This window comes from Oncorhynchus clarkii, chromosome 2 (genome assembly GCF_045791955.1).
Source record: "Oncorhynchus clarkii lewisi isolate Uvic-CL-2024 chromosome 2, UVic_Ocla_1.0, whole genome shotgun sequence".
NCBI lineage: Eukaryota > Metazoa > Chordata > Actinopteri > Salmoniformes > Salmonidae > Oncorhynchus > Oncorhynchus clarkii.
Genome location: NC_092148.1, coordinates 55,201,894 through 55,346,072, shown reverse-complemented (window position 1 = coordinate 55,346,072; position 144,179 = coordinate 55,201,894). Strand labels below are relative to the sequence as shown.

Here is a 144,179-nt window from a genome sequence, read left to right as displayed (position 1 = left end):
GCTGAGCTCGACTCGCAGAAGAAGACAGATGCGATACAAAAACACACACCAAACCAAAGAATGTCAATCTGCGTCCTCTTCAAATGTACTTTGCTCTTGGACTCGTTCCCCATGTTTTCAGCATGTTGTACTTCAGAGACGAGAATGTTCAATAACTGGCCCGAGGGGGTGTGGTATATGGTCAATATACCACGGCTAAGGGCTGTTCTTAATGTTCTTAAGCACGACGCAACACGGAGTGCCTGGATACAGCCCTTAGCCGTGGTATATTGTCCATATACCACAAACCCCAGAGGTGCCTTATTGCTATTAAAATCTGGTTAATTAGACCAGTTAAAAGAAATGTTTGTTATATCAGTGGTATATGGCTTGATATACCACGGTTGTCAGCCAATCAGCATTCAAGCCTCGAACCACCCAGTTTATAATATAATACTTTAACACACTTATCCAACTGCCTGGGGGCAAAGCACATGCTAGGTCCACCCAGGAGGTTAAATTCAGGTCTCAATGACCCCCTATTATGAAAGTCTCTGTCTCCACAAGTATTGTCATCAGATAATGTGTTCACTGACAGATGATATGATCGATGGGAAGTGATGATATGTGATGGTTGACAAAATAGTTATTGATTTCTGAAAGGACAGATGTGACTTGTTTCAGGAAAGTAGGCATATATCGCAGGCATTTGAACGTAAACATTCATTTTTTTTGTCAAAATGCATTTTTTTTTGTCAGAAATGCCATCTGGAACATGTGCACTTTCATGTTCCTTAATAACAAACGGGTATGACACCTGTAAATATGAATACATTTTTTAAATTACAAGCTTAGTTGGTTTAGCCACAGAAAAAAACAAGAACTTTCCCGCTAGCCATGATTGTCTGAGATAATGGATGGGCTGGACATAACGAGAGATGTGTTCGGATTGGTCTGCCATGAAGCATGCTTTTGTCTGTAACATGAGCTGCTCAGTATGTGTAGGTAATCCTTTCTAACACTGCTTATTTAAAGATATCTCAAAAAACTGCAAAAGTGTTGCTAATGCTCTCCACTTTCTGGAGGACTATCGTGCCATGCTGACTGTTTCTGACTCTGAAAATGAATCAGACCATGAGGAACTCCCTGATTTAGGTAAAAACATTTTAATTGAACCAGACATTGTAGAGTCTTCTGAAATATAAACCAACAGTGTTGTTGCCACGGAAGAAGTTGACTGAGTTTTGAAATCTGTAGAATGCCCAGTGGAAGCAGAGTATGATAGTTAAGGAGATGGAGAAAATTCCAGCATTTGATCACCACTGATAAATCCACTATAATTGCGAATTTCAATAAGCATTTTTCTACGGCTGGCCATGCTTTCCACCTGGCTACCCCTACCCCAGTCAACAGCACTGCACCCCCCACAGCAACTCATCCAAGCCTTCCCCATTTCTCCTTCTCCCAAATCCAGTCAGCTGATGTTCTGAAAGAGCTGCAAAATCTGGACCCCTACAAATCAGCCGGGCTAGACAATCTGGACCCTTTCTTTCAAAACTTATCTGCCGAAATTGTTGCCACCCCTATTACTAGCCTGTTCAACCTCTCGTTCGTGTCGTCTGAGATTCCCAAAGATTGGAAAGCAGCTGCGGTCATCCCCCTCTTCAAAGGGGGTGACACTCTAGACCCAAACAAACTGCTACAGACCTTTATCCTTCCTTTCTAAGGTCTTCGAAAGTCAAGTCAACAAACAGATTACCGACCATTTTGAATCTCACCTGCTATGCAATCTGGTTTCAGAGCTGGTCATGGGCGCACCTCAGCCACGCTCAAGGTCCTAAACGATATCTTAACCGCCATCGATAAGAAACATTACTGTGCAGCCGTATTCATTGATCGGGCCAAGGCTTTCGACTGGTTTCTCAAATGATTGCCTTGCCTGGTTCACCAAAAACTTCTCTGATAGAGTTCAGTGTGTCAAATCGGAGGGTCTGTTGTCCGGACCTCTGGCAGTCTCTATGGGGGTGCCATAGGGTTCAATTCTTGGACCGACTCTCTTCTCTGTATACATCAATGATGTCGCTCTTGCTGCTGGTGAGTCTCTGATCCACCTCTACGCAGATGACACCATTCTGTATACTTATGGCCCTTCTTTGGACACTGTGTTAACAACCCTCCAGGCAAGCTTCAATGCCATACAACTATCCTTCTGTGGCCTCCAATTGCTCTTAAATACAAGTAAAACTAAATGCATGCTCTTCAACCGATCGCTGCCTGCACCTGCCCGCCTGTCCAACATCACTACTCTGGACGGCTCTGACTTAGAATACGTGGACAACTACAAATGCCTAGATGTCTGGTTAGACTGTAAACTCTCCTTCCAGACCCACATCAAACATCTCCAATCCAAAGTAAAATCTAGAATTGGCTTCCTATTTCGCAACAAAGCATCCTTCACTCATGCTGACAAACATACCCTTATAAAACTGATTATCATACCAATCCTCGACTTCGGCGATGTCATTTACAAAATAGCCTCCAATACCCTACTCAACAAATTGCATGCAGTCTATCACAGTGCCATCCGTTTTGTCACCAAAGCCCCATATACTACCCACCATTGTGACCTGTACGCTCTCGTTGGCTGGCCCTCGCTTCATACTCGTCGCCAAACCCACTGGCTCCATGTCATCTACAAGACCCTGCTAGGTAAAGTCCCCCCTTATCTCAGCTCGCTGGTCACCATAGCATCACCCACCGGTAGCACGCGCTCCAGCAGGTATATCTCTCTGGTCACCGCCAAAACCAATTCTTTCTTTGGCCGCCTCTCCTTCCAGTTCTCTGCTGCCAAAGACTGGAACGAACTACAAAAATCTCTGAAACTGTAAACACTTATCTCCCTCACTAGCTTTAAGCACCAGCTATCAGAGCAGCCACAGATTACTGCACCTGCACATAGCCCATCTATAATTTAGCCCAAACAACTACCTCTTTCCCTACTGTATTTATTTTAATTGTATTTATTTATTTATTTTGCTCCTTTGCACCCCATTATTTTTATTTCTACTTTGCACATTCTTCCCCTTCAAATCTACAATTCCAGTGTTTTACTTGCTATATTGTATTTACTTTGCCACCATGGCCTTTTTTTTGCCTTTACCTCCCTTATCTCACCTAATTTGCTCACATCGTATATAGACTTGTTTCTACTGTTTTATTGACTGTATGTTTGTTTTTCTCCATGTGTAACTCTGTGTTGTTGTATGTCGAAAAGCTTTGCTTTATCTTGGCCAGGTCGCAATTGTAAACGAGAACTTGTTCTCAACTTGCCTACGTGGTTAAATAAAGGTGAAATAAAATGTTTTTTTAAAAATGCAAATATTCGGAGGGAGTCGAAAAAAGAACACACAGAAGAAGGTTATTGTATAAAACACCTGTCTCCGGATTACATCTTCAAACTAAGGGCAACCATGGCACCCGTGACAGAGGGAGAAGCGTTCATCCCTGTATACGGGAAGAGAGTCTAGCTAGCTACATATTCAGTTATTATACGTTTCTAACTTTGGCAGAAAGTATTTTTCATTGCAAGTTAAAGCGTACTGTTAGCTAGCTAGCTAGCGTTAGCTGGCTGGCTCGCTAGCTAACGTTATATGTATGATCTGTGTAGTAATATTATTTGTATCTCAGAAAGCCATTTGCATTGCTAGTTATAGCCTAATGTTAGTTAGCTAGCTAACATTGAACCTAGTTGGTTATCTTTAGCTGCCTGCAGATTCATGCATGGCAGTAATGTTATGAGTTGGGATTATGGTTCATTGTTTAGCTGGCCAGCTACATGTCTAAACAAAATATGATTTTATTTTTATTTTACCCCTTTTTCTCCCCAATTTCGTGGTATCCAATTGTTGTAGTAGCTACTAACACCGTGCACCTGGCCACCTTGGTTAGCGCACACTGCGCCCAGCCCGCCACAGGAGTCGCTGGTGCGCGATGAGACAAGGACACCCCTACCGACCAAGCCCTCCCTAACCCGGGCGACGCTAGGCCAATTGTGCGTCGCCCCACGGACCTCCCGGTCGCGGCCGGTTACGACAGAGCCTGGGCGCGAACCCAGGGACTCTGATATAGTGTGTGTTACCCAGAGACGGTAATGTGAAAACAACATGACCTACACCAAAGTCAAATTAGGATATAACGTTAGGCCCTTAACCACTGCGCCACCTGGGAGGCCCTCAAGCATCCATTTCACTGTACAGTTTACACCTTCTGTATCCTTTGCATGTGACAAATAAACTTTGATTTTATTTGATATAGTGTGTGTTACCCAGAGACGGTAATGTGAAAACAACATGACCTACACCAAAGTCAAATTAGGATATAACGTTAGGCCAACGAGACAGTGTCCAAGTTCTAAAATTCTCTTGTAGAATGCCCTGCTTCTATTTCACCACACTCACAACCGTAGCTATTTTCTGTAATTAGCTCGCCATTAACTTGTGAATAATGATCTTGTTGTGAGTTTATTTTCCTGTAATAATTAATAAAAAATGAGCTAAAGTTAAGACGTTGTCAGCTATGATATGGTCATTATTTGAACTGGCTAACCAGCTAAGTTAACGTTTGCTAACAAGCTAGAAATGAACCCCAACTTTGTTCAGAAAGTTGCTTTTAGTTGCCTGGTTTGCTAGAGTGACATACAGTGTACACTAATTTCATTTTGAAACGGATGAGTTTGTTGGTGTTAAAACACACCCGTTATGCTATTTTGGGACCACCAGGCTGCTGATGTCATGCAGCCTGTCGTTTCTGTGTTTATACTTTTTCATAAAGACAACGGCAATTTTGATGTTGGACGACAATAGAATTTTCATGATGTCACTGCGACAACTGTCTGCAGACATGTCGATAGACGTAGTGTAAACCAGACTTTAGTCATGGAATCTTTGGTTGTTTACTACACTACTCTACTCACTCTGTTTAGCACATGGCCTCGCATGTGAATCCTTCAAGAGATGGGAGGGGATAAGGCTTAAGAGGGTGTGAGCAATGCTGAATGGGTGAAGACAAGAGGAGCGCTCCAAAAGGTGTACCAAAACATCCAAGGGACATTTTTTCAATAGTGGGGTTACAAGTCTATCAAAGTTCAAAGCATAATTACTTCCCCATTGTTCCTCAACTGTAGTGTATGATATACCATGTTCTAGCTCTGAGTCTCTACTTCTATCCAACGTGAAAAACACAATTTCAAATTGTGCTACATGACCGTATTAAGACGGTCACATATGGCTGTCAAATGGGGAGTCCGATGCTACACTGCTAAAGCATCAAAGGTGATCGACAGTGAAGATTCTAAAAAAGGAGACAATGGCATGATGGTGGTTGCTTGGGTCAAGGCAATTTCTAGCACATCTCCTGACTTTCCTTAGTAAATATGACCCTTGGTTACTTTCAATGTGGCGTAGTAGTGGCAATGTTTTCTATGTTGAATGTTCTGGAATAAAATATTCTTCTTACTCAATAAAGAAGTTAAAAACCCTTGTGACTTTTCCAGTCAAGCATGGTGGACTGACTTTGTTGGAGATATATTCCCTCTATTTTAGCAGTTGAAGGGCTTTGCATGTCAAGCCTCCATATTACCCTAGAGAAGAAAACAGAACACTGCTATGGTTGGTTTCTATCCAGGGTCAGTCTCCCTGAGGGAGAGCAAGGGTTTTTGCTCCACCCGCTGACTGTAGCACAGGGGCCACTCCAGAATGTATAATCTGTGATGCACAGCTGTCCTTTACAACATACTACTGTCGCAGCAGTCTCCCAGCATCCCGGCAGCCCTGTGGTTTGGGTGGTGCAGGCCCTGGAAGTTTGTTTTTGTCTCGCAGGCCCTAAAATCATATCTCATCACCCAAGGACACGAGCATTTACTATTTTGATTCACTAGCGTGTGGAGTTGTTCCACTCAAAAAATAGTGATTTCAACACCCACCATCTCAGATTGTTCTGAAACTTTTTTCTGAGTAGGGGAAATAGTACATCACCAAATTGACTGAGAATACATTACATAGTATGAATAAACAATACTCCAAGCCGCAGCTTCATACTACTTGTCAAACTTAAAGAACTGATACTGTATACTAGCGTTTGGGGTGGGCTTGGTGTGTGGTCTGGGGGGGGGGGGGGGGGGGCTCCGTGGGTGTCTTTTGACCATTTATTTAGATTCCTCAAGTCTTAGTCATTATGAAGAAATGGTTTGGTCAAAATTGGATATTGGGTATTATATTTAATGAATATTATATGAATCCTATGAATTGAAATGAGTGCAATCAATTAGCTTAATTTCTCAGAGTTCATATTGTCTTTCAACAAAATAATGTTGCAGGAATGCTTATCTAATCTGTTTCTAACTACAGATATAATTTCAGAACAATTTGAGATGGTGGGTGTCATGGCTTGCTGAAATGAAATGACCCTGTGGTGAGAAACATGACATGATAAAAAAAAACTGTAACTGTAATCAAGTACAGTACATTACCAGCAAAAATATTGTAATCAGATACTTTGAAAAAAGATAATTTCTTCTTGGATTACTTTTAAATTCAGAAAAAAAATATTATGACAGCTTTGTTTTCTCAATGACATTCAATTCAGCATTTAAAAAAGGTGAAAGTTTAAGTTTGTTCCACCTGAGCGAGTCTGACATCAAGTCAGAGACCACTATGATGACACACCAAATACATTTCATAGATTTTTTTTGTATTTTTTGTGTATTTTTTTTCTTCTAATGCCTTTTGGACAGGTATCTAGTAACTCTAACGGGTTACACTCACCCCCTAAGGTCGATGTCCTCGCTCCCGTGGAAATCTAATTATCATAACAAAATAATTCCCCATCAAAATCAGTTTAAGCTAGAGATATCTGTTTTTTGCATTGGATGCGTCTCAATCCATCACATTCGCCTCTGTCGCACTTTGTTGTGAAAGGTGACAGAGCTAGAGCGGTGTTTGTCAGACCATGAGACATACGGAAAACGGTCTTCTCACAAAATCGTCTGTAGGGGTCCGAATGGTTTGGCCGACAAACTTAAAAAACAATGAGACTCTCAGGAACACAATGGTGTTCTCCGTTTTGCTCTACGACCCCCACAGGTGTCTTGGGACTCGTGGAAAGTTGGTACAGTCGATCTGCCAACTTCTATCTGTAGCAGCCAAACAGTTTGGGCTACACACTAATATGTGCAAAGGTATGCAAATGTGAGACTCTCAAGAACACGTACACTACCGGTCAAAATTTAAAGGACACCTAGTCATTCAAGGGTTTTTCTTTATTATTGCTATTTTCTACATTGTATAATGATAGTGAAGACATCAAAACTATGAAATAACACATGTGGAATCATGTAGTAACCAAAAAAGTGTTGAACAAATCAAAATATATTTTATATTTGGGATTATTCAATTAGCCAAATAGCCAAATAACGCCGGCGTTCCAATTCGTCCCAAAGGTGTTCGATGGGGTTCTGGTCAGGGCTCTGTGCAGGCCAGTCAAATTCTTCCACACCAATTTTTAAAGCTCAGAAATGCTCAGAAATGCTCAGAAATGTCTAGAATGTCATTGTATGCTATAGCATTAAGCTTTCCCTTCACTGGAACTAAGGGGCCTAGCCCAAACCATGAAAAACAGCCCCAGACCATTATTCCTCCTCCACCAAACTTTACAGTTGGCACTATGCATTGGGGCAGGTAGCGTTTTCCTGGCATCCGCCAAGCCCAGATTTGTCCGTCAAACTGCCAGATGGTGAAGCATGATTCATCACTCCAGAGAAAGCGCTTCCACTGCTCCAGAGTCCAATGGCGGCAAGCTTTACACCACTTCAGCCAACGCTTGGCAATCCACATGGTGACCGTAGGCTTGTGTCCAGCTGCTCGGCCAAGGAAACCCACTTCGCGAAGCTCCCGATGAACAGTTCTTGTGCTGACATTGTTTCCAAAGGCAGTTTGGAACTCGGTAGTCAGTGTTGCAACCGAGGATAGATGGTCCCATTGTATGAGCTTGCTTTGTGGCTGAGCCGTTGTTGCCCCTGTATGTTTCCACTTCATAATAACAGCACTTACAGTTTACTGGGGCAACTCTAGCAGGGCAGACATTTGACGATCCTGTGAAGATGCCACGTTGAAAGTCACTGAGCTCTTCAGTAAGGCCATTCTACTGCCAATATTTGTCTATGGAGATTGCATGGCTGTGTGCTCGATTTTATACACCTGCCAGCAACGGGTGTGGCTGAAATAGCTGAATCCACCAATTTGAAGGGGTGTCCACGTACCTTTCTATATAAGGAGGGATTTAAAAGTTGTCAATTTGATCAAATGGCATTTATCCTACATGAGTCTATACCCAGTGTCATAACACATTACGACACGGTCATAACCATGTCATAGTATGTCATAACAGCTGACTTAACCTGTCATAACCTGTTATAATAAGGTCATAACACTGTCATGCGACATCTATTTAGACCTGTACATACATTTGGCTATTGCTGTTATGACACTGACGAAACTGACCACACAAGGCAAAACATTACATTACACCATACCCTGCTTGTATGTTTATGTAAAATTTGAAATTTGTATTAATCATATTAAATTATCATTGTAATTGCACACACATTGATATCAGACATGCATCTACCCCAAAGCTATGTTGCTGGTGACTAGGATGAATGCAGGAGCAGATTTCAGGAGCAGGACAAGACACACTATTTTTGACTGATGACTGACATAAGGGCATGTACGTGATAGGGCTATCTGGTTTATATGATTATGACGGTCATAATGCTTCTTGACAGTGTCATAAAGAGTATTTTCTTAGTCCAAGTAAATTGACACAGGATGGTCATAATGCTTCTTGAGAGTGTCATAAAATGCATTTTCTTCATCCAAGTAAAGTGACACATGATGACCACAATGCTTTATGACAGTGTCATTAAGTGGATTTTCTTCCAAGTAATTTAAAATATGCTGAAGAAAAAAACATGACAGCAAAGAATTCATTACAATAACAACAAAGGATTAAAGAGAGAAAACTTAAAAACAAAAGGAAACTCTTGGCATGGAAAAACTAAATTGAACAAATGTGGGTCTTATCTAGCTGTGAACCAGACATAAAATAACACAGTATTTGTCACAACAGGTGTAAATATATTGGTCATGACAGTGTTATGACCATATAATCACAGGTTATGACAAGTTATGTCAGCAATGACACATTTTGACATGGTTATGACCGTGTCATAACGTTTTATGACACTTGGTGTGAAGTAAAGCGTTACCAAATAATCATATATTACTAGATTGGATTACATCACACAGACTTAATGCCCTCTTTACCTATAGGAAATCTATGGACCCATGGCGGTAATCCTGAGAGGCACCCTGTACACTCTGTCTTGTGGCCAGCCCTGTTGATATGTGGGGATGGGAGCAGCCTGGCTGGTCAGGGAGAGGCTGGAGGGAAAACAGCAGGGCCCAGGCTGGTGGCTGGGCATAGAGAGAGAGACAGCCTAGCCTAGCCCCATTCCCAGTCCCCATCTCTGTCCAAGCAGCTGCTTGCTGACTGAGCTTCCTTCACAGTGCCCACTGCAGCCCAGCACCCGCTGCTCCCTCTCCCGCCGCGGTGTGGCCAATACCCAGCCACAGGAAGTGTCTCCCACCGCTCCCTCTCTTTTCCTCCTCTACTCTTCTCCCTCCCGGCGTGGAAACTATTAGCAGGGCAGGGTTCCATGGAGCTGTAAGGGGAGGTTCTCTCTCGCTCTCTCTCTCTCTCTCTCCCTCTCTCTCTCTCTCTCTCTCTCTCTCTCTCTCTCTCTCTCTCTCTCTCTCTCTCTCTCTCTCTCTCTCTCTCTCTCTCTCTCTCTCTCTCTCTCTCTCTCTCTCAAAGTAAACCCCACCACACAGCCCAATATAGAGGGGAGACTCACTTCACTTTGGCTTTGCCCTCTTTTTTTTCATTTTTTTTCATTTTTTTTCTCAACCTCCACACCACAGGGTAAGAATTTTTCCTGATACGCGTGTGGTGAAAATGCGTAAGACCTGACCTTTTTTTCTACTCCCTTGTGTGTCACAGGCAGGAGTGACATGGGAGGAAGGAAAATGTGATCGCAAGCAAACTGCAAAACAGTTAGAGTGTCAACACTAAGACAGAAAAGAGTAATAAGGGTTAGGGTTACAACAGGACAACTTGAGAGCTGAATGTAATGTACCTGCTCTGTGGGCAGTGAGTCCAGTCTGTACTGCTCTCCTCTTATACCCTAATCTTCCTCCGCTTCTCCTTCTTCAGAGGCTCATGTTGCATTGGGCAGCCTCACTGAAAGACCTCCATTTAAACACACACCTGCTAACAAATGGCAACAATGGCGTGCATGGCTGCCAGTTCAGTGAGCTACTTACACTGACCCCTCTCTCTCGGCCCCCTGCCGGATATTAAACTGCCTCTATTTACCCAGATTGGCACACAGCTCAGCTCACAGCACAGCAGTAATGTTAAAGCACAGTGCATGCCCCATCCCCACAGCGATTTGTCAGGAGTGTCCTCAATCAGCCATTGTCGAGAGACTGAGAAGCGTCTGCTAAGAATGCTGAGGTAAAACTGAGGTTTAGATCATTCTGAGATTTTGGAGAAGACCTTGGGAAAGGCATATGAGTAAATCCTTGGCAAAAAGGTACTACTTCACTACCTAGGCAGGTTCCCAAAGATAGATCAAATGGTGTGTCTACCTTGCTATTAGCAATGAACTTCAGGGGTCAATCCCCATGCTATTACCATCGCTGTAACTCTCCTCCCTCTCTTTCCTATTGGTTATCGGGCATTTATCACCGTGCTTTAAACAGAATAACGGCGTTTCAACATGTTCTTTAGTAGGTTGTAAAATGAGAACCATGAAATGAAAAGATTGCCCGTATTGAGATAAACTGTGTCTCCTCCTCCTTGGTGGACGTACAGGGATAAAGCCATGCTGGGAGCCGGTAACACCGATGGCTGCCATTCTTCAGATGGGACCATTCTCCAGCACAGCTCAGCCCTGGCCACTCCTTTTGTGTGCTCTGAGGGGGGCAACCCATTCAGGCCTATCTGAGGGATAATAGCACACTGGCCCACTCCCCTCAGCAGCCCCATCCTCCCATCAAATTCCCCTCTTTAATTGCGTTCCCTGGAAGCCAGGAGGAGAAGAGGAAGAGGAGAAATGCAAAGGAGAAGAAGAAAAAAAAGAAGAATCTATAGCGGGGAGGCTTTATTCATCCAAGACTACACATTGTTTTGAAACAACAAACTGTGAACCCAGTTTCTATGAAGAAAGAGGCACAACGGTCAAAAGGACCATGTGGAGGACTGGCCCACCGGTTTCCAATTGAGCCGGGCCTGGCTTCTTTAATGACCGATCGGGTTGAGAATTAATCCCCCCTGGCTGGTAATAGAAGTCTCTTTAGAGGCTCAATTGCCATTGGTGGGACACAGGGGGACTGTTGTGTCCTGGGGATTAGAGCCGGCGGGGGAATTAAAAGGCACTTTACAATACAGTAATCAGCATGTTTTCACTCTGAAAAGCCCTCCCAGTCCCCCATTTAGAAAACACAGAGTATTACCCCTTTTCTGCTCTCTACAAACCCATTCAGTTACCTGTTTTATTATATGGATTACTCCTATGTGTTTTGTGGACCCCACTGCTTGGCAGGCCGGGGCGAAGGTGAAGAAGTGTACCACTCCAGAGGGGTGAGTGAGTGAAGGGGAGTGAAAGGGACAACCACTGCCTCGTTCCCCAGGCTGAGCCAGGCCTCTCCTCACCTCTATGGACACAGGAATCCCCCCCCCCCCCCGAAGTTAACCCTTTACTGTCTAGACTCAGTTCAACCAAACCTTCTCACGGCACAGATCCACAACAAACATTGGTCATGATGTGGACAATGTCATAATCATCGGATGTTAGGTATCAAATCCAAGCCCTTGAAAATGTTCACTGAGCGTTACAACGTGAGCGTCTTTCAATTTGGTCAGCTTTCATATAATCAAAGAAAGGGATAGGGAAACTTCCCAAAGCCATACAAGTTCCTATTCAGCTTTAGTTTGATTGTTAATAATGTGTACCATAAGGTAATGACAATACTGGAAATGAATAGCAGAATACAGAGCTGCATATTTCAAAGAACAGAGACTTGAGAACTAAAAGTAATTATATGGGTAGAAATGTTGAGTGATGAAAAAAAAACAACAGCATGCGACTGAAAACAAGGGCCATCTGGGAAGAGAGGAGGAATGGAGAAATGCACCACAGCAACGCATAATGATATCAAAGCTGCTATTATGCTGCCCATCGTTACAGAAGCCTGATCTGGTATCATGAAAGCGGAACTCCTTGTGCCGGGGATGAGGACAGGAAGTATTCCATTTCTCTGTTCTTCAACTTCCTGATGAAAACAACCACGGTCCATCTGCCTTCATTTACAGTACATCACCACCCACCAGTCTCATTGATCTCTGTAACAAAACAAGCACTGTGTATGTCAGACTGAGACTAGGCAAATCACAAACTCCTTCCTACCCTTGACTTTTTGACACTCCTCGACCAATCAGAGGCATCGAATACAAAACATTTCAGAATGTCAAGGAAAGGGTATTTCATAACCAAATGGACACCTCTTGAACGTCAACAAACCTGACATCTACAACAGTAAATGCGTTGACCCGTTGTTAGCTCAACCCCTTGCTCTATGAGCCGCCGCTTGTGGACTAACAAACCATTAACATACCAGAGCCAACCAACGCAGAGGGAAAGTGGAAAAAGCCACTGTCATGTTTGCTTACCCTACAGCCAGCCTATTAGGAGGTGTTGTGAACAATACAGCTCAGATGAGTCATGTGGTTTAAAGACGTAGCTAGGGAGGAGGAGGAGGGCAGTGATGCAAAGACCAGGCACAGACCAGATTCACAGAAGGGCAGAGATGCTAGGTAAACTGACCAATGAATGGAGAAGTTGGTCAATGATCAGAGATCAGAGAACCTCAGTTCAGACCTCTTCTGTGGGATCACACTCCAAAGGTCAGACCAGAGCCTTTTATAGAGAATATCATAACATACTGTAAGGCTCTGGATTAGACAGGTGGACAGAGGAAGCAGACAGGCTCTGTGTAAAAGTTCCTACACTCTAAAAAAATGCTGGGCCCTGGGTAAATAGTGAACAGAACACACATTGGGTTATTTTTGACCCAGACAGTTGGGTCACTTAGTTGGGTTATTGAGCTATGATCCACCGGGTCAGATCAGAATACTGGAGGCGTGGTTTAGTAGGGGTGTGTCTTTCAGGTTTTTTGGCCACCCGTGATAGTAAATGTTGTCCCGGTTCATCTGTTCTGTTGTATTGTCAGCCAATGTTAAGGTTGAGTATTAACACTTTTGTTGTTTAGAGACTTAAACAAGTTAAGTGCCTATGTGTATCCCAATGTTAAGATAGTTACTACTTTGTTGTGATATTTAAATAATAACGTTATTAACCGTTTCTAACACATAGCAATTGTCGATGGCCGTTAATTAAATTACCGTAGCTAAATTGACGTGCTAAGAACTTGCTCTTATTCACGTGCCTGTTGTCATCAACCAGAAACCGGAAACAGGGTATGCTGTCACATGACTTTTTACTCAAAATGACGTCGCAAATTTTCACAGAGCAAGAGGGTATACAGTTGAAGTCGGAAGTTTACATACACCTTAGCCAAATACATTTAAACTCAGTTTTTCACAATTCCTGACAATTAATCCTAGTCAAAATTCCCTGTTTTAGGTCAGTTTGTCACGCCCTGACCTTAGAGAATAAAAAGGATCTCTATGTTTGGTTAGGTCAGGGTGTGACTCGGGTGGGAAAGTCTATGTTTTCTATTTCTTTGTTTTTGGCCGTGTGTGTGTGGTTCCCAATCAGAGGCAGCTGTCTATCATTGTCTCTGATTGGGCATCACATATAAGTTGTCATTTTCCTTTTGGGTTTTGTGGGATCTTGTTTTCTGTTTAGTGTCTGTACCTGACAGAACTGTGCGTTTTCGATTTTCACGTTTGTTATTTTGTTTGAGTGTTTTTTGTAAATAAAATCATGAACACTTTCCAAGCTGCGCTTTGGTCCACTCCTTTCGACGAGAACCGTTACACAGTTAGGATCACCACTTTATTTTAAGAATGTGAAATGTCAGAATAATAGTAGAGAGAATGATTTATTTCAGCTTTTATTTCTATCATCACATTCCCAGTGGATCAGAAGTTTACATACACTCAATTAGTTTTTGGTAGCACTGCCTTTAAATTGTTTAACTTGAGTCAAACGTTTCGGGTAGCCTTCCACAACCTTCCTACAATAACTTGGGTGGATTTTGGCCCATTCCTCCTGACAGAGCTGGTATAACTGAATCAGGACTTTGTGATGGTCACTCCAATACCTTGACTTTGTTGTCCTTAAGCCATTTTGCCACAACTTTGGAAGTATGCTTAGGGTCATTGCCCATTTGGAAGACCCATTTGCGACCAAGCTTTAACTTCCTGACTGATGTCTTGAGATGTTGGTTCAATATAACCACAGAATGTTCCTGCCTCATGATGACATCTATTTTGTGAAATGCACCAGTCCCTCCTGCAGCAAAATACCCCACACATGATGCTGCCACCAACTGTGCTTCACGGTTGGGATGGTGTTCTTCGGTTTGCAAGCCTCCCTTTTTTCCACTCGCCTTCTTTAGACTAGTGTCAGAAACAAAGACCTCAAATCAAATCAAACATTATTTGCCACATGCGCCGAATACAACAAGTGTAGACTTTACCGTGAAATGCTTACTTACAAGCCCTTAACCAACTGCAGTTCAAGAAGAAGAAAATATTTACCAAGTAGGCTAAAATAAAAATATAATAATAAAAAGGAACACAATAAGAATAACAATAATGAGGCTATATACAGGGGACACTGGTACCGAGTCAGTGTGCAGGGGTACAGGCTAGTTGAGGTAATGTGTACATGTAGGTGTGGGCTAAGTGACTATGCATAGGTAACAAAAAAACTACCAGTAGCAGCAGTGTACAAGAGAGGGGGGGAGGTCAATGTAAATTGTCCGGTGGGGATTTTTATGAATTGTTCAGCAGTATAATGGCTTGGGGGTAGAAGCTGTTGAGGAGCCTTTTGGTCCTAGACTTGGCGCTCTGGTACTGCTTTCCGTGCGGTAGCAGAGAAAACAGTCTATGACTTGGGTGACTGGAGTCTCTGACAATTTTATGGGCTTTCCTCTGACATTATATATATCCTGGATGGCAGGAAGCTTCGCCCCAGGGATGTATTGGGCCGTTCGCACTACCCTCTATAGCGCCTTATGGTCAGATGTCGATCAGTTGCCATACCAGGCGGTGATGCAACCGGTCAGGATGCTCTCGATTGTGCAGCTGTAGAACCTTTTGAGGATCTGGGGACCTATGCCAAATCTTTTCAGTCTCCTGAGGGGGAAAAGGTTTTGTTATGCCTTCCTCACAACTGTATTGGTATGTTTGGACCATGATAGTTCATGGTGATGTGGACACCAAGGAATTTGAAACTCTCGACCCGCCCCACTACAGCCCCGTCGACGTTAATGGGGGCCTTTTCCTGTAAGTCCATGATCAGCTCCTTTGCCTTGCTCACATTGAGGGACAGGTTGTTGTCCTGGCACCACACTACCAGTTCTGTGACCTCCTCCCTATAGGCCGTCTCATCATTGTCGGTGATCAGGCCTACCACTGTTGTGTCGTCAGCAAACTTAATGATGGTCAGTCATTTCTTGTTCTGAGAAATGAAGGCTATTCCATGTGAGAAATTGCCAAGAATCTGAAGATCTCGTAGTTCCTCTGTCCAGTGTCTGTGTTATTTAGCCCATCTTAATATTTTATTTTTATTAGCCAGTCTGAGATATGGCTTCTTCTTTGCTACTCTGCTTAGAAGGCCAGCATCCATGAGTCGCCTCTTCACTGTTGACGTTGAGACTGATGTTTTGCGGATACTATTTAATGAAGCTGCCAGTTGAGGACTTGTGAGGCGTCTGTTTCTCAAACTAGACACTCTAATGTACTTGTCCTCTTGCTCATTTGTGCCCCCAAGGCCTCCCACTCCTCTTTCTATTCAGATTAGAGCCAGTTTGCGCTGGTCTGTGAAGGGAGAAGTACACAGTGTTGTACGAGATCTTCAGTTTCTTGGCAATGTCTCACATGGAATAGCCTTCATTTCTCAGAACAAGAATAGACAGACGAGTTTCAGAAGAAAGTTGTTTGTTTCTGACCATTTTGAGCCTGTCATCGAACTCACAAATGCTGATGCTCCAGATACTCAACTAGTCTAAGGCTAGTTTTATTGCTTTTTTAATAAGCATAACAGTTTTCAGCTGTGCTAACATAATTGCAAAATAGTTTTCCAATGATCAATTAGCCTTTTAAAATTATAAACTTGGATTAGCTAACACATTGGAATACAGGAGTGATGGTTGCTGATAATGGGACTCTGTACGCCTATGTAAATATTCCATAAAAAAATCTGCAGTTTCCAGCTACAATAGTCATTTACAACATTAACAATGTCTACGCTATATTTCTGATCAATTTCATGTTATTTCAATGGACTAAAAATGTGCTTTTCGTTCAAAAACAAGGACATTTCTAAGTGACCCCAAACTTTTGAATGGTAGTGTATATATAATCAATTTTGAATTCATTCTGAAAAATGGGATTTATGTAATGGGATTTGATTGATTGAAGGTGCTGTGTAGCATCATGTTTTAGTGTAGTTTATTAGGATCCCCATTAGCTATTGCACATGCAGCAGCTACTCTTCCTGGTGTACCACATGATGATACTGTATACGGTGTGTGCGTGTGTGTGCGTGTGTGCGCGTGTGTGCGCGTGCGCGCGTGTGTAATGGGTGTGTGTGTGTGTGTAATGGGTGTGTGCGTGCGTGTGTGCGTGCGTGCGTGTAATGGGTGTGTGTGTGTGTGTGTGCGTGCGTGTGTGTGTAATGGGTGGCGTGTTATAACCGTAACCAGTAAGGGTGCGTGGGTAAAATCGTCTGAGGAAGCCAAGCCAGTAAAAAAGCCACACTACAACCTATGTTGTGATAATTGCTTTGTTTGCTCTGTAACCCAATCGTTCATACTCCACCGTGACATACAATAAGGCCGTGACAACAACAACAAGTCAACCGTCACACAGTGGAGGAATCAATTAAAATAGACGTATGTTTCATCACAAAATCAGAGAGCATCATCTGTCCGGTGAACTCCACAAAGCAAATATTCAGTTATATCACCTGCAACATGATCAAGCTAATGTTTTCCACAGTTTACGAAATAACTACTGACTTAGAACCACAGAGTTACAGCAAGTCAACACAAAGACAACAGAAGCACTGCCTCCACTATTCCAGCACCATTTCAACTTAAACAGTTACACACCATCAAATCAACAAGACTATATATGCTTAGTTTCACAAAAACAATTTAGTCCAATCAATGTTGCTAAATATCATGTGGTTGTCCATGATACTGATTTCTGTGTGTGTTTCTGTGTGGCCATAGATATGATATGCACTACAAATACGTAACTCATTTGAACATAATCCATTTCTAAATGTTCTTGACTGTCTTAATTAATTATCACATTAACTACAATCACATGAATATCACCACAGTTTTCCCTTTTAAACCATTCGGTGCATTGTGCTATGTGGCATATGACTTGGCTAGATTGAAGAGTCGTCCATGTCCCAAATGCTCTAATCCCTGCTCCTGTCCCCTAAACTTTTGAAAGTAGAATAAACACCCTCCACATGTCAGCCACCTCAGTGTGTGTGTGTGTGTGTGTGTGTGTGTGAGTGTGAGTGTGAGTGTGTGTGTGTGTGTGTGTGTGTGTGTGTGTGTGTGTGTGTGTGTGTGTGTGTGTGTGAGTAAATTGGAAAGTAAACATCCCAAATTCATACAACCAATAGGCCTAGGCTACATAAAAGAACAGCCTGGTCTCATAGACTAGACGTGACATAGTTATCCGGGATACTCAAATTTGTATGACACTGTATGTTACATTTGGTATGGTTACATAAAACACCATGGTTACTTAAGGCAAAAATTTAAGTAGGGTGGTTAGTCGGGGTGGATGGATGGATGAATGGGTGAGCATATAATGCCTAGCAATGTCTAGCAACCAAAAGGTTTTGAGTCACATCACGGACAACTTTAGCAGTTTAGCTAATTAGCAACTTTTTAACTACTTAATACATTTTAGCTACTTTGCAACTACTTAGCATGTTTTCTAACCCTTCCGCTAACCCTAACCATTTTAGCTAACCCTTCCCCTAACCATAACACTTTTAACTAACCCTTCCCCTAACCCTAATCTTAACCGTTTAACCTAACTCATAAAACTTAACCCCAACCTTAACCGTAACACCTATCCTAGCTAAAGTTAGTCAGCTAGCTAACATTAGCCACCTCGCCAGAATTTGTAACATCATACATTTTTTACATTCGTAACATATTGTTAATTTAGCAAATTCATAACATATTGTACATTTTGCAATTTCGTAACATATAATATTAATTATAATTTGTAACATCCAGAAATGAATACATCCCATACTAAATGGAGTCTCGGATTTACCTTCAGAATAATACAAAATTTACTGAGACTATGTTGCAGCTAAAAATACATGCTAAAAAGCAATGAATCTGATGCAACAGATCCAAACGTTTAGCTTAAAACGTTGATTAAACAGTGCAGCAATAATTAACTAAAGTTGAAAACCAATAGAACATGAGAAAAGTAAACTACTGGTTTTAATGGCACATGGAAGTCTTTAGAAAATAATTGCCACGGATATTGTCGGATGCCTTAGGCTACTTAGAAGCAAGGTAAAACATGCCTCATAATATGTAGTAAAATATTCAGGTTTCAAACAATGAAGTATCTACAGTACATATTTTCTAAATACATACAGCCTCCAGCTCAAGTGGTGTGTGACGCGTTGATGAAGCCTGTCTTCCGTTGCCTATACATTTGAATGGCGCATAGGAGGTGAGCCTCAATTACCAGTTGAGAAATAAAAATAGTAGCTCTTTTTAATCGTGGCCAAAAAAAACAATTTTTAACACACAATTTAATTTAGAATTGTTGCGCAATGATTGGGTTTATAAAAGCGCTGTCTGATAGATTTTCCACTCAAAGATTCTATCTGTACGCTGTGCATGTGTGATAAGATACGTTTGAAGGGCGCAAGAGAGGATGTGTGGTGTGCAACCGGAGTGGATGCAGTGCAAAGATTTGGAGATGTGTAGAAACCTCCTTTGGGTGCTCTGTGTGTTCTGTGCTACTTTGCAGGATGGGGGCATGCTTCAAGAAGTTCCATGATATATCATAGGCAAAATGCAAATGCTAAAGTAACAGTGTGAAGTATTCATTTGTCCTACAAAACTTTAGGGGAAACTGTGTACTTTTTGAAATAGTCTCTGAACAGTTGTTGTGTTTTGGATCTCCTCTTGATGTCAAAGTAGGCTACTATTTCTCCACTTTGTCAGGCCTAGTCTGTACTACATTTTAATGAGAGGTTATCTACATTTTGAAATAGTCTCTGAATAGTTCTTTGCAATTTTACATTGTTACATAAGTAAGAATGTTTGTCAGTCCAGTAACTTACTTTGCGTGGGTTTTGAAATACCTTCTGAATATTGTCCTAAATAATATGTATACGTGTAATATATTATACTTGGTACATTTTGAGTGAGCAATTTAGCCAAATTTACTCCATTTTAAATACCCAGGTTTTTTTTGCTGTGTTGAGTGTTACTAGTTTTTTGATAGTGTCTTGAAAAAATAACTGTTATACCTATTGACATTAATGTGGTGTCATATTAAAGAAGAGGTTCTGCTCTTTAAAACTAAGCTAACTTGTAATTGTCATTCGTCAAATAAATTGCTACATCTGTTTATTTTAAATGTGTGCAACAATGTGCTTTATCTTGAAAATTCTCAGTAACCTACAACAGCAATTCTACTAGGGTGTAAAGGGTTAATTGTATATTAAAATATGTAATGTTAAAAAACTATTGAAGGGCAATTTAAACCTGGGGTAAACAAACATAACTTGATATTTACTTTCACGGGTGGCCAAAAATACCTTCCTGGAAGACATGTCCCAACAGGCCACGCCTACTGAAAATAACCAGTAAATTACATAAAAAAAGACCCATCTACTGGCTCGTCATGAAAGTTATTAAAAACCCAACTGATGGTTAACCCATGTTTAACCCATGTTAGTGTAATCCAAAGGTGTGGCCTACCGGGGACGTAGCTTTCAGTTAATGCTTTTTGGCCACCCATGAGGGCAAATATCATTCATTTTTGTCATGTTAATTGTTGCACACCACTAATTTTATTTTACTACACATTACATATTTTTTTCTATAAAATTAATAACATTATTATTTAAATATAACAAAGTGCTAAATATCCCAACATTGGGATATGAATAGGCACTTAAAGAACTCATACTTTTGTCTTAGCCTTATTAAGCTTCGGAAGTGTCAGTGCTCAACCTTAACTGGAGTGACATTTACTCACTTGTGGTCAAAAAGCCATGCCCCTACTAAGCCACGCCTACCATCTTCTGATCTGACAATGACCCAGCATCAACAACCTCAATAACCCAGCATCAACAACCACACTTAAAGAAAACATAGGGTTGTTTGTGACCCAAATGGCTGTGTCAAAATAACTAAATGTGTGTTCTATCCAATACTTACCTCGATTGGGTTGTTTGTAAACCAGCATTTTTTTGAGTGTACAATAGAAGACTGCGAAGGAAAAACAGTTTTTAGACATATTTGCAAAGGTTTTAAAAAAGACTCAAAATGGAGCTCACGTTCATCCTGCTTCCATTGATCATCCGTGTTTCTACAACTTGATTGGAGTCCATCTGTGGTAAATTAAATTGATTGGATATGACTTGGAAAGGCACACACCTGTCTATATAGGGTCCCAAAGTTGGCAGTACATGTCAGAGCAAAAACCAAGCCGGGAGGTTGAAGTAATTGTCCGTAGAGCTCCGAGACAGCATTGTGTAGAGGCACAGATCTGGGGAAGGGTACCATAACATTTCTGCAGCATTGAAGGTTCCCAGGAACACAGTGGCCTCAATCATTCTTACATGGAAGAAGTTTGGAACCACCAAGACTGTTCCTAGAGCTGGCCGCCCGGCCAAACTGAGCAGTCGGGGGAGAAGGACCTTGGTCAGGGAGGTGACCAAGAACCCGATGGTCACTATGACAGAGCTCTATAGTTCCTCTGTGGAGATGGGAGAAACTTCCAGGAGGACATCCATCTCTGCAGCACTCCACTAATCAGGACTTTGTGGGAGAGTGTCCAGACTGAAGCCACTCCTCAGTAAAAGACACATGACAGCATGCTTGGAGTTTGCCAAAATGGAGGTAAATACCCTCAGACTATGAGATACAAGATTCTCTGGACTGATGAAACCAAGATTGAACTCCTTTGGCCTGAATGCCAAGCGACACGTCTGGAGGAAACCTGGGACCATCCCTACAGTGAAGCATGGGGGTGGCAGGTTCATGCTGCGGGGATGTTCTTCAGTGGCAGGGACTGGGAGAGTAGTCAGGATCAAGGCAAAGATGAACAGAGCAAAGTACACAGAGATCCTTGATGAAAACCTGGTCCAGAGCGCTCAGGAACCAGGACTGGGGCGAAGGTTCACCTTCCAACAGGACAACCACCCTAAGTACACAGCCAAGACAACGCAGGAGTGGCTTCGAGACAAGTCCCTGAATGTCCTTGAGTAGCCCAGCCAGAGGCCGGACTTGAACCCAATTGAACATCTCTGGAGAGACCTAAAAATAGCTGTGCAGTGATGCTCCCCATCCAACCCGACAGAGCTTGAGATGATCTGCAGAGAAGACTGGGAATAACTCCCCAAATACAGGTGTATCAAGCTTGTAGAGTCATACCCAAGAATACTCGAGGCTGTAATCGCTGCCAAAGGTGCTTCAACAAAATACTGAGTAAAGGGTTTGAATACTTATGTAAATGTGATGGTTTTGTTTTTTAATTTTTAATAAATTAACAACACATTTTTAAAAACTGTTTTTTTAATCCATTTTAATCCATTTTAGAATAAAGCTGTAACATAACAAAATGTGAAAAAAGTCAAGGGACTGTATCCATTCAACACCAAGACGGGATAGTCTAAGTAAAGTAATTTTCTAAAACCTCCCACACATTCCTGACTAACCCCCCTCACGGTCTTCTTCTGTGAGCGTGTTGCAATAACCTCAGTGGTGACCCCTTTGCTTAAATCAAATCAGATATGAAAAATGCGGAAGAACAAAATGGTGGTACTGTACAAGTGTTTTGAACGAGGAGGAGGAGGATGATAACGTCAAAAAGGCCATTGCTGCGTGTGGCACGCAGTGTCATGACAGACAAGTAACTTTACTTCACTATTCCACGGTCTCTCTTCCCTCTGTGAATTGTGTAACCTTTTTAGGAAAGGAGGAAGGGGGTTTCTCACTTGCTTATTTTTAGTCTGATAAGAAAAGAGCTTTCCCAATGAGAGAAGGAAAGAAAGAGAGGAGAAAGGGTCTGAGGTGAGTTTGGCAGCTTTCCATAGAAACCATTAAAGGTCCAGTGTGTGTGTAAGACGTGGTGCACTCCTCTCCTCCCTTTCCCAGGTTACCACTTTAGTTACGTCCCAAATGGCACCCTACCCCCTATATAGCGCACTACATTTGACCAGGGCCCATAAAAGCTATGGTAATACACTCTATAAGGAATAGGAAATAAGACCTGTGCATTATGCCGTGACTGCCTTCCACTTGAAATTTTAAAACAGATCACATGGCCCCTGGTTCCCCTCCCGCGGTATGACACTCCTGGTCCACTACTGGCTCCACTTATGGAGCAGGTCCTTCCAAATGCATTAATATGCAATCTGACCCCAACGACTGGGTCATCATCATCATCATACTGGACATTGACATGTTAATGTGATAGTAAGTGCGGTGGAGTGTGACCAGGTTTTTCAACTTGCACGGTAGTACATATAGTAGTACATATTCCTCATGGGTCTGAAAGCAAGGATGAATGAAAGCAATGAAGGCAATGATATACTGGCTGAAGAGGAAACCACAGAAAAGTACACAATGGTACCATGACCTTAATAAGAGAAGGGTTGTGACTTAATCGAGAGGCTGAGAGTGAGTCGGGAACATTCTGGAGCATTATCAGTGGACGCTGGTTGGGGTGCATATGATGGGGAAGGTGATGCTTATTCTATGAGTAGTGCTCTTGTTAGCATGTGTCGTCTTGCTAACTCAGCCACCCAGTCGGCCGGTGGTCGCTGTGGGCTGAAGTGCGACAGGGTGATTAGCTGCAGTAGGAGCTAATACTCCCATTACTCTGTTGTCTTGCAGCCCAGAGGTGTAATGAAACATGGCCCAGAGGCCAGAATCCTTAGAAACACTCAACTCTCTTAGATTGTGGAACCCAGATTCCCTCGTATTCACTCTGGCCTCCAATGTTTCCATGGTGACTGTAGTAATACCACTGGTGTATTTGTTGCAAATCAACACGAGGGTTTCAAGTAACTGGGCTATGAAAGCAACATGAATGTGAAATAGAGAGACTGTGTAAACATCAGATATGGTTTTATAACTTTTGCAACTACAGATGTATTCTAAAAGGCTACGCCAAGCCTTTGTGTGTTGTGTATTGCTATAATTTCCATCCACCTCATACTTTAAATTGGTACGTAATATGAATTTAGCACAATAGAAGCTACTAAGATATTGGATCAGAGTGCCGTAGAAAGCAGGCTCTACGCCAAGAAATTATAACTAATCCCTCTACGCTCACTGAATACGAAGTAAAGTGTGTGTGAGTGTGTGTGTGCGCGCGCGCGTGTTTTGCCAGTTCAACATAACCCCTCTTCGCCTTTGACCAGCCTTACATCCAAAAGAGTCACAATGGCTAGTTAAACATTACAAGAGAGCGCTGAAGGAGCATGAACCATCTGGCACTAGTGGAACAACATAGCCAGTGTTTCTCAATACCAACAACATTTATAACTTCAACCTGCTTCAATGGACATTGACACAAATACAATCAAGCAAATACTGAGGTGGGTTAACAGGTTCATAGTGTCTTTAAGTATTAATTGTTGATAAAGTTTAAAATCAGATTCCAAAACCATAATAAAACCCACATTTTAGGTCGGCCAACTTATATCTACTTACTAACTGAGTTGTTTATGCATCGTGGATTTATTTATTGCTTACTTTACAGCTGTTAGTACTTTTATTGCGGCTGCAAATATGCTTTGACCTCAAATTGGGTATTATGCATAAATATCTTTCCTCTTTTTCTATGTGCTCCCAGTGACAAACCGTAAAAAGTATTCTCAAAACAAGGCTGTTTTTCTAATTAAATGTTGGCTGAAGGTGAAGTCCTCACTGAACTGAACTCCCGTACCCTGTCAGGCCGGAGAACCAACCACCAAAATAAAAACTCCGCAGCCATGAACAAACACACACAGTCAGCCCGCGACAAAGCCTTCCCATGCAAGGCTGGATGACAGCCTCCAATATCCCCACGGAAACCACAGAGAGATGAATTAACCCACACACATCTCTTAGCGGAGGGAGAGGAAGGAAAGGGAGGACCGAGCCAGACTAGGCCCAGGACGGTGTGTTACTCACGGCATGCCACGCCAAGTTCACAGGTCAGGACTGGACTGGGCCGTGGCTCACCAGATTCTCCAGTCCCTCTATCTACTGGAATTCATGTGTATCAATCTACTCAACACGTTTAGTTGTACTGCTTCACATAAAGTCTTAACAGGCTCATAAAGGATTTATAAGCAGCCCTTGATTACATAATTTTTTGAAGAGGAGAGAGTAGTCCTTAAATCAAACTGTTAGTCTAAAATAAATACTAGAACGCTTGATAGATACTTCAATTAACGTTTTTTTCCCTTCAGTTTTTCAGTATGTGAGTCTGAGAAACGCTGTGGCTAGTAAAAGGACTTTCCGACATGCCAGTTTAACACTTCTTTCACTGTCTTTTGTTCTCTATTGAGTTTCTCTATCTATTCAACTATACCATATTGTTCCGGAAATAAACTCGCAGTCACAGAAAGCTCCTGATGGATATTTTCTGAGGAAACCACTAACACTTGAACTGTCTGCCAAGAGCAAAGCATTTGCTCATTTGCTAATCACATATCCAAAACAAAATACAAAGAACATGTTAAGCTCATGGAATCGACCACAAGCATGACACAAACATTAATTCCCCAAACATCGTAAAAATGAGCCTCAGCAAAGGCAAACACAAATAAAATGTCGTGCGAGTCTTTTCTTCCCCCTGCTGCTGGGAGCTATCAAGGCAGAAAACCACCGCTCGCAGAATGAACTCAACAGTAAAAACATCCTGAGGGCCTGCCAAGGGAAAACACCAACGCTAAATACAGGGACACCTCGCTGTCACATCTGGCTTTCTGGCCCAACCCAGACCAACCGATCAACACACAGCCAGTCTCTGGTTCATTTGGCTGCAGACACTGTCAACACCTGTTTCAGTAATATCATCACTATTTGTAGCCTTGTTTGAATAAAAAAATAGTATTGACTTCTGCGCACACACCACACACACACACACAAACCATGTATCTCATTAACCATGCCACTTAGTGTACATTTAACTGTCCAAAACCTTTTAGATGTCTCCATTTATCACAGTCTCCCAGTCAGACGGCCAAGGATTAATCTGTGCAGGTAGACATAGGAAGCAGCCTCGTCCGGCCCTGCTGGTGCCCCCACCCTATCGCTCTGATGCCTGACACTTCAAATGGAGCCATTGTTCACACACACACACGCGCACACACACACACACACACACACACACACACACACACACACACACACACACACACACACACACACACACACACACACACACACACACACACACACACACACACACACACAGCGCCAGTCGGTCCAACCCAGCAGCACCCTGCCTCCCTCCTTAGGGCCCCAGAGCCCCTCCAAAATACCCATCCCTCAGAGGGAACGAGAGCTCAAACAGTTCCCCTGCCAACCAGGTCATGCCACAGTGACAAGGAAGCACAATAGATGATCAGCCAACGAAGGGAGAAGGGCCCATCTATCCCAATCGCCCCTACTGTAGTAGACAGCGATTCCTCCAGGTTGTTGAGTGACTTTCCCTCCCTGAGACATGTGCCTGACCTGACTGGCTAAGAGGCATGGGGGGAGGTGGGGGAGGTTGGGGGGAGATGGGGTAGGAGGTGCTCAGGGGACGTGATGAGAGAGAAAGCTAGCGCGGCTGCAGGTGAATCTCCCAATCAGGGAGATTTGACATGCTTCACTGTCAACAGTCAGACCAGGCCAGTAACTCATAGGGGTACCATACTCATTCACAGGTACTGTACGGTGATGGATATATACTGTTTAGTGCTCATGTATAGGGGAGGTGGTTGGGTGAACTATAGACTCGCATGATGAACAACAGTCTCCGAGACCTGAAGATGTTAGCGCCCAGAAGATGTGTTAGCGCCCAGATCTAATGCCTAGGCTTTAACTCAGTGGGATAATGCGAGAGTGAGCCGCACAGACAATCTGAGTTTGATACCCGGTTTGGTCACACTCACACCTTCTCTGATTAGCATAACAAAGCTCTAGTTGCCGTTGGAATTTGCTAGATGGGAAAGTATCATGAAAAGCCACTGCTGATTACTTTGGGTGTCTAATCCTTTCTCAGTGCCATTGGGTGGTCTATTTGCATAAGCCAAATGCCCCTCTCAAGGAATTACAAGCCTTAGCTGGTAGCCCTTTTTTAGGGTTTCATGTCGATACGTCCATCTTGTCAGATTAACTGAGGCTCAGAGTGAGAGCGTTTAAGCAGTAGAACAGGCCAATGCTAAAACGGATTAGAGGTTAAGCATGGCCCAACTCAACACAGTTATCTCCCGGGGTAACGGACTGTTTCAACAGACTCACCAACAGTGCAAAACTCTTTACTCCTTAGCACACCCTATAACTATAGATTGCGTGCACTCTGTACAGAATAGGATACCATTTTCGGAAGCAGCCAATAACATTGTACTTTACCTCAGCTCATGATTCCTCCACCTCTCCTAACCACACAGCTCCCCTGTGCTACTTTCTCTACCCCTGTGCGGCAGGCAGGCTGGCCTGCATGTGCACCTTTCAGACAATGAGCCTAGAGCCAAGGTTTGAGCCGTGCAGTGAGTCATGGTTTCACCCAGAGCAAAGCAGAGCAGAGCATGGCATGCTGCTACAGCTGGATGTAAAACAGACTCGTTGCTTCCTGCTGAGTCAAACCCACAGCTCTCATTAAGTCATCATGCAGTAATTAGCCTGTGTGTTATATAGTTGATAGGTAGAGCAGGAGGAGGAGAAGGAGGAGGAAAGAGATACTTCAGCACACTGCAGGACACACACCCTGGTCACAGATCACTACTGCATGGGTCTGGTTGTTTTGTGATTCAATTTAATGTCAACACTTAGGCAACTTATGGCCATGTTCTGTAGCTGATTTTGTTACTCATGTTTGTTTTAAGAGTGGACTGTGAAATGCAGGTGTCTTATACACTGCCTGGGTGAGTTTGTGGTTAGCTTGTGGTCCAGGCCAGGTTCTGCGAGTACATCCCGGTCACTGTCTCTGACAAGGACACGCTGGGCGCATCCGTAACCTAGCAACGGAGCGGAGGGCACATAAATCTGAGTGGAGAGGGAAAAAGAAACAGAGCCGTCCGGGCCGAGAGAGTGAGAGACAGGGCGCTGAGAGTTAGAGGGCTTCTCAAATAAACTGCTCCTCTCCACTCTACAGGGCAAACACTGCAGCCATTCTCTGCATGCAGAACAAACAGCAATTAAACTGTGTGCCAGGCCTGCGGAGCATGGAGAGGAGCGGCTTGCAGTGCAGAAAGAGACATGCCGAGAGAGGGGGTCCTTACTGACGCACATATGTCCCTTTGTCCCTTCCCTGTACCCCTGCTCTGTCCTGCCTCACTGCCCCTACCCCACAGCCAGGGGCCGACACATTCCAACACTGGGCTTCTGTCTGAACTGTAGTGTTGGTTTCTACTATGGCCAAGGAGTGGTGTTGGGGCTGGAGATAGGGTTATTGCTGAGGTTAGGGTAAGGGTTATGGCTAGGTTTAAGGTTGAGCCGGGATGTGGACATGAAGCTAACATGCTGACAAGACCGACGCACTAGCTTGCCGTTTAGCTAGCTATTTTGTCCTGGGATATAAACATGGGTTGTTATTTTACCTGAAACGCACAAGGTCCTCTACTCCAACAATTAATCCACAGAAAAAAGGGTCAACCGAGTTTGTTTCCACTAATCTCACCTCCTTCAGTCTTCTTCTTCTTTGGACTTTACATGGCAGTTGGCAACCAACTTTAAGGTGCATTACCAACACTAACTGGACTGGAGTGTGGACGTCAGTTCATCTTTCAATCACCCACGTGGGTATATGCTCCTAAAAACCATTGAGGGGATGGGAGAAGCGGCATTTGCAGTGAGTCAAGCTTCACAAATAGAAACAAGTTATATTTTAATGCCTGGCTACGCAGACGCTCGTATACTCGCTCGAGCAGTTTGGATGCAATGATTGATTAACATGGATGTTTTCCAAAGCGAGAGCGTGTAATGCGAGCGGTGTGGTCAGCATGAAAGGGTTAGGATTATGACTAGGGTTAGGGTTGAATGTGTGGACATGAAGCTAGAGCTAGGTCATATTGTAATGAATCCCCAAGGTTGATCCGATGCCTTCCAGCTGTGCGGAGACCGCTGCTGGACAGCAGCCCCCGGGGTTCCGGACACAACCAGCCCAGGACTTAGGGATAGGTATTTGGTTGCAGCCAGGGTGGTCCAGCCCATGTTACGCTTGGTCCGCCTGCCACCAGTGCCCATCCGCACCTATTTGGTTATGAGGTACTATGGTAGAGTGAAGATGTAGGTTACCGTTGAAGGGTAAGTTCTGTCCGTTGGTCAGGGTTAGGACAAGGGTACAGTTAGGGTAAGGGTAGGGTTAGGTTAGGGTTGAGCTAGCCTCGTTGAGAACCAGGCTTTCCTATTACTGGAAAAGGGTTGGGGACTCGGTGCAAATCAATCCAATCAAATGCCTTGCTCGGGCAGGGTTTAACATGAAGCTCCAATCAAACACAATCAAACACTTCAAATCAATTAAATGCCTTGTTTGGGTAGCTTAGCATGCAGCACTCCTTAAATGGGCATGTGGGGGAGGGTTCTTGAAATGTAACATCAAATAAAAATGTAGCCGCAGGAATTACAAAATTCTCCAAACGTTTTTGGAGGTATGGCTATGCGAGACTAGGGTTCAGCCAAGGTGTGGACATGAAGCTAGGGTTAGGGTCATGGCTAGGTTTAGGGTTGAGCCAAGGTGTGGACATGAAGCTAGGGTTAGGGTCATGGCTAGGTTTAGGGTTGAGCCAAGGTGTGGACATGAAACTAGAGTTAGGGCTGGGGCTGAGGGCTGGGGCGGCATGTAGCAAAGGCCTGGCTGGAATGAGGGGCCGTGGCCTGGAGGGCTGTTTGTCACCAGTCTGCTACCGTTTCTCCCAGTGATTGGTGATGGTAGAGGTCCGCGGGGCATGGAGCAGACCCAGCACACCCAGCCAGGGCACCAGCTGCTCCCAACACATGAGGAGCTGATGGCAGGTACAGCAGGTGCTCTGCCCTAAAACCACAACCATCGCTTTTATCAGCCGTTAAATGAATGACATCATGATGGGCTGGTTCAGGAATAACTTCAGTTTAATAAATGATTTAATTGAAACGCTAATCCCGATGGAGAGCCAAGGGGCAAGGCGAGGAAAAGAAAAGAGAAAGAGAGAAAAACAACTTTGATTAAGTAGAGCCCAGCTATTGATCTCAGATCAAAGGTGGAATGTTAATTTCACGCAGGGGGATTTTTTTTACCCCAAGGCTACTGTACCTCAGAATACCTTGTTTTAATTGAACTTCCAAAAGATATCACTGCATACAGGATAGTGGTGTAAGACCAAATTGCTTAATGTTAATGTCCCAGTCTTTTGAAAATGGTAGCAAAAATGCCTTAAAAGGTATGGTGTGACTATGAATCATCTATGTATCATCAGTTATTACGAATCGTGTGATTCATATTGGCATCATTCTAAAGAAGACAACAGAGATATATATGCAACAATGTCCCCTCCCCTGTCTTCCACACAATCACAGTAATAATCACATACATCATGGAACGACCACAGATTACAGGCCACTTCTCTGGTAATGACTAGTGCCCCAAACCAGGGCAAAACCAAGCAATTTCCGCTATGACGAGTTACCATTCCAAAAGTATCGGGTTCTGCATGGAATTCAGGATTCCCCCCTTTTTTCTCTCTTGTTTATATATACCTTTCTTACACTCGCTTGTGAATCTTCAGATAAGAGAATAGCCATTACTTTGTGTGCTACTGTGTTCAGGGCCTATCGCCGTGGTAACACAGCACCCAGCCTTCCTCCTCTCCGGCTGTGAGTCCCCCACCTCACTGAACAACCACGGAACACTCAGGAACACAGGCTGAACTAGCTGACCTCACACTGACAGATACGTATTGCAGGAAACACGAGGAATGATACTCCATGCCCAACATTTCCAAATAAACTACACAGCAAATTCTCTAGTGTTAAATCAACACTGACAGTGTTCAATTTAACACTGATCCAGTGTCTATATGGATACACACTTTTCAGTGTCAAATTAACACACTGCTTAGTGTACAGCCTTATTTGCATATTTCCCAAAGTGCCCTGCCGTTCTGGTGAATTGTAGAGTCACCACCCATGACTGAATCTGTTAGTAACAGAGACATGGTTGTTGCAGTATTTGTCTTACCAAGTTGGAATTTAATGAATATGTTATCTTTCAAATTAAGTTCTTTAACACAGCAAGGCCTTATTTTGAGGGTGTAGTTTTAACTAATATAGTGTTCTGAAAACACATTTAGCTATAAATCAGTATCCAAATAAATTGGATGTAGTGATCACGATACAAGGAAAACCAAAGTTCCAAATGCTGGGCCTACTATAGTGTGTAAGAGGTCATACAATAAGTTTTGTAGCGATTCCTATGTTGTTGATGTAAAGAATATTTGTTGATCCGTGGTGTGTAATAAAGAGCAACCGATGCTGCACTTGACACATTTATGAAATTGCTTTTTCCCCAGATACTAATAAGCACGCACCCATTAAGAAAATGACTGTAAAAATCTGACTGATGAGGAATTAAAATGGTGTATGGCTCACAGGGATGAGGCAAAAGGAATGGCAAATAGTCTGGCTGCACAACCGATTGGTAAACATACTACAAATTCAGAAATCATGTGACTAAACTGAATAAAAAGAATAAGAACTACTACTATAAGAAACACTATGAGACAAAGATAAAGGACATAAAAAATTACAGCAAAAAGCTTTTGAGCATCTTAAATGAAATTCTGGGCAAAAAGGCATACTTTGCCCCGAAATTAATTGAACCCAACGGCTCATTCATCACAAAAACAACTGTATAGATTTTTTCATTGGCAAAATTAGGCATGGCAGCAAAAAAAATGCTGATGCTACACATCCAAGTACTGTATATCTGATCAAATTATGAGAGACAAGCGTTGCAATTTTTATTCCTTAAAGTAAGTGTGGAAGAGGTTGAAAAAAGTGTTGTCTATCAACACTGACAAGTGACCGGGGTCTGACAACGTGGATGGAAAATTACTGAGGATAATAGCAGAAATTATTGACACTACTATTTGCCATATGTTCAATTTAAGCCTACTAGAAAGTGTGTGCCCTCAGGCCTGGAGGGAAGCAAAAGTCATTCTGCTACCTAAGAATAGTAAAGCCCACTTTATTGGCTCAAATAGCTGACCAATCAGCCTGTTACCAACCCTTAGTAAACTTTTGGCAAAATTGTGTTTGGCCAGACACAATGCTATTTTACAGTAAATAAATTGACAACAGACTTTTAGCACGCGTATAGGGAAGGACATTCATAAAGCACAGCACTTACACAAATGACTGATGATTGGCTGAGACAAATTGATGATAAAAAATATTGTGGGAGCTGTTTTGTTAGACTTCAGTGCGGCTTTTGACATTATCGATCATAGTCTGCTGCTGGAAAAACGTATATGTTATGGCTTTACACCCCATGCTATAATGTGGATAAAGAGTTACCTGTCTAACAGAACACAGAGGGTGTTATTTAATGGAAGCCTCTCCAAGATAATCCAGGTAGAATCAGGAATTCCTCAGGGCAGCTGTCTTGGCCCATTACTTGCCGACATACCAGTAAACGAGTAAAGCCATGTAATGTGGATGACTCCACACTATACACGCCAGCTGCTACAGCGACTGAAATGACTGCAACACTTAACAAAGAGCTACAGTTAGTTTCAGAATGGGTAGCAAGGAATAAGTTAGTCCTAAATATTGCAAAAACTAAAGCATTGTATTTGGGAGAAATCATTCACTAAACCTTAAACCTCAACTAAATCGTGTAATGAATAATGTGAAAATTGAGAAAGTTCAGGTGACCCTGGATTGTAAACTGTCATGGTCAAAACATAACGATACAACAGAAGCTAAGATGTGGAAAAGTCTGTCCATAGTAAAGTGCTCTGCGTTCTTCATAACAACACTATCAACAAGGCAGGTCCTACAGGCTCTAGTTTTGTTGCACCTTGACTACTGTTCAGTAATGTGGTCAGATGCCAGAAAGAGGGACTTAGGAAAATTGCAATTGGCTCAGAACAGGGCAGCACGACTGGCCCTTGGATGTGAACAGAAAGCTAACATTAATAATATGCATGTCAATCTCTCCTGACTCAAAGTGGAGAGATTGATTTGTATTTGTGAGAGGTATTGACATGCTGAACGCACCGAGCTGTCTGTTTGAACTTCTGGCACAAAGCTCGGACACCCATGCATACCCCACAAGACATGCCACCAGAGAAGTCCAGAACAGACTATGGGAGGTGCACAGTACTACATAGAGCCATGACTATATGGAACTCTATTCCAAATCAAGTAACTTCTTCAAGCAGTAAAAATGTATTTAAAAAACTGATAAAAATGCACCTTTTGGAACAACGGGGACTGTGAAGCAACACAAACGTAGGCACAGACACATCCATACACACACACAAGTACACATGGGTTTTGTGTTGTAGATATGTGGTAGTAGAGTAGGGGACTGAGGGCACACACTATGTTATGAAATCTGTTGGGAATGTATTGAATTGTTACTTGATGTTTCTAAAATTGTATAACTGCCTTAGTTTTGCTGGACCCCAAGAAGAGTAGCTGCTGCCTTAGCAGGGATCCATAATTAATACAAATACATTATAATGCATTCCAGAGTGGGGACTGCCGGGTCGGGAAGACGTCATTATGAGAATACCTAAACAATCTAAACAAAGAACAACCATTGCAGTAATGGGTGCAATATGTCCAAGTAGCAGATTGGATTAGTTTAGAAGAATGTATGTTATGTATATTTCAGTAACATAACATTAATTAACTTCTTCGATATAGGGGGCGCTCTTTTAATTTTTGGATGAAAACATTCCCGTTTTAAACGAGATATTTTGTCACGAAAAGATGCTCGACTATGCATATAATTGACAGCTTTGGAAAGAAAACACTCTGACGTTTCCAAAACTGCAAAGATATTGTCTGTGAGTGCCATAGAACTGATGTTACAGAAAAAACCCAGATAAAAATACAATCAGGAAGTGCAGCATTTTTTGAAACTGCCTCATGGCAATGACTCCTTATGGCTGTGGAGGAGCTAGGAGTCAGCTTACCTTTTCCACGTTTTCCCCAAGGTGTCTGCAGCATTGTGACGTGTTTGTAGGCATATCATTGGAAGATTGACCATAAGAGACTACATTTACCAGGTGGTCGCTTGGTGTCCTCCGTCGCAATTATTGCGTAATCTCCAGCTGCAGCATTTTTCCGTTTGCCTCTGATGAGAAACCGACTGCCAGGAATGATTTTTCATCGAATAGAATTGTGAAAAACACCTTGAGGATTGATTCTAAACAACGTTTGCCATGTTTCTGTCGATATTATGGAGCTAATTTGGAAAAAAGTTTGGCGTTGTAAGTGACTGTGCATTTTCGTTTTTTTTTCTTAGCCAAACGTGATGAACAAAACGGAGCTATTTCTCTTACACAAATAATCTTTTTGGAAAAAATGAACATTTGCTATCTAACTGAGAGTCTCATCATTGAAAACATCCGAAGTTCTTCAAAGGTAAATTATTTTGTTTGAATGCTTTTCTTGTTTTTGTGAAAATGTTGTCTGCTGAATGCTAGGCTTAATGCTATGCTAGGCTATCAATACTCTTACACAAATGCTTGTGTAGCTTTGGTTAAAGCATATTTTGAAAATCTGAGATGACAGTGTTGTTAACAAAAGGCTAAGCTTGTGTTTCAATATATTTATTTCATTTCATTTGCGATTTTCATGAATAGGAAACGTTGCATTATGGTAATGAGCTTGAGGCTATGATTTCGCTCCCGGATACGGGATTGCTCGACGCTAGAGGTTAATCAGTCAATGTACATGCAACAACATAGATATTGAGACAAACAATTATAAAATCCACCTGTAATAGAGCATGCTGGAAAACATGATAATAATGGGCGTGGTTTCGGTTAAACACTGGTTATTACAGTGTTTCCCAAAATCTGTCCTCGGGACCCCAAGGGGTGCACGTTTTTGTTTTTGCCCTTACACTACACAGCTGATTCAAAGGATCAAAGCTGGATGATTAGTTGATTATTTGAATCAGCTGTGTAGTGCTAAGGCAAAAACCAAAATGTGCACACCTCGGGGTCCTGAGGACTGAGTTTGGGTAACCCTGGGAACCAGCACTTGAAGGTGTACCTGTACAATTGGAGGTGTACCTGTGGATGTATTTCAAGGCTTACCTTCAACCTCAGTGCCTCTTTGCTTGACATCATGGGAAAATAAATCAGCCAAGACCTCAGAAAAAAAATTGTAGACCTCCACAAGTCTGGTTCATACTTGGGAGCAATTTCCAAACGCCTGAAGGTATCACGTTCATCTGTACAAACAATAGTACGCAAGTATAAACACCATGGGACAACGGAGCCGTCATACCGCTCAGGAAGGAGATGCGTTCTGTCTCCTAGAGATGAACGTACTTTAGTGCAAAAAGTGCAAATCAATCCCAGAACAACAACAAAGGACCTTGTGAAGATGCTGGCGCAAACAAGTACAACGTATCTATATCCACAGTAAAATGAGTCCTATATCGACAAAGCTGAAAGGCCACTCAGCAAGGAAGAAGCCCCTGCTACAAAACCTTCATAAAAAAGCCAGACTACCCTTTGCAACTGCACATGGGGACGAAGATCGTACTTTTTGGAGAAATGTCCTCTGGTCTGATGAAACAAAAATAGAACGTTTAGACCATAGTGACCATCGTTATGTTTGGAGGAAAAAGGGGGATGCTTGCATGCTGAAGAACACCATCCCAAACGTGAAACACAGGGGTGGCAGCATCATGTTGTGGGGGTGCTTTGCTGCAGGAGGGACTGGTGCACTTCACAAAATAGATGGCTCATGAGGGATGAAAATGATCTGGATATATTCAAGCAACATCTCGACATCAGTCAGGAAGTTAAAGCTTGGTTGCAAATGGGTCTTCCAAATGGACAATGACCCCAAGCATACTTCCAAAATGGCTTATGGACAACAAATTCAAGGTATTGGAGTGGCCATCACAAAGCCCTGAGCTCAATCCCATAGAACATTTGTGGGCAGAACTGAAAAAGTGTGTGCGAGCAAGGATGCCTACAAACCTGACTCATTTACACCAGCTCTGTCAGAAGCAATGGGCCAAAATTCACCCAAATTATTGTGAGAAGCTTGTGGAAGGCTACAAAAAACATTTGACTCAAGTTAAACAATTTAAAGCAATGCTACAAAATACTAATTGAGTGTATGTAAACTTCTGACCCACTGGGAATGTGATGAAAGAAATAAAAGCTGAAATAAATCATTCTCTCTACTATTATTCTGACATTTTACATTCTTAAAATAAAGTGGTGATCCTAACTGACCTAAGACAGGGAATTTGTACTAGGATTAAACATCAGGAATTGTGAGAAGCTGAGTTTAGAAACAACATTCTTCTGTGGGAATTGTAGTACTTCAGCATAACATTTCCTACAGGTTTCCTCAAGGTTCTATATGGTTCTATTTAAAGTCACGTTCTCAAAAAAACAATATATTTTTTTGTAACGTTCAGAGAACTTTCTAGAAATATTATTTAAAAACGTACAGTGTACGTCTATCTTGTTGAGTGTGATCAGGTGTGTTGGCCACACCCCCTAACAGGACACCTGATATTAATGAGTTCTTGTTTCCTTTAAATGGAGTCTGTTTGAATAGACTAAAATGAACAGCTTTGTATGTGTAAAAAACATGGCATGCTACTATACCATTCTGATGGCGCCATGTACTAATTCCATGGATAGTGTTGTGTCTTTGGCTATGCCGGATTAAGTGATATGACATGCTATTCTATAAAATAATTTCTCCATAATTAATACTACCTGATTGAGCTAATTAAGTAAATGTATTAGAGAGTCGGGGCACCACAAAATAATATTTATAGAGCTGTTATCTTCCGAATAATCTCTTAAAGACCTAGTAATATTTTACATCAATAGCAGTCAATATTAATCGTCACCTTAATTCAGTCTCATCTGAAAGTTGTAAATTCTTGGTTACCTGCACAAACAATGGCTAACAAGTTGAATCAGCAATACAAAATTGGTTTTAATTATTTATTTACTAAATACCTAACTAATCACACAGAATTACACATACACATAATTAATCATAACTTGATTAAAAATGACGGGCGGAACAGGTACGACAGCTTGTTACACAAAAGAAAAGGGCTGGGGTTGAGTGAAAGAGCGGGAAGACTGAGGAACAAAGGGCGAAGCTGTGCTATCGTAAATACAGTATCTTATTCATTCTACATTACCGCCCATTTGGAAAAGGAAAATGCAATAAATATTTACTCTGAGCTGCGCTTCGGTAGGTTGGTGGTAGATGGAAGGCCGTGTTGTCCAACCGAGTCCTTTGTCCTTTGAAGAATGTCTCTGCTGGTAAATCGAGTACATTGTAGTAACGTCGTTGTGTGGTAGACGGGAAACTCTGTCTGTTCCTTCCTAACCTGCGTTTGCAGCTGCTGTTGCTAACTCAACCGCTAGGATGTATCACTTCTGTAGTGAATAAGAGTTCAAAGTTCATACCATTCGCAACCAAAGCTCACGCTGATGTTGGCTTCGTTCTGTAGTTATTATCGGAACCATTCTGACATCAGACCGTCGTCCTCACATCCTCGGAACAGGAGGTTATATTGTCGCCAAGGCTTTATATGGGAAGGGAGAGGAGGGCGTGTTTGAAAAGTTTTATAGCCCATGTCCCTTCACAGCGGCGGGCCACTGATTGAGCAGGGCTCTAACCTTATGAAAACCCAAATCTCACATTTTAGAAGCTAAAATCCCATTTCATCCCATCACAAATAATTTAATATTCAAACATTTAAATTGAACAACAATTCCATGTGAATCCAATAACTCTGATGTGTAGACTTTCCACTGTAGAGTTTATGTCATCTTATCATTGATGAGGATGTCTCAGATGACAAACAAACTGACATCATATTCATTAAGTACCACCACATATGTTCAATTGGTCGGATTACCAGAATATAGTTAATTTCCCCCCACCTTCTGATGTTCCCAGAATCTCTATGTTAACCAAGGTGTTTGCAAATGTAACATGAGTAGGGTAGAGAGAGGAAAAAGGGGGGAAGAGGTATTTATGACTGTCATAAACCTACCCCCAGGTGAAAGTCATGACAATAGCTAACAGAAAATATTAAGTTTGAATCTCACTGATGCTGTGTCACAATAAAAAATACATGTCTTTGAATGATTGCAGTTCAAAACAGTTAACCCAAAATAAGCTAGCAGTGTTACTAAAAGCCTTGAAACATTCAGTGTTTTAAGGAAGTTATTCAAAAACCACCAAATAACCTATCATTTCAGTTCTCAGAGCGTTAATTAAACCTCCCAAGAAAACTTTCAAGGAACCAGAGTGGAATGTTCTCAGAACCTCCCTGCAACCCAAATATACATGTTTTGGAACAAGCAACATTTTCACTTCTGTTCTCAGAATGTTTAAAAAACGTTCAGTTTTACCAGTCAGGAAACATATGGCTTCATTCCTACAACCAATGTGATACCAAAAACATACGTTTCCAAAACCTCAAAGGAACAAAATGTCCTAGCTGGGCAATCTGATAGGCAATCACATAGTTGTACTGTATGTATAGTATAATCATGATTTATCTGATATCTGTAAAAGTGCAGTGTGTGTGTGTGTTAGTTGGTGGAAAAACATCACTGTGGCGGTGGCCAGCGTTTGCATATTTCAATCTTTCTCACAATGGTATATTTAACATACTCCGATGAGCCAAGTCCAGACCCCAGAAGATTACAGAAGGACAGAGTAGTTGCACATCCCTCTCTCTCTCAGGCCAGCTTTTGCTTTAATTGTGTTTATTTGCATTCCTAATTAGTCCTGCTCCACTGGAAGTGTGGCATCATCTCCCAGCATGACTATAACTTTTTTTTTCCCCCCCACTTTCCTAATCAATGCTGTCTTGTTGTCTTGATTGGCCATGGAATTGGCCATGGGTGAACCATACAGGCCCCGATCAAAAGTAGAGCATTATATAGGGAATAGGTGCTATTTGGGATGGAACTAGGCCTGTATCCCTGTCATGTTACTGTAGTTAGCTTGTCCCTCTCTGATTACCTCTGTATGCAAAAAAAAACGATGTAAACAGTGATGTAAGAGGAGGAACTGATAAAATACGCTCTTTCTCTGCACTGAGGAAAGAGAAAACCAACAGCTTGGCAGATAAAGATGAGGATCTAACTAACACAGTGGCGGGGGCCATGGCAGACGGTCCATGCACTCCCTTTCTCACGAGAGAGAACAAGAGCTCTAGCTGCTGGTTTAGATTACGGAGCAGAGCTGGGGCACAGTGCCAGGGTGTCTTTTCACCGGGGATGAGACACTAATTTGAGTTTGTGTCCCTCTAAGGGGGCTTCCTGACCAGTTGATGATGTTGTTATCATTGGTTAATGTTGAACTTGCCTCATAGTGGTCACATGAGCGTTTTGCCAAGCTGTTGGGGTGGGGGTGTGTGGTGTAGTGGGAAGGTAGTCGTGGAAACGGGGTAGCAGTGATGGGTTGGGGAAAAGTAGGATTGCTGTCAGTCTTTTACCTACTCATCAATCCATCCCCCAAAAGCCTGTTTCAAAACATATTTCAAAAAAAGTTGCTGGGAAAGTTATCGAAAGTTATTTGATACCTAAATTACACTCTAACTTCTACACTACCAGTCATTGTAACTATTTTTTTTAAAGTTGATATTTTGCCAAAGCTTGTATGTAGTTTGAATGTTGCAGAGTCTCCTCCACTCCCCTAACAGATTTTGGGCAACCCAGACCATTTGGGTAAACCTCCTGTCCTCTCCTCTCAGAAAAATAGTATCTAGAACCTAAAATGGTTCTTCGCCTGTCCCCATAGGAGAACCCTTTGAAGAACCCTTTTTGGTTCCAGGTAGAACCCTTTCGGTTCCATGTAGAACTCTTTCCACAGAGGGTTCTACATGGAACCCAAAATAGTTCTACCTGGAACCATAAAGGGTTTTACCTGGAACCAAAAATGGTTCTCCTTTTAATTAAGGTAAACTATGGGGACAGCCGAATAACTGTTTTGGAACCCTTTTTTACAAAGACTGTAGTGAGTGTGTACTGTAGGAATGTATATTTACTCTTATAGCCTGCATGGCAGCCCATTGTGGGAGGATTCAGCCTCATACCACAGGAAAGGTGTTACGCGTCGCTGAGGTGCGGGCAGAGCACATTCCTGGTAGGCAGTGTGTGCCAACCCCAACCCAGCCGTTGGGAGGAAAGGGGAGAGGAGAGGAAGGGATGGGATGCCCCAGCCTACTCCCACCTCGCTCTCAACCACCTCCCTCTCAGCCTCCAGCCTCAGGGATGGGGCTGTGTCAGGGTAAACAGAAAGTGTGACTCATGGCTGTTGGTCCAGACTAATGTCATCCGAGACCACAGACAGATAAGTCTGGTGGTGCAGCCAGCCAGTCAGTGTCATTTGGTGTGGGCCACAGGCAGGCAGGCAGGCAGGCAGGAGAGTATGATGTAACAGGAATCAGATCCCCTCCCCTGCTACCCTGCTACTCCAATCTGTCCCTGCCCGAAGGACAGCCAGGCCAGCCTGCCGAGAGCAGAGCTGCACAACTACTCCTCTTAGGTTTGTTAGTCAGCCCCAGACTAAACCAGCTGAATCGGATGCAAGGTCGGTACCCAGATGCTAAAATAGTCCAAGTGATCGTTTTCTCATCTGCCCAGCCCCAGACAGACATGAGCTGTGTTCAATAAATTGTGTTTAGGAAGTGTTCTTCCTTTCACCACCTACCTTCAATTTCTCCAGATGCAGATGTGAACTACTTGACATTTCACCACCGCATTTAACTTAGTCAGATGTGCCAGTTCTGGAAGGAATAACCCACTGGACACAGTAGTCATTTCAACATCTATTTTTATTTACATTGGTTGGGTTGTCAACTAACGTGAATTCAAAAGTGAAATCAACAACAAAAAAGGCACAATGTCATTGGATGTAGGTTAAATGTTGGGTGAAAAAAAGACTACATTCCCTACGTTGATGACTTTTTGTAAATCCAATCAGTTTCCTACGTTGATTCAATGTCAACGTATAGATTTATGTTGTTGTTGAAATTACATGGAAACAACGTTGATTCAAACCAGTTTTTTTTCCCAGTGGGAGGCGTGCTCCAGCGGTGTGCTGTACCTATAGGTCCAAAAGAAGTCAACATTACCGAACATGAGTTGCATTCGTCAGTAAGGTAGACGTACAGGCCAGTCTTGAATCATTACTCTCCAGATCTCACACCACCATAGCTACCAGAGTAAACACACGCACTCGCAGGCAGGAAGCACAACACGCAAGCAGAACAACGTCTGCCAGTGAAGCCAGTATAGTGAATTCCCAGTGGAGAGTGTAAGGTCAGGGATTCAATCAAAGGCTTATTGTTGACAAGCACACTGCACTTGACCTTTAAAGGTATTTCATGCATGAGCCAACATCGGCAACGTTTACCACGACTTGACTGAATCCCGGTGTAGGTCTGCTTACCCGTTGCCTCATTGTGTGGTTAATTATCTTCTCCCATCCAATCAGATTTTTCTCGTCTTGCTTAACGATTGGGTTTAGCTGCTAACCTGTGATATGCCCAGGCATGATGGAGCATTGTGTGCCATAGGTGATTCAACAGTTTTAGGGGAAGGTGTGGGTGGGTGTATGTCTAAAAATATCACCCTGTCCCCCCTCCCTCCGTCGGTACATGCAGTTAAAGCCTATTGTGTGTGTGTCTCTCTCTCTCTCTCTCTCTCTCTCTCTCTCTCTCTCTCTCAACATAACGAGAGCGAGGCGTTCACACCTCTCAACACCAGCCCGTTGAGCTGCTGAGCGGATTGCTGGAATTTACACGCCTAATTATCTCCCTGTTTTCTCCTACCCTGAAGAGAATCTGGGATTAGAGCCTGAGTGCTGTGTGTGGTTTGGGGAGCGGCGGCAGCAGCAGAAAGGACTTTAACACCGTCTCACTCACCTCCACACTACTTTAACATGATGTCTGGACATCAGTTTTGTTTGTTTTGATTATTCTAGAGGTGGAATTATTGTCAGTGACAGAAGATGTAATCACACATAGCATCTCCAACGACTGCAACAGATACAGTAACTACTGATCCTTCATAGAGCTTCCTTTTTATTGATAAACGTTGCTGATATACATTTTGGCCTTTTTTCTCCGCTTTTTTCATCCCTTTTAGTTCTTAGTGACTTGATAAGCTGATTTTTGCGTAGCTCAATTAAACACTAGATGTCAGTGTCGTTTCTGACTCACGTGGCCACAGCCAGCCCATCCACCTTCACTTTGCACTGGTGTACCCTCCATGAATGGGGTCTTACAAATGCCACTCTAATTCCCTATGCATTTTCCGCAGTCCTATACAAAGCGCTTTAGCTTGTGTTGACACATAGCTCAGTGTATAAGTTGTGAAATCCAAGATCATGCAATAAAATAAACATGGTCCTAGATGCTTTTGAAGTTTGGCGTTACCATATTAATTTATCAGTTAAGCACTCCGGCACCCTTTTCTGTCTCTGATTTTATGAACCACCCAATAAAAAGGACACACACGTCTTAAAACCCCATCATACAGTTAAATCTAATTTATAGATTCATATAAACAGTGGACCCATTTGTCCCTCTTAGAATCTATAGCATAGCTTAAAATAAAAAGTGTTCATTTGGTATTGTGCTGTAAATCACCACTTTGGAAAAAAGATTAGATGGGAAGTGCTTATCTTAACACATCACCTACATTTAAATTTCAAAAAAGAAAGAAGCACTACCAGTACTATCCAGGTTACTTCCTAATGCATGTTCTGCATGTGCTTTCACACAGAACATAGACCAGATACACAAGCTTTGTCAGAAAGTAAAGAGACAACGCTAGCTCCTGTATTTCATCAGCAGCCTCACGGCTATACCTCTTGGCAGGACCCCTGTGCAGTGATAAGGGCGGATGGTGACTCTGCCATGTCTTCGTCACAGGGAGGAGAGATCAGCTCGAGGTGACCTGCAGAATGTCAGGAATCTAATCTCTATATTAACACTTTCCTTTTTTTTTCTTCCTCCGTTCTTCCTCTTCACTCAGATCGGGGAGAGAATATACTTCTGACCCCCCACGTCTGTCCATAGTGGCCCGCTCGCTCTGTTCTCTCTTTCCTCCTCTCTGCCTGCCTCTCTGACACTGAGAGGTAGAGACTGTGGGAAGTGGAACTCACTCACTCACTCACTCAAACTGACCTGGCTGGCAGGTTCCTTTTGGCCAGGTCCGGAGTGCACATTTTGGGGAAGAAAAAAAAGATGCCAGGGGAAAGGGGTTAGTTTGTGAGTTTTCCTGACACAACCTAGCTCTGGGTATCCCTGCTATCTCGCTTTTAATAAGTGCTGCATTTCATTTTCATAAGAGGACCTAATTATTTTGCACTGGTAGTTTTGTGCCCTCAGAAAAGGTTGCTCGCTGTGGTTTTCCTTAGTGCAGGGGTGTAGGTGTGGTTATGTGTGAGGAGGGACAATCCAAAAAATGGGGGATAGCGAGAAAAAAAGAGAAAGGTTTTTCAAAATATATACAGTTGAAGTCTGAAGCTTCCTTACACATTAGCCAAATACATTTAATGTTTTCTGATTCATTTGAGAACATTCTCAACGTCAAACCAGTTGGAGAACGTTCCTAGAACATTCTCAAAATTGAAATGTAACCACGTTTTAACTTTTAGGAACATTCTGTTAAAGTAATGAAATAACCTACATTCTGAAATATTGCTCTGATTTGTCATCCAAAGAGTCCCAGAGATAACATGAAGTGTCGTTTTGTCAGATAAAATACTTTTTCATATCCTGAAAAGGTCCATATAGCATGCACGATCGATTTTTTTTATTTCCACTCGTTCAATATGCAAAGAAATGAATCTGTGAAAATCTAATCCTAAACGTTGTTTCAACCAGTCAAATCATGTTTGTATGTATTCCTCAGATCCTAGAATGTAACCAGACTTCACTATACCATTACGGGTGTAATATATCCTATAGGACACCATATTTGGTCAGAGAGCGACGCCTTCATGGCACGCTGATGACGCGGGCGGTCTTCACTTGAACAACTCTAACTCTGTCAAATAAGCACCAATCAGGGTCAAACAAAGCTAGCTAGATAGCCAATGAGCTTGGCTTTATGGAAACCATGTGTCTGTTGCAAAATGTAGCTACTAACCTTGTGCGACAGCATGCCATTTCCTTTTGGACAAAAATTATACGAATATTCAGAGTTATGAAGGAATGAAAACTGGTTGTTTTGCAAATGTTGAACTTATAATATGGCTACTAATATTGGATTTATGAAAACTGCTGCACTGCTGCCATCTTGTGGACACCATTGGAATGACAACAAGAGTGATGGCTAGAACTGGGACATTTCTTTTCCATTTCAAAGATGGTGGTAGAAAAGACTTACAGAAAACGTTTGACCTCTGTAATTGCCAACAAAGGGTATATAACAAAGTATTGAGATAAACTTTTGTTATTGACCAAATACTTATTTTCCACCATAATTTGCAAATAAATTCATTAAAAATCCTACAATGTGATTTTCTGGATTTTTTTTTCTCATTTTGTCTGTCATAGCTGAAGTGTACCTATGATGAAAATTACAGGCCTCTCTCATCTTTTTAAGTGGGAGAACTTGCACAATATGTGGCTGACTAAATACTTTTTTTGCCCCACTTTTTTTGTGCTATTGGATGGTGCTGGTGATTTAACACAACACATCTCAGAGACGACTGGGCAGTCAGGGACAAATCTTTCTCCGTTATGTGACAGGTTAATTGGGATTGATCGTGTTTGAGTTGTGTGGTGAAACCTCCAGAGGGGTATCACTGACTGCAGTCTGGCAGCCAAACACAGATGGCTTCATCTCAACTTGAGCTCTGAGCTGGGCTCTCCTCATTGTCATCGGAGTATCACATCTACCACAGACACAGCGAGAAGCGACCTACTGTAGACACAACAACAACAAGAGGAGTTTTCACACAGCAGGCACACAAGACACACACAGACACAACAAGTGTTTGAGAGATCCACAGACACAACAAGAGTTTGAGAGATCCACAGACACAACAAGAGTTTGAGAGATCCACAGACATAATCAAGATGGTTGTAGGCGCAACAAGAGACACGCAGACAAAATATGGTTACATCTTAGTGCCTTGATTGATTACCTCCAGAAAAGTCAGACAGAAATGCTCCTCAGCACCCCCTCCCCTTCAGACGACCGCCCTCCCCTTCAGACGATTCTGCAGGTGAAGAAGTCGGATGTAGTGTTCATGGGCTGGCGTAGTTACACGTGGTGTGCGGTTGTGAGGCCAGTTGTAAGTACTGCCAATTTCTCTAAAACAACATTGGAGGCGGGTTATGGTAGAGAAATGAACATTACATTCTCTGGCAACAGATCTGGTGGACATTCCTGCAGTCAGCATGCCAATTGCCTGCTTCCTCAAAACTTGACACATCTGTGGCATTGTGTGGTTTGACAAAACTGCACATTTTAGAGTGTCCTTTAATTGTCCCCAACACAAGGTGCATCTGTGTTATGATCATGCTTTCATGTAGATGTATTATATTGTCAAGGGATAAATGCTCACTTACAGGGATGTAAACAAATTTGAGCACAACTTTTTAGAAAAATACACTTTTTGTGCGTTAACAAATATTTCTGGCATCTTTTATTTCAGCTCATGAAACGTGGGACCGACATGTTGCGTTTATATTTTTGTTCAGTATATGTTATGTCTAGTCTATGAAATCAGATTGAGTTCAAATTGAAACATGCAGTAAGTAAATACTCAATGAATGTGAAGCATGCTTCCAGGAAAAGCTTCACCGAACAGAGCCCAGTAGAGATAGCTGCTAATCTGAGCATGGAGCAGAAACCCAAACAGTAGAGGACCGCAGGCAGGGCAGGCCACCCGGGCGTGACGGCCAAACGCATCAGACACCTTTGGGTGACACCAAACCACAGGAGGCAAAGAAGCCTGGGATCCACAGAGGGAGCAGCAGAGGGAGCAGCTGTAACTCGCTGTTGAAATAACGCTGACCACACTGAGGCACAGTCTGCATCCCAAATGGCACCCTATTCCCTATTTAGTGTGCAATTTTCAACCAGAGCCCTTTTGGGCCGTGGTCGAAAGTAATGCAGTATTTAGGGAACAGGGCGCCATTTGGGACACAACCTGATGCACTCAGCTCTGCACAGCACACACCATCTCCATATCCCCATGGCCTGCAGGGAGCAACTCTATACATCACACTTTAAATACAGATCACAAGACATATAAAATACTCTCAGAGCTCCACTGATGCCGAAAGTTTCACAATGGATCCACATCCAGACCATATTTCAATATCAACAGGGTCTTAACTGGCATTAAAATGCCCATATTCCCACACGGAGAGAGATGGGAAAAACAGACAATGTTAATTGTCACTCTGCCAAAGAAGATGAGGTGTTCATAAGAAATGGAAGCCACCATATTATTGTGAAAGGATTTCTTTTAACATCAGTTTGCCACGGTATTCCCTTTGACATAACTTAATTAAGGTATATGAGGAAACTGCCACTTGCGATCGGTTAATAATTATAGCCTCTCACTTTAAAGCCAGGTTTTATAGCATTTTACAATGTTATTCCAAGAAATATTAGCTTTTTAACTTGTCTGTTTCATAATAAAAACCATACCACCATCAATATTTTTTTTAACCTAAATCAGTGACCCGCATGAATCGGTTCTTTTAAGATTTTTTTAATGTAAGAGTATATTATCAAAATACAAAAGCCACGTGCTGCAGGTAATAGAAGACTTGATGGGATAAGCAAAAAGCCTGAGGACTCATAGTGGGAACTTTATCTTAGGCCCCAACCTCTCCAAGTTCAAATCAGTCTTGATCCCAAAACCCTTGGAAACTGAGCTTGGATGCCTGAGTCTCCATCTATTTAAATGATCATGTGCTGGAGTTTAAAACATGAGGTTTAATATGGGCCTCTGATCTCTTGGAGTTGTCACTTGCTTGTCCTTCTGGTCCAAATTGTTTTGCCTTTTTCCAAGCTGAACAAGACTCAGTGACAATTCCAAATGTCCTTAAAGTGACAAGTCTGCCAACTGTGAAGACCTTTTTTCCCCCCCCGAAAGATGTTTTGTGTTTAGATGCAGAGACAAGATATGAATAACTGTAGAGTTATACGGTACTGTGGTTAGTGAAATGAATGTCCTGGCTGCTTGTATCACGTATCACCCATTGATCCTTAACTAGCGGTCCAGCCACATCTTTTAATTTAGAACCAGACCTCTAAAATTGTCACCATTCAGGTACAGTGCATAGCAATGTATCATACATAATTGAAACAAAGCTGAATTACCATTTGCAAACAAGACGATTATGGAAATGATAAGCTACTCTGTCAGCTACCCCCTCAGCCAGACCTGGGTTTAAATAGTATTTGTTTTCTTGAATATACTATAGCTATGGTGGATTAAGCTTGTTTGGAGCAATGGAACCAATGTATTAGTCCCAAAAGCGAAAACACCATCTATCTGGCACCAGACAGGCTGAACCAAACCAAACCAAATGTGAAAGATTTCAAATACTATTTGAACCCAGGTCTGTCCTGAATAAGCATACACCCACTCTCAAGGGATGTCCAAGGATTCCTTTTTCAGAATAGAAAGATGGGCAATTATGGAGAAGGAAAAAAGCTTCCTCTCAAACGACCACAACTTATATCGACAGAAAAACAATAACAGTGTGGTTGCTTCACAAACAAGTGGAAATCACCATATTTTGGTTTGTGGAAAAGCCTGTTTGTCTTCAATATGTCACATCCTTACCATCAGTGGCACTGCACATCACGTCCCTGCTGTTGTGGTGTTGCCAGTAGGAATGTTCATGCACATTTTACAATGGAGAAACTATTTGTGTCTCACAAGAGTCTCAGCTCATCATTTCCTATAAAAACAAATAGTCAGACTAGAGAAGTACAACTTTTATCTATCAAATTAACCTCATAATAACACCAGACACAAACTGTCAAGCAAGACTTTAGACAGAAGGTCTGATCAGTAGTGATGATGGTGTCTATTGCGTATCAGTATCGGCACACGCAGCACGCATACGCACACGCACACACACACAAACACACTTTGACACTGACACAAGTGCAGAGCACCAAATGAGAAAATGATACAGTAAACAGGAAACATGGGCGTAAGGACTCCAAATATATTCTGCCTTTTCAGCTCCAGTCTGGCGTATGTCTGGGAGAATTGTCTTCTGTGCAATGGCGTCTATTCTGGGAAAGACTTAAAAGCAGGCCAGAACTTTATCGCAGCACAACAACATCAGAGTAAGATTTGAAGAAGAAAAAACACTCTATAAAATGTGTCAAATAGGACGATGGAGGAGAAGGTCAGCTAAAAGCCCGTACAGGACAGCTTCACACTACATTTTCATGTGCTGCCTAGTTTGGTGGAAAGAGGCAGCCTGATGGTTGGGAGGCATTTGCCTCTTGTAAAAGTGGGCTGCCTGCCAGATTTTGGTCTGCTTCATTAACTGTGCTTTGTGTCTTAGTGATGGCTTCTACAAGTCATGAATAGCAACTCTTTTCCATTAAAATAATACCCTCATCAAGAGGGCTCATGACCACACAGTCCTCTATGTGCCAGGCCAAGTTATTAGCATAAAGGCAGCCTGCGGAGTGCTCACCAAAGAGTAGAATTCTAATTGTTTTTGGGATCAACTAGTTAGCCATTCAAATAGGATGGCTCAGGACAGCTTTCCGATTAAAGATAAGGCAAGGATACAGGAGGGAGGTGATTCAGGCGAGTTTATTGTAAATGAGGAGAGGTCAGAGAAACTTTGGCCAGGAACACCGGCCTTTATCAAATCCACTGGTAAATCCGCAGATTATTCCATTCCATTGTTTTCAGGAAGTCCGCTCCCACTGGCCCGTAAGGCAGGAGGTGGATTTAGGAACTGAGTGAGGGCTCCAAGCCACTGGGCTGGAGGGCTGTGTGTGTGTGTGTGTGTGTGTGTGTGTGTGTGTGTGTGTGTGCTGAGGGGGGCTGACACACTGAGGAAGAGGGTGTCAAACAGGCTCAGGCTCATACACGGGGCGCCAACCAGCACATTCCAATGGTCACTTCTGACTCTCTGGCCACCAGGCTTCCCACTATGACCCCTCCATGGATAATATGTATCTTGGACACTGTCTTCCCTCATGGTTTCATTAAACCCCTTTTTTTAATATATATTTACATGCCCTGCTGATTTTTTTCCCTATACAAAGTAAATTTGGTAAAAATATGAAATCCTCCCCTCTTAAATAAACATCTTACTCTTCTTCCCTCTGGACACAGAATGTACCAAAACCAAAGGCATCATCGTTGGCGTTTGGTTTACATGCAATGGTCAAAATGAGTTGTGGACATAAACTTAAAATCAACATTTGCTTCACAATTTGTTGTACAGCATGTTCTAGCGACCTAAACCATTAGTCTCAGAGTTGAAAAGCCATAGAACCAAAAAAAACTCTGTTTAGCCCTGGGCAGAACCGAGCTGGCTGTACCTGCTCCCTGTGTGTCCCGGCACTTTGCTTTCCATCCAGACAAGGGAAATGGGGGCATTGGGGCGACCACAGGGTGTGAGAATTACTGAACAGTCCTGAAACTGGCCTGGTCCACTCCTTTCTCACTAAGAGTACACTTATGTCAACTCCAGAATGAGCTCAGAGGAGAGACAACACATTAGCAACAGGGACACAAAAGCCCAATGATTTATTATAGCTTTCAGCAAAAATACCTGCCTTCAGGTGTTTCTCTATCAGAGGAGGAGCAGGATGAGAGTGTTGGTGCTGAGAGACATGTTGGTATGAGTAGACTCAGCCGGTGCCCGTTGCAGTAGTGCACGTACTGCAGGTGGGGACGTAGGAGGGGGATGGGGAGAGAGAGATGGGGAGCGAGAGAGACTAAAGCTACTGGAAGAGGGGTAATACATCTCTCCCTTGTTTTCATAAACATCTCACATTTACCGCTCACCTCCTCACATGCTGGTGGGTTTTCACCCCTGTTTGTCCTTCCTGATTTCTATCTCAAGCAAAACATGATGACTTTTCAAACTTCTCTGAATAAGGGATTAAAAACACGGAAAGAAACATTGTTTTCATGTCAGGCAGTGAAATAATTGTGGTCACATAACCAGTCTGACTTTTTCGTCTGGCAAAATTGACAGATATGCGCTGTAATTTGCTCAAGCAGAAGATTGTGTACTCACTGAGACAATGAGTGAGAAGAAGAATCATTTCCAGCATTTACTGATTAACATTCCTGCAAATAGCATTCCTGCATCTTTCACCATAGAGACACCATCACTGGTCTGCTCCTAAATGTGGGCCCCGTCTCGGTTTCATACGGAGTATAAAAATTCCCAGACGCACCTCTTTCTCCCAATTACACTATCCATTGCATAAAGGAACTTAAACCATCAATTATGAACTGGCCTCTGTTGGACCTTAACGAGCCATTCTCTTCCCACCATGCAATGTGTTGAGGAAATTCCTAACCATGTGACGATGCCAATCCCAGCTCTGCTGCCTCTAACAGAAATACCCCCCGGTTGTGGTCAACTCGCTGTGTTCTGTTTACCAACTAATCTCAAGCCATTAGAGTCAGAGAATCATACATTTGAACTTCTGTTGCCACATGGAGGAACCACCATTTTTTTTCATTTCCTCCTGTATGTGAATAAGGAAGGAGGCTTCAAGTCATGATGACAGAGAAACAGACAGAAACCATACTGCATTGTGGGATTTACCTCTGATGATTGGTGAACCCTGCACGCCATGTGGTGCATCTCCTCCTTAAGCAGCATGGAAGACTGTGAGCCTTGTGTGATTATGAAACCCAGCCACACAGAACAAATAGCCGCAGTACAATGTGTTGGGCAGGGAGGTTTACTAAACAGACCTGAGATTTGTTTGGGTTTGGCTCTAACAGCATGTGACTAATTTGTTTTGTCTGCATCTGTGTCTGTGTGTTTGTCAGGGGTGATTTCACCTAGTTTTGGAGAGGGGGGGATTTAAATTCTTATTTACCAAAAAATAGACTTTAGGGATTTTAGCTCAATTTAGTGCTTCTTCAAGAGAAAGTACAGGTCTGTTATAAAACGAACAATAAAATAGAATCAAATGTTTTAGGACTCGCTATGCCAAAGCAAACCTGCGATTTGTCTGTGAGAAAAATCCCCCAATTCTTTATTCAACTTTTTAAAAGTTTGCTTCCAGGCTGCCATAACATGTTTATCAAGTCCAATTGGGATTTCATGTTAAATTAACTTCCTCTAAAGTTACTTCAACCTAGTGAAGTAAGTGGAACTGACAAATGTGGATTTAATAACTTGTTGACTGAACTTGATGCTTTAAGTCAAAAGTTAAATTGTTATAAAAAAATGTTTTTACTGTGGAGCACAGTTGGGACTCAACCTCATTTGAACTCACAACCTCTTTCATGCCAGTGACCTAAATGTCATGCTACACCACCAGGTCTATTGGCAAGAATTACATTCCTGCACATATTTATTACCAGGAACATACACTCAGTGGCCAGTTCATTATGTACACCTAATGCGAAATTGGTTTGCCATGACAGACAGTGAGTCATGTGGCTCTGGCTTGCTATATAAAGCAGGCAGATTGGCATCAACCTTAACTGAAAAAAATACATGAATTTCACATGTGAACATGTTATCTCGTTTAATGTGATAAAGTGTTTTTGGAACACTTCACATTTAACATTTCACGTTTGAAAACATTTTGTTTTTGGAACACTTCGCATGATATTTCACATGTGAAAACGTGCTTTTGAAATACTTACATGTGAAAATATGTGTGTGGGGGGGGGGGGGGGGGGTTAACTTCACATGTGACATTCCATGTTTTTCACATGTGCAATTTCATGTGTTATCACTGTTCAGCTAAAGTGTGATCCCACCTGGGATTTGAATTCACATCTTCTGGATTTGAGGAACGCTGACCTTTCTGCTGTGCCACAAAGTCTGTATCATTCCCATACACATTAAATCCCTACAGTGTAATACAGTACATCTCTGCCCTTAGCAAAAGTGTGCCATTTTATTTGGCAGTTATTCTGACTGTTCTCTCATCATGGATTACATTTACTCAGGGTTTTCTGTATACTGTAGTTGTCTAATGTTGGTGGAGCATATTATGTATTCTGTTTTACTGTTACACCTGAATTACTACGATAAATATAACAATTTTTCTTGAGTGTATTTTTAACTAATGTGAGATGTACTTTCAAGTCCAAAGTAAAAATTATACTCGACATGTAAAAGGTTATGCGATCACATGTGAAAATCCACGTGAAACTTCATCTGAAATATCATATGTAAAGTATTCCAATAACACATGGTTTCACATGATTTCACATGTGAAAATCCCCATCAATATATGTGAATATATCCAAAAACACATGGTTTTCCAAAACTTCTGGAAATGTCACGTTAAAGAAATGTGCTTTTTCAGTTACTTTTCGATTGAACATTAGAATGGGCAAAACGAGTGACCTAAGCGACTTTGAGCATGGTATGATCTTCGGTGCCAGGCACACCGGTTCCAGTATCTCAGAAACGTCCGGCCTCCTGTGCCGTGTCAGTCCTGTGGGAGAAAACAGCTTGTTGATGAGAGGTCGAAGGAGAAGGAAAAGAATCATGCAAGCTAACAGGCGGGCAGTGGTGTATTGGTGTGGGGAATGTTTTCCTGACAAACGTTAGATCCCGTGATACTGATTGAGCAATGTTTCCATACCCCAAATAATTAAGGCTGTTCTGGAGGCAAAAGTGGGTCCGACCCGGTATTAAATTAGTGAACCTAATAAACTGGCCGCTGAGTATACATCCACACACTCTCAAAATAACGGTACGGTTAGGATACAGTGCTGTTCACTGTAAAAAATGTTTTGCCTTTTAGTTGTTTCAGCTCATTTTCCAAAGCCAACTCAACTCAACTGAAACTGGAAAAAAAGATTTGTTTATTCAACTTTTAAAAAGTGTTTTACTGTGCTGCCAATTTTAAATAAAATCCAATCCAGATTTCGTTTTGAGTAAACCTAATCTAAAGTTACAACCTAGTAAAAGAAATAGAACCGACTAATTTGGATTTGTTGAGTGAACTTGATACTTTAAGTCAAATAATGTGCTTCATCTGATCTATTTAGGTGTGCCAACAAAGTTACATTGCTAAACATGTCATGTAATTTCATGGTACACTACCAGCTACTGGTTGCAGTGAAAATACAGTAAATATACAACAAGTTACTATATTTTTTACAGCTGAATTAAAATGTTATTGCTGTAAAATGACGGTATGCTGCTACATTCTGATTACTTGGGACTCAATCTGACATTGGATTTGAACTCACTTGGTTGCCAGCAAACTGAATTTCCTGCTGACCTCCTACGTGTTCACAGGACCTCCTACGTGTTCACAGGAACGTCTACGTGTTCACAGGACCTCCTACGTGTTCAGAAATGACACAAATCTAAAAGTTCAAATTAAACTAATGCGAGAGCACCAGCCTCTGCCATATGGACACATTGATACACTGTGATCCATTGGCAGCTAAATAAATGAGCACATAGAACTCAGAGACAGCCTATTTGCCAATGAAGCAGTAGGCCTATTAACTTCCATCGTCAACTAAGTAAAATGCATAGGCCTAAATCCGACAAATAAAAACAGTAGAAAATAACCAGTTCAAAATGCAGGTTATTTCAATCACATTAATCTCTCTAATGCGCCTGTCTGCCTCCCTTTCTATCTGTCTTGACTTAAGCTTTAGTGAAGTGCACAACTGTATAAAAGCAATGAACTGGGTCTGTCCCGAAACTGTCGCTAGCGAACTTGCAACACAGTTTCAACTAGCCTATTCCGGTCCCTCAGAGTTTCCTGTGAACTCAGGACAGACAGCTGTTTTTTTTAAAAACATTTCCACTGGATATATTGAACATCAGATCATGATATGTTGCTCTTTCCCACCGAGACTTGGTGATTATCAAGGCCGAGAGAGTGTTGGCAAGATTTTTCAAATACGGTGAGGAACTATTATCAATAGCAATGGACGTAAAAAAAAACAGACTTTGTTGGCTTACTATGTTAGGTGAAAAGAAAATGACTGCGAAGCTCAGCTAATTAGTGGTGGACATGGTGAGTTAAGACAATCAGAAATCAGACAACCCCGAATGGGCACTTTCCTACATTTGCGCGCAGTAGGCCAGGTACCTCTATGCGTGCTCAGGCGCGAGCGCTCCCTCAACATTATCAGAACTCCCTCAACATTATCAGAACTCCCTCAACATTATCAGAACTCTCTCAACATTATCAGAACTCTCTCAACATTACCAGAACTCTCTCACCATTATCAGAACTCTCTCACCATGATCAGAACTCCCTCAATATTATCAGAACTCCCTCAACATTATCAGAACTCCCTCAATATTATCAGAACTCCCTCAACATTATCAGAACTCCCTCACCATTATTAGAACTCCCTCAATATTATCAGAACTCCCTCAACATTATCAGAACTCCCTCACCATTATTAGAACTCCCTCAATATTATCAGAACTCCCTCAACATTATCAGAACTCCCTCAACATTATCAGAACTCCCTCAACAGTATCAGAACTCTCTCAATATTATCAGGTCAAAGAAACCAGACAACTGGTCATTGCTCACATGGAGCATTCCAAACAAAAGACAATTAACATCTTTACAAAACTCGTAAATGAAGGTTATGAAATAAACCAAAACTTGCAGGTCGTTTTTAAGTGTGTACAATAAGTATCCTATAAGCATAACTGTAATTGCAGGTGAGGCATGCTGAGATAATTTACAGGGCATCCAAAAAGTACACAAGTGCATTGCGATTTACAGTAAATATACAGCAAAACAGTAATACAGCAGTTGTTTCAGTTGAAGCACATTGATTTGACTAAGGTGACAGAACAAGTTATGAAATCCAAATATGTCACTTTCCACTTACCTCAATAAATTAAAGGAAAAAATATATAAAAAACAAGTGTGTCTGTGTGTGCTCGTGTGTGTCCCCTCACAGTCCCACCATTCCATGGGTTAATGTTTAATCAAATAATTGAAAGGTCATTTTGCTGTTTGTTTGAGTATTTGGAGATGGAAGGGAGATCTATGAGATCATTGCTCTGTATAAAACTGTGCATTTCCGTGAAATTATTTTGGACATGGGGACTGTGAAGAGACCCCTGGTGGCATGTCGTGCATTGGTGACTGAGCTGAACGTTATTTGATTACGCAGATCTTTCTTTTTTTTTTAACAAATCTTTTACAACAACTTCAGTATTTTTCCATTAAATTGACTTGGGAAATGAACTGAAACCACTGAAAGCAGCAGGTAGCCTAGTGGTTAGAGTGTTGGACTAGTAACTGTAAAGGTTGCAAGATCGAATCCCTGAGCTGCTAAGGTAAAAATCTGTCATTCTGTTCCTGAACAAGGCAGTTAACCCACTGTACCTAGGCTGTCATTGAAAATAATAATTTGTGCTTAATTAACTGACTTGCCTAGTTTAAAAAAGGCTAAATTACTTTTTACAGTGTAATGACTACTCATACTACTCATGCTAGAACTCTACTGTCACGATCATCTAAGGTGGAAACAGGGGACCAAAGCGCAGCGTGGTGAGCGTACATACTTCTTTATTATAAGATGTCGCCAACAAAACAATAAACATCAAACGAAACCGTGACGTCAACGCAGTGCTCACAGGCAACTATACATGGACAACTACCCACAAATACAGGTGGGAAAAAGGCTACCTAAGCATGGTTCTCAATCAGAGACAACGATAGACAGCTGCCTCTGATTGAGAACCACACCCGGCCAACCACACAGAAATACAAATCATAGAAAAAGGGACATAGAATGCCCACCCAAATCACACCCTGACCAAACCAAAATAGAAACATATAAAGCTCTCTACAGTCAGTGCGTGACATCTACTCCCCCACCTGGTTCTGAAGTGGGATAGGTTAGTCTCGTGACATGATATTACACATGCTCATCCACTTTTGGTTTTCATTTCACACAATTCCCACCAGCGTCATGACATGTTTTAACCTTTCTCACTAAAAATGTAATTGGCAACCCAAAGGAAAAGCAAATATTGAATAAAAACCCTAAAATAAAAATAATTTTCCACTCCACTAACAGGACCACACACATTCACTCTCACTCTGTCTGTCTCTCACAGACTGCACACACACACACACACACACACACACACACACACACACACACACACACACACACACACACACACACACACACACACACACACACACACACACACACACACACAGACTGTATACACACACACACACACACACTGTACACACACACACACAGTATATACACACACACACAGACTGTATACACACACAGACTGTATACACACACACACACACACACACAGAGACTGTACACACACACAGACTGTACACACACACACACAGACTGTACACACACACACACACAGACTGTACACACACACACAGACTGTACACACACACACAGACTGTACACACACACACAGACTGTACACACACACACACACACACACACACACACACACACACACACAGTGCATATATTGTATTTGCACCAGTCTCTCCATTGCATTGTGCTCTCCTCTCCACTCTCCACTTTCCTTACATTTGTCAAAAATTACTGACTTCAAAGGCAAGTTGCTTTAGGAAAATAAGTGTTTTCAAATCATACATAATCCTACTGCAAAAATATACAATTCACCATAGTGTGGCCTAAGGCAGAGGTTCCAAAACTTTTTCACTCGGGGCCCCCCTTCCAGCGTTGGAACATCCCATGCCCCCCCCCCCGTGCCACGTCCATTTCTATGGGCACAAGCACTGTTCATGACACAAACTATTCACACCTCTCTTGTTGGTGGGGCGAATTGCAGTTTATTTCCTGCAATTCTACATATTTTGTTATGGGGTGCAAAGAAAATGTTGCAGTTCTAAAGCACATTTTGTCATCTCTCATGTGTATTCATGTGATATTTGAGTGACAAAAAAATGACAAAACCTATGGGCTAAAAAAACTGACAATGAGCTAGCTGAGCTGGACATTTCTGCCAAGATATAAATAGCTCTCTAAAGTACGCAATGACAAACATGACAAGAGGAACTGATGATGCGCTACCCAATTTCAAAGTTGCACTTTGTGCCCCCCTGCCGACCCCTTGCCCCCACACACAGTTTGGGAAACACTGGGCCTAAGGAATCTCTGAGTCTGCATTACCCGGAGGTCAAGAGTGCATCTCCATCAACTCTCTTCAAGATGAACAGAGAGACATAACAACCGCAATGGACAGGGACATTTAGAAGAGGTATAGCTTCAGCAGATTAGCCCTAGGTCCATTTCTATACATTCTTTGGTTGGGGTCCATGGGGACTGAGGTGGAGGTTAGGGCCAGGAGGTATGCTTCACGAGGCCAGCCCAAGGCCAGCCAAGGCCAGGGTATTGAGGGGCTGTGGAGGGGGTAACCCCAGAGCTGGCCTGGCATGGGATCCAGGTAAATGATACTCTCCCTCTCCATCATTATGGCTGAAATCAGCTGAGCGTGCAGAAACGTACCACTTTAAACTAAGAGAGCACTTAGCGAGAGAGTAATCTCTCAAGTTGGCGTTCCATCCCACTCCATGTCTTTAGTTCATTTGCGAAGCAAAGAAAATCCATCCGTATTACAGTTTTTTTGGATTGCTTAAGCACGATTTTCAAAACAGGGCCCGTGTTTTCAAAACACTACACACAATTAGCACAACCACACACCCAAGTAGCAAAACACTACAGATCCTTTGCAAAATTAAACACTCTTGTAAAAACTATATACTTCTTTTTAAAAACCACACTTTGTTACCATATGAAACACACACGTTTCACATTACTATACTCTGTTGACACGAGTTACACTCTGCTGTGATAATCCTAAAACACTTTTAGCACTTCTACTTCCCTATGATTAGAGTAGGCTACTATCAACAAAGTACAAATATAATGTAAATTCACCAAACACTACATAAGACCAATGTTGCAGACTGAAGAAACTCATTTATTTCTCAACACGCCCAAAATGTTGACATAAAGATTCATAATACTGTAACCAGACGTCACTTTACATATTGTAAGTTCAAAAAAAGAAATAAAAAAATAACTAGACATTGTCTTTTCGCCTAGCTGGATCTGGCCAGAGAATTTCATCAACATCGCAGGCAATGTTGTCATTAGCAAGACACCTTGGAAAGAAAAGTCTTGAATGACGAATCCATCCTTGCATTGCTGCTACCTCCATATGGTCACAGCCCTCCTCCATGGCTTGGATGAGGGGTACCTCAGCCTGGAACGGAGATCATATACCTTCCACCGCCATGCCGAGAAAAAAATATTCTATAGGGTTGAGGAATGTAGAGTATGGTGGAAGATATAGGACGATGAAATGTGGATGTTGCTGAAACCAGTTCTGAACCAGAGCAGAGCGGTGGAAAGACACATTGTCCCAGACAACAATGTATTGCATATGATCGATTTGATTTGCTGCTGTTATGTTGTGCAATTGGTCCAAGAATGTAAGTATGAGTACTGTGTTGTAAGGGCCCATATGGGCATGGTGGTGGAGGACCCCATTTTGGGTAATGGCTGCACGTTGCCCTGGGACATTGACTATAGCCCTGTGGCCAATGATGTTTCTTCCCCTCATTCGTGTACTCGTCAGGTTGAACCCAGCCTCATCTACGTAAATTAACTCATGCTGGATCTCCTCTCCATCCATTCGTAAAACTCTCTGAAAAACGGTGTCAGGCAAAATTGTGTAGTTCAGTGTAGATCTAGTATACATATTACAGTACAGTAAAAGATTGTGAGACAGTATGCAAGATCACACTGCTAAAGTGAATACAAACCACTGCATAATCATGCCGCAGTCGTTTCACCCTTTCGGAATTGCGCTCGAAAGGCACTCGATAAATTTGCTTCATTTGAATATGTTTTTTTTACTGTAAGGATGCGTGCCAGTGTTGATGTTGAGACCTGATGATATCGTTGAAAATGGCGTGGTTATTGACAATGTTAGCTTGGAGCTGCTTGAGTGTTATAGCATTGTTGGCCAAAACCATGTTTACTATCTCCCTCTCTTGCTGTTCTGTGAACATAGGAGGCCTTCCCCCTTGTCGTCCCTGACCCTCAATCCTATGTAGAAAAAAACAGTATACAATAGTACAGTAGTTTCACAGGAAAAGGTAACAGAAGTGCTGATAGTGCATAGAATATATATATATATATATACATATATATATATGTTTTTGATATGATGATATTTTTACAATACCTATTTTCCAGTCGAAATGTTCTCATCACACTTGCCACTGTATATCGGCTTAGATTTGGCTGTACTCGCAGTCCAGCCTCCCTCAGCGTCAGGCCGTGGTTGAAAACGTGGTCAACCAGTGTTGCGCGGATCTCATTTGTCAGATTCGGTCCTCTATGAGCACCTTCTTGTCTTCCTCTTCCTCCTCGTTCTCCTCCTCGTCCTCCTCATTCTCCTCGTCGTCGTCGTCGTCGCCGTCCTCCTCCTCCTCCTCGTCTTCCTCCTCCTCCTCCTCCTCCTCGTCTTACTCTTTCTCTGACTCTTTCCATTGTGCTTGAAGACCGATGAACTCACCTGCTGCTTTTTATAGTGCTTATACACCTGATTGGTGTGTCTACAATTAAGCAAACAAGTGTTTGCACACCTGATGACTGTGTTGAACCAATTGGTTGGACGGTGTGGTAATTTGACAGTCAGTGCTTTGGTATTGCAAGGACGTGACTTCATGATAGATTTTTGTGTGTAATGTATGTTAAGTGTGTTTAGTCTTTTGCAATTCACTGTGTGTATAGTTTTGCAACAAGTGTGAGGCGCCGGAAGTCTCATGCGACTTCCGGCGCCGACAGAGATGGCCGCCTCGCTTCGCGTTCCTAGGAAACTATGCAGTTTTTTGTTTTTTTACGTGTTATTTCTTACATTAGTACCCCAGGTCATCTTAGGTTTCATTACATACAGTCGAGAAGAACTACTGAATATAAGATCAGCATCAACTCACCATCAGTACGACCAAGAATATGTTTTTCGCGACGCGGATCCTGTGTTCTGCCTTACAAACAGGACAACGGAGTGGATCCTATGCAGCGACCCAAAAAAACGACTCCGAAAGAGAGGGAAACGAGGCGGTCTACTGGTCAGACTCCGGAGACGGGCACAGCGCGCACCACTCCCTAGCATTCTTCTTGCCAATGTCCAGTCTCTTGACAACAAGGTTGATGAAATCCGAGCAAGGGTAGCATTCCAGAGGGACATCAGAGACTGTAACGTTCTTTGCTTCACGGAAACGTGGCTTACTGGAGAGACGCAATCCGAAGCGGTGCAGCCAACAGGTTTCTCCACGCATCGCGCAGACAGGAAAAAACATCTTTCTGGTAAAAAGAGGGGCGGGGGCGTATGCCTTATGACTAACGTGACATGGTGCGATGAAAGAAACATACAGGAACTCAAATCCTTCTGTTCACCTGATTTAGAATTCCTCACAATCAAATGTAGACCGCATTATCTACCAAGAGAATTCTCTTAGATTATAATCACAGCCGTATATATCCCCCCCCAAGCAGACACATCGATGGCTCTGAACGAACTTTATTTAACTCTCTGCAAACTGGAAACAATTTATCCGGAGGCTGCATTCATTGTAGCTGGGGATTTTAACAAGGCTAATCTGAAAACAAGACTCCCCAAATTTTATCAGCATATCGATTGCGCAACCAGGGGAGGAAAGACCTTGGACCATTGTTACTCTAACTTCCGCGACGCATATAAGGCCCTGCCCCGCCCCCCTTTCGGAAAAGCTGACCACGACTCCATTTTGTTGATCCCTGCCTACAGACAGAAACTAAAACAAGAGGCTCCCACGCTGAGGTCTGTCCAACGCTGGTCCGACCAAGCTGACTCCACACTCCAAGACTGCTTCCATCACGTGGACTGGGAGATGTTTCGTATTGCGTCAGATAACAACATTGACGAATACGCTGATTCGGTGTGCGAGTTCATTAGAACGTGCGTTGAAGATGTCGTTCCCATAGCAACGATTAAAACATTCCCTAACCAGAAACCGTGGATTGATGGCAGCATTCGTGTGAAACTGAAAGCGCGAACCACTGCTTTTAATCAGGGCAAGGTGTCTGGTAACATGACCGAATACAAACAGTGCAGCTATTCCCTCCGCAAGGCTATCAAACAAGCTAAGCGCCAGTACAGAGACAAAGTAGAATCTCAATTCAACGGCTCAGACACAAGAGGCATGTGGCAGGGTCTACAGTCAATCACGGACTACAGGAAGAAACCCAGCCCAGTCACGGACCAGGATGTCTTGCTCCCAGGCAGACTAAATAACTTTTTTGCCCGCTTTGAGGACAGTACAGTGCCACTGACACGGGCTGCAACGAAAACATGCGGTCTCTCCTTCACTGCAGCCGAGGTGAGTAAGACATTTAAACGTGTTAACCCTCGCAAGGCTGCAGGCCCAGATGGCATCCCCAGCCGCGCCCTCAGAGCATGCGCAGACCAGCTGGCCGGTGTGTTTACGGACATATTCAATCAATCCCTATACCAGTCTGCTGTTCCCACATGCTTCAAGAGGGCCACCATTGTTCCTGTTCCCAAGAAAGCTAAGGTAACTGAGCTAAATGACTACCGCCCCGTAGCACTCACATCCGTCATCATGAAGTGCTTTGAGAGACTAGTCAAGGACCATATCACCTCCACCCTACCTGACACCCTAGACCCACTCCAATTTGCTTACCGCCCAAATAGGTCCACAGACGATGCAATCTCAACCACACTGCACACTGCCCTAACCCATCTGGACAAGAGGAATACCTATGTGAGAAGGCTGTTCATCGACTACAGCTCGGCATTCAACACCATAGTACCCTCCAAGCTCGTCATCAAGCTCGAGACCCTGGGTCTCGACCCCGCCCTGTGCAACTGGGTACTGGACTTCCTGACGGGCCGCCCCCAGGTGGTGAGGGTAGGCAACAACATCTCCTCCCCGCTGATCCTCAACACTGGGGCCCCACAAGGTTGCGTTCTGAGCCCTCTCCTGTACTCCCTGTTCACCCACGACTGCGTGGCCACGCACGCCTCCAACTCAATCATCAAGTTTGCGGACGACACAACAGTGGTAGGCTTGATTACCAACAACGATGAGACGGCCTACAGGGAGGAGGTGAGGGCCCTCGGAGTGTGGTGTCAGGAAAACAACCTCACACTCAACGTCAACAAAACTAAGGAGATGATTGTGGACTTCAGGAAACAGCAGAGGGAACACCCCCCTATCCACATCGATGGAACAGTAGTGGAGAGGGTAGCAAGTTTTAAGTTCCTCGGCATACACATCACAGACAAACTGAATTGGTCCACTCACACAGACAGCATCGTGAAGAAGGCGCAGCAGCGCCTCTTCAACCTCAGGAGGCTGAAGAAATTCGGCTTGTCACCAAAAGCACTCACAAACTTCTACAGATGCACAATCGAGAGCATCCTGGCGGGCTGTATCACCGCCTGGTATGGCAACTGCACCGCCCTCAACCGTAAGGCTCTCCAGAGGGTAGTGAGGTCTGCACAACGCATCACCGGGGGCAAACTACCTGCCCTCCAGGACACCTACACCACCCGATGTCACAGGAAGGCCATAAAGATCATCAAGGACATCAACCACCCGAGCCACTGCCTGTTCACCCCGCTATCATCCAGAAGGCGAGGTCAGTACAGGTGCATCAAAGCTGGGACCGAGAGACTGAAAAACAGCTTCTATCTCAAGGCCATCAGACTGTTAAACAGCCACCACTAACACTGAGTGGCTGCTGCCAACACACTGACACTGACTCAACTCCAGCCACTTTAATAATGGGAATTGATGGGAAATGATGTAAATATATCACTAGCCACTTTAAACAATGCTACCTTATATAAATGTTACTTACCCTACATTATTCATCTCATACGCATACGTATATACTGTACTCTATATCATCGACGGTATCCTTATGTAATACATGTATCACTAGCCACTTTATACTATACTATGCCACTTTGTTTACATACTCATCTCATTTGTACATACTGTACCCGATACCATCTACTGTATCTTGCCTATGCTGCTCTGTACCATCACTCATTCATATATCCTTATGTACATATTCTTTATCCCCTTACACTGTGTACAAGACAGTAGTTTTGGAATTGTTAGTTAGATTACTTGTTATTACTGCATTGTCGGAACTAGAAGCACAAGCATTTCGCTACACTCGCATTAACATCTGCTAACCATGTGTATGTGACAAATAAAATTTGATTTTGATTTGATTTGAGGTTGACAATGTGCTTATAGTTGTGCAAATATGGGCTGATGTTCTGATTCTTGAGTGTAAGGTTTTGATAATAGTGTACTACTTTTAATTTCAGTGTGTAAGCAATCCAAAAAAACTGTAATGGATGGTAAGCGGTCACTTTAACTGTTTCGAGATAAATTGTGCATCCAGTTCAAGGAGGCCTCTATGAAGGGATAACAATATAAACTGAAAATAAAGATGTGCAAAGAGGCCTGAAATGCATGTCATGAAATAGTATGTTAACACATTTGACTATTTTAATAGGATTGGAAGGCAATGACCACCACCCACCTTTCCCAGTAGCCAGCAAACTGTACTGTGGCTAGAACTGAATCAGATTACACATAATCGCCATGCATTCCTGAAGCCCAGTGCAAAGGTGTGGTTTCTTGCCGAACAGCACACTCTTCCAGATGAATTGATGTACTGCAAACCTTATTCTTTGACATGAGCAACAGGCAATACTGGTAACAGTGCACTTAATGTAAAATCGGTGCCCTTTTAATCAATTTGAATGTTGTTTTCTTAGATATGCTGAATTTGGTATGTGTAAGTTACAGTAATATTTTTTCTGGGGATTCTGAGGCTTAAAGAACATTGCAATACCTTGAAGTATTATATCAGTATCATAGGTATCAAACGTGCAATAAAAATGAGAATGTCCATTCGGAAGTACGAGGTGTATTTCTGTCTCCTCCTCACAGGAGAACCTCCATTGGAGAACCTCCTATTCTAGTCCTGTACTGCTGGACTCCGCCCAGTGAATACTTTAGTAAAGGTACTGCAGCGGGCTTCATTACTGCAGCGGGCTTCATTACTGCAGCGGGCTTCATTACTGCAGCGGGCTTCATTACTGCAGCGGGCTTCATTTAGGGTCACACAGAGTGTCTTTTGGTAGTCTTAAAAAAATCTACTTTGAAACTAAAGAATACACCTCACACACATGGCTATGGTCTGAAAGAGTTTAAAATGATTTATTTTTAAAAATATTGTTTGTTAATTATGAAACTATGAAACATATTAATAATGTTCCACCCATGAGGCCACTAGAGGGATATTTGATCATTTGACTGAAGGAAAGGGTTTTAATGAAACAAGATTAGATTTGCCAGTGGTCGTAAACATAAACACAACAGAGAGATGTGGAGAACTAGGCTTCCAGATGTCATCTTTAGCAAAGCAGGTTTCCAACAGCAAGGTTTCCAGAGAACAGGATCCCACCGTGTAGGGCTGGACAACACAGTGGAAACAAAAAAATGATTTAGTCTGTGGCATTTCTGTCAAGCAGGAGATAAAATCAGTACATTGTCTGACGGAGAGGTATGCAAGGCACGCTCTCTTTTGGAAATGAATAGCAAAGTGCACACAAACCTGTTGCTAGAATAAAAGCCTCCATATTCAGGCAACTGGTCATAAATGAAGAACCAAGTCCATAATCAAGCTGATTATATATATATATATATATATATATATATATAATAAGAATTCATAAGAATGTATACTCTCACACTGTACTGTACTGTACAGTATAGCTTGATCTGTAATCAGTGGTATAAGGTACTTAAGTCAAAATACTTTAAAGTACTACCTAAGAAGTTTTTTTGTGTATCTATACTTTACTTTGCTATTTATACTTTTGAGAACTTTTACTTTTACTCCATTACATTCCTAAAGAAAATAATGTACTTTTTACTCCATACATTTTCCCTGACACCCAAAAGTACTCATTACACTCATTAAGTGCTTAGCAGGACAGAAAATGGTCCAATTCATGCACCTATCAAGAGAACATCCCTGATCATCCCTACTGCCTCTGATCTGGCAGATTCACTAAACATAAATGCTTAGTTTGTAAATGATGTTTGAGTGCTGGGACGTGCCCCTAGCTGTCGGTATATAAAAAAACACAAGAAGATCGTGCCGTCTGGTTTGCTTAATATAAGGATTTGAAATGATGTATCCTTTTACTTTTAATGTCAATTACATTTACTTTTGATACTTAAGTATATATAAAATCAAATACTTTTAGACTTTTACTCGACAAGTATTTTACTCAACTAGTATTTCACTTTTACCTGAGTCAATTTCTATTAAGGTATCTTTACTTTTACTCAAGTACGACACATGGGTACTTTTTTCAGCACTATCTGTAATGTAATGTGTTATATGAGTGTTATAGAGTAAACTAGTAAAATACGCAGTATGATGGCTCTAATAGTTAAAATCACCCATCCAGTACTTTGGTTACAACAACAACACCCTAAACAACTGTCAATCGTAAGAAACTTAACTATGATAGGCCTATATCGTAGCCATCAACAGCTAAACCAAGCCCCTGCATGTGAGACATACAAAATACCAGTGTGCCAATAAGAAGTCACCATTTAAGCCAATGATCAGAGTGTTTACTCAAAGTGGAGCGAGTCGAATTACGCTCCAGGGGCCGATGTTTGCTGGGCTGGGGCCACACTGGAGTCTGGACCTGTAGACCCTGGACATGTCACACATCTCCCAGTCCGTGTCCAATGTCCAACATCCAATGACACTTCAGGGGCTGGTGGTTGCTGGGCTGTGGCTGGGGCCTGTGGAAACACTGCAGTATGGCCCTCAGGCTGGCGATACACTGCAGTCAGTCTGGCCCTCTGGTCACACATCTCTACAGCTGGGTCCCTGCTGGAGGAGGAACAGTAAATCCAGAACCTGGCCTGAAAGGGAAACTTTGTGAGGTCAGGCACTATGATGCACTGACTGGCCTGGTCCTCCAGAAACTAGCTGTGTTTGTTTTCACTGAGGAAACTGTGGCTTTTGGGGCTCTATGTAGCTCACTGTCCCACCGCCACCCACTCCTCTCGTTTTTATTACAACGAAAGTCCGGCCGCAGTGTGTGTGTGTGTGTGCACTGCATTACGCCAGTTTGCATTCAACAGCAAGTGGTGAACGGCAGAAAACCTTTCATCGTGTGCTAGCGATTAGGTTTGGCCCACACAGATGTCAACTGGGTAGCTAGGCTATAGCCATCTATGGTGGTGGATGGAAGATCTTCTGACTCACAACCATGGCTTTGATATTCTAAGACATAGTACCATTGCCAAAGAGGGTCAATGTTTGTGGACCAAATAATGGAACTAAGGGGATAATCTCCACACTGACACTGACAGTGTCTAGACAAACGAATGATACAAAGGGTGTTACAACCTGTCTGTAAGTCACTGTTTCAACGTGTTCCTCGACGAAATAATGTTCACGAATGAATAAATCCGACAGAGCGTTTACTGTGTAAATTGAAAATTTTCACAAAACACTACGATTCTGAGAAAAGGGTCAGTGTTCTTCAGCTTACAACCAATGGCAAGCAAATGCAGCGCAGTAATCGTCAACCACCGAAAAAGAATGAATATAACTGTTTTCATCCTTCATAAACGATATAATGAAAAGGAAGTCAGACGAACCCCTGCAGCTACAAGCAGGGATAGTTAGCGAGAAGACTCAATTCATGAGGTCATAAAAGGAGAAACTTCGGGTTTGTTTTTCCAGGCTATTTCAAAGTCAGTTGCTTGCAACAGAGAGCTCATAAAAACAACATAAAATGCAATGACAGTACAACGTAATTCATTCGACTGTCAGAAAATACTTTGACTTGATCGTCTCCATTAACAGAGAATTCCCTATGTGCTGGTCGTGACCTAATAGGACAGAAGACTGATCCAGAAGAATGAATGGCCATTGGCTGTAATGGTCAGTAATGGCTGGTGGTTTGGCTGAATCTATTCGTCGTTACCCAGCTCTTCCTGTCCAAACACACTCTGTATAGTGAAGGCTTCCTTACTGCGCTGAAAACAGCTCACCCTTCACCTCACTGCTATGTGAGGTTTCTCTCTCCCTCTACCGCTCTCTCTTTCCCCCTCTCTCTCTACTCTGACCTTCCCAAGCCGTCCTAGCTGTGTCTTTATATTTGAGGCATTGAGGCTACATCTGCAACAAAAGCAAAATTATGGGTCTGGCTTGGCTCTTGGAGAGCGCAGTGACCCCGAAGTGTGGTTTGCTCAGGCCAGACCAGAGAGAGGTGAGGTGGGGAGAAGAATTTGTGTGAATCCAACTGTGTATTTAAAGAAACCCTGACCGCAGCTAATTTGAATGTGTCATTAGCAGGAGGGGGGAGATCTAAACTTGGGCTGGCGGACGACGTAGCAAAAGCCACATATTCCTGAAGACACCACTTGTTTTCCCTGGGTTGTTGAGAGATTCTAGGGGGAGCAGCATGGGGCCGACTGCCTCAGGGTTACGCACTGTACTTATCACCTCATCAATCACAACCGTCCCCATCTTACATCCAAGGCATGAAGCTCTTGTGTTCTAACCCACTGTGTTGGAGCTCACATAACCACTGTCACTTCTGGCTTAGAGGCATCTGCACTGATGGACTGCGTCATTCATACTATCTGGTGCCCTTTGGACCTCAGAAAAAGGACATGTTTGAATTTCAGAAAAACATATTGGTCAATCTCGGGACACCCCCAACCCCCCCCCCCCCCCCCCCCAAAAAAATCATAGAATTCCTCACCACGGTTAGGTGCATAATATTAACAGGGTGGAACCTAACCGGGTGGATATTTGGAGCCTAAATTAGCCATAGCTCTGTGGGTGATTGCGATTGAGCTAGCATGATGGTTAACACTTGAAGAGGACTTTAACTGCTATATCAAACATATTTGATACATTTTCTCAATAATTTAGCCTCACAGTGTGGGAATGTATGAGTGAGACAAACAGACTAACATCATGAAACATGGAAAATAGATACAACCAAGTGTTTATTTTTACTTAGCTTTTCACCGTTGTTTTCCCACCAAAAACAAATATGTCACTTGCTGAACGTGATGTGGGAAGAGGCTGTTTTTAAAGGGGAATCACCACAAATGAACAGGGCGGAAAGTGAAATCAGGAACACACAGAAAATGTTAAATACAATTATAATGAATACAATAATTGATGAACGAGATAGGACTATAAAATAATGAAGAAATATTGTAATATTTTATGGCTTATATTTGTTGTAGACGTCTAATAATAACACCTGGGACATGGCAAAAACTCCCACATCCACTGAAAATAAGTATTCAAAATGCCGGCCAGGATGTCCTTGTCCGGGCCGGCACATGCACATTGACTTCGGTCGCCAGTTGTACGGTGTTTCCTCCAACACATTGGTGCGGCTGGCTTCCGGGTTAAGCGAGCAGTGTGGCTTGGCAGGGTCGTGTTACGGAGGACGCATGGCTCCCAACCTTCGCCTCTCCCGAGTCTGTACGGGAGTTGCAGCGATGGGACAATACTGTAACTACCAATTGGGGAGAAAAAGGGGTCCAACAAAAAAAGTAAAGGAGACATCATATCTAAAACCTTTTGGAATCAACATTTTACACTATTTTACGCCAAATAAATAACAAATATTTCCTGTGGATAGAAAAGGAACCGCACTGTAGGAATGACACGGCTAGCCTATCCTAGCCAGGCAAAACACTATCTCAAGCCAAACTGAGGTGAATGTCTTTTGTCTGAGGCACACAAGACAACAAGTCAATCAAACCAAGTCATGTCTTAATTACATTGTATAAAACAGATTAGCTGCTAATATTCAGGTCATTGTCAATGTCAATGTCATCCTGACAAACGTTATACTTTGCTTGACAACAGTTTTGGCTGACAGTCAGGGGACTGTTCTGTGTCAATACTGTCACCACAAGGGCACATACTGTATGCTTCAATGTGCATGAGATGACATCCCTTTTATTGGACTAAATACATAGAGACACAGAGAGAAAGGGAAGCAGAGTCACAGAGAAATAAACGAAGAAAGACATGGATATGACCAAAAAAGATGGATGACTCCAAAGTAAAACAATCAGTAAAGAAGGCTCAGTAGTGTCTTCCTGTGTCTCTGAGCGTTTCCTCCTGTTGGGTTGTCCTACTGTGTGGTCTCCTCCTCTATTTAGACCTGGTGGGTGACCACTGTACAATTAGGTTACACTACGTATCACTGCTGCAGCAGAGAGTGTTTATGTCACAAATGGCACCCTACTCCCGACATAGTGCACTACTTTTGACCAGTGCCCTATGAGCCCTGGTCAAAAGTAGTGCACTATATAGGAACAGGGTGCCATTTGTGAGGCAAAGAGTGAAATTCCTGTCAGAGGACCAGCCCTCCGCATGTTTACCTCTCACATAGTCTCTTCACCAGCCATGGCACAGCACCCAGCCCCAACTTATGGTGATTGTATGATGCAGTATGAAATAACACAATTATAACCCCATATAAGACAACCATGTTTATGGACAAATGTTGAAAGTTTAGATCCTCCAAGGGAAAGACTTACAGCATGCTAAATTGAAAAGCCCAGAACATTTTCAGAATACAGACCTCACCAGTGGTACAAGCCTTCTGGTTAGGACTTGTTTGATCCAGTGAGAACTCGAGCCTGTAATGTAACAATTTGTCTGTTTGCTTCGCAGCCGACAGTTACCCTCCAGTACGGTATTAGGCCCTGTAGTACATGTACAGTACATGACTGTGAGCTGATGTGGATTGTATTCCTGTGTCTATTGTCAATGCCTTTCTGGTTTTGATCACAGTTCTAAACAGGCCTGGTTCTTCTGACGACAATGTAAGATAACTCAATTTCTACCCTTCATATTTCAATGACACTTTCACACAACGTTGCGTGAGCCTCTGGCTTAAAAATCTATCTTAAGACAATACACTTAATCCTCTTTCTTTCGTCATAGGGGCGGGTATCGCTCAGTAAATTCCACAAAATGTCACGGTACTTGTCCCTGGAGCATCATGGTGCCGTAACTCATTCAAAATCTGGGAAAGCAGACACACAAACATCTAAGGGCAAGACATGTTCTTAGATCTTACATCCACGTCTTGGTCAAGGGGAACCAGCAAAAAGCCACAACTCTACTGGAATCACATGTTTAAGCCATTACAATTACACAATGAAGACCCTCACTGCTCCTAGCTGGTGTTGTCAGGGAAATCTATTATTGTAGTTCTGAGTGAGTGCTGATGGTGGGCGGGCTGAGTGAAGGCTGTGTGACATAGTCTTAAGTGTTGTGCTGCTATTGCCTCATCTGCCGGCCTGCAGATGAATGGTATATCCTTGAGACTAAGCTGTAGAAACCGCCATGGCCGCTTAAAAGCTGGCCAACCAATGGCATTGCTTTCTCAGAATCCACAACGTGCCTTAGACCAGGCCTCCTCTCCCTCTCCTACAATTACCAGTACCACACACAGTCCATTTGAAAATACAGCCACTCTTCCATACAGTGCTGAGACCATCCACTGGTAGATCCATTGGTAAACCAGTCATGATTGGCAAAATGCACTTTTTCAAATGATGGGTTTGGTTAAATCTACTACCTACTTCTGCTATAAAGTGACCAATGTTCGTTCCCCAGCTGAAATCCATGTTTGACCAGTGGAAAGGTTGCAGGATGCTGTGATTTTTGTCTTGTAAAACATGGCTGTACGAGCACCTTACTTTAATGACCTCCATAGGTTTTTATGAGCCACAGGATCTGGAACCTGTAACCACAGTGCATGAGGTTCCACAGGCTGAACTGTCTGTATGGTTAGGAAGACAACTAGAGAGTGACCAGTGGCCAGTTAAAGCTTTATAGGGAACCAGTGGGCATTTAAGACCGTGTGACCAGTAGCCACTCTTAGCACCAGCATCTTCCCACACACTGTCCAGAACGTGCCTGGGGCAAAGTGCTGTGTGTGGTCCTTTGGTGCTCCCAGGACAGTGCAGTTGTCCAATAGAAACCAGTGGCCAAATCCACAATGTACTCAGAAACATAATAACACCTTCTCAAGTTCAGAAATCATATTTTGAGGAATATGGAGACAGACATCTGACCACACACTACAATACATCAAGATTTGTATTTAATTTCAAGTTTGTACCTGTTTCCATGTCCTTGTCAGAACAGTATTGTTGCGAGTGTTCTACTTCTACTAGTCTTATGTGACAACACCAACGCACACTATTTACAACATTGCAATTGTTAGGATATGACACATTTGGTAGATAGTAATTGAGTATCTACTCGAAGGCTGTCTTTCGCCGATGTTAAATCTGGTCTTATACACGTTTCTATTACCAGTTGTATTGTAACAATGAAGAATGAGAAATAACGGAGCACTCGATGTTATGGATGGTTTTGTTGTTTTCTAGTCGGAAACCCTAGAGAGTTTGTCAGGGGATCTGCCTCTAGTCATTGTCTCAGTGGAGAAAAGGGCACAGTTCGGGCAGCTTCTTCCTGTGCGTTCTCCAACCCTGCGACACACAGCGAGTCTGTTCTTAATTGTGGCAAAGAGAACATCAGCGAGACTCATTCTATTCTTCATTTCTTCCCCACAGACTGACAAAAAAATGGGTACAGTAGTTTGTGCAGGCTGCAAGATGAAGCCACAAGATGAAAAAAGCTATGCACAATGTCATCACACAGGCATCTGAGAAATACCAGAAAGTCTGAGTTTTTATACAAAAAATAATCTGTGTACACATACAAATATGGAGCACAAACATGCCTTTTAATTGACATGGCAGATGTCCCCGGTTGGTCGGTCAGTCACCCCAGCCAGACTCAGCCAGGAGACCAAGGAGTGGGACTGCAGTGGAAAACAAAACTGTGTCTGGAGCGACCACGACCCACCCCTCTCTTGCTAGGACTCACAGACTGGGTCTGGGGTTGGAACCCACAAGACTGAAACACAAATCACCATTGTTGCCTAAACAGGACAGACAGACAGACCAATTCACAGGAACAAGTTGTCTTGGGTTTTTGGGGGGATGTTGTTTACCCAGTTCATCATGGTTGTTGTGTTTGTCTGCTACTGTCTGAGTAGAAGAGTCATTCCCGATGATGGCTCACCACTCATCCTACTAGGGGACTTTAACTTCTAGACGCCTGACTTCAATTAGTTTATTTCCACCGCTTTCTTTCCACTCCTTTACTCTTTTGACTTCACCCTTTCTCAGTCACCTCCCACTCACAAGGCAAGCAATACACTTGACCGCATCTTCACTCGAGGCTGTTTGCCCTCTATTCTCACTGCAACACCCCTCCATGTCTCTGATCACTACTTTGTTTAATTTTCTCTCCATTTCTCCTCCAACACTACCCACTAAGCCCCTACCCTGCTACTCTCTCCTCTTCTATCCTATTGTTCTTCTGCTAAATCCATTCCCCCCGTCTCCGGACTCTTCAACCCTACACTCCTCCCTTTCAGCATCCTTTGACTCTCACTGTCCCCTTTCTTCACGGCCGGCCAGACCTTGCCCTCCCGCTCTTTGGCTGAGTGACTCACTGCATGCTAATAGAACAGGGCTGCGGGTAGCTGGAAATGGAAGAAAACTACATTTCCGGAGGATCTAACATCCTTCCACACCCTCCTCTCTACCTTCTCTTCCTCTGTATCCACTGCTAAAGCCATTTCTATCACTCTAAATTTCAAGCTTTTGCCTCCAACCCTGGGAAACTCTTCTTCCCTTTCTCCTCCCACCTTAATCCTGCAACTCCTCCTCCCCCTCCTCCCTCGCTGCGGACGACTTTGTCAACCTCTTTGAAAAAAAGGTGGACAACATCCTCATTCGCTCAGCCTACTGAGCCAACTGGTCCCACCCCCACAGAATGACCATACTACACCTTGACCTCTTTCTCCCCTCTCTCTCCAGATTAAATCCTGCAACTATTGATGTCCGGCCGCACAACAACCTGCCCATTTGACCCTGTCCCCTCCTCCCTTCTCCAGACCATCTCTGCCTACCTTCTCCAATTCCTCACTTCCCTCAATCCACTCATACCTGACCACTGGCTGCATGCGTTCCTTCTGAATTCAAGATGGCCAGAGTCGCTCCCTCCTCAAGAAACCAACACACTACCCCTCTGACATCAAAACATGTAGATCGGTATCCCTAAATTATTTTCTGTGCTGTCTCTGACCAACTCTCTCATTACCTCTGTCAGGACGATCTTCTTCACCCTAACCAGTCAGGCTTCAAGGCAGCTCACTCAACTGAGACCGGTCTCTTCTGTGCCACTGCTCTGCCAGAGCGGACTCACTCTCCTTTGCTCTCATCAACCAAGATCTATCCTCTGCCTTCGACATCATGAACCATCAGATCCTACTCTCCACCCTGTCAGGATTGGCCGTCTCTGGCTCTGCACACTTCTCTATTGCATCCTACTTGGCAGTTCATCCCCGACCTCCCCTCTGGATAAGAGAGTCTGCTAAATGACTAAAATGTCAAATGTAAAACCCAAGGAGTGGTTACTGGTAACTTTGAAAGTGAGGCCCCTGGAGAACTCAACCTGTAATCCTAAATGACTTGAAAGTAACCAAGAGTAGATGGGAAAGTGCATTCATTATGAGGAGGAATTAACAAGGAAAACAACTTCAGGAAGTGACTTCATCATGAACTAGGCCGAGCAGCTTAAAGAACCTCAGTGGCTTGAGGAATTTCCTTGGGCGAAATGTATGCAATGGATACAGACAATAAGTAAGAAAATGAATAGCAGTCAGTTGGTTTCAGACTGTTGTGCTTAATTCAGCCAGAGGGGTAAGAGAAAGGATCCAAGTCTGCCTTGAAATTCTGGGCTCGCCATGGTAATGGGATCTCCTGTTTAATAGTTTACTGCAGTGGGAGAACTGAGCGAGTGGTTTCCATTCTCAGCACTGCTGGTAAACGTATTTCCTAGTGGCCACAACAAAGGGAAAGACAAGTAGGGTGGGGGGCCCGGTCCAGTGTTCGCCCCAGTGTGACTATGGATGAGGTCCCAGAGTTTACCCAGTCTGACAATGGATGGTGGCCCAGAGTTCTCCTAGTCTATGATGGGGATCTCAGGGGATGATGGTCCATTGGGTTACACTAAACCCTTGCTACCCTCAACTAGTCTTGCATGGCCATACCTCCAGAATCACATTGTTGTCACCCCTCCCTTGGAAGTCTTGTTCTCTACAAGGCTACCCACAACGCTTCACCTATACACACTTAGAAAAAGAGAACCCTTTGAAGAACTTGTTTTGGTTCCTTGTAAAACCCTTTCCACAGAGGGTTCTACACGGAATCCAAAAGAGTTCTACCTGAAACCAAAAAGGGTTCAACCTGGAACCAAAAATTGTTCTACTATGGGGACAGCCAAATAACCGATTTGGAACCATTTTTTCTAAGAGTGTATCAATAACTCCTATTGCGCATTTCCACTGAGGATTTAACCCAGTGTTTTACCCAAATGCTCTAATTTTTCTGTTACCATCTATGTGGCCCGGCACCAGTGTCTCACTAGGCCATGGCTCTGGCGGATTTAGAGCCAAGGCAAAGACTTGGGTACTTCTCAGCCTGCATTTACATAACAATGGCTAACTGTAAACTTTCACACCTTCTCAAAAAGCAACAATCTTGAATGATGCAGAGGTTGTTGATTCTGCTCCCCACAAGTCTTTAGTGTCGCACTCCTGATGACAGCACAATAACAGTAGAGCTTACATTCAAATCAAATCAAATCTGTCACATACACATAGTTCGCAGATGTTAATGCGAGTGTAGTGAAATGCTTGTGCTTCTAGTTCCGACAGTGCGGTAATATCTAATAAGTAATCTAACAAATTCACAACAACTACCTTATACAAACAAATGTAAAGGGATGTGCATATAAATATATGGATGAGCGATGGCTGAGCGGGATAGGCAAGATGCAATAGATGGTATGAAATACAGTATATCCATATGAGATGAGTAATGTAGGATATGTAAACATTATTAAAGTGGTATTATTTTAAGTGACTAGTGAAACCTTTGATATATCCATTTATTAAAGTGGCCAGTGATTTGTGTCTGTATGTTGGCAGCAGCATCTCTATGTTAGTGATGGATGTTTAACAGTGATGGCCTTGAGATAGAAGCTGTTTTTCAGTCTCTCGGTCCCAGATTTGATGCACATGTACTGACCTCACCTTCTGGATGATAGCAGGGTCAACAGGCAGTGGCTTGGGTGGTTGTTGTCCTTGATGATCTTTTTGGCTTTCCTGTGACATCGGGTGCTGTAGGTGTTCTGGAGGGCAGGTAGTTTGTCCCCTGTGATGTGTTGTGCAGACCGCACTACCCTCTGGAGAGCCTTGCAGTTGACGGCAGTGCAGTTGCCGTACCAGGTGGTGATACAGCCTGACAGGATGCTCTCGATTGTGCATCTCTAAAATTTTGTGAGGGTTTTAGGTGACAAGCCACATTTCTTCAACCCTCTGAGGTTGAGGAGGCGCTGAACCATTTCAGTTTGTCCGTGATGTGTATGTCGAGGAACTTAATACTTTCACCCTTCTCCACTACTGTTCCGTCAATGTGGATAGGGAGGTGCTCCCTCTGCTAATTCCTGTTGTCCATGATCATAAGGTGGAGGTGGAGGTAATATGATCCTTGACTAGTCTCTAAATGCACTTCACGATGACAGACGTGAGTGCTACGGGGCAATAGTCATTTAGTTCAGTTACCTTTTCCTTCTTTGGTACAGGAACAATGGTGGCCATCTTGAAGCACATGGGTACAGCAGACTGAGATAGAGAGCGATTGAATATGTCCTTAAACACACCAGCCAGCTGGTCTGCGCACGCTCTGAGGACACAGCTAGGGATGCCGTCTGGTTCAGCAGCCTTGCGAGGGTTAACACGTTTAAATGTCTTACTCACATTGGCCATGGAGAAGGGGGGGGGGACCCGCAGTCCTTGCTAGCGGGGCACGTCGGTGGCACTGTATTATCCTCAAAGCGGGCATAGAAGGTGGTTAGCTTGTCTGGAAGAAAGACGTTGGTGTCCATGGCGTGGCTGGTTTTCCTTCTGTAGTCCGTAATTGCCTGTAGACCCTACCACATATGTCTCATGTCTGGGCCATTAAATTGCAACTCCATTTTGTCCCTATACCGACATTTGACTTGTTTGATGAGAATAACTACACAGTTTATATTCGGCCATATTTACCAACCTCTTTCCATGGTTGAATGTGGTGGTTCGTGCTTTCAGCTTTGAACGAATGCTGCCGTCTATCCACGGTTTCTGGTTGGGGTAGGTTTTAATAGTCACAGTGGGTACAACATCTCCAATGCACTTCTTAAATAAACTTACTCACCGAGTCAACGTACAAATCAATGTTATTGTCTGAGGCTTCCTGGAACATTTTCCAGTCCACGTGATCAAAACAATCTTGAAGCGTGGATTCCGATTGGTCAGACCAGTATTGAATGGTTCTAGTCATGGGTACAACCTGTTTGAGTTTCTGCCTATAGGACGGTATGAGCAAGATGGAGTTGTGGTCGGATTTGCCGAAGGGAGGGCGGGGAGGGCCTTTAATGCATCACGGAAGTTAGAGTAGCAGTGGTCCAGTGTTTTGCTCGAGCACTACAGGCAATGTGCTGGTAGAATTTAGGTTGCCTTGTTCTCAAATTAGCTTTGTTAAAATCCCCAGCTACAAGAAATACAGCCTCAGAATATATGGTTTCCAGTTTACATAGAGTCCAGTGAAGTTCTTTCAGGGCCATCGAGGTATCTGCTTGGGGGGGATATACACGGCTGTGACTATAATCAAAGAGAATTCCCTTGCGGTCGGCATTTGATTGTAAGGAATTCTAGGTCAGGTGAACAAAAGGACTTCAGTTCCTGTATGTTGTTATTGTTATAGCATGAGTCGTTAATCATGAGAAATACACTTCCGCCCTTCTTCTGATCAGAGAGATGTTTGTTTCTGTCGGTGCAACGCATGAAGAAACCCGGTGGCTGTTCCCGGCTCTGACAACATAGCCCGAGAGAGCCATGTTTCCGTGAAACAGAGAGTGTTACAATCTCTGATGTCTCACTGGAAAGCAACTCGTGCCCTAATTTCATCCACCTTGATTTCTAGAGACTGGAAATTGGCGACTAATATGCTCAGAAGCGGTGGGTGTTGTGCTCGCCTTCTGATTCTGACCAGGAGGTCGCTCCATCTGCCTCTCCTGCGGCGACGACGTTGTTTTGGGTCGGCCTCTGGGATTAGATGTCCAAGGTGGAGGTCCGAACAAAGGATCCTCTTCGGGACAGTGGTATTCCTGGTCGTAATGTTGGTAAGTTGACGTTGCTCTTATATCCAATAGTTCTTCCTGGGTGTATGTAATAACACTTAAGATGGGCTAAAAATGTAAGAAATAATACATAAAAAAAATAAAAATGACTGCATAGTTTCCTAAGGACTTGAAGCGAGGCGACCATCTCTGTCACATAAAACACTGGCGATGCCCTGGTGTGGGGGTAATTCTAGATGGAAAAGCACCAAAAGTGTAGACTAGCCATCCCCCGGCCCTGCTACAAACCAAGCTCTGGCCTCTAGGTAGTGTTCTGACATACTAGTAGTCAGGTGGCTATAGTGTCTGAGCACTTCCCAGGTTTGACAAAGTTTACAGGCTACAGCTAAGGCTAAATTATTAGCTATCTTGATTGTCAGATTGACCTCAACAGTGTCTCTAAAACAAGGATGAAATTGCAGTGTACATATTGGAGAGGGCGAACTTAAACTTTCCCTCACATTGTAATGAATTATAGGTCATATATCATAGAATTCTGGAAACACTGGATAGTTACTTTAAAGGTCGACTTTGGGAGAAAAAAAACTCACAAATAACGGCTTTAAACAGCATAACTGATCAATGCACCATCATACAAGGTTATTTATTGCTTAAAAAAGTGGATGAATAAGATATTTGGCTACCAAGTCCTACAGCTTCCATTCAAAATAATATCAACACATACTGGAGGAGTTACTGGCTAGCTACAAGTGGCTAGTTTAGCTAACAAACTAGCTACGTCGGTCATGACGTGCAGGACCAAAATGACTCACCGATGATCCACCAAAGGCACACCCCATTCCTGTTTGAACATTTTTAAAGAAGAGGAATTGGACTGTTTTTGTGCCCAAAGTAGAAAAAGTTAAAGCAGATTTCCTGCAATACATTTTTTGTTGCCATTGTTTATGCTATCTGGGGGGCCCCCAACATCCAGGAGTCAGGGGTCTCCCTTCCCATATATTTATTATTGGGGGGGACGAATCGGCCTGTTCTGAATATTGTGGGGGACATATCCCCCCATTTCCGTGGCAATTACACCAATGCTCTAAAACATAGCCTTATATTGTTGAAAGATGTCTTGTTTATGATGAAAAGCAAAGAGAAAAAAGGGACCAGTACATTCAATCACACTGGCAGCATAGATTATAAGAGCCATTTCCTTCCCTTTTTTCTCACTATGAACAAACAGCTCAGCTCCACACACTGCACACTTGAGGTAGGAAACTTTGTTCCTTTATTGAAAGGTGGTGTGTTGGGTGTTTGGGGTGTGGCAGCTCAAAAAATAGATCCTAAGTCATGGGTGATTGAGTAGCATGGACTGCACCTTTCCCTGGCCGGTGGCCACCTCTTGACTCTTAACGATTAACCACGCTCACTTTGTGCAAACTGGTACCAAAACATATTGACAGATTTTCCTAGCTACAATTATGAACAAAGAACAGACAGGCATGCTTTTCAAAAGCAAATGTGACACACTAATTATTATGCAGCAATAGTGGGCCAAGTTGTTGTTTTGAGTTTTTGTGCTGAAATTCCTCATGCCTATTTGACCACTTCAAAGGCCCTGCGTTCATTAATATCAGAAACGACCTCTGTCTCTGTGTGGTTGCTGGAGAGAGCTAAACAAAGACATTCACAGAGTGTAGCAGAAAGTGAAACTGAACGTTGGGCAGTCAAAGCTCTAACAATGGCAACAGAAGAGATAGAGAGAGGGGAACAGTCTGACTGTCGTTAATTCTAAATGTTCTGTTTCTGCCGGCCTAAATCCTTCCCCCAGGGATATTACTGTTGATTCCTGTGAACTATTGAATAATCCTTTGTGTCTTAATCCCAAAAATGAGGGTGTAGTAGGGTGTACCGTATATACCGAGACAGTGGTTTGGAACGAACATGCAGATGTCTTGTTATGCAGAAACGTCCACTTAGGATCCATCCCTAGTCACTAGATATAGTCAATAGATGTGTCCATGTTGCTTTCCTGCATATAATATATTACATAGTTAGAAATTGCAGATTATGACGTATGTGTAACACCTACAACCTGACCGTGGATGGATTGTCTCTCCTATGCACTGGTAGGATCCTGCTTCATTAGGTTATCTATGCAAAGCTGAGACTCTCACACACGGAGCATGTTTTGCTCTATGAGGCGCACAAGCTACACAAGAGTCGTTAGAAGGTATGGGGTTCTTCTACATAGAAGATTGTAGGAAATCCCAGGGTATAGTGTCTGTAATACTGTACTAAGCTCACATAGTTGCTGTCACAAACTAATGTCACTGACTAGTTGGATATTAATTTCCCAGTGAGCAAACATTTTCTGTACATACAGCGTTCATAATTTTGAACAGGTTTTTGCTTTAGTGGACATTAATTATTTTTATTGACGTTTGTCAATAACGCTCATGAATGCAACTATTTATGTCTATTGTTTTGTGTTCTACTTGTAGCTCTGGTTGTCCTGAAAATGAAATGGTGTAACACTTCATTGTGGGGCTAAATATAAGGGTTGGACATGAGATAAATGAAAAGCCCATTTTTGCTGGGAGCTCGGGACTGATATGGTTCATTTAAAGGTACTATGTCTCACTTTGCTTTCCCCTTGAGGAAGCTATGCAAATTGCAACATCACTTAGGCTGGATATATAAACAACTCTCTCCCCTTCCCCGCATCCAATTTCCCCGCAACATGGTGGAGACTTACTTTCAGTTTGGTCCACCAGCTTCAAACAGCTGAAAATGTATTTTTTATTATGGAAAATATATTTAGATGGTACAATTATTCTCTACACTCAAATGCTTGTTTTATCACATAAACTGAAATTGAGCGAACAGTGTAGAATTTCACCAAACAGGAAACGGCCATATTGAACTCAAGCCCCTGTCATTATTGGTTGTGCTCGAGGAGGAGAATGCCACGCCTCTCAGTGACATTGATGGAAGAGACTTTCCCATTTGACAACAGAAGCGGACCGTCTTTTGTTGTCAAATAGAAAGGCTGCATTTTCAGAATGCGATTTTGTTTGGGCACAAAATATTTTTTTTGTGAATAACATTATGGGAAACACTATCATTTAACTATTATGGAGATACATTATGGACATTTTCTGAAATATATTACATAAAACATATACAAATATTACATAATGCTCCTTTATGGTTAGGGTAAGCCATAAGGTTAGCAGTGTGGTTAAGGTTAGGTTTAAAATACACATTTTGAAAGACAAATTGCAGAAATGGGCACGATTCATGACTTTGTGGATATGGAAGCTAGTAACAACACTCCGGGGACCGTAAACCCTTGCTATTATAAGGCAATATAATAGCCTCGACTAACCAATGGGATAGTTGTTGAAGAAAAGGCGGCCTCCCCTTACACTAATGCAAGACAATTATAATTATCACTGACCTTATGCATAAAGGCGGGGGTTAGGTGACAAACTTACCTTGGACAACCACAGGGAAAACTGTAGGCACGACTGGTGAACTGTCACTCAGATGTAACAGCAAGCAGTAAAGGAGAGATATTTCATCTCCAAGCTTTCAAAGGCTGATGTGAAATAACATCTAGCACAATAGATAGGTCCCAAGACGGGACTAAAGACTTGGAGACCGGGCGTGGGTGACGCGCTCCCTTAATGAAACAAAATAACAGAGGAAACATGAAACAATAACGGTGTTATTGTCGAAGCCGATATGACTTAACAGTGGAGAATGCCTTCCCTCTGTCCAAAAGGTCTTGCAAGAAGCATATAACCGTTTGTAACGAATTATCTGTTTTTGGTCACACCACTTCTCAGAAATGCACCACTTGTTCCATACAGTGATAGGATCCCGTTGAAATCGAGTGGCTTCATAACAAACTGCAGTCTGTATGCCTTTGTAACTGTGGACAAGACCCATGTGCGCCAGTTGCCTGCTTTTGCGGCGAGTCGCCCACAAGTCGGATGACACTCGCCTGCCAGTGGTGCTGATAGGGCCCTCTGGCGGCATTATGGTGAGTTGCCCCCCTGCACCCTTGGCAAGACAGAGACTTTTTTATTGAAAGTGGTTGGGTCAAAACACGGAGAAAGTGCAAGGTGGAGATTGACATTTGTCTTCCTTCCCCAGTTACTTGAATGAGAGCCAGGGGGAGGGCTGTGGCATGGAGGGCACTTGGGGGTAGAGTGAGCTCCCTCCATCTTCCCTGTGAGCAAATATGAACCACTGCACGAGGGGCAGGGTTGTAGGAGAACAGATGTGCCTCTCCCCCATTGTGCTCAACCAAGAGCGGACACAATGTGGACTGTTGACTGCCCCTCTCTGCCCCAGTTGGGTTAGATGCGGCTGCAGCGAAGGGCCACTTCCCCCACTGCAGGCCTCTGTTAGGAGGCTTCACAGTGCAGAAAACCCTGGTGTCAGCATGTAGCCTTCTTCCTGCCATGAAGCCTTGGCTCGTGGAGGGGTAGACCGGGTTGCCATGGTTCCTGGGTCTACGGGGCACCCTCTATCTATCAAAGTTCGCACTTCTGCAGTATGGCAACATTCACCCCAAACAGATCCTTCGGCTCAACAGGAAAGTCAAGGAATTTGGCTTTCTCCTTGTCCGAGTGATTGTACAAGTTGAGCCACAAGGCTCTCTCTCCCACCATAGCAAGGCTGATGGAACACCCACAGCCTTGAATGGCACCTATGAATGCCCAGAGTTTAATATCTGTAATGACACAGATCTCCTCCCAAAGGGCCTAGCTGGCTGGCTGTGCCAATCACTAGTTGATTACCCATCTCGGCCTGGTACTACAGCCAGGACGTTACTGAATGTGTCGCAGACACGTAGACTTTCTTGAAGATGGATGTGGAAAAGTGCTCCTTCTCCCCAGGCAGAGAAGTGCCGCAGTTACGAGGCATTGGGGTTGAGGTGGTTGGCCAGGGATGGCTCAGGGGTTTGCTGAAGCCCAACTCTTCCATGTCCTTAACATCCATGTTAGCAAAATGTCTGGTTTAGACTTTGAGTGACAAAGGTTTGTCCCAGTTGCTTTTAGATTCTGCCACGCAAGCTAAGACTGCTGGGAGGAATTACTTTCCCAGGACGGTGTGAGAGGGGATTCTGCTCCCGTCGAACCAGTCTCTTTTGGCGCTGCCACCCGCTATGGGTGCAGGCCACTCAATACTGAGCCTGACCGCTGCCCCTTTTGCAGACATCGATTTGCCTGCATTTCTCATTGGGCACTGATGCTCCGCTGAGGGCGGAAGAGGGCCTTGAGCAGTCTGCCTGAGACTCCTCTTCCTCCTTTTCCTCCTCTTCTTGGTGGAAAAGGTTAGCCATGCCCTTGTCATCTTCCTCATCGATGACAAGGTCCCCACCCTGCTCCCCAGCTACTAGATCTTGAAACAGCAGGTGGAAGTTCTCGGGGTTCCCACTCATCCCCTCAGCCCAGGTGGGTTGGGGTTTTGGGGGTTAACCTCGGCTGAAGGCTGTGAGGAAGATGAGCCTTGTGGAGGGGCTGCTCTAGGCAGTCTCAGTTTGAGGGCGTTCAAAAGAAAATCCCTACAGTGCACCCAGGACTCAGGGTTAGCAAGTGCTGCCTTAGCATACTCAAGCCACAAGCAGGCAACACACAGAGAGTGTGTATCCTTCCCTGCTATAGTGTCCCCGCATGGACATGGGTGTGCCGGTGCTGCGGCAGGAGTCCTGCTCGGTTCTCCCTGTGCAGCGGCAGCAGCCTCCACGGTTACAAGAATAGTATTCCTTGTGGTAGGAAGGAATGCATGTGTGGTGAGCTTTCTTTCCAGCGAGCTAGCCAGGTCAGCCTAAGCCTTACAGCGTGGGCGTACCAAGTGTCAATAGTTAGCCGTAAGCTAGCACTATCAGGAGAAAGCGTGTGTCAATAGTTAGCCGTAAGCTAGCACTATCAGGAGAAAGCGTGTGCTTTGTTCCTGTCCTTCAACGAGAGGAGAATCTAGAAAGAGAACCTAGGCTGGTTGACTTTGTTCTTCCCCACAACAATTAGGCCTAATATGTTAACCCCTCTATAAAGAGAACTCACAACAGTTCATCATAGCATTACAAAACCTTGATAGATGTGATAAATGTAATAAAACCCTCAATCATCAAATGATCAATCGTGACAATGTCTTTACTCACGACCACTGGTGTGAAGTTCAGCGTGTCCACCAGCGACCATCAACCTTTGTTGTTCTCTCTCTCTGTGTAGGAACATGCAAGGCAGCAGCATGGTCCTCGTCCCCAGGCTAGCGCTAGTGAACTGAAACTCAATAGCGAGATAAACGTGGTAAAGTTTTACACGGGGATCTTTCTCCTTCGTTGCCAGAGGAACTCAAGCCTTTGCCGGTCACAAGAGTGCTGGTTTCCTTGTGGAATCGTCCCTGATGAGGTAGATTATTTACACAGCGGTGATGCTTTCAACATACTTCACTGATTGTAGCTAATGAAACATGGTCGAAACAAAAACTAGTGAAATAACCTGAACGAGTAAACTTAGACCCGATCACTGCAAGTATTTATTATACTCAAACTTTTACGGTATGCAAAAACAGAGATCTTGGCATGCTCTATTTCCTGTGCCTGTGGTGGCTAGCTCTTTTAGCCTCTTTTATGATTTTCCTTCACCCTGCCCTCAGACCAATTCCTCACAGCTGATTGTCCATGGTTGGTATTTCCACTGGAAGCCCAGTGACTGGCAGTGGGAGAGTACGGAGCAAGATGGCCGACATTCTGCAAATGTTCTCATTGATGAAACATTTGATCTCGGTACAGTTTTATGTTCCCAAAACAAGAATCATATACAAACAGAGTGGACTAAGTTTTGTGGATTTTACCCTTTGCCAAAGTTTTAAAAAATGGCATTGTTTAGGCGTGCAAGGGCGATTTGAGTTATTGCACATGCACACTTCACAGAGTAGGTGTTCCCTAATGTATATATGCAAATACATGCTAGAACGAACCAATAGGATCTCGCTAGTCAGTTCTTGACTCTGCCCACCTCCTTGCTTGTTCTGGCCTCTATGCTTCCCTTTGCTCCCTTTGGAAATGACAGGTTATGGTGTTTCTTGGGTTAGTTATACAAATCATTGCCTAAACCTCTTTAAAAAATACTGTGCAAATTTCTCATACGCATACGGAGAGCGATAAATTAAGTATTGTGTGTAGACGCAGCTCCAAACACTAGCAATGTCTCCACACACTAACACACAGTTAGCTACAATTTATTTCAAGACATTTTTCTAGATTATATTGCCTTAAAAGACATCCAGTAATTGTTGCTCAAGCAAGCTTCTCAGCTAGATGTCTGGTTAAGTAGCTGGGTAGCCATCTGGCATAGCTAGCAGCCTACAAGTGAGAAATGAAGCTAGCTAAGAAAACCTGCTGAGTGAAGAAAAATACACTAGAACAGAGGACATGTGCAAGAGGCACAGAGGTAGGTCAATTGGCACTTGGTAGCTAGATATTGGATGTTGTTCCTCCTATTTTATATGTGTATTGTGTGTGTGTGTGTGTGTGTGTGTGTGTGTGTGTGTGTGTGTGTGTGTGTGTGTGTGTGTGTGTGTGTGTGTGTGTGTGTGTGTGTGTGTGTTGGTGAGGAGGTCATTCTGCCACTCCCTATTTTTAGCTGAAATAACACCCCTGCTGGGTGAACTTGTGCATAAGCAGAGTATGTAGATAAGTTTGGAGCTTGGCTGAAAGGAAGTCTTCCCTCTTATTTCGTACTCCCTCATCAGTCATTATTGCCATAGGTTAAGTGAGTGATTTGATAATTCATTACTGGGTGTGATTCCAGTCAGTCAGTGTAAATTGCTGATTGCCAGTGTCAGGTTCTGTGGGCAGGTGGCCTAAACTGTACAAGTTCAAAACAATTACACGGCTGACAACACTTAAAACATACAGTGTACTGATTTCCTTGTAACCAGATGCCAAAACAGCATGGTGACTCCCAGGTTGTGTCCGCAGCCACAGACCAAGCAACACACTCTCACACAGACACAGCAAACTCTCAAGTTGTTTTCACTACAAGAAAGACTCAAACGTTTAGGGTCAAATGGTTGGTGATGTCAGAGGAGTCTTAGTAGAGGCATGGCGGGGCTGTCGCTAAACGCGGCAGGTTTTATAAACCCTTTTCTCGTAGTATCCCTTAACGGGTGCAAAAGTGCAAAAACGTACAAAGTAACCTGCTGTTATGGAGCAACTGTGGTTTCCTCTCAAAAAATTAAAGTTGATCAAGACCTATTCCATATATTGATCCTTGATCTTTAACTCAGCAGACTTGTAAGGTGACGCCGTGTGGTAACTCCACTGTTGTCAAATTGTGAGTTGTTTCTGTGTCACAGATCAATTGAACCAAAGATCGATAGTCGATTTCATTTATATTCATAATTACAAGTATACAATGTGGCCTGTTTGATTGTCAACCTCAGAATGGGCCTCCATGCTGCTTGCCTAGACACACACACACACACAAAAAGCCTTTCACATTGTAAAAGCTCTGGCTACAGAGAAAAAAATACTTTTGAATTCCCATTATTGCCTATTTACAAACCTCGCAGCCAGTATGTCATTTGGCACATGGATATTTTCTTCAATAAACAATGTGATATTATTCTTATGAAGAACACATTTGTTTTAATGTGAAATAGAAAAAATATGTGTCTATAATGAATAGAGTCATGCTAAAGCCATCCATCCTCTCATCCCATCATCCCATATGAAAAGGGACACTTTACAACCTGATGTCACTATCTATTTTAGGGTCGTTTGCAACACTATGAGGTACTCAGACCGTCTCCTATCCATCTTTCCCTCCATATGATATGCATCTAGTTAAGCTCTGCGGACGTCACCGTGTGTATCTCCTCCCAAAATAAGGAGTGGCGGTATGGTGTTCTTTTCAGGAGCTACAACAACAGAAAGACTGTGCTCTGAATTTTCATGAGTACGGCCCGACTCCCTACTCCCCGATGTGATTGATCCAGTGTGTACTCTGGCATCAGGGTGAGTTCAGCACTGGTCATAGGGTGGTTAAGTCTGGAGCAGTAAGTTATGGAGGGTCACAACTCGGGTGTTTTATGTTGTTCTTTGGGGTCAAGGTGGAGCCCGCTGGGTAATTGGTCCACTGTCTCTGCCTCAAAACCACAGAGAGTTTCATTGATCATATGAGAGGGGATATTGCCATGGCCAGGTTCCATGAAGGCCTAAAGAAAGGAATTAGCACAATTTGTGTTGGGTTGGTTTTCCACCATGGTGGAGCAGTTCAGTCCTTGTTAAAGCAGTTGCAGTGGACAGAGAGTTGTGTAAAGGAAGAGTTGTGTTGTATGTGTCTGCCATCTATTGGACTACTGTGAAACACCAAGTAGAAAACTAAAGAGAAGATGGGTGTTGTGCTGTACTGACATTTTAGTTAAGAATGTCAGTCAAATGGATGTGTTGGATAATTTTTTTACTACCCTCAGGTCTAATATTTGCTGTATGTTACATACATTATTGCAGGTTTACATACATTTCTGAGTCAATACAACTACAGTGAATGAGGGGGATCATCACTTCCACAAAAGTTGCGAGGAATAAATATGAATAAGTGTCCACCAAATTTTTTAAATTAACCTATCGTCTTCAGAATGGATGAAAAATGACTGTAAGGTCATGTAAATGAAATATATACTACATGGCCAAAAGTATGTGGACACCTGCTCGTTGAACATCTCATTCCAAAATCATGGGCATTAATATGGAGTTGGTCTACCCCATTGCTGCTATAACAGCCTCCACTCTTCTGTGAAGGCTTTCCACTAGATGTTGGTTCTTGGTTCCATTCAGCCACAAGAGCATTAGTGAGGTCAGGCACTGATGTTGGGCGATTAGGCCTGGTTCGCAGTCGGCGTTCCAATTCATCCCAAAGGTGTTCGATGGTTTGGGGTCAGGGCTTTGAGCATGCCAGTCCAGTACTTCCACATCAATCTCGACAAACCATTTCTGTATGGACCTCGCTTTGTGCATGGGGGAATTGTCATGCTGAAACAGGAAAGGGCCTTCCCCAAACTGTTGCCACAATGTTGGAAGCACATTGTATGCTGTAGCGTTAAGATTTCCCCTCACTGGAACTAAGGGGCCTACCCTGAACCATGAAAAACAGCCCCAGACCATTATTCCTCCTACACCAAACTTTACAGTTGGCACTATGCATTCTGGCAAGTAGCGTTCTCCTGCCATCCGCCAAACCCAGATTAATCCGTTGGACTGCCAGATGGCTGTGATTCATCACTCCAGAGAACCACTCCAGCTGACGCTTGGCATTGCGCATGGTGATTTTAGGCTGATGTGTGGCTGCTTAAACATGGAAACCCATTTCATGAAGCTCCCGACAGAACAGTTCTTGTGCTGACGTTGCTTCCAGAGGTAGTTTGGAACTCGATAGTGAGTGTTGCAACCGAGGACAGGCGATTTTTACGCGTTACACGCTTCAGCACTCAGTGGTCCCATTCTGTGAGCTTGTGTGGCCTACCGCTTCGCGGTTGACCGGGGTAGCTCTAGCAGGACCGAAATTTGACGAACTGACATGTTGGATGGGTGTCATCCTATGACGTTGCCACGTTGATAGTCACTGAGCTCTTCAGTAAGGCCATTCTACTGCCAATGTTTGTCTATGGAGATTGCATGGCTGCATGCTCGATTTTATACACCTGTAAGCAACGGGTGTGGCTGAAATAGCCAAATCTACTCATTTGAAGGGATGTCCAAATACTTTTGTATCTGTAGTGCAGATGAGAGTAGGACATTGGCATTCTAGTAGTATCCATCTAACAGCAACATTTTTGTGTTTTCTGTAATGAGAAACAGTGGTTTGTAACCTTAAAAAAAATACCCCAACCTTTATTAAAAGAACTCACTTATATCCTATAACATATGTTGCGGTGGTAGCCAGGGTTGGCCGCCAGGAAAAAGCGGGATCAGGCGAGTGCAGGAGTCAGCCCCAGCACGTGCCTCCATGGGCCCTGGTGTCTGTCCTGGCTCCTGCCACAGCCTCTCCTCCTCCACTGAGCCCTCCAGGCTGGGGATCAGGTCACCTCAGTCCCCATACCCCTTTCCTTCTTCCCCCAGAGCCAGACACCACCATGACAACTCACACAGAGAGCCCTAACCACAGTGCCACAGTAGAGTACATAAACAAACAGGCCAAACCAGTCCAGTCCACACAGGTCTTCTCTGCTGCTCTGCCATTATGTCGACTCATCAGACCCACGCTAGCTGGTTAGTCATAGGAGCTTCCAGTGTAAGGCAAGCAGCTCGTCTTGGCTTTGCAGAGGGAATCTGGCAAGAGATGTTTGCTCATTTGTCCCCACACATGTATGTGGTTTTGTAGTGCAGCAGCGCAGGGAGTAGGGACTGCTGCTCCAGCCTTTCTTGACTGTCCATATTATTCAGCTTGTTGGAATCTGTGCTGTCCTCCTACACACTCTACCCTGCCCAGTACAGTCTGTACACGCTGTCCCATTGTCCATGTTCAGCTATACTTAGCTACTCTCACACATCTATCTACCCAATGTGTCTGTCCTATGGTCCTTCAAATAATCCCCCACGTCAGACAGTTTGTAATGTCCTTCCAGATTGGCTAATTGCCTTTACCTCTGTGGGTATGTCTTTACAGATGCTGGTCTAACCATCATATTATTGTCATCTGTTTTCTTCACACGCACGCACACACAAACAAACATTACAAATATTTCTCCTTTCCTTTTCACATCTGACCACAGGTCTGACCTCTTGGCCTCTATTTGATCAAATCAAAGTTTTTTGGTCTCGTACACAGATTTGCAGATGTTATTTCAGGTGCAGCGAAATGTTTGTGTTTCTAGCTCCAACAGTGCAGTAATTCCTAATAAATACAAAAAAAGAACAATAATCCAGGGAATTATCTCCTCAGTACCTTTAGAGCCGTCCGTGTAGACAGGCTGGGCTCCTGATGAATGTCACTCCTTCCTCCATTGTCTGAAGCATTGGAAAGCTCTGCCTGGGCCTCAACCACGGGGATGATTACAGCCCCATCGTTAGAACATTGCTGTCATCTGCTCCACCAACAGCGTCTCATGTCCACTAGGCTGACTTAGTGGGAGTAGAGAGAACCGTTCTGGTTCAGTGACTAACCTAATTAGGGCTGTGGTTCCTGGTTCCTAGTGCCTATGTACCCGTTCTCTCTCCCCTGACTCACCCTTTTTTTTCTGCACTCTCAATCACTGTACCAGAAATGACTTCTGTCCCACTTCTCCTCCAAATGAACACAAGTTAAATTCATCAACCAACCTGAAGCTTTCACTCGCCCGCACACAAAGAAAAGGCTTCATAAGTAAAAACAAGATGGTTTATTTAGTACCGTAACACCTTTCGCAGTAAGAAAAGGACATGTAATACACACCATGAACCTATGGGTAAGTGTTACATTCAACTGTTAAATCCTTCAATGGTGTTTCACCTCTCCATGTCTACGCATGCCCTTTCAATTCACAATCACATTCTATTGTCTTTCAGCATGACAGCATGCTTACATTACACGATACAGTATGTGAGGTCTTCACATCAAGCTCTGTGCGCCAGATGCATGCGTCCACTCATGGCTTGGCTTGTTACATCAATTTCTATTACATGTAAACTGACTGGGAAGTGTGCCTTAGTTTCATACAATGTAAAAAAGTGATTAAGCAGCTTGTGGTCTGTTCATCTTAATGGAAACGGAACGAAAAATGAACAAAAGTTAGTTACAATGTGTAGCGTTGGGTTTATCAGGAATGACTTGTGTTATACCTCCCAATGGTGTGCATGCACATCCTTGTAGTTATACACCGAAATTATCTTCCTTTTCTCCTCCATGCACTCGGAATTCGAATTTCTCTTCATGTTAGGACGGTAAGTTATAGTACGGTGGTAGTACTGGGTGGTAGTAATGTGTAATTGGTAGTACTTTGTGGCTATTATGTGACGGTGCTGGTAGTACTGTGGTAGAACTGTGTGGCTATGTGTGGTGGTGGCGGTGGCATGTCCTAAACTCAGAACCAGAACTCGGAAACGAAGATGTGGACATTGACGATGTTCCGATGAGACACCACCCCAGAGGTGACATAGTTCATAGCCAGCTTCAACACCATGTTTAGCGAGCCAATCAGGGGCTTCACCTGTCGGACGACACCTAAGGGAGACACAGAGGGATAGTCAGAGAGTGAAGGGTACCAAACGTACTGGGTAAGGGGGGGGGGGGGGGTTTTTTTGTTTGTTATGACTGACCATCAAGTTAGCTTAATTAAAACAGTTTTATTTCGTTTGCAGTCATCCTTACAGGGGATAGGAAATCTTTCTCTACATTTTTTGCATTCCTACTCGTAACATACTGTATGGAAGTAATAGGCCCATTCTAGTTCTATCTCGGGACATTCTAGAATGAAAAGTGGCAGCAGGGATGGATCGATGTTGTTTTCTTCTCATCACGTGCAGCAATACTATTACTGGAGCCTGGTGACGTGCTGACCTCATACGATGAGAGGAATTTCAAACCTATTGATGTGAATCAGGCTTTTATTTCTCTCATTCATCCCTCCCTCCCTCCATCCACCCGTCCCCCACCTTCCTCCCTCCAACCGCCAACCTCCCTTGGAGGACAAGCAAAAGAGACACTCTCCTATCACGGTAACAACGTGGGGAAAACACAACACCACTGCTTTAGACCGAGACCCAAGAATGACCGAATGCACATGGAATTTGTTGGAAGCTCTTTTTAAGTGAACATGCGATTACAGGGTGAAAGAACGACCGTGTTTATCCAGGCTGTCAGCAGGCCCTTTCTCTGCGGAGGGCTGGTGACATTTCAGCTCAGTCCTGTTTGAACAGCCATCGCCCAGCGTGCAGCCAGGCAGCACAATCACTGCACTGTCCATTCACTGTTGTCTTTCTCTCTATCTATCCATCTCTCTTGTTCTCTCTCGACGGTTTCTCACACAGAGAGACAGGTATTAGATGAAGTAGGTATTGGTCTCATAATTCAAAAATATATTGAATTCAATGCGGTAAAGTCTATCAAAAGTACAGCCTGATGAATGATCTTAAATCAAATCAACAAGATGTCCCGCCATCACTCAATGTGACTCATGAAAAGCCTTTGTACCACAATTGTCATAAACCAGTGAGAGACATTTGGTCATGGGTATTTCCATGTAAAAAGCCCCATGAGCACTAACATATGAAGTTCATATGAGCACATCAAATTTGATGTCAAACGAAAGCTAGAGAAACTAAGGCTTTTATACATTTTTCTACGGTTTCCATCCTAAAAATTAGGAATATGCAAAGGCTTTGACTTCTGGTCAAACAGATGGAAAAGGGGTCTTAGAAAACAGAAAAAGTCATAAAAGGTATTTGAAATACATCAAAACACAATAATGTTGGAGTAAAGACCCCTACCAACTAATATCAACATTTTATATTTAGTTTTGCATAAATTATTTGGCATACGTTGACTAAATATTGCCTATTGTCTTGTCATTACAAAATCAGTAACATAATGACTGCAACTGAATTGGCTACAGTGGGAATTCATTGTAGTAACAAACCACAGTTGGGTCACCTACTACTGTCCTCCCTTCCACTGGCATTCTGTTATGACCGGTCCGGACTAACCAAATGTGGTCTTGTTTGGAGGTGGAGCTCATTCAAATAATAGCCCGTGTGTATAATAATACCCAAACATGTAAAGGAAGATGTAAACATTTTTCTACCATGAAGAGAAGGACATTCATAATTATGCATTTCTGTATAGTACAGATCAAAGACCCATGATTTCATTCTGTTACCATCAGTCTGTTAATGGGTGTTAATCCACTTCACTTACAGATGTAGGATCTTAATTTGAGCACTCTTTCGTTGCTGAGAATTTTCCTGCACAGAAGGAAATGCAAACTTGTAGTGTATTTGAGGTTTAAAAATGTTTCTAACGTTTGTAATTTCTACATTGGCATTTCAGACTTGAATTGCCCATTAATTATAATCCACATAATTCACATTTCCTGTTGCTGCAGGATTATTTTCCTGCTGTAACAAACTGGCTCAAATTAATAACCTGCATCTGTATTATAGTTCAATAACCAAAACATCTTTTTTTTCAAACTTAAGGTGTTATATCATAGCTGGCACCCCCCTTTTCTGCAGATATTTAAGAGTTTTTGTAAAACATGGTCACATAAAAAACAGGGAGATTTTACCGTCCATCTGTTACCAAACTTTACATCTGCACTGTTCTTCGAGTAAATGTGATTTTGGAAACTGTCCTGTGGAAATAAAAAGTATTCCTTGTGCATAGAGTTGCATGGTTTGTTTAACTTTGCAATCAATGGTTTTTGTTTGGCATACTTTTAAAGTGAAAAATCGGAGTCTCAGCATCATCCTGTTTCTGTGGAATTGCCCTCATTCTCACGAAAGGGCAAACGATGAAGATCAAGGGTGAGCTGTTTGCTGCAAATGTCCTCGGGGGTGGACACTGGCATGGTGTGGGGTTAGAATCTAGACCCTCTCTAAAACGCTAACATTATTTTCTCTTCTCCTCTCTTGCCTTCTCCCTGTCTCATCTTCTCCTCTTCCTAAGGGCGCCTGCCTGATGTTTGTGGCACCATCATTGAGGCCCGCGAGGGTAAATGAGTCCCATGTGTTGGACGACGGGAAGCGGACTGGTCTGTCACGCGATACAGCCATGAAGGCAGGCAGGCATTCCTTCAGGGATCCATCTTTAGGCGGCAGCAAGAGAAGCTCAACCAGAGTCAGTCTTACTGAGCCTACCCTCTCGTCCCCTCTCCCCTCATCCTTCTCCCAGTCAGTCTGGATCCCTGCGGCCACACAGAAGATTCCAGAAGATTCCAGCGATAAGCGCCTGAAGAGTGTGGAATAGGGCCCTTCTTACCAGGGTTGCCCCCTTGTTTTGGTGTTTTGGGACTCTGTTGCGTAGTGACACAGGGCTGAGGGGCCGAGGGGAGCGGGACGGGGGTTTTATTGTTTCCAAACCGTCAGCTTCATCAGAGAGAAGGAACCTCTGTGTGAACTCAACGACAGTGCTGCAGCACTAATGTTCAGAAAAATAAAGGACATGGAAAAACAGATTGGGGCTTTGCGTATATGAAACAATTATTATCATCACCAGCAAATGGAGGTGGCATGCTGTTCAGTTATACAAGTGCCAAATATTCAGTCAATACGGAGAGATAATGTAGACATACAGTTGACTGAGTTTGGGAATTGATCCACTGCATGTGAGTCGTTGACGTACAACAAGATATACTACCAATGCAACATGTGCACTGTGTGCAATGCATGAGAAGAAACAGAGTTCATGAAGTTCAAATTTGCCCATGTAACTTCGAAGTTAGTCAGTTCACAGGGTTCAATAATGGATGAACTGGAAGACCCAATCAAGACGAGCGAGAGCGAGATGAGCACAATGAAACATATCATTCATTATAAATACAGTATGGCGCACCACAATACGGCATGGGTTTCACTTTCACAATAGCCCTGTTTTATTGGGAGTAGAGCAATGGTTTCAGATCATAAATGTGACCCGAATCCAATGGAGGCTCTAAATGTTTTTTATTACAGGGGTCAGCTGGGGCCAAGTTTGCTGCTGCCGCAAACAAAATATCTCAAGGACAAATGAAAATCGGAGGGACAAACAAGCGAAACGTTACATTATTTTACATTTACACAATATAAAAAAAATACACTAGACAATGTAGGATTCAACTAAATGTTGCCATGAGCATCCACAGTCAAAACTCCTCAATATCTAAATGGCATTGCACAACTCTGTTACGCCTGTAGGCGTCTCACGGCTTTCTCAGGTGCGGTGCTCAGTTCTACTGTCAGCAGCTTTACATGTCGTCACTGATCAGTGAGGTGCGGCAGCTGAGTCCCTTGATTGGCTCAACATAGCTAAATCAAATCAAATCAAATCAAATGTTATTTGTCACATACACATGGTTAGCAGATGTTAATGCGAGTGTAGCGAAATGCTTGTGCTTCTAGTTCCGACAATGCTCAGCAAGTGGCAGAGTGATGTAGTGCATGCAGTGCGTGTTCCTCTTAATCATCCCAAGTTTTAATTGCGCAGTTAGACCAGCCAGATGTTACACCTGAAGAGGCTCGTATGAAGCCTTATAAGGGCTCTGTGCTTCAGCATGTTTCACATCCACAGCACACAGAGTGCCGTATCCTCCACGAAGACAAGGCATCTACAGTGACAGCTGGAGCTCAACATACTAGCTATGAATCTGAGGTGAAACCAAACCACCACAACCACATAATCATTGCAAACATTTCACTCGGTCACGAGCTGTGGTGAGGTGAAAACCTCAAAGCTACCAGGTTTTACTTTGATGCAATCATATCGTCAGTACCTGAGGTGTAGGCCATTACACATAAACAATAAAAAAAGACCAGATCTCTCACTGATATCATCTCTCCTCTACTTTGTGTATCTAGTACATTCCAGGATATGATTGTACGCCTACAGAACGTCTGAAAGTGCTCTGCTCTGCTATCCCTGGGAGTGCGTTGAGGTAGTATATCTGGGAGTGCGTTGAGGTAGTATATCTGCCGCAGGGTGCAGAGGTGACCCCACCATGTTCCAACCTCCATCAAACACACAGCTGCACAAACCCCCTGTTCCCCAGAACATTCCGGCACACCATAACATAGCCTGTAAGTAGAAAAAAGTGTTAACACTAGAGATGCAGAGGCAGTCATTTTGACTGCATATGAATTTAAAATTGAAATATCTCTTCCATTTTTTTAAGTCGTGCTGCCCTCCTTCCTTGAATGTTCCTAAATAAGTATATTTAACACACATATGTTGTTAGAATTTAGATATCACCATTGGTGATTTTAGCATGTAAATCCTGGTAGGGCAAACTAAAGCCACTACACCACACAACACTAAACAACACATTAACAATGAAAGCTCATACAATATTCAATGATTACTTTCCTCTAAAAATAGGTTATAGGCTACACCACCAAGTCAGAACAGTAGGCGAAATTAAGAGGGGAAAATATACCAAATTATTAGGGTGAAGCACATGAGCTACCAACAGCTTACTACACAACATACACTTAGTATTACTTTCTCAGCTGCAGTATACATATCTCCCTGGCATATTACATCATCTATGCAGCAGCATACAATACATTTTTGGACTCACCTTGTTGTGATGTGATCACTTGAATTGGAAGGTGGCGCGGCGGTCCTTCGTGGACAGATTTTGTCATTAAACTTTGTCATCAAAGTCTGGCATTCTCTGGATTTATGGTGCTGTCAAGACCACTGAGAACTCGGAAAAAACAAGGTTGAATCATGATGACGTCAGTGATCTTCAGGTCGTAGCTCTTGAGCACTGATACGTTTAATCTATAATTTATTTTCATTATTTCTCTTCATATGACAAGGATTAAAGAAGATTTTCCAGTAGATTGTCGACTTGATGATGCTGCTAGCTAAGATTCAGTCCAATCAAAGCTGCTGTAGATATAACGTGATGTAACGTAATTTTATCTGTGGCCAATGACCTTGAGCCTTCTTGGATGGGCACTTCTAATGTATCTCTATGGCAGCACCCAAGAGGCTTGAATTTTCAGAGCTCTACCCTTAGATTTGGCGGTGACATAGTGTCCCCACGAGTGACAGAACACTGAGTCGATCACGGCGCAACTATAGAACATTAATAACCCCTACACTCCATATTTTGCAATTGGCTGCCCCACCACCAGAGAAAGCACTGAGGTAGTCTGAAACACCTGCATTTTGGAGCGGCCTTACTCAAGAAAGCAAAAAAGAAAGCAAAAAAGATAACAATTGTTAACTCAATAATACAAATATTAATAACAAAATAACATACAAAACAGGCAACCCTGATTTAAGCTAAAAATGTGGGGCTCAAAACAGGTGGGGCTCTGCCCTGAATGACTGGTCGCCACTGGATATCACGAACGGAATTTGTGTTATAAGAAGTTTTAGGAGGACATGTCATTTCTTTCCCTGGATTGCCAAAAAGTGACTTATTCTAATCATCCTATAGAGTCACATGCAGGTAAGACGTTTTGATTTCTATCAGAGGAGCCTGGTGGGAGGAGCTATAGGATGACAACATTTCCATGTTTGATGTGTTTGATACATTCCAATATTCCATTCCAGCCATTACAATGAACCCGTTCTCATATAGCCCCTCCCACCTGCCTCCTCTGAGTTCTATATAGTATCAGATAGAGCAGATTCTGAAGTTTCCAAAACACTTACCCTTGTTAAATACATTTCAAAATGTACATTTTTCCATGAATAACCGCTGTTCTTTTGCGCTCCACATGTGAGATCCCCTACAGTAACATAAACTAATAAAAATGTTATGGTGTTCTTTGATTGTTACCCAAGACCTTCATGAACACAACCAAAGGATACTTTTTCTGATAGGATATGGGAAATGTACTTACACTGCTCAAAAAAATAAAGGGAACACTAAAATAACACATCCTAGATCTGAATGAATGAAATATTCTTATTGAATACTTTTTTCTTGACATAGTTGAATGTGCTGACAACAAAATCACACACAAATGATCAATGGAAATCAAATTTATCAACCCATGGAGGTCTAGATTTGGAGTCACACTCGAAATTAAAGTGGAAAACCACACTACAGGCTGATCCAACTTTGATGTAATGTCCTTAAAACAAGTCCAAATGAGGCTCAGTAGTGTGTGTGGCCTCCACGTGCCTGTATGACCTCCCTACAACGCCTGGGCATGCTCCTGATGAGGTGGCGGATGGTCTCCTGAGGGATCTCCTCCCAGACCTGGACTAAAGCATCCGCCAACTCCTGGACAGTCTGTGGTGCAACGTGGTTGGTGGATGGAGCGAGACATGATGTCCCAGATGTGCTCAATTGGATTCAGGTCTGGGGAACGAGTGGGCCAGTCCATAGCATCAATGCCTTCCTCTTGCAGGAACTGCTGACACACTCCAGCCACATGAGGTTTAGCATTGTCTTGCATTAGGAGGAACCCAGGGCCAACCACACCAGCATATGGTCTCACAAGGAGAGGATCTCATCTCGGTACCTATTGGCAGTCAGGCTACCTCTGGTGAGCACATGGAGGAAATCAAAGAAATGCCACCCCACACCATGACTGACCCACCGCCAAACCGGTCATGCTGGAGGATGTTGCAGGCAGCAGAACGTTCTCCACGGCGTCTCCAGACTGTCACTTCTGTCACATGTGCTCAGTGTGAACCTGCTTTCATCTGTGAAGAGCACAGGGTGCCAGTGGTGAATTTGTCAATCTTGGTGTTCTCTGGCAAATGCCAAACATCCTGCACGGTGTTGGGCTGTAAGCACAACCCCCACCTGTGGACGTCGGGCCCTCATACCACCCTCATGGAGTCTTTTTCTGACCGTTTGAGCAGACACATGCACATTTGTGGCCTGCTGGAGGTCATTTTGCAGGGCTCTGGCAGTGCTCCTCCTGCTTCTCCTTGCACAAAGGCAGAGGTAGTGTTGCTGCTGCTGGGTTGTTGCCCTCCTACGGCCTCCTCCACGTCTCCTGATGTACTGGCCTGTCTCCTGGTAGCGCCTCCATGCTCTGGACACTACACTGACAGACACAGCAAACCTTCTTGCCACATCTCGCATTGATGTGCCATCCTGGATGAGCTGCACTACCTGAGCCACTTGTGTGGGTTGTAGACTCCGTCTCATGCTACCACTAGAGTGAAAGCACCGCCAACATTCAAAAGTGACCAAAACATCAACCAGGAAGCATAGGAACTGAGAAGTGGTCTGTGGTCCCCACCTGCAGAACCACTCCTTTATTGGGGGTGTCTTGCTAAATGCCTATAATTTCCACCTGTTGTCTATTCAATTTGCACAACAGCATGTGAAATTTATTGTCAATCAGTATTGCTTCCTAAGTGGACAGTTTGATTTCACAGAAGTGTGATTGACTTGGAGTTACATTGTGTTGTTTAAGTGTTCCCTTTATTTTTTTGAGCAGTGTATTAGACAGTTAGAATGTTGCAGTCAAAATGGCTGCTCATTGGCGTAGTAAGGGGGGGTATTTTAAGTGTTAAATACATGGTAGCAGAGGAGACACTGCCACAAAACAAAGTGAAGCAAATGTCAGGAGGCTGCGAGGGATACAATATTAAAGGGTTACATGTAAACAGTACAATTTCGGGGTTTTCTGGTTTCTACAACTCGGCGAGGAAGTGTATGACAAAATCCAAAATGAACGGGTTTAACACCAGAAACAAATGAAAAGCATGCGTCGGCCTTACCACAGTATTGTATAATGACACGCTGGCCGTGGTGCGATGCATACTCCGTGCTGTAAAACCATTGGACAAAGGCCAGGCAGAGCACGCTACGGCCCAGGCCCAGTCCGCTCTGAGAGAGGCATAGGATTAGCATGAAACCCCTTGGGGACCGGACCATAGGGCACGGGCCTGACTGGCCTTTCTTGTGTGTTTGGTATAGCTCCTGATCACAACCAACTGACCGAAGGTTGGGCAGTCCAGCCAGGCTGTCTAAACAGTCCCTTGACCACTCCAAAGGAGACTTGAGCACTGAACACCCCCAGTCTGAAAGGCCAGCTCGTGTGGTTTGGTATTTCAAGGTCATTTAGCAATGAGTCACAGTTACAGATCAAATGAACCGTTGGACGCATGCAATCATGCTCCACTGCTTGTGACATCATTGAAAAAGTAGCTACAGTAGCTGGAAGGAAAAGATTGCTGCTTTTCTTGGACTTTCTATGTTCAGTGGTTGTTTAATGGATGAGTAGCATTGATGATATAGTAACATATTATCTTTATTGTGACCTTCACATTGTAGTAAAAGTGACCTTGTACAGTAACCTAAACTACCGCTGAGGAGCATAGGACAAATTAGACAAAAGCACTCTATATCTAGAAACATGACATTAAAACCTACAACAGAAGTTGATGCTGGATTTGGTTGACTTCCTGGAAACATTGATTTATCAACATGCGCATTTCCTGAATGTCTTTTGGATCCATATTTGATAAATGGATACAGTATGTCAGTATCCCTGGATACCTTTCATTACATTATCTGTATTGGCCAAAAATATATACATAAAGCAGTGGCGGTCGGTGCCATTTAAGATGAGGGAGGACAATTTTTTTTCATGAGAATGGCCTTATTTCTATAACAGCATACTGGATGACTCTCATTCATATTCCATTCACCTAGTTCAATGTAACAGCGATAGGTTTAGGCTACTACATAATATTCAAATGTTCCCTATACCCATCCGGAGGTTGCTACAACAATAGCCTATGAAGGAAAGTTTACAACGTAGGTGCAGATAGGTCGAGAGACAAATATGTGACATTCAATACCGCCTATCACACTCTTGCCTGCATCTAGCTGATATAGGGTGTAATCATTAGTCCAGTATTTGCAAACGAGAGTTTCTATTAGACAAATTAAGGTATGTTAATCCCCGTTTTGTTCCATTTGCTTCCGTTTAAGAAATGTTTTTCAACAGAATTTTTGATCACACGTAAACACAGTTCACTTTCATAGCAGCCACGTTGTATTCCTTCTCGCATCTATGCGCTCTCCTCCTCTCACCTCTTCCATTCGCTTGTTGACTTCAATGCACAACACATCAGCTATATGTGACCAGGCGAAAAAACCTTTCCAAGCCAAACTGATACACACACCCAACATCGTTCTCACCATATTCGCTAATGTAACGTCATAGTCAGCATAGCTAATAGAACTAACGCGTTACTAAACCCACTACAATCATGCAGTAACATTACAATGCACAGTCAGTAAGCAGTTACACCGGTGGGCCCCAGTGGCAATAAATTAGCAATAACAAAAGCTTACCTTGACTTGCAAAATGTCCAGTGTTGTATTGGAAAGTCATAGCCAGCTAGCTAGCATAGCATCCCTCAGTTTGAACAGGGTGTTTGAGTAGGCTAAACTAGCTAGATGCATTTGTTAGCTAAGTAAGTGTAACTAGAAGTGAAAAAAATGAGGAGATCTCTCTCACTATTCCTCTTTTGCTTCTCCTTCATTTTGGAAGATATTCATTTGTTCAAAACTATTGTCTTTCTCTCTCTTTGAGTCAACTACTCACAACATTTTATACACTGCAGTGCCAGATAGCTGTAGGCTTTCATTCTCTGATTATTTTATTGGGTGTACAACATGTCTGTTCATACTGCAATAGTTCTAATAGTCTGGAGGGTGCCCTCTGGAAGTTTTTTAAGTCTAAAGAAGGTGGTGAGAACCATGAGCCTACTATGTTTCGTATTGAAGTCAATGTACCCAGAGGAGGATGGAAGCTAGCTGTCCTCCGGCTACACCATGGTGCTACCCTACAGTATGCTGTTTGTATATGTATTTATTATGGATTATGGATCCCCATTAGCTGCTGGCAAAGCATTACATTACATTACATTACAATACATTCACAGATTTCACAACATACTGTGTGCCCTCAGGCCCCTACTCTACCACATAACTATAGTACTAAATCCATGTGTATGTATAGTGTGTGTGTGTGTGTGTGTGTGTGTGTGTGTGTGTGTGTGTGTGTGTGTCTCTGTGCCAATATTTGTATTGCTTCACTGTCCTCGCTGTTCCATAAGGTGCTTTTTTAATCTGTTTTTTAAATCTAATTTTACTGCTTGCGTCACTTACTTGATGTGGAATAGAGTTCCATGTAGTCATGGCTCTATGTAGTACTGTGTGCCTCCCATAGTCTGTTCTGGACTTGGGGACTGTAAAAGGACCTCTTGTGGCATGTCTTGTGGGGTATGCATGGGTGTCCAAGCTGTGTGCCAGTAGTTTAGACAGACAGCTTGGTGCATTCAGCATGTCAATACCTCTCACAGATAAAAGTAGTGATGAAGTCAATCTCTCCTCCACTTTCAGCCAGGAGAGATTGACATGCATATTATTAATATCTGTAACGGCAGATTTCCTCCTCTTCGTCTGAAGAGGTGTAGCAAGGATCGGACCAATACGCAGCGTGGTAAGGGTCCATGACGATTTTAATAAGAAAAAGCCTGAACACTATGAAATACAAAACAATAAACGAAATAACCAAACCGAAACAGTACTGTGTGGCGACAAACACTCACACGGAAACAAACACCCACAAACCAACAGTGAAACCCAGGCTACCTAAATATGGTTCTCAATCAGGGACAACGATAAACAGCTGCCTCTGATTGAGAACCATATCAGGCCAAACACAGAAATTGAAAAAACATAGAAACACAAACATAGTCTGCCCACCCCAACTCACGCCCTGACCATACTAAATAAAGACAAAACAAAGGAAATAAAGGACAGAACGTGACAATATCAGCTCTCTGTGTACATCCAAGGGCCAGTCGTGCTGCCCAGTTCTGAGCCAATTGCAATTTTCTGAAGTCCTTTTTTGTAGCACCTGACCACACGACTGAACAGTAGTCAAGGTGTGACAAAACTAGGGCATGTAGGACCTGCCTTATTGATAGTGCTGTTAAGAAGGCAGGGCATCACTTTATTGTAGACAGACTTCTTCCCATCTTAGCTACTACTGCATCAATATGTTTTGACCATGACAGTTTCCAATCTAGGGTTACTCCAAGCAGTTTAGTCATCTCAAATTGCTCAATTTCCACATTATTATTACAAGATTTAGTTGAGGTTTAGGGATTAGTGAGTGTTTTGTTCCAAATACAATACTTTAAGTTTTAGAAATATTTAGGGCCAACTTATTCCTTGCCACCCACTCTGAAACTAACCGCAGCTCTTTTTTGAGTGTTGCAATGATTTCAGTCGCTGTAGTAGCTGACGTGTATAGTGTTGAGTCATCCGCATACATAGACACTCTGGCTTTACTCAAAGTCAGTGGCATGTCGTTAGTAAAAATTGTAAAAAGCAAGGGGCCTAAACAGCTACCCTGGGGAATTCCTGATTCTAACTGGATTATATAAGAGAGGCTTCCATTAAAGAACACCCTCTGTGTAACTCTTTATTCACATTATTGCAGATGGTGTAAAGCCATAACACATACATTTTTCCAGCAGCAGACTATAATCGTTAATGTCAAAAGCTGCACTGAAGTCTAACAAGACAGCCCCCACAATCATTGTATCATCAATTTCTGTTGAGGCTACTGTCGACCTTCTTTGCAAGATAATGTGTTTTAATCATTTATTTGCTGACGTGATTATATTTAGTATTTATATACACTGCTCAAAAAAATAAAGGGAACACTTAAACAACACAATGTAACTCCAAGTCAATCACACTTCTGTGAAATCAAACTGTCCACTTAGGAAGCAACACTGATTGACAATAAATGTCACATGCTGTTGTGCAAATTGAATAGACAACAGTGAAAATTATAGGCAATTAGCAAGACACCCCCAATAAAGGAGTGGTTCTGCAGGTGGGGACCACAGACCACTTCTCAGTTCCTATGCTTCCTGGCTGATGTTTTGGTCACTTTTGAATGCTGGAGGTGCTTTCAATCTAGTGGTAGCATGAGACGGAGTCTACAACCCACACAAGTGGCTCAGGTAATGCAGCTCATCCAGGATGGCACATCAATGCGAGCTGTGACAAGAAGTTTTGCTGTGTCTGTCAGTGTAGTGTCCAGAGCATGGAGGCACTATCAGGAGACAGGCCAGTACATCAGGAGACGTGGAGGAGGCCGTAGGAGGGCAACAACCCAGCAGCAGGACCGCTACCTCCGCCTTTGTGCAAAGAGGAGCAGGAGGAGCACTGCCAGAGCCCTGCAAAATGACCTCCAGCAGGCCACAAATGTGCATGTGTCTGCTCAATTGGTCAGAAACAGACTCCATGAGAGTGGTATGAGGGCCCGGTGTCCACAGGTGGGGGTTGTGCTTACAGCCCAACACCGTGCAGGACGTTTGGCATTTGCCAGAGAACACCAAGATTGGCAAATTTGCCACTGGCGCCCTGTGCTCTTCACAGATGAAAGCAGGTTCACACTGAGCACATGTGACAGACGTGACAGAGTCTGGAGACGCCGTGGAGAACGTTCTGCTGCCTGCAACATCCTCCAGCATGACCGGTTTGGCAGTGGGTCAGTCATGGTGTGGGGTGGCACAACCCTCCATGTGCTCGCCAGAGGTAGCCTGACTGCCATTAGGTACCGAGATGAGATCCTCAGACCCCTTGTGAGACCATATGCTTGTGCGGTTGGCCCTGGGTTCCTCCTAATGCAAGACAATGCTAGACCTCATGTGGCTGGAGTGTGTCAGCAGTTCCTGCAAGAGGAAGGCATTGATGCTATGGACTGGCCCGCCCGTTCCCCAGACCTGAATCCAATTGAGCACATCTGGGACATCGCTCCATCCGCTCCATGCACCACAGACTGTCCAGGAGTCGGCGGATGCTTTAGTCCAGGTCTGGGAGGAGATCCCTCAGGAGACCATCCGCCACCTCATCAGGAGCATGCCCAGGCGTTGTAGGGAGGTCATACAGGCACGTGGAGGCCACACACACTACTGAGCCTCATTTGGACTTGTTTTAAGGACATTACATCAAAGTTGGATCAGCCTGTAGTGTGGTTTTCCACTTTAATTTTGAGTGTGACTCCAAATCCAGACCTCCATGGGTTGATAAATTTGATTTCCATTGATCATTTTTGTTTGATTTTGTTGTCAGCACATTCAACTATGTAAAGAAAAAAGTATTTAATAAGAATATTTCATTCATTCAGATCTAGGATGTGTTATTTTAGTGTTCCCTTTATTTTTTGAGCAGTGTATATATATATATATATATATATATATATATATATATATATATATATATATATATATATATATATATATATATATATATATATATATATATATATATTTAGCTTTATCAAAAAAATTATAACTTTTTAAATGTTTTACAATTTCAATTTTTATGAAATTCACTGAGGATGGTGGTCTTCCCCTTCCTCCTCTGAGAAGCCTCCACTGACATAATGTGGAAATAAATTAGTCAAATATAAATAATCAAAATAAAGCTGAAATAAACAGCTGCGTGGCTGTGGAGACACTAGTAGGGAGTGATGATGAACAACTGTATACAAATCAAGTGGAGCGCAGAGGAGAGGGAGACAAGTACTTAGTTAGCTATGTCTGGCAAATTATTGTAATACACTTACAGTAAGAATCCATGGTGTCTCAATGTGTGTGGGTATAGTATGTGTGTGAGGATGTGTGTAGGCATATTGTATGTGCAGGCATATGCAGAAGAGTGCAATATTGCATGCAAGCTTACATACATTCTGTGAGCGCATGTGTGTGACAATATCTAGCATCAGTGTAGACCAACCCAGGGAAGAGAAGGCGTTGTGTGTTTGGCTGTGCTGAGGGGTTGTCGGGTGGAGAAGACACTGTTTTGATTAGCTGTACTAATCCCCTCAGTGACAGGCAGGCAAGCAGGCAGGGATTCTTCATGGGCTTGGCCCGCTCTGGTGGGGCCTGCTGATGCCATGTCATGATTCATGATCATCCCCTGACAAGACAGCCTCTCTCTCTTTCTCTCTCATTCACTCTCTCTTTATCTCCCTCTTTCTCTTGCTCTCCTTTCCCGCTCTCTGCTTATCACCCTACCCTTCACAGTTCTGTCGTGAGCTCCACACGAACCACACAAAGACAACACATAAACTAGATTGCACCTGAAATGGCAAACTATTGCCTAGTATGATTCCTCTTGAAACTAGAAGAACAAAAAAAGATCATGATTTTGGGGGAAATGTTTCCTTAGAAGGGTCCTTTGGAGGAAGGATTGTTGACATGTGTATCTTAAAGCATATTTGAGAAATAATGAATTGGTTTTGGAATATTTGTGATATTTTGGTCTTACAGGCCTCCTTTAAGACTCCATAACGTTTCATCTGTAGTTGCTTTTCTGCTTGTTCTGTAATATGAGTAGTATTTCAATTTCAATAAAAATCTTACATCTATGAATTTTGAAAAATATAAACATGAATATTGAAAACATTTTATTTGGCCAATTTTCCTATATACTCTATGGGAATATCAAAGTTCCACAGTGGGATCTATGGTACTTTATGATCCATTACCAACAGAGTGAATGTCAAAATGGATTCAAAATGGTTGATGATGGAAGTGCAATGATACAAATAAAAGGAGAGCTGTGATTGGTTACATTGCTTACTATGCCAATTTCTCTGTATAAAATGGGCCATAACTTTAAAACTAGCATAGATCCCACTCAGGAACTTTGATATACATGTAGATTATATTTATTTCAAACACTATATTGAAAAATTTGCCAAATCTGACATTTTATATTTTCAATATTCATGTTATATTTTTCAATATCCATAAATGTACGTAAGAAATGTGTGGTTGAAATAAAAAATAATACTCATATTACATAGCAAGCACTAAAGTGTCATATGACACCAACAGCTTTGTGCACCTACCGATGAAACATTATGGAGTTTTAAAGCAGGCCTGGGTAAGGCCAAAATGTCACAAATATTCAAACTTCAATGAACTATTTCTCAATTATGCTTTAAGATACAAATGTCAAATCAATGTGAACAATCCTTCCTCCAAAGGACTTTGTGAAAATTCAGAAAATCATGGTCTTTTTTTTGTTCTAGTTTCGTGAGGAATCACCCTAGTGCACTATACAGTATAAGGTGCCACTTCAGACACATTCCTATACTTAAGCCTCAAGCCCCACTCTTCCACAGTAACACTCTGCTAATATTTGATACACCACGGCCAAATTACACCAGCTACTGTGGAAGACTCCATTGACACAGACACAGACAGGTTTGTTACTCCATGGTTCCCTTCACAGCCCGCCATCTCCATGCCAATAACATCAAAAAATAGGCATTCCAAATTGTTTGGGAAGAATTGAACCACAAGCATTTTTCTACCTGCTCTCTACAATGGTTGGAATCAAGCTGTGGCTTCTGGGCCCTCTGGTCAGTCCAGGGAAGCTTTATATGGACCATTGTTGGTGGTTTTGACTTACTGTCGGATGATACTAGCGTCACCAAAGGATGAGGTTGAGGAACTACCCTGCGATGGTTGGCTCACTTCCCCACTCATTGTGGCCAGAAGGAAAGCTTCGAACCCTTCTGTGGAGAATCTGGAGATGCTACTCCCACCCTCTTTCTTCTCTAATATAGATCACATGTTGCTACTCCAGCTCAGCCCCATCCCTATTCTCATCTTCATTCCCACCCTCAGTACCAGCCCCAGCCAATCCATGGCTACCTTTGCCTGCTAACATGAGCATGACGTGAGCTCAGTCCATCCACACCATGCGTTCACTGGGAGTGGTGTTAAAACAATATTAGTCCCACTGGGAAAGCATGGCCTGGGAGAGGAAGTCAAACAGGGGGAACCACCAACACCACTGGCGAGACCACCATCAATCTGTAGCACACCACACACGCACACATATACACACATCACTACCATCACAACAAGCTGCAGCAGAGGAAAGCCCCTGATTCTGGACCACCACCTGCTCCCTGTGCTGCAGACCACAGAACCACAAAACCCTTGTTTATAAATGGAGTAGCTCTGCAGTCCACCTGCTGGCTTCCAGAATCAATCATCCTATCCTGTCCCTTCAAACAGACGTTGTCCTCAATCTGACCAAATCAGAAGTGCACGTGTGATAGTGCAAGATCGTCTCGGTAATGCATACCTCTTCCTTCACCGTTTGTCTTTCCGAATATGCGTCATCTGATGTGCCAGTGATGATGTCCCAGTCATGACACACCATCAAGCTGGATCTACTTTATCTCTACCTGTAGTGCCGTAAGACACCATGTACTGCCACGACCACACAGCGTCCGTTGTGCGGTCGTGGCAGTACGTGGTGCTGGGCTAGGCCCTGGGCTCCAGGACATTGGATTCGGTGAGTGTTTTATTGGTTGTGATCATGTTTTCTCGAGCATTGGGGGGGGGGGTGTTGTGTTAGCACAGATGCGGCTGGCTGTCAAGGCTGTCACCCAGACGTGACAGAGCTGGGAAAACCTCTCCTATGACACTGATGGATGACTACAGAAGAGTGGTGCGGCTCTCTCGCAGTGTGTGGCTCGTTGTATAGCCAGTGTGAGAGTGGGTGAGACTGTGCGTCACTGTGTGAAACAGAGCCCCAACTCAGAATCATTTCCCCAAAGTAGCAGTGTACCAAACTTAAACGGTTTACGCTGGTCAAAGTGGTCAGTCTATTAAAAGCGGTATTGGTGAATACAAAGGAGGACTTTCCTCTCACTCACAAAGTAGATTCATACGCAACTCGTACGGATAGTTTACATGTCAGCTAGCTACAGAGCTGAGCCACAGTCAGTAGCCAAACAAATCAGAGCAGAGCACCACCGCTGAGCAGAATAAACCAAACTCCATAGCTAATCACGGACACGGACACTTCAAAGCAGACAGTCACTGACCGAAGCCTTTGTCAGCAGAGCACGTCAACATGGCCGACTAAGGCTAACACGTGAGAGCTGCATCCAATAAGCATCCTAGGGTTTGGGAGAGAAGTGGCTCCTCACAAACAGGGCAGCGAGGCCTTTCATGTGGTAGTCAGTTAAAGAACTCTAATGTTCCGCGAGACACTGAGGGCTAGTGGGGGAAATGGAACAATACATTTAACCACATGAATCACAAGGGCCTAAGATGACCTCTGCACACATTGGGCACGCACGCACATACAGACACACACATTCATTCTCACATACGCAAGTCACACACATTCTCTCGCATACATGCACCCGGTTTAACTTCTGAGGAGTGGTGAAGTAAGTACCAAATACCAAAGGATAGTTCATTTATACCCCCAAAAGCTAACCACTGAACTCAACAGATAGTATCTGTACTCTATTGCGTGGTTGTTAGAGTTATGTTTGTGTACGCTTGTGTGTGGGCACCTGTGTGTCTGTGTGACTATACACATATGTATGTGTGCAATGTGAGACCTTGCGTGCGCCCATAGCCTATGAGCTGATGACTGCTTGGCACACTCTCTCCATTTTTTCCCTGCTCAGTTCTGGGAAGAGACAGATGTACGTAGTGACAGGCCATCCCTTCATCCATCAGCACAGTGTGCATCTCTCACACTCTCTCCCACTGTCCCCATCCCGCCATCCTCCCATCGCAGAGCCAAAACATCTAAGAGGGCCAAACTATGTGTCACCGGTACACCCCCGTCCTCTTGGGGCCAGGCTTCGGTTCATCTCCCCCAGAGACGGTGAGCAGCGCTGGATCTTCACCAGACCAGTGGAGGCCACAGTAGAGGGATGGGCTCCTAAACTACAGAGGCTCCACATGCAGTCACACCCATTAGGGCTCCTCTCCTCTCTGTTTTACATGAACAGACTTAGATCTGAGCCTTGATTGCCGCTAGTGTCCATGACTGTCTCAAGGCCTGTATAAGGACTGATATTAGTCATAGACATGTACACACGCACATGGAAAGATATTATGCACATCCAGACTGCTTGATATGCAAAAGTATAAGGCCATCTCTGTACATCATAGCCACAATAATCTGTCAGGGAGAAGAAGGGCTTTGTTGCTGAAGAGGAGTGAAAAAAACATGGCGGTCAATAAGTTCATTAAATGGTGCTTTCCCACAAGTGTGGGACAAACTGTCGCCAAATGTTTGGTGGAGAAAGAAGAGAAAGCCGTCCTTCATTGGTCTCGGAGGACAACCCAAAGGACAGCTCTCTAGAGGGAGACATAAAGGGCCACAGAAGACGCTGACAGCTCCCAAATGCCACCAGAGTGCAAATGTTATTAGAAGTGCGTGTCAGATGTACTTATGTCACAGGAGCATCCTTATGACGGAGAATTTCATGCTTTTCAATCCAAGGCTTCTCTTTCTTCTCCTCCCCACTCTGCTCTCACATGGAGACACATATGCATTTGGTTAAAAAAAGAAAGAAGAAAAAAGCCTTTTCGTAATGCGAAATTAGGTCAGAAAACCACTATTTTTTTGGGTCTCAGAGCAAATGAAATATCCATCCGTCCAGGCCTCGGGACTAGGGAGAACCCTTAGTGGTATCCTGCTATTGTTATTTGTCCCTAGTCATTTGAGGAGTTACTTATACCTTAATAACCAAGTCAAGCGACATATGGCCTAGCTAGCTGCATCCCTTCGCTCCACTCACCCACGATCTGTTCCTAGCCACCTTCCCTCCTCCTTTCTTTCCACTCACCCACAATCATGCCATGCTCCTGTCGTTTGACGATGTCGAAAGAGTTCTGGACGTTTCCCTCCAGAATGTCGAAGACAATGTCAGAGCTGAGTTGGGGGGAGGAGTGCGCCGGCGACATGGTTCTCAGGAAAACGATCTCTGTTGGAAGAAGATAACAATTAGAGACAAAAGAGCTTTACAGAGCTTTAAACCCTCATAATCAGGCTGGGATTGAAATAGCCAGGCTCGTGCCAACTTCTCCTCGGGGGAAGACAATTAAATGGGAGGCGGCTGAGCTCTGGGTTTATTGTGTGCAGAGGGGGTTATGACGGGGCAAATGGGTGTTCAGTGCTGTTGTTCAGTTGGAGGCCCGCAATTCCTAAACACCCCGATGAGGAGCTCATGAGAAACAACAAGGATTTAACTTCCCATGAAGTTGAGGATGAGTGTGTCTGAAACATGCACCACATGTAGGACCAAGTTTGTCTCGGTTTGTCTGTGTGTGATTACAGTGGTCAGTCAGTCAGATCCATCCTAAGTGACACTTAGTCATTGGTTTTGGGCTAGCGGCTAGCCAATACTTGATAGTGTTACCAGTACATTAACCTCATCCCCAGGCTTTGGATGAACACAGCTCAGATATATACTGAGTTTGGGAGGACATGTCTGGTGCACGACATTACAAGTACACTGTCAACAACACTCTTAAGCATTGGCTGATTTTGGGCAAGAGGTAACATAAAAAGGACTACACTTGCAATAATTTTTTTTATATAACATGCAGTGGAAAAAAAACACTGGGTCTGAAAAAAAGAAAGTAAGCTGTAATCCAAATAAGTGTCTGAGATTGCGCCCCTACCTTCTGGCTTGGTGAACTCCCTGAAGGTGGGCAGGGAGATGACGGTGTGGGAGATGGAGTGTACGGGGTCCAGGACACAGCCGATGTCGTTGGGCTGGCATGACTTCACACAGCGGATGGTGTCTGAGCGCTCAACCCTCGCCCTGCTAAGAGAAGAAAAACATGCACACACAGCCTCTGACCTTTAGGGGTGAGACTATAAAAAGCCTTTAGGCACCAACCGCCTTCAGTTCCTCCCCTGGTGGTCACAATGACAGGGCATCCTCTTCAAAGGGAGAAGTACAACCGCACAATCAAGAACTCAGCAGGGCCTGTGAAAAGACCGCTACACAAACACGATCTGTCCGCCGACAGCGGGGGATGCTGGGTATAATGTTCGACATTAAAAAAATTATAAAAATGGTATTGAATGTGGCTAGCAAGAATAATAAAACAATGACGGCCAAAGATCACATAGCAGGCAGATTGTGCCTGCTGGAGGCTTTGGTAGACGTGGATGGTTCAGTTTCTGATATGGTTCAGTTTCTGATGCAACGGTTGTGGGGGTTTTTTGCGGAGAGAAGAGGAGTGAAATATGAAATACTAAGAGGAGATGGGAGAATGATGCACAACCTGCTCGCGGGAAAATATTTTGGATTTGTTGAGCGTGTGTCCCCGGCTTCGTATCTGATAATCTCCTGAGGAGAATTTATGGGACGAGGGGGGTTCTAAAAGTCTCCTAAATTGTGAAGAACATGACTAGACAACTCCCAAGCGCTCCAAGCTGCTCTCATCCCATTATTTAAGACGGTTTATTTCACAGTCTAATCAGTGGCAGCTCAAGGGGAGACCCCGCTGAAACAAACGCCACCCACCAGCATACCTACAACTACAGGGCCGCTACGCTGCCAGGAACCTGTACTGGAATCTGAGAGGAACTGCTTCTTCACCACCAAGCACCAGGGACAGAGCCCCGTCTTTAAATCATCAAGGCCCTGGGGATGACGAGAGAGGTCCTGGTTACAAAACATATCAAAACAAATTCTACAACTCAACGTCAGCTGTTATCTCCTCAGCTTGGTGGAGTGTAAGGATGTATCATGCTCTTCCCAATGAACTCAGCTTCTCTATGAACCTAGTCCAAACAGCCAAAATACCCTATATGCCGCTTAAATAGTCTTGTGTGGATGGGCTTCAAACAGAAGTTTATGCAATGTGCGTCACCCTGTAAGTAGCTGGCCAGTGCCTACATGATTTGGCTCTGGTTTCCAAGAGTAACATGTATAGATCCAGTCAACGTCCACCACTGCTCCAGTATAATATAGAATGTAGCTACATAGTGGTTCATTATCTCTCCTCGTGGGACCTATAGGCAGCAGCTCAACCCCAGGCCAGAACCTGGCTCGGGTTGCACGGCTCCTTACATGGAGAGAGGGGAGAAGCCCCTGACAAAAAGTAAAGCCGCCACTGGGTAGGGGCTTGTAATTAGCAATTAGCGGCTGGGTCCAAGTTTTGCTTTGGTCCAGGCCAAAGCCACAAAATGTTCTCCAAGTTTATAATACTTCGGCCTGCAACAGCGAGAGGAGAGAGCAGGCCCTGGAGGACAGGGCGAATGCTCTGCTCCGCTGGGCCACAGAGTAAATTGACGAGATTATAATGACCCAGGGTGAACTGCCCCTCGCCCAGAGCGGGGTACATCAAAGACAAGACAGCAAGTGGAGAAGAGTGCTAATTATGGCCTGTGTGTGTGTGTGTGTGTGTGTGTGTGTGTGTGTGTGTGTGTGTGTGTGTGTGTGTGTGTGTGTGTGTGTGTGGTGTGTGTGTGTGTGGTGTGTGTGTGGTGTGTGTGTGCGTGCCACAGGAAGGCCCTTGCGTCCCAGTCCTCTCATCTCTCTCTCCAGCTCACGTGGCCCAGAGAGACCCAGCCCTACAGAAAAAAAACCAATACTTCAAGACCAGAAAGGAAAACAGACTGTTGGATGGGATGGAAGTCCTCTGGTCAAGCGCTGCAAAGTTTTCTGGGTAATTATTATTTATAGTCTGCTCATTGATAACGCCCCAACACAAATACAGCAGGGCATCATTCATTCTCCGAGCGGTGATGTTGCTCCGCCACAAATTGTTCAGACCACCGGCCAGAACCCAGATCCCCATAACTCAGTGTCAGAGTAGAGAGGAAAACCTAGTGTTCTGTAGCTGTGTCCCGACCGCCATGTTTTTTTTTATTTTAAGGATATCCCCAATAGAGAGGTGCATCCTTACTGCTCTGACAGGTCAGGAGGAACCTGGTACCCACACATGAATTTACAGTTATTTTAAGCCACAGCCCAGGCAGGCTCTGACTAGTGGCCTAACAGCACGTCAAGCTATTTATACTGTGTGCTAGACATATTTCCTGGTCTTCCACGACTGCATCCCATCACCTGTCACTAGCCCTGCCTTGTATTTGATTCACTGTGTGCTTGGTTTTATACACGCAGTATGCAGTAGAATCTATCTGTGCATTTCACATTATTCCTAAAATATCAATAGGCTGGTGCAGGATGTGAGACTGGTTTAGAATTATGTACATCCAACAATTAACTGCTTCCACCAAATCAACCATGACTTGACAGTGCTAATACGCCATATAAAACATTGATAATCACCTACGGGAATATCACAGTTCTATTAAACAGATGTGCCACTGAAAATACGTTTTTACAAATCACATACTCTTGCCCCATACATTAACTGCATACTTAGGTTCCAGGTCATAGTGCCCCCAGCTATGTAATTCTCCTATTCAAAATGAGATATCTGATGCTGTCCACAAAACATACTATATGTTAGAAAGTAGATCCGGATGGAACGTCTGATTCAATTTATTCAACAAATCAACACTAAGATATTAGGACTACACCATGTAGATGATCATTCACAATACTGTACAGTAATCAATAGGCATCCCCAGGCAACTACCTCAATACCCTGCCCTAGAGTGCCACCTAGTGGCCATTCAAACGCCATACCTCCAACAGAGAACATTACATTTGGCCTGTCTTGCTGGGGAATACATGGAATAAGCTACAGTAATCACAAAAACAAAACAGGAACAAAAACAATGAGACAAATGACAGCTATGCGGCTTTAGGTCTACGTCAGCTGTGTTAGTGTTTGCTTATCGTGGCAGTGTTTGCTCTTTTTTTGCTGTTGTCGTTACAGACCTATTTTTGTTGCTATGCTACTACTCTCTACTCTGGAACGGCATTATAGGGTGCTCCTGGACAACAAACACAAGGACTTTGGCTAGGTAGGTGCTGGTGGTGCCGTAACGCAGCAGTCTCATCTCCAGAGACAGCTCAAAGTCCTGTGGCTCAGTGATGGGCTCCACCACAGCCATCACGCCACCAGAGGGTACTCTCTGAGCGCTGAAGAAGCTGCCCTCGTTGCCGCCGACGATGGCAATCTGGACGTGGTCTCCGGGCACTGTGTTGGACGGGCCCATGCGAAAGACGTTAGTTGGCACAGGGATGTTGGTGGGAAAGGTGAGGTGGTAGTAGGTTATTCTCAGAGGCGAGGCCAGGCACTCGCTAGTCTGATTGCAAAGCAAGCGTTCACAACGACTGTAAGGAAAGACAAGGGCCAGGGACAGAACAAGACAAGACAAAGACGGACAGATAGAACAAACAGAGAAACAGAGAAAATAGAGAGGTATAAGTTTGATTTGCCGTGCACGGCATGCTGCTAGCTGGGTGGGGCTAGGTTGGTAGGGACAAAGTCACATCAGAATCAGCAGCCTCATGTGTTTCTGTGGAACGGCAAGTGTCACTCTGCCCCCTGTCGGGTCATGCAAGAACATATCAAAGCAAAGTATTACATTTCGTCACTCAACTGCCTGCATTAACACGGAATATAACAGAACATGCTTTAACTGAATCCTAACTGATTGTGCATCAACATTGGGCATGCACAGCGTCCATACAGAGGTAGGAGTTGGAGATGGGGTTTAGGTTGAGTATATACTATAGAGCAGTGGCCATAAAATAACTGGTGCCTGATCCACACTATGCCGACCCGACCATGCCGTGCTGGCTCTGATATTTTTATTTTCACATTATCATTTCCATCCACATCCTGGATGTGTAACCAGGCCAGCCCAGTAATGCTTGACTCGGCTCAGTAGAGTGAAAAGGCTTATGTTCTCTTGACCAACAAGGAGTTCCCTGAAATCATGAGAATTTAACTGAGAACTCCTTACCTGACAAGCTTGTGACGTTGGCCATACTAACGTACTGCATACTTCAACTGCATACGACACAGTAAATCAAGTAAAGTTGAAATGACAGAGTAAAAACATTTAGAGTTAAATTCACTCTACTGGATTTAACCCTGAACAGAGTGATACGCTCCCGGGAGTTAGTGTTGATAACTGGAGTTAATTGGGACGGAGTACTTTGAACTCCATTAACAGTAACCAGAGACAGGGAGTTAAAACTAGTGATGCAGAACAAAGCTTCTTGAAGCATTGAGGTTTTCCAGACAATTCTGTCGAAAATAGGTTGTTTACTCAAGGCATTGATCAACACAGTGTACACTAGTGGCACCTGCTGGTCAAAACCACCAAACCAATCAGGTGGTTAAACTAGTGATGTTACATTTAATACCGGAGCTCCGAGGCATGTGTCAAAATCGCTAAGCAGTGTACTTCGAAGCAGTGTGCCGATGCCTGTATCGCATTACCAGAAGCACGTGATCAATGACGTCCGAAATGTCGCTTTGTCGGACAACCACCTGATTGGTTTGGTAGAAGACAAAAAGATTATGCTGTGTATGCACTACAGTGTGTGGGACGTCATCTATAATCACTTGGCTGCTCTAAATTCTTTTGACCAGCAGGTGCCACTAGTGATCAATAATAAACCTATTTTCGACACAATTGGCTGGAAAACCTCAATACTTCAGAAAGCTTTGTTTCCCCATCACTAGATAAAACTATGGAGGTATCCACAAATGTGGGAGTTATTGTCATATTTCTCAGCATGCTCTGTTGCAGGTACATTTTTTTGAATTGTTTGTTTCAATATCTGTGTTTTCACCATAATTATTTCTGATCCACACAATGTTATATGTAACATACATTTTCCTAAACTAATCTAATCTGTAAGTGGTTGGATTTATTGCAACTCTTACTGAGAAGGCTTCTCCAGTTTACTTTATGTAGGTAGTCTCTAACAACAGTGCTCTTCTCCCTGCTCTGACATGCATTCTGAATGCAAGCCAAATCAAATCAAATGTTATTTGTCACATGCGCCAAATACAACAGGTAGTAAAACGCTGTTTAGAGTTTAAAAAAAATAAGAAGTTGTGGGTGATGTAAAATTGCTGGACAATCCTCACTTTAAAATCTATACCAACAAAGATTGGATGTCATATTGCAAGCTACCTTTATATGACACGTTAATATAACACCCTGAAATGTGCCCATGTAAACCTCCAAATAGTGTTGAGTTTGACGACACAGGAGTTGAATTAACTCTAAATAATGAACTTTAGAATAACGAACACCCCTGTAGAGAGTTATAAAAGTAACTGATTTATTTTCAATTAATACTGTACAAAGTGAAACGCAATGGCGTAGAGTTAAATATCAACGTTAACTTCAGCAAATACAACTGTGAAAAAATAACTGTTGCCAGAGTACGTTTTATTCTTTTAGACTGGTACCAAATGTTGTATGTGGCAGAGTAAAAATGCATTCAATTACAGTTAACTTTACTCTGTCATTTAAACTGTGTACGTACTCATCGTCACATGCTATTTAGCACATACCGTTTAGTAAAAAGTATGCAGTATGACACGGCCGCTGGGCAGGTGGGGCGGGGCCGAGTGTGGGTGGATATTTTTTTGCATCGCATTAACCAGCCTGATAATAGCTAAATTCCAATTAGATTAATTTCTCTAAGCTCTGAATAGATTAAGAATGGCTTTACAGGCCTATTCAGGTTGGTTATAGGCAGACTATCATATTCGACCTATACCGTAGCCCATATAGCCCATCTAAAAAGGACTAAAGACAGAAACCGATAATTTGGTTTCATGTTAACATATTTATTAGTGAAACCATATGTGCTGTAACACATATAAATGAAATTAAACAGCCTAGAACACACCCTAAAACGTTTCCTATGTTCAAATCAAAATGCTATTGGACCGAAAAACGTGGACAAATTCAGAACCGCTGGACAGCAACATAATAAACTGAAGCACTGATCATTGGGAACGAGATCTGAATGACTGCTAAAGGCTTGAATAATTAAATAGGTAGCCTAGCCTACAAAAACAAAAAACAATCCAGACGTTCAAATCAAAAGGCCTGATTAACATGACATCAGTACCGCAGCCACATCCCGAATCCCCGGTGCCGACACATTCAGAAATAAAATAAAATGCAATTGTATTGGTCACATGCGTCAAATACAACAGGTAGAACGCTTACTTACAAGCCCTTAATCAACAATGCAGTTCAAGAAATAGTTTAGTTTCACTAAATAAAATTAAAAACTAAAAACTTACAATAAAATTACAATAACGAGGCTATAAACAGGGGGTGCCGGTACCGAGTCAATGTGCGGGGGTACAGGTTAGTCGAGTTAATTTGTACATGTAGGTAGCGGGAAAGTGATAATTCATAGATAATAAACAGTGAGTAGCAGCAGTGTAAAAACAAAGGGAGGTGGTGTCAATATGTAAATAGTCCTGGTGGCCATTTGATTAATTGTTCAGCAGTAATATGGCTTGGGGGTACAAGCTGTTAAGGGGCCCTTTGTACCTAGACTTGGCGCTCTGGTACCGCTTGCCTTGCGGTAGCAGAGAGAACAGTCTATGACTTGGGTGACTGGAGTCTTTGACATTATTTTGGGCCCTTTGACACCACCTAATATATAGGTCCAGGATGGCAGGAAGCTTGGACCCAGTGATGTACTGGACCGTACGCACAACCCTCTGTAGCGCAGTACGGTCGGATGTCGAGCAGTTACCATACTAGGTGGTGATGCAACCTGTCAGGATGCTCTCGATGGTGCAGCTGTGGAACTTTTTGAGGATCTGGGGACCCATGCAAAATCTTTTCAGCCACCGGAGTGCCCTCTTCACAACTGTCTTGTTTGGACCATGATAGTTTGTTGGTGATGTGGACACCAAGGAACTTGAAACTCTCGACCCGCTCCATTACAGCCCCGTCGATGTTAATTGGGACCTGTTCGGCCCTCCATTTCCTGTAATCCACGATCAGCTCCTTTGTCTTGCTCACATTCAGGGAGAGGTTGTTGTCCAGGTACCACACTGCCAGTTCTCTGACCTCCTCCCTATAGGCTGTCTCATCGTTGTCGGTGATCAGGCCTACCACTGTTGTGTTGTCAGCAAACTTAATGATTGTGTTGGAGTCGTGCTTGGCCATGCAGTTGTGGATGAACAGGGAGTACAGGAGGGGCCCCAGTGTTGAGGATCAGCGTGGCAGATGTGTTGTTGCCTACCCTTACCACCTGGAGGCGGCCCGTCAAGAAGTACAGGATCGAGTTGCAGAGTGAGGTGTTTAGACCCAGGGTCCTTTTTGTGGGCACATGGTGTTGAACGCTGAGCTGTATTCAATGAACAGCATTCTCACATAGGTGTTCCTTTTGTCCAGGTGGGAAAGGGCAGTGTGGAGTGCGATTGAGAGTGCATCATCTGTGGATCTATTGGGGTGGTATTCGAATTGGAGTCGGGATGATGGTCTTGATGTGAGCCATGACCAGCCTTTTAAAGCACTTCAAGGCTACTGACGTAAGTGGTAGTGGTAGTCATTTAGTCAGGTTACCTTCACCTTCTTAGGCACAGGGACTATGGTGGTCTGCTTGAAACATGTAAGTATTACAGACTCAGTCAGGAAAAGGTTGAAAATGTCAGTGAAGACACTTGCCAGTTGGTCCGCGCATGCTCTGAGTACATGTCCTGGTAATCCGTCTGGCCCCGCAGCCTTGTGAATGTTGACCTGCTCACATCGGCTATGGAGAGGAACACATTGGCTATCATCAGAAACAGCTGGTGCTCTCATGCATGCTTCAGTGTTGCTGGCCTCGAAGTGAGAAAAAAAATGCATTCAGCTCATCTGCTAGGCTTGCATCACTGTGCAATCAGCGGCTGGGTTTACCTTTGTAGTCGGTAATAGTTTCCAAGCCCTACCACATCCGACGAGCGTCAGAACCGGGGTAGTAGGATTCCATCTTAGTCCTGTATTGATGCTTTGCCTGTTTGATGGTTAGTCTGAGGGTATAGCACAATTTATTCTAAGCGTCCGGATTAGTGTCCCGCTCCTTGAAAGCGGCAGTCCTAGCCTTTAGCTCAGCGCAGATGTTGCCTGTAATCTATGGCTTCAGGTTTGGATATGTACGTACAGTCACTGTGGGGACGACATCGTCAATGCACTTATTGATGAAGCCGGTGGCTGAGGTGGGATACTGCTCAATGCCAATGGATGAATCCCGGAACATAATCCAGTCTGTGCTAATCAAAACAGTCCTGTAGTGTAGCATCCGTGTCATCTGACCACTTCCGTATTGAGCGAGTCACTGGTACTTCCTGCTTTAGTTTTTGCTTGTAAGCAGGAATCAGGAGGATAGAATTATGGTCAGATTTGCCAAATTGAGGGCGAGGGAGAGCTTTGTATGCGTCTCTGTGTGTGGAGTAAAGGTGGTCTAGAGTTTTTTTCCCTCTGGTTGCACATGTGACATGCTGGTTGAAATTTGGTAAAACTGATTTAAGTTAGCCTGCATTAAAGTCCTTGGCCACTAGGAGTGCCACCTCTAGATTAACATTTTCTTGTTTGCTTATGACCTTATACAGCTTGTTGAGTGCGGTCTTAGTGCCAGGTTTGTGGTAACAAATAGATGGCTACGAATAATATAGAGGAAAACTCTCTTGGTAGATAGTGTAGTCTACAGCTTATCATTAGGTACTCTACTTCAGGTGAGGAATACCTCGAGACTTCTTAAATATTAGACATCGCGCACCAGCTATTATTGACAGATAGGCACACACCCCAACCCTCGTCTAACCAGACGTAGCTGCTTTGTCCTCCCGATGCACGGAAAACCCAGCCAGCTCTATATTATCTGTGTCGTCGTTCAGCCACAACTCAGTGAAACATAAGATATTCACATTTTTAATGTCATGTTGGTAGGATAGTCTCGATCGTAGATCATCCAGTTTATTTTCCAGTGATTGCACGTTTGCCAATAGAACGGATGGTAGAAGTGGTTTACCCACTCGCCGACGAATTCTCACAAGGCACCCCGACCTCCACACTCTGTATTTCCGTCTTTTCTTCACGCGAATGGCGAGGATTAGGGCCTGGTCTCAGGGAAGCTGTATATCCTTAGAGTCGGATTCATTAAAGAAGAAATCTTCATCCAGGTCGAGGTGAGTAATCACTGTTCTGATATCTAGAAGCTATTTTCGGTCATAAGAGATGTTGGCAGCAACATTACGTACAAAATAACTTACAAAGAATGCGAAAAAACTAACAAAATAGTACAGTTGGTTAGGAGCCCCTAAAAAGGCAGCCATCCACTCCAGAACTGCTGGACAGCAAAAGATGATTTAGTATTTAGTTTAAAAGCTCTGACGGAGGCCAAGAGCTCTGACAAGCTCTGATGAAGGCCAAGAGAACAAAACAAATGTTCAATTAGGAAAAAGAAATCCACTTAAAAAAAAAAAGAAAATACTTCTGTTTTCAAAGATGTAGCTTACAATGCAATACTCGTGATCATTTTAAAGAAACCAAAAACTACTTTTCCTACATTTGAACACCACCGCAGAAGCTTCGTTATTCGGCACCTTCCCAATTATGTAGCCTAGTTTTGTTGTCTGGCTACTGCAAGAGAACTACGGCCTATCACTCGCAGCCCACCTCTTCCAATGCATTGTGGAAAAGAGTGCATTGAATTTTACTTGACGAAGAGCCAAAATTAGTATAACATCCTGGCATTTAAACCATACTCGATTTTTAAAAAATTCAATACTATAACTCATCCAATTTTCGCACACTGAGAATGCATCATGCGCGATTGCTTTGTTTCCCGCTATTCGTTGATTTCGGTAGCACATCCCCATGTCTAATTGATCAGCTGTTGTCAAAGCCAAAATGAGCCTACTATTTAGGACGCAAGTATGAGTATGTGAACTTAAAACAGATATATACCCCCATTATTTGAGAAAGAGACCTCAGGTAGGTAGGTACTCACATCTCCCCTGCTTGGCGGTAGTTGGGCGGACACTCGAATGACAGGCATCTGAATCCACCCTGCACGTTGAAGCAGCTCTCTGTCACAGAGCATGTGTGTGTTCCTGTCACACACTCATCAACATCTGGACAGGGAGAGAAACAAATAAACTCAGAACCACAAACATGGAAAATCCTTTATATCAAACATAAAACCCTGGGTTCAAACCTTGAATGTGTTAGACCGCTAATCTAAAGCCTAGGCATTAGCTCAGAGAGCTAGCATACATTTTCAGGTCTCAGGCGAGGTTACTCATGCACCCCGAATCATCACTGTTACAATATGTCTTCTGATCTGAAGTATGACCATGACCCCATGCTGTGGACTCCTGCACCCCCCTGAGGAGTGAGGCCTTACCCTGGCAGCTGCGTCCATTGGGAGCCAGGGTGTAGCCGGAGGCGGGGCAGGTGCAGTGGAAACTCCCAGGGGTGTTGTTGCAGCGGTAGGAGCAGATGTGACCCCCGGTGGGCAGGGCACACTCATCAATGTCTGGAAAGGTCAGAGGTTAAAGATCAGAGGTCAAACATGGTGGATGTAAAGGGTACAGGAAGTAAAGATAAGAAATACCTCAGTTATGGGGCTCCTGATTGGGTTTGACAGTAGGCTATGGCTCATCGGATACCGTTTTAGCATCTCCTACCTTCACAGTTGATGCCATCTATGTCACTGAGCTGGTAGCCACGGCGACAGTAGCACTGGTAGGAGCCATACACGTTGGCACACTCTTGACTGCAGGGGCTGCTCTCACATTCATTTAGATCTACACCCAACAATATAACTTAGTTAGAGATAACACTAGTGACACAATGTATCTGATGATTTATGCAAATGTACAGTCGCTAGTGAAAGTCTACACACACTCCTTACACATACTTCACATTTGCTGCCTTAAAAGGGAATTCATTTGATTATTTTGCTACTGATCTACACAACCTACTCCAAAATAAAGAAATGACGATGTCTTAATTGCGTATGTCTTCACACCCCAGAGTTAATAGTTGGTGGAAGCATGTTTGGCAGCCATTATAGTTTTGAATACGATTGTACCAACTTTGCACAACTCTTAGGGCAACATGTACCAATTGTTTTTGTCAAAATTGCACAAGCTCAGTACATTTGTTTTGGGGTCATTGATGGACAGCAATATTCAAATATTGTCTCTGATTTCCAAGCAAATATATGTCAGGATTGAGACTGGACCACTCAGGAACACTCAACACCTCTTGGAAAGCCATTATGGTGTGCCTTTGGCATACACTTTCTTGTAATTGTCCTGCTGAAAAATACAACTTTATCAAATGGTTCGGTTTTCAGAAGACTGAGATGGATTTTCCTCTAACTTTATATCTGGGCTTTGCTCCTTTCATATTTATTTTGATCCTGACAAACTCAATAGTCCCTGCTGGTGACAAGCACACCCATAACAAAATGCTGCTACAGCAATACTTTAAAATACATGGTTTCACTCTCTGTTTTGCTGTATTGGATTTGACCCAAGCCTGTAGTTTTTAATTTAAGCAAAAAAAGTGTATTTATTTGCTGTGTTGTCTTGCAGTATTACTAAACAGCCTTGTTGAAAACATCATTGAGGATTTGGAGTGGATTTTTTAACACATACTTAATTATTTTCACTTTGTCACACAGGCCAGTAATGTGGAGTGAATGCAATGTTGTTGATCTGTATCTTCAAGTATTGTGGTGGCAGCATTATTCATGGGTATGATCGTCACCGGCAGGGACTGGTGATTTTGTCAGAAACAAAAGAAATATGAACGAAGCAAAGGCCTGATAAAAACCCTGACTCAGTCTTCTGAATACATAACCCTGGGATAGAATTATATTTTGTACACAAATGTTAATTCCAAAGACACACCATAATGGATTTCCAATAGGTGTTGAGTGTTCCTGAGTTGTCCAGTCTTAGTCCAGACTTAAATCTGCTTGAAAATGAGAGACGAGGTTTGAATATTGTTGTTCATCAATTACTCCCAACAAAATGTATTGTGCTTGAGCAATTTTGACCCACCCCCAAAAAATGGATATACGTTGCCCTAAAAGTTGTGCAAAGTTAGTAGAGTCTTATTCAAAATTATTCACAACTGTAATGGGTGCCAAAGGTGTTTCCACAGAGTATTAACTCTGGGGTGTGAAGATATATGCAATCAAGACATCTTTGTGTTGTATTTGTTATTCATTTGGAAAATGTTCAGAAAAAGTTCTTGCACTTCGAAAATGTGAAGTATGTTGTGTACACCGATAGAAAATGTGAAGTATGTTGTGTACACCGATAGAAAATGTGAAGTATGTTGTGTACACCGATAGAAAATGTGAAGTATGTTGTGTACACCGATAGAAAATGTGAAGTATGTTGTGTACACCGATAGAAAATGTGAAGTATGTCGTGTACACCGATAGAAAACGTATAAATTTTGGAATTTTATTTTAAGACAGTAAAATGTGAAAACTGTGCAAAGTGAGTGTAAACTTTCTCTAGGCCCACATTGATTTTGTCCCCACTTCTAAATATCTGGATGAGTTAGTTAAGAAGTTAAGAAATAAAATGGTATTTATTTATAGGAATATGGCATGCCTTTTTGTTAAATAACAGAAAACAAATCATTCACTCGACAGTATAGATTATGGTGATATCGGCTATATGAACGCAGCTGCCACTGTATTGAAGACATTGGACACAGTTTATCATGGCGCACTACTCTTTATTAAGGGCGACAAGTTCAGTACACCTCACTGCCTTCGGTCTCAGAAAGTAGGCTGGCCCTCAGAGGTCTCGTAGATCAAATGCATTGCACTCTTTCTGTTTATACAGCCCTCTTACACAAACTTCCGCCGTACCTTACTTCATTGTTAACCTACAGACGTACGAGCTACCAGACCCGGTCTCAGGGATGGCTACTTTTGGAGATCCCTTCCATTTCCACTAAATTATGTAAATCAGCTTTTAGTTTTTTCGCACCTTACTTGTGGTATAATCTCAAAACTCTCTAAAATGTGATGTTTTAGTGCCTCCAGATTTCCATATCTATACAGTTCCTGTACAATAATGGGGTATACGGTATTACCAGCAGTGCACACAGGAGGTGCTGTTTCCTTGCAAGTGTTAAAATAAATGCTGACAATGTGTTTTGTATCTCTGCTCTGCTTTTCGTAGTGTATTGATGTGTATATCTTTAAAAAAAAAAGATGCTGCACATGATATTGAGAAAAAGAATTGACCACAAACTTCAGTAAGGCAAAACAAGAGATGGCCAATGAGAGAAGCCCAGATTTGAACACCTCTGTTATCTTTCGAAGGCTGCCTTACCATCACAGTTCCTGCCGTCGCTGGCCAGCTTGAAGCCTTGGGTGCAGCTGCACTTGTAGGACCCCAGGACATTCTCACACTTGTGGGCACAGAGGCGCCCAGGGTAGTGCCTGCACTCGTTGATATCTAAGACACAGAAGAAAACGACACTAACTTGAACATCTACAGTTTGAGCAAGCACAGATGACTGTATCCAGTATCCTGGTCCTGTATGACACATCTACAGACCCAAGCACAGAGGACAGTATCCTGGTCTTGTATGACTCAGTTGACCGAGTGTGGCGCTTGCAACGCCAGGATTGTGGGTTCGATTCCCGAAGCCACCAATACGTAAAAGAATATATGCATGATTGTCAGTCGCTTTGGATATAAGCATCTGCTTATGGCATATATTCGATTATTTTATAAACTGCGTGGTTTGAGAACTGCTCTAATTACGTTGGTAACCAGTTTATAATAGCAATAAGGCACCTCAGGGGTTTGTGGTAAATGGCCAATATGCCACGGCTAAGGGCTGTATCCAGGCACACCAGGTTGCGTCGTGCATACGAACATCCCTCAGCTGTGGTATATTGGTCGTATATCACAACCCCTCGTGCCTTATTTTTAAAAGAACATTATTGTATAACAGCCACCCAGTCTTGGGTGACCCTTAACTTGAACCCTTTGTCATAAGACCTACATAACACTGTGATAACACTGACATGACAGATGTCATAAACAGTCATGACTGTTGGCGTCCTGCTTACGTCAACTGACATCACACTGCCATGTAACTACTAGGAGGATTAGGTCAGTGCGTACCTTCGCAGACGCGGCTGATGCTGTTGAAGATGAAGCCAGCCTTACACTCACAACGGAACGATCCTACCAGGTTGATACAGCCGTGGCCTGCACACGCTCCGTCAGGACCCTTACACTCATCGATATCTGCACCAGGGGGGAGCGAGACCACAAGATATTACAGGAAGAAACAAGCACATTCTTAAGCAAAAGAATGCAATCCAAAGGATAGCGAGGCCGCAGGAAATACATGGAAATGTAGGCTACAGTATCCGGTTGCTGATGCTAATCAATGGAGGTGAACGTGGCAGAGATCCATTCTAGCAGTGCTGCAGTGTACACTGGGCATGTTGAGAGGTGTCCAATATAGCCCAGGAGCGGGGCCTTATGGAGGCCTTATCCCCAACTGGCACGATGAGGTCTAAGTATGCAAGTGAGGCAGCTGTACGTACCCACGCAGCGGTTGCCGCCGTCGTTGAGGTGGTATCCCCGGCCACAGTTGATAGAGTTCCTCTGGCAGGTGAAGGAGCCCATCGTGTTCATACATAACTGGCCAGGGCGGCACGGCTCTGTCTGGGCCAGACACTCATTGATGTCTGGGATAGAGGTCAGAGGTTATACTGTACAGACGGGCAACGATTATCTATATATTGACAAGATATTGGACTGTCTGCTCTAACAATGGGAATGAATGTTCGCAAATGCGGAAGGCAGGCGGGAGGAGGAGGAGCTGGTGGGAACATTCTAGCCAATGAGAGGGAAGATACTCATGTGAACAACATGCCCAACTCTGATATAGAATTGTTTTTTCAAAGTTGCCGGGATACCACGTGAGTCCACTTAAATCAGTACATTCGTAACAACCTAAACATTATGAAACTTCTATTTGATCAAATAAGCCTCACTTAGAAAATGTGCAATTACATTTTGTGCTGACCGAATTCGACACTCTCTCATTGACCTTCATACAAAAAAATCGGGGCGCAGTCAGACCTCTCGCTTCGCCTCTTCAACTCTGATATGGTTCACATAGGGCACCACAGGGTCATATCACTGAACCCCTTGTGCCCCTTCCTCCCCGCCACCACTACGATGATGAGTTCCTAAAATATTCCATGTATGTCAGAGAACACTGTGAACTGTACTTTGAAGATACTGGGTTTGTGGGTACATGTGGGATGGATGGGGTTATGTGTTGCCTTGATGATAGGTTGCCATGGTAACGTCTGTCAGGGTCCTGATGCTCACCGATGCAGCTGCCCATGGCGTCCTGGATGTATCCATCGCCACACTGGTTCTTGGGCAGACAGCGGAACGACCCCTGAGTGTTCTGGCACTCAAAGTCCGGGGAGCAGTTGTGGGTGCCCGACTCACACTCGTCAATGTCTGGGGAAAGAAGGCATGTTGTACGAGGAAAATCAAACTGTATGTGATTCAAATCTATTCTCATAAATATTCAACAATAGTTTCATTGCAAGTCAAATTCTACCAGCAAATTCTACCAGCTGGGAATAGATAGAAAGAGACAGACAGACGGACAGACGGACAGATAGATCCAGTTTATCATGGATGTATGAATCATGAATCATACATATTGATCCTTCTATATTCATATTGATTCCCTTTCCCCCTGTAGGAGGCATTGTGTTGTGACCTCTGACCTTTGCAGTTGTTGCTGTCCGTGAGCTCGTAGCCAGTACCACAGCTGACCTCTCTCTGGCAACGGAATGACCCCACTGTGTTGATGCAGTGCTCGCCTCCTCTGCAGTTACTGGCCCCCAGCAGGCACTCGTTTATATCTGGGAGATGGAGGGAGGAAGAGGGGCAGATAGTATCGAAGCCGTATCTAAGAGGTGAGAAATCCTAGTCCTGGGGAGCTACTAGATGTTTTATTCCAGCTCACTAACTTTTCAACAAGATATGGCTGGTACTGTACCTCCAGTCTACTCACCCTCACAGTTCTTCCCATCTGGTTTGAGTTTGTAACCTTTGAAGCAGGCACAGGTGCTGTTGCCCACACATTCCTGTGCACACTTGGCTAATCCTGTGCACATTATAAACAAACAGAAGATAAATGACTCGTGTTCCTGACTTTCTCTGTGAGGACACAGTCTATTACTAACATGTGAAGGTCATGTGTGGAGGGGTTGTTACCGCTGCTGCACATGTTATTCGGTAAGGGATTCTCCTTCTCAGTGAGGGTCTCGTTGTCTTTGTCAGAAACTGTGGGGAAAGAAAGGAGAAGATTGACCAGTATTGGCCAAAACTAAGTTCGCAAACAAAGAGTGTTGAAACCAATGAATGCATCAGGACAATGGAGTTCTTTACTAAAACGACAGTAAGACCCCTGTCTCCTAATGACCACCAGAGGGCAGAGTAGCATTGAACATACACTAGAAAGAACAACGTTCCAAACATCCTTCCACTCTCCACTCTCTCCACCTCTCTACTCCAGCGTTCACCTCCTCCCACCGCTCCACTCGCTTGACTTCTCCACCTCTCTTCCCTCGATCCCTCCACCGTCTCTTCACCCTCTACCATTAGTCCTTCCCTCGTCTTAGAGTTGATTCTCTTACCCAGGGAGTTGCTGGTCTCCACATCAGGGGCTCCGTCATCGCAGCAGGCCCGGGACACCAGGCCACACTGATAGCCCAGAGACAGGCTGTGGTCACAGGTCAGACCATGCTCGCGAGCAGCCCGGCCCAGCAGACAACAGTCACAGCACATCTGGAGGGGTCAGACCAGAGATATACGATTCCTCAATGTGTTTATATGCATAATGACAGACGGACGGATGGACGGGGGGAAATTACATCATCATCATTACCACCACTTTACAACTTCCCCACCATCATCTATCACCATTTTCTGAAGGGGATCCATCCGGGCTTGTCAAGTGGGAGGAATCTAGTTTGAGTGTGTCTGTCTGGTCTGTCTATCATCTCTGTCCTTGAGGTGTTGAGTGGTGCTGTTGTGGCAGGCAGCCTAGTGGTTACGAGCGTTGCCCCAGTAACCGAACGATCGCTGGTTCGAATAACCGAGCTGACTCTTTAAAAAAATATATATATATGTGCCCTTGAGCAAGGCACTTAACCCGTAATTGCTCCTGTAAGTCGCTCCGGATAAGAGCGTCTGCTAAATTACAAAGAAAATAAAGTGGTAGTGTACTGAGAGCTTTTAGGGGGAGCTTAAAAATGACCATGGTATGCTATGGTTCCTCCCCCACTCTAAACTCCCATTCATCAAACGCAGCACACCTCAATGCAATCAGCCGACACCTGCAATTCGGGGGTGGATCAAGTAAAGGCGAGTTACTGCCTGCACTAACAACGACCTCATGCTCCTGGGCAAATGTACTGTGGCTCACTTGGCAAAATGCTTCAAGGACCTTGACTGATGCCATGGTGTGCAGCGGGATGGGGGCATAGAGGGTTGTGTAGGATCCCGAGGAAGAGGACAGCCAGGTGTAGAGAGCCCACCTTGGCAGAGAGTATTTGAGGGGAATTGATCATCTACCTGTCAGCAACAAGCTCCATTCCTCACTCCTCCCCAGAGTGACATGTTTCAACCTGCTCACCAGGCACACACACACACGCTGACACTCAATCTCATTCACTCTCCTGCAAAAGTTGCACGTCCATTGGAGTGATGTACGGTGATCAGCGTGAGGTTCTTGAAGCGGTCAATGATTACTTCCCCCGACACACTTTTGATACACGCACATACACACGCATGTAAACACAAGTATTTGGCTGTATGCGCACACGCGGACAGTCTTTCACACACACACACACACACACACACACACACACACACACACACACACACACACACACACACACACACACACAAACACACACACACACACACACACACACACACACACACACCTTGGCAGTCTTGGTCTCGCAGGTGCTTCCAGTGAACTGTGTGTCACAGACCCCCTGCTCTTTGGCCATGTTGATGCCACTGGTGCAGATATTGTCCTCCAGAACCGCAGCGCAGCACTGCTCCTGCACTATCCTGTCAGACAGGAACAGGAAAGACACAGGGAGCACAGTTTATTCTTAACTCCATCACTGTGCTCCTTAGTGGAATAGAGCTCTGTCTCAAAGTGCTTCCTGTTAAAAAGAGCCCCGGGCATGCCTACTGGGGATCTGCTAATAGTCCTGGTTGGTGCAGCTGCTGTACGTGGGTTGAGTGAAGAAGGAAAGCCCTGTGTAAACTCAAGGTGGATTAAAACTTTGTTTTGTGTTCATAATCTTCACTTTACCAGAGTTGGGTCAATGCAGCACTGTTTCCAATTGGCCTACCACGCTAACTGTAATGGGTACAGTGAAGCTAACTTAAGAATCCATTTTTTACCGTCACTGTTTTAACCCTCCCACCTCCCATTGGATGTCCCTCCTCTGATGGACACAGAGGGCTGTAGGGCGGCAACACTTCCTAGATAGAGTTGCAAAATTCCGATAACCTTCCCAAAATTCCCAGGTTTTACCAGAAATCCTGTTTGGATTTTGTAACCCGAATTCCCGAACAACATTACTGGAATACATCCCTCTCTGAGTCTGGACCGGCCAGGGAGAACTTCCTGACAGTAGGATGACCAGTGATTTCCAACTATCTGACCTGTCTCTCCAGCTGGAGAGGCTTCATTAATCTTTTACAGTAAAACCAGAAACCGTTACAGGACCGTAAGACTTCAAAGGAGAAAACGGAGGTAGACAAAGAGCTGTGTGAGTCTGTTGTAAATAATCAGATCTGAAGTGAGTGAGAGCAGGCAGAACACCTCTTTATCATACCATCAACTGAGACTGGGTTACGGTGCTCCAGCTGGAAAGATGGTTTGCTACTCTGAGGAAGGACAATAAGTTCAGGGGTGCTTGTGTCTGTCTGTCAGTGTGTCTGCCTGTTTCTGCCTGTCTGTCTGAAGGGAGGGAGTGAAACCCATTGTCTGTTTTACGAGATTGGGTACAGTGCAGCACTTAGATCTCCTCTCCAGTCCACTCCTCTACCAACTAGCCTGTCTTTATCAACCCTCTTACCAGAAATTCTCTCTTTCCCTATAATCTAGATCTGTCCCCACGACAACTGCACTCACGTCACCTCCGCAGAACCTTTTAAGGGCACAGCAGTGCTCCTGTCTGCCTTTTCTCTTCTTGTCTTTTTTTTGTGTGTCTGAAATAAGCTCTTTGATTTCCTGTTCTTCCCCCTCTCCAGTCCTTTCCAGTCCTCTCTCTATAGTTTCACCTCAGTGGTATTTCCTGGATTAAACCCTAAACCCTAACCCCCCCCCCCCCTCAACCAAAAACCATCACACTTCCACCCTTACTCTATAATTTGAAAAAATTCTGGATCACTTGCATAGCCAAGGTCAATACATTTGCCATCAGAGAGAAGATGGAGCGACAGATCTCCTCCTTATAGGCCTTGAACCTGTGGCAGAACACCTTCTACTCTTACTACCAGAGCTGTTATTACCCTGTTATTACACTGTTATTATCACTAGTGTAATGTCTCCTGCTCTCACGTCAATTCAAGAATGTGGCTGGGGATTTACGACCGGGGGTACGGTAGTCATCTCACACTATGGCCTACCACCATACCTATTGCACCATAGTCTATCTATACCGTTTACAGTTAACCCCATGGGACTAATACTGAGGTAAGCAGTCCCCCCTATGGGCACAGAGGTTAAGACCATAGAAATATAATCTATTTTCTATAGTCACTGTATTTCTCTGAGTAAGGCTGTTCAGTCAGAGAGTACATTAACTACTGTAAAAAAGGCCCCACTCACCTGCACGTGGTGGACTCAGAGATGAGAGGGATGGCTGTGCAGTCCTGGTTGTCAATGCCCCGAACCCGACCATCCTTACAGCACTCATCTATGGAGATCTGTTTTCCACCTGTGGATGGACACAACCACAAACAAACAGCGTGTGTTATTCATGGGCTTACGCTGAATGCCGTGGCTTGGCCTACTGAAGCGAGTGCAACAGTATCGGTGTGGGAGATCTAGAGACCCCAAATGGAGTGTGACTCATCAGTCCTCTAAAACAGTTAGAGACCCATGAGAGCTGTCAACATCTGCATCAGATCTCCCATGATAGGGGTGTTAGCCTGCTGAGCTAAAGCCCAGGCATTAGCGCCGTGAGCTAACGCTAGCCTTCAGGGCTCAGGTTACTCATGATGCACAGAGCCACCTTCTATGTTGCATAAGGTGACAGTCAACCCAAAGGGATAAGAAACACTCTCACATGAATTAGAAACTAAACTGTTAGAATAGAATAAATCGAGGTTTCAAGCCATGTCTTGCATACAACGGAGTCTATTTTGCTGGGTGAGTAATACATGAGGATTGACATGTTTAGAACGATTATGCAAAGTATGTTTGCAAAAAGTGCAACAAAAATAGTCCAAAACACAAGTATATTGTTGTCACCCAATGCCACTCACACTTTCACAGTATTAGCAATTTGTCTTCCAAATGATTGAAAAACAAATTCAAAGCTGTTTGGAATGTTTTTCTAAATGCCTGTAAGCCTTTTGCCAGCAATACTGAATGATGGATATGTTGTGTAGAAATAAGAGGTGACGACCCGGAGTTGGACTAACTCTGTGGCGCTCTGTCTGCTTCTCCATGTGGATTAAAAGAGCTCGGAATGCCTCGACTCTGTAAACAATTCAGCCATCGCAATCAGATCAAATAAATTCATTTCCTTGTGGTTAGTGTATTCTGCCAAACGTGAAATAGCTTTGGCAGGTTGGCTGGTCCTTTCTTGCTTTAGGCTTAAACTAAGGCCTGTCTGCCAAATTGGTTTTTTATTAATATAAGTAATCCTAAAGGACTCCTAAAATTCCTCTGTTACTCAGTTGGTAGAGCATGGTGCTTGCAATGCCAGGATAATGGGTTCGATTCCCAGGACCACTCATACATAAAAAATGTATGCATGCACAACTGTAAGTTGATAAAAGTGTCTGCTAAATGGCATATGTCATTATTAAAGGACACTCAAGAGTAAAATCATAGTTGTTCATCTAATAAACCAGTTGTTGGAACAAGGAACAATAGTGTATTCAACCACTGACTATAATGACACATATCATAGTGGATCAGGGGATGTCTAACTGCTAAATCTAGCTTGGCTAACGAAACAGGATCAGAGGTTTCAAGAAAAGGAGGACAAATGCCTGGAGGTTTTATCTTAAATTTACAGTTCCATAAAAAAGTATACAAATATATATTTTTAGTTCCAATTATTTCTGCCAGAGGAGGGAACCTGGTTTACAGTGCATTCGGAAAGTATTCAGACCTCTTGAGTTTCTTCACATTTTGTTACGTTACAGCCTTATTCTAAAATGGATTAAATGAATGTTTGTTTCCATCAATGGAAATACAATACCCCATAATGACAAAGTGAAAAACAGGTTTTTAGAAATTTGTGCAAATGGATTACAAATAAAAAACACTTATTATATACTTATTTAGATAAGTATTCAGACCCTTTGCTATGAGACTCAAAATTTACCTCATGTGCATCCTGTTTCCATTGATCATGCTTGTGATCTTTCTACAACTTGATTGGAGTCCTCCTGTGGAAAATGCAATTGTTTGGACATGATTTGGAAAGGCACACACCTTCCTATATAAGGTCCCACCATTGTCCATAGAGCTCCAGGACAGGATTGTGTTGAGGCACAGATCTGGGGAAGGGCACTGAAACATTTCTGCAGCATTGAATGTCTCCAGGAACACAGTGGCCTCCATCATTCTTAAATGGATGAAGTAGAGAACCACCTAGACTCTTCCTAGAGCTTGCTGCCTGTCAAACCTGAGCAATCGGGGGAGAAGGGACTTGGTCAGGAAGGTGACCAAGAACTCGATGGTCACTCTGACAGAGCTCCAGAGTTACTCTGTGGAGATGAGAACCTTCCAGAAGGATAACCATTTCTGCAGCACTCCACCATTCAGGCCTTTATGGTATAGTGGCCAGATCGAAGCAACTCCTCAGCAAAAGACACGACAGCCCACTTGGAATTGTCCTTGAGTGACCCAGCCAGAGGCCGGACTTGAACCCGATCAAACAGCTCTGGAGAGACCTGAAATTAGCTCTACAGCGACGCTCCCCATCCAACCTGACAGAGCTTGAGAGGATCTGCAGAGAAGAATGGGAGAAACTCCCCAAATACAGGAGTGCCAAGCTTGTAGCGTCATACCCAAGAAGACTCAAGGCTGTAATCGCTGCCAAAGGTGCTTCAACATAGTACTGAGTAAAGGGTCTGAATACTTGTGTAAATGTGATATTTCTGTTGTATTTCTATACACTTGCAAAAAAATCCCCCAAAAGGTTTTTGCTTTGTCATTGTGGGTTATTGTGTGCAAATTGATGAGGGAAAAAAAACAATTGAATCCATTTTACATTGGAATGTAACAAAATGTAACAAAATGTGGAAAAAGTCAAGGAGTCTGAATACTTTCCAAATGCACTGAACAGTATATCCTTGAATATGGTAACTGCAGGCAGGGGCCAAAGGTGTGAACAAATGAACTTAATATAAAAATAATATGGTCATTTATCCAAAGCAAATTAGAGAACTGTCAACATTAACTGTGGGAAATAGCAATGAAAAGATGTGGACAGATTCATAAAAAGCAGTTTTGTTATTCAACAACCATGCTAACTTTTCCTGCAAGTGAAAGTCATTCTTATTGTGAAATAAACAGCAGAGTGTATAATCAAACAACAACGTAATAGGTAGTATAATAGATGCATTACCAAGCCAAGAAACACTATTTTGCTGACTCACTGAACAAGCCTTTTGAGGCCAGCCAGACTAACAACTGCAACAGTCGAGCTCCTTGTCCTGCCGTGAACTGAGTAATAAAGCTCTTAGCAACAGGGGGAGATGAGAGGGCATTTTAACAGGCCCCATAACCAGCCTTCATTAGGCCTCAGTCTGACTAGAGCCACAATCTTCAACAGTGATAAGGTCTAACTCTGCTTTCATCTGAGGGCAGGAACCAACACCAGGATGCTCTTGGAAAGGGTCAAAAGTGTTGCTCAGAGAGAGTTACACACGTAAAAAAGTAAAGAAAATACGTCTGCTGGAAGAGTAGGGATTGGTCGGAAATTGTTAACACCTCCTGTGGGGAACAATTCTCCTTGCTGGCCTGGGGAGGCCAGTTTTTGCCAGTCTGGACATTTTATTTTTCTTGACCATTACCACTGCCATTAACTGACATCCCCTTGCCAAAACTCCCTAGAATCTGGAAGCCTCCGTATGTCTTTAGAAACATCAGACAAACCCCCAGGGCACAACTACCATGAAGCACAAAGCTCTAGAATGTTCCCTTCCAAGCTCAGAGGAGGCATAGAATGAGAATGTCATACAATGTCTCACTTTCAGTCTCAACTGACGGAAAGAGGTGGTCACATGACTCACTCCCTGGTGTGTTCTGGTGTTTTCACACTACTCTCTCTCAACATTACGAGAGCGAGGCGTTCACACCTCTCAGCGGATTGCTGGCATTTACACGCCTAATTATCACCCTCTTTTCTCCTACCTTAAAGAGAATATGGGATTAGAGCCTGAGTGATGTGTGTGGTTTGGGGATTGTTCTAGAGGTAGTTGTAGTATGAATAGTGGGGGAAGATAAAAAATAAAAAAAGATATTCAGTACCAGTTAAAAGTTTGGACAAACCTACTCGTTCAAGGGCTTTTCTTTATTTTGACTATTTTCCACATCGTAGAATGATGGTGAAGGCATCAAAACTAGGAAATAGCACATATGGAATCATTTAATAACCAAAAAAGTGTTGAACAAATCAAAATATATTTTATATTTGAGAGTCTTCAAAGTAGCCTTGATGACCGCTTTGCACACTCTTGGCATTCTCTCAACCAGCTTCATGAGGAATGCATTTCAATTAACAGGTGTGCCTTGTTAAAAGTTAACTTGTGGAATCTTCTTGTTGCGTTTGAGCCAATCATTTGTGTCATGACAAGGTATGTTTATTAAACCAGGCAAGTCAGTTAAGAACAAATTCTTATTTACAATGACGGCCTAGGAACCGTGGGTTAACTGCCTTGTTCAGGGGCAGAACAGCAGATTTTTACCTTGTCAGCTCAGGGATTTGATCTAGCAACTTTTCAGTTACAGGCCCAACGCTCCAACCACTAGTCTACCTGCCGCCCCAAAGGTAGGGTGGTATACAGAAGATAGCCCTATTTGGTAAAAGAACAGCTCAAATAAGCAAAGAGAAATGACAGTCTATCATTACTTTAAGACATACAGAAAATGTCAAGAACTTTGAAAGATTCTTCAAGAGCAGTCGGCAAAAAAAAGCGCTATGATGAAACTGGCTCTCATGAGGACCGCCACAGGAAAGGAAGACTCAGAGTTACCTCTGCTGCAGAAGATAAGTTCATTAGAGTTAACTGCACCTCAGATTGCAGCCCAAATAAATGCTTCACAGTGTTCAAGTAACAGACACATCTCAGCATCAACTGTTCAGAGGAGACTGTGTGAATCAGGCCCTCAACCCAATTGGGATGAGTTGGACTGCAGAGTGAAGGAAAAGCAGCCAACAAGTGCTCAGCATATGTGGGAACTCATTCAAGACTGTTGGAAAAGCCTTCCTCATGAAGCTGGTTGAGAGAATGACAAGAGTGTGCAAAGCTGTCATCAAGGCAAAGGGTGGCTATGTCAAAAAATATTTTGATGCCATCACTATTATTCTACAATGTAATAAATATAAGAAAATATAGAAAAACCCTGGAATGTGTAGGTGTGTCCAAACTTTTGACTGGTACTGTATATACAATATGTTTATTTATCTTCCCCCACTATTCATACTACAACTATTTGCAAATGTTATATTTTTGCATATTGTTTATTTAACTTGCTTTGGCAATGTAAACATGTTTCCCATGCCAATAAAGCCCCACTGAATGAATGAGAGAGAGAGAGAGAGAGAGAGAGAGAGAAAGACAGAGAGACAGAGAGAGAGAGAAAGACAGAGAGAGAAAGACAGAGAGAGAGAGGGAGAGAAAGAAAAAAAAACTGGCCCATGTCTAGACTTCTCATGTAAACACTGCTTAATGAGCCCAGTGGAGCTCTAGTCCCTCAGCCTAAACCCACAGCAAAGGCCTCTCGGAGACAGACCCAGACATCACAGCAGCACAGTCCACTTCCATGGGTCACATCCTTTATCTAACACGCTTCAGTCAGTTTACCCTACTGTCATCATCGTGACACAAATGACCTTATAATGTAAATGCTTAAAATCTTTATAATTTGTAATTTGACTAATGGTCTGAATAGCCTGTAGCAATGCATTTGTTGGCCATATTATAACATTCGATTTACAGGTACGTATTTGTCTGACTGAGTCTAGTAAGTTTGAGTTCATACAAAAATATGTGAATTAGTGATTCATGTACATGAACGGTTTATATCCTGATTCTGGGACCCTCTTCAGATCTTCGATCCACCCTGACACCATACCTAATGGAAGTGATACACCACCCTGACCCTTGACTCTCTCCCGTGTAGCATTGAAGCTGAGAAGAGGAGCAAGGGGCGCTGATAGGTGTTGGAAGGAGGGTATGGCCCCAGTGAGACATGCCCAATAAAATGTAATTCAACGGAGGAGGGGTGATGTCAAATTCTTACATTAAAGTCAATGGGCCAGAATTCCTAAGCACACCACCGACACGAGCCCCACAGACTGTGAAATCGGCACCATGTGTGTCCAGGGGACCCTGATCTGGGGTATATACAGTGCATTCGGAAAGTATTCAGACTCCTTTACTTTTTCCACATTTTGTAACGTTACAGTCTTATTCTAAAATCTATTAAATTGTTTGTTTCCCTCATCAATCTACACACAATACCCCATGCTGACAAAGTAAAAACAGGCTTTTGATTTTTTTGCTAATTTATTACAAATAAAACACGGAAATATTACATTTAGATAAGTATTCAGACCGTATACTCAGAACTTTGTTGAAGAACCTTTGGCAGCGATCACAGCCTTGAGTCTTCCAGGGTATGATGCTACAAACTTGGCACACCTGTATTTGGGGAGTTTCTCCCAGTCTTCTCTGCAAATCCTCTCAAGCTCTGTCAAGTTGGACGGGAAACGTCGCTGCGCAGCTATTTTCAGGTCTCTCCAGAGATGTTCGATCGGGTTCAAGTCCGGGCTCTGGCTGGGCCACTCAAGGACATTCAGAGAGCTGTGAGCTTAGGGTCATTGTCCTGTTTGAAGGTGAATCTTCACCCCATTCTGAGGTCCTGAGCACTCTGGAGCAGGTTTTCATCGGGGATCTCTCTGTACCTTGCTCCGTTCATCTTTCTATTGATCCGGAAAGATCAAGGGAAAGACTGAAAAACATCCCCACAACATGATGCTGCCACCACCATGCTTCACCGTAGGGATGGTGCCATGTTTCCTCCAGAAGTGATGCTTGGCATTCAGGCCAAAGAGTTCAATCTTGGTTTCATCAGACCAGAGAATCTTGTTTCTCATGGTCTGAGAGTCTTTAGGCGCATTTTGGCAAACTCCAAGTGGGCTGTCATGTGCCTTTTACTCAGGAGTGGCTTCAGTCTGGCCACCGTACCATAAAGGCCTGATTGGTGGAGTGCTGCAGAGATGGTTGTCTATCTGGAAGTTTCTCCCATCTCCACAGAGGAACTCTGGAGCTGTGTCAGAGTGATAATTGGGTTCTTGGTCACCTCCCTGATCAAGGCCCTTCTCCCCCGATTGCTCAGTTTGGCTGGGCGGACAAATCTAGAAAGAGTCTTGGTGGATTCAAACATCTTCCATTTAAGAATGATGGATGCCACTGTGTTCTTGGGGACCTTCAATTATACAACTTGATTGGAGTCCACCTCTGGTAAATTCAATTGATTCGCCATGATTTGGAGGCCATCATTCTTAAATGGAAGATGTTTGGATCCACCAAGACTGCTACCCTTCCACATATCTGTGCCTCGACACAATCCTGTCTCGGAGCTCTACGGACAATTTCTTTGACCTCATGGCTTGGTTTTTGCTTGAACATGCACTGTAAACTGTGGTACCTTATATAGACAGGTGTGTGCCTTTTCAAATCATGTCGAATCAATGGAATTTACCATAGGTGGACTCCAATCAAGTTGTAAAATCGTCTCAAGGATGAGTCTCATAGAAACAAGCCTGAATACTTATGTAAATGTTTATTTATTTAACTAGGCAAGTCAGTTAATTAAGAACAAATTATTATTTTACAAATCCGGCCTACCCTGGCCAAACCCTTCCCTAACCCAGAAGACGCTGGGCTAATTGTGCGCCGCCCGATCACAGCCAGTTGTGACACAGCCCGGGATCGAACCAGGATCTGTAGTGACGCCTCAAGCACTGACATGCAGTACCTTAGACCGCTGCACCACTCAGGAACCCCAAGGTATTTCTGATTTAAAATTTTTATAAATGTTTAAACATTTCTAACAACCTTTTTCACTTTGTCATTATGGGGTATGTAGATTGATGAGGGGAAAACATTATTTAATACATTTTTTAATAAGCCTGTAATGTAACAAAATGTGGAAAACGGGAAGGGGTCTGAATACTTTCCGAATACTTTCCGTAGGTCGTCCCATGCCTCTGTGACCCATGGATGGTCCCCCTCTTAAGGATCCACCCCCTTTTTTTTCTTTTTTTTTCTCAAATTGCCAGCCCAGGCGCAGTTTGGATTTTGTCCACTAGATGGCAGTAGTGTATGTGCAAAGTTTAAGACTGATCCAATTAACCATTGCATTTCTGTTCAAAATTGTGTATCAACACTGCCCAAATGTGTCTAGTTGGTTTATTAATACATTTTCAAGTTCATAACTGTGCACTCTCCTCAAACAATAACATGGCATTATTTCACTGTAAATTGGACAGTGCAGTTAGATTAACAAGAATTTAAGCTTTCTGCCAAAATCCAATATGTCTATGTCCTGGAAAATGTAGGCTATGGGAGGTAGCTAGTTAAGTGCACAGACACAATTCACACAACAATAAATACTACATTCAAACTAGTTAACCACTTTAACTAGTATTGACGTGATAATTAAATCACAATGGATTAGCTAGTTTGAAGAAGTTTCCATGAAACGGCTGCCTGTGTTAACTGCTGAGTTAGTGCAGTGTCCTTAACTAGCTAGCTAGATATGATAACATTACCTAGCTAGCTAAACATTGGGCTGTGGGCTACCACTGGCAGTATGGTATGGAATAACTTGTTTCTTTGTCATTTTGCTAGCTAGTTGTCTAGTTGTAGACACCTGGCTAGTATCAACAAGTACCACCCATAACAGGCTTTCGACAAAATAGCAACATTAGCGCAGATAGCTTCGAATCTAGACCATAAGCAATACGCACTGATATGCGCTGTCAAGCGCTACTGCCACCTTCTGGTTTGGAGTAGTTTAACAAGGCTGAGTGGCTGACGACATCCAAGTCTTTGCTGTGTGAGCACACAAGAGATTGACAATCCTACTGGTGTGTCTGAGTTTTAAGGAGAGACCTGCCCTGCATCTGGTTGGCTGGTTGAGCAGCAATCATTTTGGGCACAACATCATTTCCAGTAGTCTGAGAAATTTCTACTGATGAAATTAGTCCATATTTTACACAACGCAAAATACATTTAATCCCTGTCAAATCACTTTAGGACAAATTGGGAATGTTGAAATCTTCCCTAAAACTGGTAATCATGGGCAGATGTTTTACTGGCAACAAGACACACACACACACACACACACACACACACACACACACACACACAAAATCAAAGCAAACCAAAATCCAAATGACACACACACTGAACAGCATGTAACACAGTAGGCTTCAAGTTACTACTGTAATATAACTGCCATAATGAAATCACATGTAAATACTTTATGGGAACTTTTTAACTCCAGTGCTACCCGACCTTATATCTGCCCATACAGTGATAGTGCAGTAGCCTGCTTAGGGTGATACGTTTGAAATATCTAACATGCCTGAGTGAATTTATATGGTATTCCAACCATATGCATCACGCATGGGCATGGATTGATTCTCATGGGAATAATTCAATCTTGAAACAGTAGGTTAGTATCCTGAAGTAAAACGGTAACTGACCTTGTCCGTTGAGAACTCCGAACAGAGAGAAAAGTATAACTATCCCGGGACCCATTGGATAAAGAATATATATTTTTTGCAAACACCCAAAAAGTGTCAAACAGTCAGATCTGTAATATTCTGCACTAAGAGCGTGAACCAACAGTACAGTTTCTCACGGACACGCAGATTTTCAAGCGAAAGGTAGAAAAACGGTGAGCTCACGCTGGACAGGAGTAGTCTATACGAGTGTGTGTTTGTGCTTGTGATGGGGCTAGTGAATCGCAGCGTCATCGTGTCTGTCTCGGAACGCAACCCTCGGAACGAGCGTCTATCTTGCTCCTAGGGGCGGGTGACGCTAAAAAAAAATCTAAACTCCAGAAACCACAACTGTAGTGTCTTGATTTCCACTTTACAGTAGTATACGTCCAATGTCTTATAGGACACACTCATTTAATTCACGCCGTTTCATTGACTTTCCATTATGACAGATAAATAAGTAGCCTAAAATATAAATGTATTATTTTGACTGAAAATCTGTAATGATGACATTATTTGACAATGTCCCCCAACTTCAATTACTTTCATCCAGACAACTCTGTCTGTGACAGAATGATCCCACTGTTTTATCTGAATAACATCTGGACTCCACTATGGAGTGGTTCTGTGGTTATATAAAAACCTGTTGTGGCCATAGCCAGACTTCAATACATCAAATCCTTAGAATTTTGTCGGTTAAGGCAAATTTTTGAAAATGTAATGCATATTCCATATTTTGGAACATTTACGACCATCCTCCTCGGTAGACAGACTTGTGTAATTATTCGCCACCGCGGTATTTGAGGTTGACAAAATTGCCCTTCAGGAAAATTATTGATTTAATTGAAGCATATGCTATTTGGTCTGTCTGTCTGGTTATTTCATCCTCTCAGACTGTGACAGACAGACTTGGGGTTTATTTTTCACCAAATGGTGAAACAAAGCACATTCCGATATGGGAGAGATATAAACCTATAAACCATTTCCTCTCAATTCGAACTGCCTGTGCGTAGATACACAACTACAGTGAATGCATGGATGTAGGCCTATCTACCTCACCGACAGCGTCATTGCGTTTTGGTACACCAGAAGCATGTTAATGAATGAATGCTGCGCTTGCTTTGCAGCCTTGCGTTGCGGAGGCAGTTGCAGTGGGTTCAGTGTTCTGTGTGGCGCATGAAATGGATTTATCCAACCTATGCATCAAATTGTATGCATAGATTTAACAGAAATACTATTAAAAGTTGAATGTTCTACTTTTGTTGCACACATAGGGTGAGTATTGGTAAAGTGGGACACTTTCTGAAAATGTGCTTTCCTTACAGAATCATCCAATTGTCTTAACCCCAACATGATACCATTCTAAATAGCTTAAGAACTCTACTCAGTGGCGGCTCTAGGCTCCCTGGGCGAACCCCCCCTCCCCCCCAGCACCCCCAGCACCATTCTGCACTAAATGTAATTTGTATTCAGACATTTGGAACACAAATAAATAATCATAACATTTAAAACTATAAAAAATCTATTCAAAAATAAGACTCATAAATATAAAAAATAAGTAACAAAGACAAATAGAAACCAATTTGTGTTGATTTGGCACTCAAGCGTTAATACATTACCCATCCCCCAACACTGTCAACCAAGAGTCAAGACTAAACCAATTCATTTTGGGGGTGTGCAGACTGGATTTATATTATTCTTAACGATTTTGCACAGTGTGACTGATTTGATTAATTGCATTAGTACTGTACAAAGTTAGAGGTTTGAAACCGCTCTCCATACCTCTGGCTTCCAGTGGAGAGACCTTAGATCAACCTCGCCCCCCTCCCCATCTGTACTTCTGAATGGCAGACCTTCCCAGTCAGTAGCCTGCCTAGCTCACAAACTAGAATCAGGGTGCCCACTCCGACAAGGTTAATTGACCCACAGTCCCACACGGTGACATGATATCATTGACGTGACGCGCAAATGAGCGATAGAAAACCGATCGCGCAAATGTCACCATTACGATTTCTTATGTGCGGGCGCCCAATGCCGCCCCCGGCAAGATGTCGCCCTGGATGGCTGCCCATGTCGCCTAAACCTAAATCCGCCACTGAATCTACAACACTATACAAATAAAAAAATATATACATATTGAACACAGAATGGATGACTCTTCTTCAAACACAAATTGTCCTGACACCATTTTTTTTCCCAGTTTATAACACCAAATTGGGACACCTTAATTGGCAAAGTGGGACACAATTCTTCATTGTAAAACATGATAAATTAGAGAGTATATGAGTCATTTCAATATTTTTATGATAAACTTCAATTATTCATACTAATGAAATGTATTAAAAATATTCTTTAGGTATTTTAATCACTTTTTATAGCTACTGTTTACAGGCCTCCTAGGCCATATACTAAGTTCCTCACTGAGTTCCCTGAATTCCTATTGGACCTATCTGCAATAGCAGAAAATATTCTAATTTTTGGTGATTTTAATATTCACATGGGGCGGCAAGGTAGCCTAGTGGTTAGAGTGTTGGACTAGTAACCGGAAGGTTGCAAGTTCAAACCCCCATGTTGACAAGGTACAAATATGTCGTTCTGCCCCCGTTCTTAACTGACTTGCCTAGTTAAATAAAGGTAAAATAAACACGGAAAAGCCCACAGACCCACTCCTTTCGGAGCCATCATTGACTCAGTGGGTTTTGTCCAACATGTCTCTGGACCTACTCACAGTCATACTCTGGACCTAGTTTTGTCCCATGGAATAAATGTTGTGGATCTTAATGTTTTTTCTCATAATCCTGGACTATCAGACGACCATTTTATTACGTTTGCAATTGCAACAAATAATCTGCTCAGACCCCAACCAAGGAGCATCAAAAGTCGTGCTATAAATTCTCAGACAACAAAGATTCCTTCATTCCCTTCCAGACTCCCTCTGCCTACCCAAGGACATCAGAGGACAAAAATCAGTTAACCACCTAACTGAGGAACTCAATTTAACCTTGTGCAATACCCTAGATGCAGTTGCACCCCTAAAAACAAAAAACATTTGTCATAAGAAACTAGCTCCCTGGTATACAGAAAATACCCAAGCTCTGAAGCAAGCTTCGAGAAAATTGGAACAGAAATGGCGCCACACCAAACTGGAAGACTTCCGACTAGCTTGGAAAGACAGTACCGTGCAGCATCGAAGAGCCCTCACGGCTGCTCGATCATCCTATTTTTCCAACTTAATTGAGGAAAATAAGAACAATCCAAAATGTATTTTTGATACTGTCGCAAAGCTAACTAAAAAGCAGCATTCCCCAAGAGAGGATGGCTTTCACTTCAGCAGTAATAAATTCATGAACTTCTTTGAGGAAAAGATCATGATCATTAGAAAGCAAATTACGGACTCCTATTTAAATCTGCGTATTCCTCCAAAGCTCAGTTGTCCTGAGTCTGCACAACTCTGCCAGGACCTAGGATCAAGAGAGACGCTCAAGTGTTTTAGTACTATATCTCTTGACACAATGATGAAAATAATAATGGCCTCTAAACCTTCACGCTACATACTGGACCCTATTCCAACTAAACTACTGAAAGAGCTGCTTCCTGTGCTTGGCCCTCCTATGTTGAACATAATAAACGTCTCTCTATCCACCGGATGTGTACCAAACTCACTAAAAGTGGCAGTAATAAAGCCTCTCTTGAAAAAGCCAAACCTTGACCCAGAAAATATAAAAAAACTAATCGGCCTATATCGAATCTTCCATTCCTCTCAAAAATTTTAGAAAAAGCTGTTGCACAGCAAC

At 43.2% G+C, this 144,179-nt stretch overlaps 1 protein-coding gene across 3 annotated transcripts; it reads right to left on the bottom strand.

Annotated features, from left to right (window-relative positions):
- Nucleotides 1–90,035: 90,035 nt before the first annotated feature.
- On the bottom strand, nt 90,036–140,649 carry LOC139370102 (fibulin-1-like). Of its 3 annotated transcripts, none has more exons than XM_071109424.1 (17): nt 140,368–140,649; nt 131,013–131,121; nt 129,103–129,235; nt 127,789–127,939; nt 127,367–127,435; nt 127,164–127,256; nt 126,874–127,011; nt 126,461–126,598; nt 125,665–125,808; nt 125,234–125,359; nt 124,430–124,555; nt 121,748–121,867; nt 121,465–121,596; nt 121,069–121,192; nt 110,828–110,973; nt 109,990–110,127; nt 90,036–90,871 (listed from the first exon to the last, which is right to left on the bottom strand). In XM_071109424.1, the coding sequence occupies exons 1-17, from the start codon at nt 140,420–140,422 to the stop codon at nt 90,732–90,734; spliced, it is 2,082 nt and encodes a 693-aa protein (XP_070965525.1). In that variant the 5' UTR covers nt 140,423–140,649; the 3' UTR covers nt 90,036–90,731. The 3 variants fall into 3 exon arrangements, with proteins under 3 accessions (XP_070965525.1, XP_070965532.1, XP_070965540.1); XM_071109431.1 differs by having other exon boundaries at nt 110,828–110,970; nt 140,368–140,629; XM_071109439.1 differs by lacking the exons at nt 90,036–90,871; nt 109,990–110,127; nt 110,828–110,973 and adding an exon at nt 113,655–114,411 and having other exon boundaries at nt 140,368–140,641.
- Nucleotides 140,650–144,179: the final 3,530 nt, after the last annotated feature.

What these genes read in the sequence shown, in the direction of transcription:
- LOC139370102 (XM_071109424.1), bottom strand. Translation starts at nt 140,422, where the DNA reads ATGGGTCCCGGGATAGTTATACTTTTCTCTCTGTTCGGAGTTCTCAAC. An exon ending in TCTGAGTCCACCACGTGCAG is followed by an intron (nt 129,236 to 131,012) that starts GTGAGTGGGGCC and finishes CCTGTCTGACAG; the next exon opens with GATAGTGCAGGAGCAGTGCT. An exon ending in GGAGACCAGCAACTCCCTGG is followed by an intron (nt 127,436 to 127,788) that starts GTAAGAGAATCA and finishes CTTTCCCCACAG; the next exon opens with TTTCTGACAAAGACAACGAG.